The sequence below is a fragment of the Xiphias gladius genome, chromosome 22, assembly GCF_016859285.1.
Source record: "Xiphias gladius isolate SHS-SW01 ecotype Sanya breed wild chromosome 22, ASM1685928v1, whole genome shotgun sequence".
NCBI lineage: Eukaryota > Metazoa > Chordata > Actinopteri > Istiophoriformes > Xiphiidae > Xiphias > Xiphias gladius.
This window is the reverse complement of record NC_053421.1, coordinates 23,060,918-23,162,130: the sequence shown is the minus strand read 5'-3', so window position 1 is coordinate 23,162,130 and position 101,213 is coordinate 23,060,918. Positions and strand designations below refer to the sequence as shown.

Genomic DNA, 101,213 nt, shown 5'->3' with positions numbered 1-101,213 from the left:
TGAATTTTAATGTCTAAGTGATTTGATGGATGTGCTATTTCTACAGCTGTTTTTATCATAGCCTAACTGCAAAGCTTGCTACATTGGTTATTCGCTATAATTGGCTTTGTTTTCTTTCTGGAGAAGTTGAAATCCAGATTCCAGATTTCTTAGCCATCTTAGAGAGTTAAGATTTAAGGTTCATATTGAATCTCTAATTATGTGTAAAGTGTAGCGGGGCTAATTGTGATTTAGAGAGACATCAGAGAGATTTTCACATTGGTTTAAAAAATCATTGCATTTTAGGCAACCAACATGTAACAAAGCACAAGAACTTGGTTTGCATGGGAATAGGAAGCTGTCATTCTTGCCCTGTCTCTGGAAAAGGTGCAGGAGCAGACCTGAAAAGGGGTGGGGGGGGGGTTGTGAGAGAGACAAGAGGCTAAAAGACACAGACATATAACCCAACAGACCTTTGGAACTCTCTGGGCCCAGCTGCTAAGTGCTGCAATATATTCTCTGCTTGTAGGAATCAGAGCTGTAACTCTTTCTCTGACCCTGGAAAAAGCAGCTGCATTGCTTCTTCGGGCAGCGGAAAGCCTGTATCCAGCAATGGTGATATATGTTCTAATCTGGTTTTTGACTTTGGCTTTAAAAGTCAAATATCCTGTCCGATTTAAAACAATGGCAAATTCGTTTTTTAGATTAGAATATGCCTCACGGACTAGGTAGGAAAAAGCCGAAATTCTTTGTCGGGGCCAGTCGGTAAAGATAAAGGTGGCTGTTCTGCTAATGGAAAAATCCCTCTCAGCGTGGGTGTACGCAGAGCTGCTCTCCCGCTGTTGTTCCCTTTGCTGAGTTTCATCACTAACACACTCTAATCCAAGAGAAGGGCCCTCCGCATCCTGATGAACACCTGTCTGGTCTAGTGGCAGGCACTCGTCCGGCGATGATTCTGTACAGAACTGTACAGTACAGTTGGGTATCAACTGCATAACAAGTGAAGTTTATAAAATGTGGCTTTTAAAAACACACCTATACAGATTGGAATTTGTATTTTTTTCTTTTTTCACTAATAAATTCAGATAAAACTGAAGTTATTGTATTTGGCCCTAAACACCCCTAGAAAAGCGTTATTTAATCATATAGTTACTTTGGATGGCATTACCTTGGCCTCCAGTTCTACTGTAAGGAACCATGGGGTCAAATTCTGACCAGGACATGTCCTTTGCCTCACACATAAAACAGGTGTCTAGGGCAGCCTTCATCCACCTGCCCAATATTGAGAAAATTTATAAACACCCTGTCTTGAAAGGATGCTCAAAACCTAATCCATGTATTTGTTACCTCTACACTGGACTACTGTTAATCCAGTAGACCAGCGCAGCAGTAACTGTGTGAAAAAAACCTCTAGTTGATCCAAAATGCTGCAGTGTGAGTTCTCTCAGGAACTAGAAAAATAGATCACATTTCTCCCGTGTTAGCTTCTCTTCACTGGCTCCATGTAAAATCCAGAAGAGAATTCAAAATCCCTCTCCTTACGTACAAAGCCCTTAATGACCCAGCTCCATCATATCTCAAAGACCTCATAGTACCCTGTTATCCCAACAGAACACTCCGCTCTCAAAGTGCAGGCTTACTTGCGGCTCCTAGAGTTTCCAAGAGTAGAATGGGAGGCAGAGCCTTCAGTTATCATGCTCCTCTGCTGTGGAACCAGCTCCCAGTTTAGGAGGTAGAACCCCACGTGTACCTTCCTTGAGCTTCCAGGCAGCATGATTCACCATGTATGATGGTTGGTTCTGAAACAGCTGCAGTCCTCCTGTCAGCCACTAGCGGAAGTTTAACACTTAATATTTCATGTGAGTTAATGTGGCAAGTGTGAAATTTGTCACATTAAGATGGATCTGTAGCACTGAAAAAAATTTAGTTTTACTAAATTTCCTTATTTTGGGACACATCTACCTCCATTTAAACATACCCCCACAGTAAAGTTCTGAAAAGTAAAAGCATTAATTGTGAAGAATGGTCCCTCTAGACTGTAAGAATGAATGCCTTAATTTGCAAGCAGAATTTCAATGCTGTAGATGGCCTATACGTGATGCTATTTGACTACTTTATACTTGGGCTGGGGGCCAAGAGAGCTGCAGACTGATGGCTTTGGAGGAAGATGCAACTCGTCGTTAAGCTTGAAACTGTTCAGAGTTAAAAAATCATCAAACGTTTGTTCAGAGTCTCTTTTCATGACCCTGTGTGGCTGATAAATAATATCAAATCCTGTACCGACAGTTTCAGGATATTCATTCATGCTAATATTACAAATACAGTAACCATGCCTCTGTGCTCCTCTTGCGCAGCAGTCAAACGGCAGGAATTTCGTGTTAGTGTTGTTTGTTAAAAAAATGTTTTGTTGCTACCTTGTGTTAAGGGAGCTTCTGTCCTTTTAACCTGTGCTGCAGGACCTTAACACATAAAATAAAGTAAAAATCCTGAGAAATAAAGAAATATATTAAACATACATTGTTACCATTAAACTTTAATTACACTCTTGCCATTCAGTGCACTATTAATGATTTTTCACCACTCCATGAGTTAATGCAAACTTTTTTCTTATTATTATATTTTGTTTATTTTGTTATTATTATTATTATAACGAAACCTTCCTTACCCAAACTAGATTTTCTGTCCTGCTACATTTTATTACAGTTGCTCCACAGATCCTGTCCACCTCTGATTGCACCAAAACTGCAACCCAGCTCTACAGTTCCCGTGAGCCAGCGGGAAACCCTCCTCCCATTTTACAGTGGCGTTCGGAGGAGTTACCCCTTCATCACTCTGACAAGTTTACGCTCGGCTCTTGGCACTTGGATGACACAGGCTTGTAGAGCTTCAGCACTGTGAACCAGCCACAGGAGAGGGATCTTCTCATGGTTACATTCTAACCATAAACCGACCTAATATGACTGCCTATGTAGCAATGTTTGTAATGTAAGTTATTCCAGAAGATGTTGTGAGAGTTTGTCCACCTTCATTTTTGACTTTTCTCACTGATCACGCCTCTTCATTCTGTCCACTACTACATGAGCAGACTGAAAACCAAAGCTGAAATGAATAAGTCCATGTAAGTTGGATGGAGTGTCCTACTAAACTTTTTAGGGCTCTGAGGACCGGCTGCCGTGGCCCCTCAAAAGAGCCAGTGCACGGGTGACACCACCACAGCGGAGATGAGTCAAGGCCTGAAAAGTGAAAAGGAAAATGAGGTACAGAAAGTTTACTAATTTGGGTATTAAACATGGATATATAGCAAAATATTTGTACCACTGATTTTCTTTTTTTCTTTTTTTTTCAGGTGTCCATCACTCCAGAAGAAGATATTTAACGTCAACACAAGTGTGATAAGAAAGTCAGATAAACCCAATACTCATCTAGGACATCAACAGGTTGCCAGTGAAAGCTAAGAGAGGAAGAACGAGGAAGTTAGTGGTGTGGTTTACTCCAGTGTGCTTTGGAAGAGGGAGAAGTAAGAAGGATGAAGAACGTTCTGGGGACAGCTCATATCTGGAGGAGGAGAGCTACATGGCCGGAGGCATGTGCAGAAATTCTGTGAGCAATGCCCTGGGGGCGGGGAGTCTTTATGAGAACATTCCAACTGGAAAACATGCAAGGAGGGCAACGTATACTGAATACGCCAGGTCTAACTTTTAGAGACAAGAATATTATGCACAAATAGATCCTGTTCTGTTTAATTTTTGTTGAAACAGTTTCACTTCATTGATCATTGGTGGTTATTTTGGTAATGATTATGCATGACATCATATTGCCAGTGTTTTGACCCTTACGTGTACATACGTAAATGGTTCATGTATGTAAAAAACACTGTAAACTATATTGGCAAAGAAATTGCACCCCCTCCCATATGATTATGGCAATTAATGACAGTTTTATAATATCTTTCAATTTCAAAACAGGTTCTCGTGGATGTTCAGACATTATCACAGTGTCTTAACACCATGAGACTGAATTTCTGAATTTTAATGTCTAAGTGATTTGATGGATGTGCTATTTCTACAGCTGTTTTTATCATAGCCTAACTGCAAAGCTTGCTACATTGGTTATTCGCTATAATTGGCTTTGTTTTCTTTCTGGAGAAGTTGAAATCCAGATTCCAGATTTCTTAGCCATCTTAGAGAGTTAAGATTTAAGGTTCATATTGAATCTCTAATTATGTGTAAAGTGTAGCGAGAATTATGGCTAATTGTGATTTAATACATCACAGATATTCCCGTATCCAAGTTGGTTTAAACAATATATCTCATTTTAGGCAACCAATTTTAGGGGTAGGTGGGGTAGGGGGGTGGGGAGGGGGTAGGAGGGGTAGGGGGGGTAGGAGGGGTAGGGGGGTGGGGAGGGTAGCTAAGGGGTGGGGGGGGGGTTGTGAGAGAGACAAGAGGCTAAAAGACACAGACATATAACCCAACAGACCTTTGGAACTCTCTGGGCCCAGCTGCTAAGTGCTGCAATATATTCTCTGCTTGTAGGAATCAGAGCTGTAACTCTTTCTCTGACCCTGGAAAAAGCAGCTGCACTGCTTCTTTGGGCAGCGGAAATCCTGTATCCAGCAATGGTGATATATCTTCTAATCTGGTTTTTGACTTTGGCTTTAAAAGTCAAATATCCTGTCCGATTTAAAACAATGGCAAATTCGTTTTTTAGATTAGAATATGCCTCACGGACTAGGTAGGAAAAAGCCGAAATTCTTTGTCGGGGCCAGTCGGTAAAGATAAAGGTGGCTGTTCTGCTAATGGAAAAATCCCTCTCAGCGTGGGTGTACGCAGAGCTGCTCTCCCGCTGTTGTTTCCTTTGCTGAGTTTCATCACTAACACAGTCTAATCCAAGAGAAGGGCCCTCCGCATCCTGATGAACACCTGTCTGGTCTAGTGGCAGGCACTCGTCCGGCGATGATTCCTGAGGCACAGGTTCTGGAGGTTCGACCTCAGATGATCTGGGGAAATGGCGTCGCACAACAGAGCTGATGAGGGCACTGGCAGTTTTTGTGACCCAAGGAACCACCACTAGACCCAGAACTAGAACTGGCATGTTGGAGTATAGATGGAATTTGGCCTAAGAGATTAAAATATTCTATTGCTATGTGATTCAACGTACGGTTGTGCTTTGTTACAGTATTCTGCACAACAGTGGATGATAACCAGTTATCTGTCTGGTTGAGCTGAATCTGTCTGGTTGAGCTGAATTCTAATCCCACTAATAAATGGAGAAATTTCTGTCCGTCTTTCTTTCTGTCTGTCGATCGATGTTCTGGATGAGCGTAGTTTTTTCGATGAGCTGCCAAGATCCTAACCCACACCCCGTCAACTGTGATGTCATCAGTGATGTCACAGATGTTGGGCAGATAAAAGCCACAAACAATGATGTCACATAAACTGTGATGTCACCGGTGACATCAGAGGATGTTGCTTTGAACAGATAAAAGCCACAAACAATGATGTCACATAAACTGTGATGTCACCCGTGACACCGGCATTGCTACGCGACGACAGGCCCCTTTTGAACGGAAAACAACAGGCGTATTTTGAACAGGCAAAAATATAGTTACCCGTATTCTAAAATGGATATCAGGTGACTGTGACACATGCGCGCTCACACACCTTTGGGGCCAAGTACAAATACTTCAGCTTTGTCCGAGTTTAATCATCCAGGTCCTTACGTCCTTAAGGCATGCTTGAAGATTAGCCAACTGATTGGTCTCATCAGGCTTCATTGGCAAGTACAGTACAGTTGGGTATCAACTGCATAACAAGTGAAGTTTATAAAATGTGGCTTTTAAAAACACACCTATACAGATTGGAATTTGTATTTTTTTTCTTTTTTTACTAATAAATTCAGATAAAACTGAAGTTATTGTATTTGGCCCTAAACACCCCTAGAAAAGCGTTATTTAATCATATAGTTACTTTGGATGGCATTACCTTGGCCTCCAGTTCTACTGTAAGGAAACATGCGGTCATTTCTGACCAGGACATGTCCTTTGCCTCACACATAAAACAGGTGTCTAGGGCAGCCTTCTTCCACCTGCCCAATATTGTGAAAACGTATAAACACCCTGTCTTGAAAGGATGCTCAAAACCTAATCCATGTATTTGTTACCTCTACACTGGACTACTGTCATTCCAGTAGACCAGTGCACCAGTAACTGTGTGAAAAAAACCTCTAGTTGATCCAAAATGCTGCAGTGTGAGTTCTCTCAGGAACTAGAAAAATAGATCACATTTCTCCCGTGTTAGCTTCTCTTCACTGGCTCCATGTAAAATCCAGAAGAGAATTCAAAATCCCTCTCCTTACGTACAAAGCCCTTAATGACCCAGCTCCATCATATCTGAAAGACCTCATAGTACCCTGTTATCCCAACAGAACACTCCGCTCTCAAAGTGCAGGCTTACTTGCGGCTCCTAGAGTTTCCAAGAGTAGAATGGGAGGCAAAGCCTTCAGTTATCACGCTCCTCTGCCGTGGAACCAGCTCCCAGTTTGGGAGGTAGAACCCCACATGTACCTTCCTTGAGCTTCCAGGCAGCATGATTCACCATGTATGATGGTTGGTTCTGAAGCAGCTGCAGTCCTCCTGTACACCTAGTAAACTTGAAAGGGAATATATCAAAGTTAATGACTGTGTAGTTTATTTGATGGTGTTGATGATGTGAAGAGGACGAAGGAGACTCCGCTGACACTGTCTTGATTGCATATAAAGGTTTATTATAAAGAAGAACAGCGTCAAGTCAAGCATCTGCAGATCTGCTTGTGAGAGGGTGTGAAGCCAATGAACCACTCTGAAATTCAGCCTTGGTCACCGACTCTTAAATAGGACAGTTGTTTTCCTAAAAACTGTCACTCACATATGGTTTTAGTTACAAAGCATTACCTGCCTTTGGGGACTGCAAGACCCCTTCTGAGGACCCCCAACCCATGGCCTCTGAGCCATATCTCTATTTTCACACATGGTTTATATTCTACATATATGACCATACACCTCAACTGCATAATTAGGATTTCATTTACTGAGAATGCATACAACCTGTGGTATCTCCCTGTAGCAGACATTCTTGGGCTCTGTAGGCATCGTTGCTCAATTCCCACAAATACACCTGTGCCAGAAAAGAGATTTAAAAAGTGACAACATTGAAGGTGTAGTTTATTTGAATGTTTTGTTGCTAATAAGGACATAGGTCACCTAATACAATAATTAAATGAGATAGCTAATGTTAATAAATAATAACTGGTAAACATACATTACTACGAGTTATGAGGTGTTGGCAGACAATCCTACACCCCCTGCTTGGCCCATTGACAGGTACTGTTGTCAAGAAAACTTTGCTTGCTGTTACCTACAATGTTTGAGCCTGGGTCTTACTGGCGTAACGGGAATAGCTGGATGACATTTGCGTTACTTTCATTTATTTAAATGCCATACACCTAGCCTTTGATAACTGATACAGAAACACACTACATACGCACTTGAGCCACTAGCAGTGTTGTCCGCGACACAGCCACAACAGCCAACAAGACCGTGTGACCTTAACCAACTTATGAACATACAAAGAGAAACATTGAAGCAAAGAGTTAATAACTAGCCATTCAGAAACGTCCTGTTTTATCCTTGATTGTCAAACTTGTTCAGGAGCCCCTTATCGCTCAGGGTCTGCCTCTGGTTCAAACACAGAGGCTTGTACCGCTTATGTGTTTCTCCAGCAGTTCAGCGTTCACATTCAACAGTTGCCGTGGTAGCGCGAAGCCATACTCGCATCGGGCCACCCCGCGGAAGAGAGGGGGCGGGGTGAGCAGTGGCTCATTACCATTTAAAGGAACTGGGACTCAAACTGGATGTTCTGAACAGGGTGAGGAGGGGGCAGTGGCGCTTCATACTCATGGTATTTTGACCAAAGCAAGTCACAGACACTTCATTAAGACCCCGTTAACCATCTTAACGTGTGGAAAAGGGGTATAATACGGGACCTTTAAACCTCTCATTTTGACAAATATATCCCCTTCTGTGTTGGCTGTTACTGCCAACACTGCTGTTAAGCATAAGTGCGTGATATTTTAAATTATATTCCACCACCAACCAACAAAATTAAACTCCCATAATGTCCAAACTCAGTTTGCCAGCAAACCTACCTCTGATTATGACGAAACTTCACAATCTTTCTTCTATTCTGTCTTGTACAGAGTGTTCGGGTTGAGTGACATTGCCACTCTTCATCACCACAGTCGGTGTAGCAGCACCCATACGTCCTCCACTGTTTGCCATCAGATAGAGTAACAGCCTGGCAAAATTATTACGCTCAGAACAGACAAACACAGCTTTGATTTAACTCTTAAGTATGAACAGTCGCTGCACTGTATGTAGTCCACACCCATCGACAGCAATTTAAGTCTTTTTCCTTTGAGAGTTTCATCAGCTCCATGAGTGGACAAGCCCCTGGCCAAAAACCAAAAAGTTATTTTATCAAACTACTACTTCACAGTCAGCGCTTTTAAAAATGTAAATTCATTCTGTTTAGACAAAATAATGTAAACAATTGATGAAAATAACTTTAAATTTTAAGTATCTAAAAACACTATCGCTGGCGAACCAACAATGACTGTAAGGGGCAGGCGTGTGTGGATCCAAGTGCAAGAGAGAGAGATTCAGGCAGACGTGCAATGTCCAAAATCCCAATTTTTAATCCGAGAGACGTAACAGACACAGGGAATCAATCAGGACTAAATGCGAGAGAGCTTGAACACAAGGGTAACAACGACAATCTGGCAAGGCATGAGAAATGAGGCGGGGTTTAAATACACAGAAAAGAAGACACAAGTGAAAGACATTAAGGTGGAGACAGTAATCAAAACAAGCGGGAAAAACCAGGAAGTAAAACAAACAGTAACACAACAGAACCAAGACTTCAAAATAAAACAGGAAATACCAAGAAAATAAATAAAGATCCTGACAATGACTGCTATTTCTCGTCAATTCAGTATGTCTAACTATTTCAAAACTAATCCCTCTTGACATAGGATGGCAAAACTTACATACAGCACCTTTAAATACTTCAATCATATCAAAAATCGTTGTCGGTGTCATTTCTATCATTCAGCCACTTGATTAATCAACTAATCATTTCAGCGATAAAACTGATTTCAGAGTTAGACAAAGTAAAAAAAGAAAAAAAGAAAACAAATCAAAGACATGCAACATCACTGAGCTTAAGAATGAATGACATAAACAGTAATAAGAATTTCATTTGATGGCATAACTCAATAGGATTTTCAGTGATTTTTTAAAACTTTACCGTCAGTCCGTTGTTGTTTGGAGATTGTTGCTCCTGAGTATATTAGTAACCCAAAACATATGTAGATTTCAATGACAACAGTTCAATAGAGTAAAATGTTTGTCGCTATATTTTTGGCACATCACTTCTTGGTTTCCATCTTGTCCGCACTGTATTATCATTTCATGCTCTTGTGCAATAAATGCAAAGTTTTTTGCATGTCAAGAATGTTTTTTCCACAATATTGGTGAAATAATTTTGAAGAGCTGAACAACATTTATCTCTACAGTGAGATTATATGGCAGTTTTTGGCTTTTTACTGAATTACTGTACCATGACCACTGTTACTTAAGTAGTCAAATCTTTCAAGATAGTACTGATTAGTTTAACAGATGCATTCATGTTCACAAACTGGTCACTTCAAAAGTAATAATGACACACTGTTCTCTTCAGTAAGGGAAAAATATGTGCTTATCACACTGCTGATCAGAGCTTCTGACCCTCTGAGAAGAAATAATAAAAATATTATTTATTTCATTTTTAACAAATGAACTTAAAATGTCCCATTTGATATTGGCTTTCAGCAGCGTGACGGGAAGAAAAGTGCCACACATGTAACATTTTTCATCTGTAATCTCCAAACTCCTTTAAACTTTCTCCTGACAAACAAAGATGGCTGGAGCTTTGACTTTGCTTCTCGTTGGATATCTGCTGAAATGTGAGTTCAAGCGCATTCACGTCTGGTTTGAAAACTATAAGGATGATTTACAATCATAACAACAGACTGTTGCTAATGTAAAGCTTTCAGAGTACAGAATGTCAATGCCTGTGATGACAGGATGATATCCTGCAAAATGAAAGATGGCGAGCCTCTGGCCAGCCTTTTCTTACCTATTTAAGAGGGATAAATGTTATATATCGTTATGTGAATGTCAAAAAATCCCCCTGAAATCATGTATTTCAGGTGCCATGTGTGGACAGTTTCAGGTCATTATGCCCCAGACCATAGAGGTTCTCAGTGGATCCTGCGGGACCATCCCCTGCTCCTTTGACATAGACAGCAGTTATGAAGATTACTTAGTGAACACATGTACAGCAACATGGAACAGAAAAAATGGACAAATCTCCTATAATCCAATAGCATCTGCAAGAAAAGAAATGACAGGAGACTTGACAAGAAAAAACTGCACCACAACCTTCGATAATATGCGTCCTGAGTACAGCAATGAATATTTCTTCAGACTGGATTGTCAGAATCCACCGAAATATCGGTTTAAAAACACTCCTTTGAATATTTTGGTCAACGGTAAGTTTTTACATCTATTTACAGACAATTCATGGACAAATTATGTTTGTGGGCTGCCCCATCCTTCTTTTTAATTTACCTTAATTTTCTTGTTTTTATTGCATTTTACAAATCATATGAAGAAGCTTTCAGAAATGGGTGTTTATTTAATAACACTTTAACGTCCTGACACCTGTTCCTCCCTCACCGACTCTTACTCCGTCCACATTGGAGGTGAAAGAGGGAACCTCAGTGAGTTTGGAGTGCTCTGCTCCGGCTCCCTGTCTGTCTCATCCTCCAACACTGACATGGACCCCCAGCCTGGGTGACAGTCAGGAGACACTGCAGGAGAAAGGGGACAAAACTAAAGTCAAGACCTCTGTTCTGAACTTCACTGCTTCTCACCTCCATCATGGGAAGACCTTCTCCTGTACTGCTGTCTACAACAAACAAGATGGCACTGAGTCAGCCACTAGCGGAAGTTTAACACTTAATATTTCATGTGAGTTCATGTGGCAAGTGTGAAATTTGTCACATTAAGATGGATCTGTAGCACTGTAAAATTTAGTTTTACTAAATATCCTTATTTTGGGACACATCTACCTCCATTTAAACATACCCCCACAGTAAAGTTCTGAAAAGTAAAAGCATTAATTGTGAAGAATGGTCCCTCTAGACTGTAAGAATGAATGCCTTAATTTGCAAGCAGAATTTCAATGCTGTAGATGGCCTATAAGTGATGCTATTTGACTACTTTATACTTGGGCTGGGGGCCAAGAGAGCTGCAGACTGATGGCTTTGGAGGAAGATGCAACTCGTCATTAAGCTTGAAACTGTTCAAAGTTAAAAAATCATCAAACGTTTGTTCAGAGTCTCTTTTCATGACCCTGTGTGGCTGATAAATAATATCAAATCCTGTACCGACAGTTTCAGGATATTCATTCATGCTAATATTACGAATACAGTAACCATGCCTCTGTGCTCCTCTTGCGCAGCAGTCAAACGGCAGGAATTTCGTGTTAGTGTTGTTTGTTAAAAAAATGTTTTGTTGCTACCTTGTGTTAAGGGAGCTTCTGTCCTTTTAACCTGTGCTGCAGGACCTTAACACATAAAATAAAGTAAAAATCCTGAGAAATAAAGAAATATATTAAACGTACATTGTTACCATTAAACTTTAATTACACTCTTGCCATTCAGTGCACTATTAATGATTTTTCACCACTCCATGAGTTAATGCAAACTTTTTTCTTATTCTTATATTTTGTACTATTATTGTTATTATTATTATTATTATTATTATTATTATTATTATAACGTAACCTTCCTTACCCAAACTAGATTTTCTGTCCTGCTACATTTTATTACAGTTGCTCCACAGATCCTGTCCACCTCTGATTGCACCAAAACTGCAACCCAGCTCTACAGTTCCCGTGAGCCAGCGGGAAACCCTCCTCCCATTTTACAGTGGCGTTCGGAGGAGTTACCCCTTCATCACTCTGACAAGTTTACGCTCGGCTCTTGGCACTTGGATGACACAGGCTTGTAGAGCTTCAGCACTGTGAACCAGCCACAGGAGAGGGATCTTCTCATGGTTACATTCTAACCATAAACCGACCTAATATGACTGCCTATGTAGCAATGTTTGTAATGTAAGTTATTCCAGAAGATGTGGTGAGAGTTTGTCTACCTTCATGTTTGACTTTTCTCACTGATCACGCCTCTTCATTCTGTCCACTACTACATGAGCAGACTGAAAACCAAAGCTGAAATGAATAAGTCCATGTAAGTTGGATGGAGTGTCCTACTAAACTTTTTAGGGCTCTGAGGACCGGCTGCCGTGGCCCCTCAAAAGAGCCAGTGCACGGGTGACACCACCACAGCGGAGATGAGTCAAGGCCTGAAAAGTGAAAAGGAAAATGAGGTACAGAAAGTTTACTAATTTGGGTATTAAACATGGATATATAGCAAAATATTTGTACCACTGATTTTCTTTTTTTCTTTTTTTTTCAGGTGTCCATGACTCCAGAAGAAGATATTTAACGTCAACACAAGTGTGATAAGAAAGTCAGATAAACCCAATACTCATCTAGGACATCAACAGGTTGCCAGTGAAAGCTAAGAGAGGAAGAACGAGGAAGTTAGTGGTGTGGTTTACTCCAGTGTGCTTTGGAAGAGGGAGAAGTAAGAAGGGTGAAGAACGTTCTGGGGACAGCTCATATCTGGAGGAGGAGAGCTACATGGCGGGAGGCATGTGCAGAAATTCTGTGAGCCATGTCCTGGGGGCGGGGAGTCTTTATGAGAACATTCCAACTGGAAAACATGCAAGGAGGGCAACGTATACTGAATACGCCAGGTCTAACTTTTAGAGACAAGAATATTATGCACAAATAGATCCTGTTCTGTTTAATTTTTGTTGAAACAGTTTCACTTCATTGATCATTGGTGGTTATTTTGGTAATGATTATGCATGACATCATATTGCCAGTGTTTTGACCCTTACGTGTACATACGTAAATGGTTCATGTATGTAAAAAACACTGTAAACTATATTGGCAAAGAAATTGCACCCCCTCCCATATGATTATGGCAATTAATGACAGTTTTATAATATCTTTCAATTTCAAAACAGGTTCTCGTGGATGTTCAGACATTATCACAGTGTCTTAACACCATGAGACTGAATTTCTGAATTTTAATGTCTAAGTGATTTGATGGATGTGCTATTTCTACAGCTGTTTTTATCATAGCCTAACTGCAAAGCTTGCTACATTGGTTATTCGCTATAATTGGCTTTGTTTTCTTTCTGGAGAAGTTGAAATCCAGATTCCAGATTTCTTAGCCATCTTAGAGAGTTAAGATTTAAGGTTCATATTGAATCTCTAATTATGTGTAAAGTGTAGCGAGAATTATGGCTAATTGTGATTTAATACATCACAGATATTCCCGTATCCAAGTTGGTTTAAACAATATATCTCATTTTAGGCAACCAATTTTAGGGGTAGGTGGGGTAGGGGGGTGGGGAGGGGGTAGGAGGGGTAGGGGGGGTAGGAGGGGTAGGGGGGTGGGGAGGGTAGCTAAGGGGTGGGGGGGGGGTTGTGAGAGAGACAAGAGGCTAAAAGACACAGACATATAACCCAACAGACCTTTGGAACTCTCTGGGCCCAGCTGCTAAGTGCTGCAATATATTCTCTGCTTGTAGGAATCAGAGCTGTAACTCTTTCTCTGACCCTGGAAAAAGCAGCTGCACTGCTTCTTTGGGCAGCGGAAATCCTGTATCCAGCAATGGTGATATATCTTCTAATCTGGTTTTTGACTTTGGCTTTAAAAGTCAAATATCCTGTCCGATTTAAAACAATGGCAAATTCGTTTTTTAGATTAGAATATGCCTCACGGACTAGGTAGGAAAAAGCCCCAATTCTAACACAGTCTAATCCAAGAGAAGGGCCCTCCGCATCCTGATGAACACCTGTCTGGTCTAGTGGCAGGCACTCGTCCGGCGATGATTCCTGAGGCACAGGTTCTGGAGGTTCGACCTCAGATGATCTGGGGAAATGGCGTCGCACAACAGAGCTGATGAGGGCACTGGCAGTTTTTGTGACCCAAGGAACCACCACTAGACCCAGAACTAGAACTGGCATGTTGGAGTATAGATGGAATTTGGCCTAAGAGATTAAAATATTCTATTGCTATGTGATTCAACGTACGGTTGTGCTTTGTTACAGTATTCTGCACAACAGTGGATGATAACCAGTTATCTGTCTGGTTGAGCTGAATCTGTCTGGTTGAGCTGAATCTGTCTGGTTTTCTAATCCCACTAATAAATGGAGAAATTTCTGTCCGTCTTTCTTTCTGTCTGTCGATCGATGTTCTGGATGAGCGTAGTTTTTTCGATGAGCTGCCAAGATCCTAACCCACACCCCGTCAACTGTGATGTCATCAGTGATGTCACAGATGTTGGGCAGATAAAAGCCACAAACAATGATGTCACATAAACTGTGATGTCACCGGTGACATCAGAGGATGTTGCTTTGAACAGATAAAAGCCACAAACAATGATGTCACATAAACTGTGATGTCACCCGTGACACCGGCATTGCTACGCGACGACAGGCCCCTTTTGAACGGGAAACAACAGGCGTATTTTGAACAGGCAAAAATATAGTTACCCGTATTCTAAAATGGACATCAGGTGACTGTGACACATGCGCGCTCACACACCTTTGGGGCCAAGTACAAATACTTCAGCTTTGTCTGAGTTTAATCATCCAGGTCCTTACGTCCTTAAGGCATGCTTGAAGATTAGCCAACTGATTGGTCTCATCAGGCTTCATTGGCAAGTACAGTACAGTTGGGTATCAACTGCATAACAAGTGAAGTTTATAAAATGTGGCTTTTAAAAACACACCTATACAGATTGGAATTTGTATTTTTTTCTTTTTTCACTAATAAATTCAGATAAAACTGAAGTTATTGTATTTGGCCCTAAACACCCCTAGAAAAGCGTTATTTATTCATATAGTTACTTTGGATGGCATTACCTTGGCCTCCAGTTCTACTGTAAGGAACCATGCGGTCATTTCTGACCAGGACATGTCCTTTGCCTCACACATAAAACAGGTGTCTAGGGCAGCCTTCTTCCACCTGCCCAATATTGTGAAAATGTATAAACACCCTGTCTTGAAAGGATGCTCAAAACCTAATCCATGTATTTGTTACCTCTACACTGGACTACTGTCAATCCAGTAGACCAGCGCACCAGTAACTGTGTGAAAAAAACCTCTAGTTGATCCAAAATGCTGCAGTGTGAGTTCTCTCAGGAACTAGAAAAATAGATCACATTTCTCCCGTGTTAGCTTCTCTTCACTGGCTCCATGTAAAATCCAGAAGAGAATTCAAAATCCCTCTCCTTACGTACAAAGCCCTTAATGACCAAGCTCCATCATATCTGAAAGACCTCATAGTACCCTGTTATCCCAACAGAACACTCCGCTCTCAAAGTGCAGGCTTACTTGCGGCTCCTAGAGTTTCCAAGAGTAGAATGGGAGGCAGAGCCTTCAGTTATCATGCTCCTCTGCTGTGGAACCAGCTCCCAGTTTGGGAGGTAGAACCCCACATGTACCTTCCTTGAGCTTCCAGGCAGCATGATTCACCATGTATGATGGTTGGTTCTGAAGCAGCTGCAGTCCTCCTGTACACCTAGTAAACTTGAAAGGGAATATATCAAAGTTAATGACTGTGTAGTTTATTTGATGGTGTTGATGATGTGAAGAGGACGAAGGAGACTCCGCTGACACTGTCTTGATTGCATATAAAGGTTTATTATAAAGAAGAACAGCGTCAAGTCAAACATCTGCAGATCTGCTTGTGAGAGGGTGTGAAGCCAATGAACCACTCTGAAATTCAGCCTTGGTCACCGACTCTTAAATAGGACAGTTGTTTTCCTAAAAACTGTCCCTCACATATGGTTTTAGTTACAAAGCATTACCTGCCTTTGGGGACTGCAAGACCCCTTCTGAGGACCCCCAACCCATGGCCTCTGAGCCATATCTCTATTTTCACACATGGTTTATATTCTACATATATGACCATACACCTCAACTGCATAATTAGGATTTCATTTACTGAGAATGCATACAACCTGTGGTATCTCCCTGTAGCAGACATTCTTGGGCTCTGTAGGCATCGTTGCTCAATTCCCACAAATACACCTGTGCCAGAAAAGAGATTTAAAAAGTGACAACATTGAAGGTGTAGTTTATTTGAATGTTTTGTTGCTAATAAGGACATAGGTCACCTAATACAATAATTAAATGAGATAGCTAATGTTAATAAATAATAACTGGTAAACATACATTACTACGAGTTATGAGGTGTTGGCAGACAATCCTACACCCCCTGCTTGGCCCATTGACAGGTACTGTTGTCAAGAAAACTTTGCTTGCTTTTACCTACAATGTTTGAGCCTGGGTCTTACTGGCGTAACGGGAATAGCTGGATGACATTTGCGTTACTTTCATTTATTTAAATGCCATACACCTAGCCTTTGATAACTGATACAGAAACACACTACATACGCACTTGAGCCACTAGCAGTGTTGTCCGCGACACAGCCACAACAGCCAACAAGACCGTGTGACCTTAACCAACTTATGAACATACAAAGAGAAACATTGAAGCAAAGAGTTAATAACTAGCCATTCAGAAACGTCCTGTTTTATCCTTGATTGTCAAACTTGTTCAGGAGCCCCTTATCGCTCAGGGTCTGCCTCTGGTTCAAACACGGAGGCTTGTACCGCTTATGTGTTTCTCCAGCAGTTCAGCGTTCACATTCAACAGTTGCCGTGGTAGCGCGAAGCCATACTCGCATCGGGCCACCCCGCGGAAGAGAGGGGGCGGGGTGAGCAGTGGCTCATTACCATTTAAAGGAACTGGGACTCAAACTGGATGTTCTGAACAGGGTGAGGAGGGGGCAGTGGCGCTTCATACTCATGGTATTTTGACCAAAGCAAGTCACAGACACTTCATTAAGACCCCGTTAACCATCTTAACGTGTGGAAAAGGGGTATAATACGGGACCTTTAAACCTCTCATTTTGACAAATATATCCCCTTCTGTGTTGGCTGTTACTGCCAACACTGCTGTTAAGCATAAGTGCGTGATATTTTAAATTATATTCCACCACCAACCAACAAAATTAAACTCCCATAATGTCCAAACTCAGTTTGCCAGCAAACCTACCTCTGATTATGACGAAACTTCACAATCTTTCTTCTATTCTGTCTTGTACAGAGTGTTCGGGTTGAGTGACATTGCCACTCTTCATCACCACAGTCGGTGTAGCAGCACCCATACGTCCTCCACTGTTTGCCATCAGATAGAGTAACAGCCTGGCAAAATTATTACGCTCAGAACAGACAAACACAGCTTTGATTTAACTCTTAAGTATGAACAGTCGCTGCACTGTATGTAGTCCACACCCATCGACAGCAATTTAAGTCTTTTTCCTTTGAGAGTTTCATCAGCTCCATGAGTGGACAAGCCCCTGGCCAAAAACCAAAAAGTTATTTTATCAAACTACTACTTCACAGTCAGCGCTTTAAAAAATGTAAATTCATTCTGTTTAGACAAAATAATGTAAACAATTGATGAAAATAACTTTAAATTTTAAGTATCTAAAAACACTATCGCTGGCGAACCAACAATGACTGCTATTTCTCGTCAATTCAGTATGTTTGACTATTACAAAACTAATCCCTCTTGACATAGGATGGCAAAAACTTACATACAGCACCTTTAACTGATTCTATCATTGCAAAAATCGTTGTCGGTGTCATTTCTATCATTCAGCCACTTGATTAATCAACTAATCATTTCAGCGATAAAACTGATTTCAGAGTTAGACAAAGTAAAAAAATAAAAAAAGAAAACAAATCAAAGACATGCAACATCACTGAGCTTAAGAATGAATGACATAAACAGTAATAAGAATTTCATTTGATGGCATAACTCAATAGGATTTTCAGTGATTTTCTAAAAATTTACCGTCAGTCCGTTGTTGTTTGGAGATTGTTGCGCCTGAGTATATTAGTAACCCAAAACATATGTGGATTTCAATGACAACAGTTCAATAGAGTAAAATGTTTGTCGCTATATTTTTGGCACATCACTTCTTGGTTTCCATCTTGTCCGCACTGTATTGTCATTTCATGCTCTTGTGCAATAAATGCAAGTTTTTTGCATGTCAAGAATGTTTTTTCCACAATATTGGTGAAATAATTTTGAAGGGCTGAACAACATTTATCTCTACAGTGAGATTATATGGCAGTTTTTGGCTTTTTACTGAATTACTGTACCATGACCACTGTTACTTAAGTAGTCAAATCTTTCAAGATAGTACTGATTAGTTTAACAGATGCATTCATGTTCACAAACTGGTCACTTCAAAAGTAATAATGACACACTGTTCTCTTCAGTAAGGGAAAAATATGTGCTTATCACACTGCTGTTCAGAGCTTCTGATCCTCTGAGAAGAAATAATAAAAATATTTTTTATTTCATTTTTAACAAATGAACTTAAAATGTCCCATTTGATATTGGCTTTCAGCAGCGTGAAGGGAAGAAAAGTGCCACACATGTAACATTTTTCATCTGTAATCTCCAAACTCCTTTAAACTTTCTCCTGACAAACAAAGATGGCTGGAGCTTTGACTTTCCTTCTTGTTGGATATCTGCTGAAATGTGAGTTCAAGCGCATTCACGTCTGGTTTGAAAACTATAAGGATGATTTACAATCATAACAACAGACTGTTGCTAATGTAAAGCTTTCAGAGTACAGAATGTCAATGCCTGTGATGACAGGATGATATCCTGCAAAATGAAAGATGGCGAGCCTCTGGCCAGCCTTTTCTTACCTATTTAAGAGGGATAAATGTTATATATCGTTATGTGAATGTCAAAAAATCCCCCTGAAATCATGTGTTTCAGGTGCCATGTGTGGACAGTTTCAGGTCATTATGCCCCAGACCATAGAGGTTCTCAGTGGATCCTGCGGGACCATCCCCTGCTCCTTTGACATAGACAGCAGTTATGAAGATTACTTAGTGAACACATGCACAGCAACATGGAACAGAAAAAATGGAGAAATCTTCGATCATCCAAAAGTATCTGCAAGAAAAGAAATGACAGGAGACTTGACAAGAAAAAACTGCACCACAACCTTCGATAATATGCGTCCTGAGTACAGCAATGAATATTTCTTCAGACTGGATTGTCAGAATCCACTGAAATATCGGTTTAAAAACACTCCTTTGAATATTTTGGTCAACGGTAAGTTTTTACATCTATTTACAGACAATTCATGGACAAATTATGTTTGTGGGCTGCCACGTCCTTGTTTTTAATTTACCTTAATTTTCTTGTTTTTATTGCATTTTACAAATCATATGAAGAAGCTTTCAGAAATGGGTGTTTATTTAATACCACTTTAACGTCCTGACAGCTGTTCCTCCCTCACCGACTCTTACTCCGTCCACATTGGAGGTGAAAGAGGGAACCTCAGTGAGTTTGGAGTGCTCTGCTCCGGCTCCCTGTCTGTCTCATCCTCCAACACTGACATGGACCCCCAGCCTGGGTGACAGTCAGGAGACACTGCAGGAGAAAGGGGACAAAACTAAAGTCAAGACCTCTGTTCTGAACTTCACTGCTTCTCACCTCCATCATGGGAAGACCTTCACCTGTACTGCTGTCTACAGCCAGCAAAATGGCAACTCTTTGCCACCTGTTAACAGAAGCTTAACAGCTGTTATTTCATGTGAGATCACTTTTCTTCTGCTAAAATTCTAACATTATAATTGAATTGATCCCTTGTCTCTTGGTTTTCTTTACCTAGTTTTAATTAGGGCTGAAACAATTAGTCAATTAACTGATTAGTCAACCAACAGAAAAATTATTGTCCACAATCTGAAGAAGCGAGTAATTTTGAAAATTATCTTGGAGCTGGACGATCCAACATCAGTCAAATAGATTTTCTAGGAATGTATCACATGATTCAAATTTTTGTGCTACGTAAAGTCTGGCTTATTTCAATAACCTGATTTTAAAATTTGCCGGATTAATTAGCATATATTAATAAAAATTAATATATTATCTATTTAAGGTTTTATTTAACTTTTAATAAATCTCTTTCTAAATTTGACCTGCTTATTCTTTGATTACTTTAGACATTTTATTCATCAATCTCTTATTGACGTTCCGATGAAAGTTCAAATTTTAAATAACAAGTGACAGCCCTGACTGTTATATTATGTAATTTATTTATTTCACGATTTATTAGTATTTAGTCTATGATGACACAGACCCTCCTCTGTATAAAAGACAATATGTGACAAAATTATACAAATACACGGACAAATAAATAAATATGTTACCAGTCAACCACTAGTAAAACTATCTCAGTCCTGCATTAAAATCACTGCAAACTGTTCTTTTTCTCCTGTGGTAACAGGTCATGGCATGAACACAATACAGCCCCCCCAACATGTCCCAGTATAAAGGAGCACACAGCATTTCACTTCGCATCAAGATAGTCTTTGCGCTCAACTTTTAAATTATTTTGTTACATCAGTACATATTACCATGTTTGCAAACTTGATTTAACACGACTTCACTCGACTCTTAACTTGTCTGTCTTCTCTTTATTACAGTCCCTCCACAGATTCTGCGCTCATCTCATTGCAACAAAACTGCCAGCCGGTTGAGCTGTTCCTGTGAGACCGTGGGAAACCCTTTTCCCGTTTTAAAATGGTATTTGAGCGGGCTACCTGTCAATCAATCTGATAAGCTTGCAGTCCGGCCTGGGTATCTAAACGGCACAGTTCTGAGGAGCATCATCACTGTGAATCAGCCACAATGGAGGCTTCTTTCCACCCTGGTCTGCCACAGCTCCAACTCTTTGGGAACTGCCAGGCAACATTATTGTGTCGCCAGCCTTGAGCATCAAACCCCTGCAGGAAGTCAAGGTCTGTCTTATGTGTATTATTGTATACGTATGAATTCTGGTGAACTTGATAGACTCTAAATTATTGTTAATTTTATTATTATTTGGCTAGTGACTACCCATATGCGGACTGTAGCGGAGACCAGGACTGGTCCAAACAACTATTTCTATTATTTAACACAAGTATTTCCTCAATCTTTGATTCAAATACTGGATCAGAAATGCCCCCGGAAATTATTTCTATTGCCGTACCAGTATTCTTAAATATTCTTGGGTGGCGATGTGCAGTCTACCTTGGTCCCAGGATCAGTATCATGAATCCAATTTTTGCATTTTCAACAACACTATACTGGTACATGTTCTTGTGGAAATAAAAACAAACAAAACAAAATTCTGATTCCGAATCATGGCTTGAGTAAGGTGTTAATGGCCAGCGTTTCTGTAGGAGCATTAGCAGTCAACTTTGATTGACTGTTCCTGTTTACAACTTTACCATCTGTACCCATGTCCCCTTCTTAAATTGGTAGCGAGGTTCACGGTGCCACTTCATTCACATGCACGTTTCTAGGAGTTTGTCCGTTTTCTTCAATATTTTCATATGCACTATTTACTCAGACATATCTCTTTCTTGACAAAAGAGATAGATAAACATGAGTAGGTAGTGATATCAAATTTAGACTCAGTTACTTTGTAGTGTGTTTAATATGATCTGAGGTAACAACTCACCAAGGTGTATCCTTTATACAGTATGCCCACACTTTTACCATGAGAATTATTCTGTCTCATTTATTTCATCGTATGTTTCAGGTCATGTGACGTTGCCAGTCTTCATCACCACAGTTGTCGCTCTACTAGCACTAATATGTGCTCTGCTGTTTTTTATCAGGTACGGTAACAGTTTGAGACATCAAAACGTTCAGACTAAACCTACACATCGCCATTATTGTTTCAATAACTTTTAATTGGACTCCTGCGAAGACTATAAATAATGCGAAGACTGTAAAAAGAATGTTGCCTTTGTAAGAAGTTGATCACCACTGCCAAGACTGGCGGGTAATATTAGGTTTCATGTCAATCAGCGCTATGCCATCAACCACCTATATAACACGTCCATCATCTACCTGTTGCTTAGCTTCGACGTTTGACTGCCGCCCTTCTTTGTATATGCAGTTTGTTTGTTTGCAGTAAGCTGGCCATGACTATTATCCTATCAGATGATTTGAGGCAGATGGTTTGAGGCTAATATGACTAATGACTAATACGACCCACCTTTGTAGCAGTGATTGTTAGGAAAGTTACAACAGAGGTTGAGTCCATTACTATGATATTTTGTGTTCGCAAAGAAAGATAAAGATGGGAAAAACTAAGATGAATCAAATGTAACCATGTATACCGAACGTTCTACTATACTTTTCAGGTTTCAGAGGACTCACCATAACTTTCCTGAGAGTTGGTGCACAGGTGACACCAGCAGAGTTGCTCTGGGTCGACTTCTAACAGGAAGCAAGGGAAATGAGGTACTTTGATTTAGAGCCAGGCAATTTTCTAATTTAGCTAGTTAAACACAGATTAGCAGAATATCTGCGCCGCTGACGTTTTCTCTTTAACTCTAGGCACCCCACACAACAGAAGTGGACACCTGTGTCGAGATCCATGGGCTGAGACAGGCAGACATACGCCAGCCTGCAACTACCTCTGAGCCAAAAAGCCCCAACTTGCCAGGATTTGGGCCAAACAAAGCAGAGGAAGCCAGCGAAAGCTCAGAGAATAAGAATGGGGAAAGTAGTAACGAGATTTACAGTAATCTGATTTGGAGGAGCAAAAGGAAGAAGAAGCAGCAAGAAGACTCTGTGGACATGGATCCACCTGGTAGCTCCTCTCTGCAGGAGGAGAGGTGCATAGTGGGAGGCATGTGCAGAAACTTTGGGAGCGATGCACTGGAGATGGGGAGCCTATATGATGAAGTTGTATCTAGAAATGTGAGAGGGGAAGCGGAATGTGAATATACTGAAGTGACTTTTAAACAGAGGAGTGATACACATAATTAGATTGCTGTTTTGTTGTGATTGTTGCTTCTAACCAAACTATGACGTTCAAGTCCAGATAAAGAGGACTACTAGATAAGGATTACTTATCTTTGTTTTTCAGGTCATTGGGTTTTTAAGATATTGACTGGTTTGAGATTTTTTTTTGTCACTGAAAATATATTTTTTTTAGTAAATTGTAAGTACATCATAATTTTAACAATTAAATTTTTCACTATTTCTACTGTTAATGCAAGATAATATAAAATGCCGTATATTCACGTTTTTTTTTATTACTTATACGCTGATGTTGGTCATATGTAAATTAAGAGAGGCCCTGCTGTTTTACATTTATCTGGCAGTATGTCATACTGTATTTTGTTTCATGGATTGTTGTTAACATTTTCTTTTTGTTTAGATTGAGCTAGCTGTAAATATATAAAGAGAGAAAGAGACATATGGATGTGTTTATTCTTTCAAGACCTTTTTCACACTAGACATTTGGTAAGTCATTGTACGAAATGTAATTGATAACATTTAAAAACAACTGCATTCCATTTAGGTGAGTCGGATCCAGAGTCCTGCTATTGCACATGCTGGCTCACTGGCAAGGCTTAGTCGGGCACTCGATGCTATTCAACCATCATTAACGAAATTTGTTTCACCTCTGCTTTTCCTGCTGGAACATGTCAAAATATGTGCCATGAAAAAGGTCCATAGCTGGGCCTTAACATCAATCTCCAATTTTGTGTTTCATATATCTTTATTTTATCTTACCCCTTGCTACTGTGCTTTAGACATTTACTGTACAACAAGTTGCGGAGTGTTTAGTATAGCAGATTTTAGAAACAGGCAAGAGACCCTGTCGGGCTTTCTCGTCCTTCAGGTGCACCGCTTTAAATGAGCTCTGGCAAGTCTCCTGTCTGAGACTGACGAGGGAAGAGGGAGGTGTCGACGGGATCAGGTGGTGGTAAAGTGGTAGACTTCACATTAATAGATCAGTGGAACATCACAGACACATCCATGCTTCAGGTCAACCGGCAAGGTAAGCCCTCTTGCCCATATCAGTCAAAGAAAAATATGAAATGCAGAGACTATTTTTTCAAGTTCTCAAAAGTACTTTCACTGTACTTACTTTCTGACTACATGTTGCAGAACAATGGGCTGCGCCGGGCTTTTTGGCCTTTGATAAGCCTGGAGGTGCTTGAGGCCTTTGAGTGTCAAAGAAAAAGAGGATTCGTGTTGACATGGTGACTTATTAATACACGACCAATATATTAGACATCATTAAACATATGTTCAGTATTTCCAACTCTGTCTCCTGTGCCACGGTGTAAGGTGTTATAGTAGAGTGCAGAAATGGTGCAATGCAAAATCATCATATTCTAAATGTTACGGCTGCTGTGTTTCAGAAGGTGAGAGGTCAAAAGGTGAATTACTGAATAGCGTATGGTGAATACTATCTTCATTGGGACTGTTTATCTGCCTAGACCGCTAAGCTCTTTTACCGGCAAGGTTGAACCTTATCTGTTTTCATCTCTCAGTTTCCGTTGCCAAGTAACATTTTAAACATAAAAACATAACACAGCACAAGTCTTGTGGGTTGTGGTGGAGTTACTCTTTACTATTTACACATAAACTTGAAATGACAGATTGTAGCCAAAATGTACTTTATCCTTGGCTTTATGTCACAGCAATATTTTAACTTTCTTTCTGAGAAGTCACTTTTATTATTATTTTTTACGTCAAATTGTTGAGGTTAATGGCTCTAACTATTGTAGGAAACTCCAATTGAGGTTAACTGGCTTTCAAAGTAACATCTCGCTGTACATCAGAGTTTCCAGACCTGTCGCACGTACTCCACTTACTCATGCATTACCACAAACACTATTTCATAACAGACTGTGTTCTACAATACTGCTTTCCTCCTTCCCACCTGCTCTCACCCCACAAAGGCATCTCAGTTCTGCAGCATTTGAGATGGTGGATTCCCCTTCGCTATGCAAAACTCTATCTGCATAGGGAGATCTTGAGATACGATCGATCGCTCCGGTACAGCTATTAAACTGGTCCCGTCGTTGACGCTGCTCGTGTCAACTACATTGTTAAAGGTCAGGAATCTTTAAATTTGAACTTTTAACCCATCACAGAGGAAGAGCCTTTAAACATCTAGAATAAGAATTATAATAATAATAATATGTAAATTTCCATGACAACCGTGCAACTCCATCTGCTGAGGAAAATCATGTAAGATTGGCAGTCAGGAGCACTGACAGCGAACCAGAGTGAAAATAACCGAACAAAATAAAGCACCAACACACAACAGACATGAGAACCCACTGCCTGTGTGTACCCAGTGGGGGAAAGTAATTAAGTACATTTACTCGTGTACTGTACTTAAGTACAGTTTTGAGGTACTCATTTTATTCTACTTTATACTTCTACTCCACTACGTTTCGGAGATGAAATACACTTGTTTAACAATAATAATTACTAGTTACTTTTCAGATAAGGACTTTATGTCTTTATGTAAACGATTGCATAATAAGATTATTAAATACAATTCAATGTTAAAGATTAAACCAGTTGTTCCAAACCTTGTTGGACATAGTTCCCCTTACAAAAAAGCAGCGTCTGGTTTGGGCGCTTTGTCACGTTTCAGATGTCTATGGGTTGTTAGCTGTTTCACCAAAGAGACATTTGCCTTCTATACTTCAGATAGTTTCATTTAAATGAGTAATTATGTGTATATATATTTATATATATATATATTTAGTTAGTTAACTCCATTTAATCATGTATTGTGGTCATTTAATATCACCTGAGTGGACAAAATTCATGGTTATGGTGACCCTGTGCTCTTCCACTCAAAAATAGTTTTTCTTTTTTTTTTACTACTCTCTTTAATCCAAATTAGTAACACAATTTGACATATGCTTAACTAAGAGGGCAAATAAGGGCAAAGATGCCGGTCAAGTCTATCATGCAATACGTTTTTTTTTGTTTTTTTTAACCTCGCCTGCCGCCACAAAGTTCTGTCCAGTAAACAAGAGCATATGACATCTGCTTGCAAGCCACGGTTAAGAGTGTGAACCTAGACAAACAAAGCAAGGCAGAACACACTGAAATTCTCCCGTCCAGGGTAAACAAACTGTGTCTGCGGTAGCACATCAAGGTTATAGCTCCCATTCCACTAGAGACAAATGTCTGGACAAAACTGACCTTGCAAGAAATACAAATGTGTCTACCAGGGAGCAGGTTCTCTGAGATGATTTCTGGTAATAATACTGAAGTGGGGTCATTATCTCTCAAGATAATGTTAAGAAGATGAAATCGTAATAAAGGAATCACCTTATTTTCCTTAAGCAGCTCAATAAAAAGGAAACTGAAGAGGATAGATAACACTATCATTTGAGATACATGATACGTATTTGATACAATTAGACTATTTTTACACATTATTTTATTGTCATTTTTGCCCTTACTGTCTGTACACAGTTGCAGGCGAACGTAGGGAGACAAAAAAGGGTAAGACCAACAGTAAAGGTCCCTGGTAGTGTTAAGTTCAGGGATGTTATATGGTATGCATCTTAAACCACTAGCCCGCCAAAATGCTGTAAAATACTGTATACTGTATTAGAAACAATTGAGAAGCCGTCGTTGTTCCTAATGTAAAAAACTTTGTATCAATAAAATCGTGGTTTTTTTTAGGAGGAAATTGTTCTATTTTTAGCTCGATGACAACGTACCGTTGACTTATGTTCAACTGAATCATGCAGGAAATCCAAAATGTGGGAGAGGTTTGATTACTTGTCAAAATATCAACATTTTTGTTCCAAGTTTTTCTAGATGTCCCAGTAGACCTGCCCGAGTCCTCCTGCCACCTGACAGGGGAAGTTCTGCGGGAGGTCTGCCAAGCTGAAGCTTCTCCAAATGCCTCTATATACTGGTCCATTGGTGGAAAGTCTTCCGTGCTCCTTCGGCTTTGTCTCCACCCATAAGAAAACTGTGGTCTCTGAGGAAATAAGTTGCCCGGCTAAAATCCAGACTAATGTATCTTGCACAGCCTCAAACTCACTTGGCATCGCCACCAAACAGCCGTCTATGAACAACTTGTCAAAATACATGCATACTGGATGATTAAAAGTTTTTTGCTCTGTGTGTGTGTGTGTGTGTGTGAGAGAGAGAGAGAGAGACAGTGTATATCACCTTTACTAACAAGCTAATTTCCTTTCACAGTCTCTTCAGCCACGTGGTTTTTGGCGCTAATGCTCCTTGGAATTGCTTTGCTGTTTGGACCTGCAATGTTCATTCACAGAAAATGTTGCAGAAACAGGTTGGTACAGTGTCATAGATCATGGTTGTGTTGTGATGGTTAATCTTTTTATTGCCATTACAATTACCCGCACACCATCATTGGGCTTTGTGTGCAACACTAGTATCCTTTTAAGGTATGAAACTGGAATTTTGTGTTTGACAGTTGACAAGGATTTATTTCAAACTTGCTTAATGCAGAACACATATTTGCATCTTTTTTTCAAGGCCACAAAATTCTTTGGACAATGTCCAACAAGAACAAAGACACAACAGTCCTAAAAGGTAAGGAAAACAATTTTATTCACAGTCTCTGCACAAATACTTGGCTTTACTGTGTTAATATGATATTGACTATGTAGTGAGGAAAATGAAAAACACTGTGAATAGCCTCTCTCGCTTGCTTTTACATCACAAGATGAAGACATACAATCAAGCCTATGTGGCTCAGAAAGAAACCCTGGCGTGGACAGACCTTCCTGTGTTTCTGATAATACTTTTGTGGAAGAAATGCGCAGACCAACCAGAGCTCAACAACAAATGAATGATCCAACAGCCGTCCATAGCGAGGGCGGAATACAGCTACTTGCAAAGGTGCAGTGAATGTGACTAACGAAAAAATTATGCAGGGGTTCACAACAGACCATCATTTATTTTAAGCATAAATCACATGGAAATACTATCAATGGATCCGATTTGGAGCTGTCAGAGACCTTGACACAAAGAACCAAACGGCCGAAATCAAATTTGATTTATAGCTTTTTGGAACTGGTGCCATAGATTGTTTAGTCTCTCCACATTGAGCATCATTTTCAAGTCACACATCAAGTCCCACAGAGAGTGCACTGTACTGAAGATGTATATCTAAACTGTGGAGGACAGATGACAAGATCTGTCGCTGCTGTCACCAAGTAGGTTCCTTAAAGTATTTCCCACTTGAGTGCACTTCTTAAAACATAGATTCCTTTTATGCAGTTTTTTCAGACTTGGACATGGCTCATTAGATGGATAAATATTCAAATTTGAACATAGAGTATCATTCATAGTGACCATAGTGACCTGAGTTTTGCAAAAGTTCTTCATTTGCATACACAGTTGTGCCTGTGACAGTTTTAAATATAACATAAAGGGGGGTTGTTTATTTCCTGTTGTAGTGCGAGCTGATGCTAACTTATATAGTGCTGACAGGTAATGAACCAATATTCAAGCTATCCCCAAGCAACAGAAAACAAATACTACAGTAGGCCAAAGGCTGTTACAGTATCTATCTGTATTTATACTCTGCTCTGTTGCTGAAACCTCAGCATTCTCAAACTGCCTCATAGTAATGATGTCATGCAGAAATTGATATGAATAGTATAAAAAAAGGGTTTGCTAAATCGATTGTCTTTTTGGGAAGATACGTTGTTAATCTGAAACGATGAAAATGTTGGCAGAAGGCCTGATGAAATCTAAATCTAATTTCCGTTCTCAGAATTCATGTAGTGGGAGGAGGTTCTCTATGAACATCTCCCAGATAAAAGTCTGGGGATGAGACGTAGTTTTGCATTTAAGTTAATATTAACCCACTAGTGTAAGCTTGTCGCTCAGTATAGAAAAGGGAGAGAAGTGTGTCACAACAGGCTACAGTATGACTCGTGGTTTCCGCCTTATATAATTTCATATCAACTCATCTTTGAACTCAGAAGTTATAAACTGGTCATCCTTGAAGAAAGGCACAGCAAAGGAGAAAAACTTAGATCTTTGGTTGTTTCTTTTTTTAAAAGCATCAACACTTTTGAAAACATCTACTTCCGGGTAAGTATATATAATCCTAGCCTCTCAGATCCTTTTTGATCTTAAAAGTCTGGTGTTTGGCATTTGAGCTTGAGAGCTGACTATGACTAATTTTCCTAGTTCATCCATTCTCAAATAAATTAGAAAGTGATACTTAAATATACTGATGTGACTATTTGTAGAATATTCACATACAGCAACCAAATACTCATATGTTTATAAAAACTGCTGTTGTAAAGCATTAGCTTTCATTTAATACCTGTCAATTAGTTTGGGAGCGATGGGAGGTCCAACTTTGTGTTCGGTGGTGGGGCTACAGTTAAGGTTATGTGGTTGTTCAAACATATTTTGTACTTCCTTATAATCTCTGTTCATTAGGTATCAGACACAAGTTAAATGCTTCTCACTGATATATCAAGTCAGACACCAGTGTCATTGGTACAAAATGAAAAAAAATACACTGTAATTTCTAACATTGGGCTACCACCTGTCTCTCTTACTACATGGGTTTTTATCTGTTTTTTCACTTCCTTTGGTTTAGGCTCATAATGGCGAACATGGTGAATGGTAACGTCATTCTCTCGGGTTACATCATTTCCTTCCTGATAGGCCTGCCAGCCAACCTCCTGGCTTTGTATGCCTTCATTGTCAAGATCCACTCCAAGCCACATCCAACAGACATCCTGCTACTCAATCTGACCGTCTCTGACCTGCTCTTCCTAATCATCCTTCCTCTCAAGATGTACGAGGCAGCGTCAGACATGGAATGGAAGCTGCCCAAAGTACTGTGCTCCATCACCACCTTTGTCTTCTTCTCCACAATCTACACCAGCTCCTTGTTGCTGATGGCAGTCAGTGTGGTTCGTTACATTGGAGTAGCTTTCCCTGTTGCCTATCATCAGATGCTCAAATCTGCGTATATAATAGTGATTTGTGCTGTTATTTGGCTAATCTCAGGGGCACACTGCACCATCTCTTTTATCAGCATACACCACCCATCCCTAGCCAGCAATACCTCCGTTTGCTATGAGAACTTCACAGACAAGCAGCTGGACATCCTCCTCCCGGTGCGTCTGGAGTTTTTTGTGGTGCTCTGCCTTGTACCTCTTATAATTTGCGTTTACTGCTACTTGCAGTGCATCTACATCCTGTACAGCCGCCCCAGGATATCCCGGATGCAGAAGCAGAAGGCCATCGGCATGGCCTTAGGGACTCTAGCTGTGTTTCTCATTTGTGTGTTGCCATACAATGTCTCTCATTTATTCGGTTTCATTCAGAGTAAAAGCCCTACATGGAGGTACTACACCTTGCTGCTTAGCACCTTCAACACCTGTATTGATCCCATCATCTTCTACTTTTCCTCTTCCGCCTTCCGCTGCACTGGTGAAAAGTCTATTTTCAGAAAGCGTAAACTCGCTGCTTCAGAATTACAAATGCAGGCCCCAAGCTCAAGCTAAGAGTAAAATACATTTTAAAGGCTACGTCTATATATCAATGTTTTTATTGTACTTTATACTACAGGAATTATATCTGAATGCTTAGACTATAGACATTTCTTTAACAGTTGTAACTCGACCTGTGGCCATATTTAATAGTTGTTTAAATTTACAAAGAAATGTCTGGCACCCGTAAAACATCATGTTAAGTCTGATCGGATCCTGCTCAAAGAGACTGTTCTGCTTCCCCCCCGAAACAATGTAGACAATTTTATGACAAAACCTCAAGACATGTTTTATGCATATGCAAAATTTCAAATTTTATTATATTGCAATAAGTTGTCCTTTTCACCCTTGACAAAGCGTTTCCTGTTTACTTTAACGTGGGCCAGCCACTCTTCTGCACTCATGCATTCTGTAGGCACACATGTAGAATATACCTGCAAAAACAAATCATAAGTCAGCTATAAAGTGGTACAGCAATAACGGCATTTCTACAGTACACAGACAGGCCGAGTACAAGATAGCTGCACAATAACATACTATTGGACAGAAAATTTGTTTTTCCAATGGCAGTGGTTTTTCAGTTTTCAATATTGTTTTCCTCTGTTGGCGATAACTGTGTAATATTCATACATAAGAATTCAAAACTGATTTTGTTTACTGTCAGCAAGATACAGTAATCACGCTGAACTCTTTTCCATTCCTTTATATGAACAAACCTGCAAAGAAGGTCATGAGCAGTGCCACCCAACCTAGTATGTAGGACCAAGAAAAGCGCCAGTCACCAAAACGCTTGCCCAGGAAGTTCACTGTCACCCCGGTGTAAATGGCCATTGCAAGCAGAACAAAGAGAGCTGGCATGGTGGGCAGAGAGTGACACATATTAAAATCAGTGTCCGTAGTAGTAATAGAAATAGTCATTTCAACTGAAGGTTACATTGCGCACGTACAGCTTCTTTGGCAAGCCTATTGAGCCCTGTCAGAGGGTTAGCAAATAAGCAAATAACTACAAGCAAATTCACTACATAGTAAATTATTCACAGTGAATGTGATGTTGAAAGCAATATGACGACAACATTCATTATTTGGTTACTGCAACCATGACTCACTTGATACAAAGAACATGATCCCAGCGGCAAATGAGCGGTTGAACCTCTCAAAGGCTGAGAAGTGGGCAAAGGAGAGGATTCCCGCAATGATGCCAGCAAAGCATGACATGGCAGAGAGGATCATGAAAGCACGAGTGGCATTCCAGTAGGCTGAGGAGGAGTAAAGCGAGAGAAAGAAAAAAAAAATACTATAAAGATATTCGTAGGAAGTTAAATTGAAAATGATAAAACTTCCATCTGTTGTGAACATTTGCATTCCAAAGTGCTCTCAGTGTCATTTCAAAACAGCAAGTTTGGAACTGACCCCTAATGACCCCTTGAACATGAACTCAGACAATTTATCCTACATAAGGTTTCACGTTTTTAGATTTCAGAGGTACTTTTCTAGATTTGACACCAATACTGTTTATCAGGCAGCAGTAGCCGCAGCAGCAACAGTTTCTGCACCAATATGGTGCAGATAACTTAATGCTCTAAGAGACACAGACGGTCAGAATCAGGATCTTTGATAATAATTTGTATAGCATTTTATGACTTTTACCTCGTTTGAAATGTACGACTTTTACTTACTTACTTATTGGAGTACTCTTACATTGTAGCATTTTTGTTGTTAGACACAATACCTGTGTGGCTCTGTGGATGAAAATGTTGGTCTGTCAGATGACAATAAAATTTTCCTCAGAAATTCATGGTTCCCAAATGATGTATCCTAATGACTTTGGTCATAACCTGACGTTTTCTCTGGTGGCACCATGAGGTTGACATTTTTGGTTTTGACTGAAATGTCTCGCCAGCTATTGGATGGATTGCCATGAGATTTGGTTCAGACATTCATGGATTCTAATAACGTAGATCGCCTGACTTTTCATCGAGCGCCCTAATCAGGTCAAAATTTTAATTTGTCAGTTTCTTTGGTTCATGAGCAAATACCTGCAAAACTAATAACATCCCCATCATCCTCCTCTGTGATTTGTGTTTGTGCGAATTAGCAACTTTTAGCATGGAGACAGGCTAAACTAGGTTGGTGAGCACGGTAAACATAACATTTGCTTAGCAACGTCATGATAACATTTTTACTGTGACCTTGTTTGCATGCTGACATTAGCATTTCACTCAAAGCATCTGTCTGCCTAAGTACAGCCTCACAGAGCTGAATGAAAGATGTGTATATTTTTTCTTTAATTGTTACTGTTGCTCTAGTCTGCCAGTATGACATCCTCGTCCTATGAGAGTCACCTAGGGATTCTTGTTATTGTACCTCAAACGTAAGGACAGTTATTGTGTTCATCGTGGTATTCAGATACGTAGACCTGGTCTCTGGTAAGTGTTGTTGTGCCTCAGGGTGATCCGAGGGGAATGTTTAAGGGTCCGAGAAGATATTTTCCCAACTTACCAATGCTGTCAGTCTGCATGTAGCACTTGCCAGACATGCAGTACCTCCACAGGCCCTGATGGGCAAAGCTGCCAGACAGACGGTACTGCATCCAGTAGTCTGTGGCTGTGGAGACCACCAACAAGATGTTCCCCACGATGGCACAAAACAGGCCCCCTCCCATGAAGCTGTACATCATGAGTGACACTATGACAGCGTTCAAGGCTTTATGCACTGTGCAAAAAGAAAACAAGAAGACTCAGTGGTGAGCTTGTGGTAATGAAGTTACAAATTTTGTAAGAGGTTTTTCTAGCTTTAGATTGAATGATTATTCAGTGGGAAAATGATTCAGGAAACAGGAATGACTTGAAGGTGTAGATACAAAGGCAGGAAAATATCTATCTACATATCTAGGACCAGCCAAATGCAGTCAATCTGCTGCAATGCTGGCAATGTACTTATGCCACAGGTGAAAACGGGGGCTGATCACTGAGCTACCATTAGAGCAATGGGATGGCAGCGTCCGATGAAGGGAAGACATTCCTTTATATTTCCCGTTCAGACTTACCCAGCAGGGCTGAGGGCTTAAACCGGAATTCTTTCGGGCACACACCATATTCACTGACCATTACTTGACCTATAGGAAACAGTGCCGAATTTATACCACTACATTTCTTCAAACGCAGAAGTTACCCCTTCCTGTAGACAATTTGTGAGTGGGCAGAGACAAAAACATCCTATTAACTCAGCTATCTTATTCATATCATGACCATTCTACTGACAGCAACATTTGCAGTTCCTCATTCTGCCTGGAGATACAACGATAAAACACAGAGCTTCTCATGAGAGCTGCTGGCCTGGACTAAGTAATTATACCAACCACAGTACAATCATCCCATAGCAACTTGTGTTCTCTCTCTGCTTGAACATGTTTTTTTATACTCCAATGCACATGCAACAAAATATGCACACTTCCTAGGCCAACCACACAAAACCTTACTCAGAAAACAGCCTAGGAGAACCAAAGTCAACTCACACACAACTAACCTTGCTGTGAGAGACGCTGATGGCTGATACAAATGAAGCCTGGAGTTAAATATTGAACATAATTTTAAAGCAAGGACAATGGCAGCAGCTTAAATGAAAACAAATGAGAGCATTTCTTTGGTAAATTAGTCCAACTCCTTGAAGATAAAAACATATTGACAGGTTGAATCCTGCTCTCCCGTGTAGCTCGAGTATGGTAACAAAGTGACGTGAACTAGCCAAATAAATCGGCATTTCAAAGCAGAACATGTCAATCACCTGTGTCAGCCGGGTCGATTTCGCTCTAAGCTATCAGAGACAGCATACATCTTCGACACTCTTGGGCGCAGGGCCTGAATACCATCGAATTATCTGTAGCTATGAAAGGAACCAGAATAATCTCGAATCTCAAAAACAACAACAACAAAAAATCTCACACACATTGATACAAAATATTCGCATTGTACGTGAACGATTTGAGCTAAAATCCTGAAAGCTTGTCACCATCACATCCTGAAGACCCTCTTGGCCCACCTCGGAGACATATCTGATATTTATTGTTTCAGGTTAAACCCCCTGAGATGCATCATCTCTTTTTCAAGGGGGTGCAAGCAAACACTCATTAAGAAAATGGAAAACAGAACAATACGAAACACAATGACATGTAACACAACAGTGACCAAAAAAACCAAAACAAACAACAACAACAACAAACAATCAAAAAGGAATAAAGATCAATCTTTAAATAAAGAATATAAAGGAACAATGATGGCATTACCAAAAACACCGCTTGTCTTTTTTAAGATGAGAAAACAAAACATTTTTAAATAAGCAAAATGACGACAGAGAGCACATCTTTACAGAATATCTGATTGTGTATAATCAGACATGCGCTCACTTTGTTATTTTTACTCCCTATTCTCACCATCTAAGCGGCATCAGCCATTGACAAAAGACCCGGCATCGTCTTACCTGAATTCCTCAGGATATATCGACCCTCTTAAGTATCAGCCTCTCCTCAGGGAAAGAGTGAGAGAGAGTGCAAGCCAGGAGTGAGCAAAACGTCAAAGAGGAAGCCCTAGGCTGGATTCCAAAAAGTTATCCCCTGCACTTTTCTGTTGATGGAGGCAAAATCCTCCAAAACAATCAGCGCAGAACAAATGCACTTGAGCTGGTGGGCCAAAGGCCACATGACTTTTTCACATTGAACAACATGGGAGTATTTTGGGGGTCAGGGGAAAGGGGAGGGGTGATGGCGCTGGGGGATGGGGTAGGGTCTCTGATACGAGGCCGCAGCACCACAGTCCTTGTCTGTTGTTCTGTTAGGCGTTCTGGAACTGTGGATGTGCAAAGGCATGCAGTACTGCTGTGGTCAATGGAACATGCTGAAGTGCACACTTTCTTTCAGGGTGGCTGGGGTGTGGTCATGGGGACACATACACACTTAGAACAGACACATGCTCAAAGAACTGCTTAAAAAAAAAAAAAAAATTAACTTTGCATCCAGAGTGCACAATAAATGTTCACCGTGAATATGTAATGATATTGTGGAAACACTGCACTGACAGTAAAAGGCTGACAGATATTGCATAGTAAACACATATTTAAAAATTTGACACCTATTAATATTTACAATATTAGCAATTACATTATATAATAATTCCGTATACCTGCTAAATCTGATGTAATTTGCCATAAATTCCACCTTTACAAAAGATAAAAGATTTATTTCATTTTATTATAAGATTTATTGAGGTTGTAGTTTGCAGTAGTGTTGAACGGGATTGCACAGTCAAGTAATCTCAGCACAGGTGATTACATCTTCAGGTGGTCTGTGTTTATATTCAGGGAACTCTGCCCGTTGGGACACCTGAGCGGCAACTCCATCTTAAATGGAAATGAATTGCCTGATCGCTCTACTGAAGGAATTTTTTTTTTTAAGAAATTGGATTTTTTTTGATAATCAAATAAACAAATCTACACACTGCCCTAAAACACACAGATTACTAAACTTGATAAATTTAAAATGTTTATTTCTATTGTGAATGCAGAAAAAAAAAAGCAGATTTAAACGTCTTAGGCAAAATGAGCCTGGTCCTTAAACTCCACACAGCTACTGATATGTTGAGCTTGTTTTAACACTCTAACAGTAACGCACTTAGTTATGTGGTTATGTGGAAAATAAAAACCGCATTTGAGCTCTAGCGCCAAGTCAAATTGGACTCTTTCATAGAGTAGTGGAAAGAGTTGGCCTCTGGATGCAAATCTATCACACACACTCACCCAACCACCACTAAGCATGGTGCGTATGGCAAGATAACTGGGCATCTGAGAGAGCGTGAAAGAGACGGACACGAAGGTGTATAGATCGTAAATCCAAACTTCCCTTAAAATGACCATCAGGTACTTTATGGCCATTACTTACCTCCGTCAGCGACCAGTAGGAAGTGCAACAACCTGAGAGGACTGAGGATGGTGCCTTCTCTCCTAGCATGACGACAGCCGATCCACACTTAATTGATATGTTGGTGGTTGGCATGAGCGGAAAAAGTGTCTGGAAAAACCACCCTCCTCCAGTGGTGCACCCTGTCAAATATAGCATAGTCATGAAGTTGGAGAAGATCATCGCTCAATTTAATGCAATTATAAATGATGATGATTTGGGACCATTCGGATGTTTTACATGATGAGGGACATATAATGGGATTTTGGTAAATGTCAGCACCATTTACAAAGGACTGAGAAACCCCTGATGATGCAGCTGCAGGTTTGCGTCATTCTGACCACGGTTGCTGTTGCCCAGTCTCTATTTCAGTGCCATAACTGGCAGTGAATCATTAGGTGACATCTTATGAACTCCTTTGAGCAGGACTCACACTCTCATGACCCTGCCTGACGTGCAGTGTGAAATGTTTTTCACCAAGTTCTCAGATATGTGCAGTGCATGATGATGATTTGTGCGCTCTGCCTAAAAGCTGTGAGGAGTCCACCCTTCATATGTTGTTCCACAGGAAGTAGCTGGAAGGTGGTTTACAATTAGGGGGGCTGACAAGCTAAGAACACCAAACTGAACCACTGTCTCGCCCACAGAGATGGGACAGACATCTGGAGCCACAGTCTGACGTGAAGATAAAAACTTAAAAACAGAGACTCTGACGATGCAACTGCACGGCCAACAACTGCAGCCTTTTTGACAAACAAGGTCAGCGTTTCTGTGCAGGCTGGAGATGAGAGCCACACCGCCACTTTCCCCCATTAGCATACACCCTTCCTCATTTTGTCACGACGAGCGCACTTCCTCAAAGTGTAGGCTGAAAAGTAGCACCTAAAGACCCAATTGGATTTTTTTTTTCTCACTAGAATTAAAAAAAAAAAAAAAAACCTGTTGTGTTGCAATTTATATTTAAACAGTGTCAGAAAACATCAGTAGCTTTAAAGGGAAAATATTTAGTTGTTGTCTACAGGGTTATAGACTATTATTGGTATTTCTGTATAATCCCTGTATTAAAATACTTAGTTTGTGAGTGATAGCAGGCTTCAGTCCTGTTTTCTTAATGTTTAATAGTGGGACCACCTTATATTTAAAACGGGGATTTTGAGCCGTTAAGATAATGTGGCCGCTAATGCTGACTTCTATTTTATTCAACCTTGTAACTTCTTGTCATTTAGTTGTGTTAAACCAATATTGGAATTGGCAAAGGCTGATCAAATAAGAGAGAAATGAGACCGTGCAGGCAACACTCAACAGCACCATCTACTGCACAGACATAAAACATCAGCTCATGATGGAAACATCTGACAACTAAATGAATGTTTCCCCACAACAAACTCAGAACGTCTCTATCAGGTGGATGCATGAACTTTAACACCGACTCACAGCTGAGATCATCGTTTCCAGGGTGCCTAGCTGTTCCCAGCATGTGATCTCACCGTGATCCTTTGCTTAGGCAACAAACATTGTCGTTCAGATAAGACACCTCTAACCAAGTCCTCCTTTGTGTTGTTCATCACTGATTCAACTCCGCGCCTCCCAAAGAAGAGGGAAGGAGGAGCTGAGGGACCCAGGAGCATGTAATTTCAACAGCAAACCCTGACCTCACCTCACTCTGCAGGCATCCCACTGACTGACATTGCGGATTTAGTTGCTGTTCCTGCAAGAGAAATGTTAAAGTAATGGTACACATTTTGGAGAAAAGGTATTTTCAAAAAGGTAGAGAACGCAAAGTAGGCAGGATTTCAAGTGCTCATTTAAAAGAGGAGTATTTCCCTTTATGCATTTGGATAACTGTTTTTGTAAGATAATAGCTTCTCAAGACCAGGCCCACCACCTTCAGAAAGAAAATTTAAATCTGATCATCAGTTCTTTCCATTCAGTTCTAGTCCAGCTGTTCCAGTACTGAATGCCTCTTCCACAGTGTGGTGGTGGCGGTGGTGGTGGTGGGGGGTGTTCACACCAACAATGCGCCCTTGGAGAAATTAAAACACATCTGACCTCTTTACAAATGCTTTCTCTCTTTAGCCATCCACTCATGCCCAGGACTGAATCCACATACAGCAGCAGATCACTGACACAAAGTGTTCTGAACACAGCAAAGCTTAAAAATAGTCAACCAATATTTTCAAGAAATTCTTTTTCCGGGAGAGAATACCTTGAATAAGAAGGAAGTTCGGCCCCTCTGGGAAAACCTATGGTCATGATCTGCTCTGAGGAAAGCATAAACATTAGAGAGAGAAAAAAAAAAAAAACTTAACATTTTGACATGAGGGGAAAAATTGTAATAGACTTAAACTGAGTCCTTGGTTGATAGTGTTTTCTGCACCCACTGCTTTTTCCATGTGTGATCAAACCAGTACTGCCACTTTGTCTGCAACATGCAATGTGCCCCAAACAGTTTTATATGTAGTCCTGAACGCACTGAAGCGTCAGAGATTTGACTGAGAATAAGCACAGTGTGAAAATCATGTTAAAATAAAGATTCAATCAAATTACACAACTAAGTATAAAGTAACAAAACAACTCCCAAGTCATCGGAGTTGTCATAAAAGACAAAACAAAAAAAAACAAACAAAAAAAAACGTCACTGATTTGTGTTGAAACTATTAGGCACAACATAAGCGGGAAAGATATCAGACAAAACCTGTATAGCTAAATAATTAGAATTTATTTGAGAGTTATAGCAACCTGCATGCTTAAACAAAGTATAAATATTTGTGTATTACTATGTGGATTTAATTAAGTATTAGGACAAACAGATGGATGACAACTGAACTTTAACAAAATACAATATGGACACTTCACTGGTTAAACTGTCAACTGGTAGAACAGTTGAAACATTTCATTTTTTTAAAATAAATTGTTTATCCCTTAAAAAATACAAGATTTGGTGGTTACAGCTTCTCAAATCAAAAAAAAAAAAAAAATGTCCTTGTTTTTCTCCATTTTATAAGTCATGTGAGTGTTTTGACTGATTTTCAGACTATGTGAGCAATTTCAGTTCATAACGTTTTTTACATTTTATAAAGTACATTTTTAAATTGTTAATTGTACCTGTACAACTATAGGCCTAAGCAGAAATTAAATTATGATCAACATATTGACCAATGTAAAGAAGAACAAAAAGGGAGTTTTTTTCCTTGCGAGTGTGCGTATGTTCCAACAATATACTGAGTGCCCTGGTACATGAAATCAGTACAGTTCCAGATGTGTTATTGAGAACTTGTAAAGTTAAAGTGAGTAAGAGGGAGACGGTTGGGCTTTCCTTAATAAGCTAAGTAGAATTACAGACATAACTTAAAACTTAAATTTATTTATCAATAAATATTGTTACAAAACTGAGCTTTATTTCGGTTTATGACATTAATCCTTGTTTTAGTTTTAAAGAAAAAAAACGATTACAAATATAGAAAATCTCAGATTAAAAAATTTAAAAATGAAAGAATGCTATACAAAAATATACACATCGAAACCAATTTTGTAGTTTAGACAGTTGTAGCAACTCTGACAGGCGGTGGAGCGACAAATGTGGGGAGAGCCACTGATCTTTCAGAGGGAGTCTGAAAGAAAACAGACACAAGCCGGTTCTTTACTGCAAAAATCAACAAAAGAAGCAATCTTCCACTTAGAAGTGTTTTATGGGAAAGACTACCTGCTGAAACCTGTTGTAATCAGGTTGGGACTTCAGCCCTCCGGTCAGCAGGTTATGAGGAGCTGTATCTGACTGGGTTGTTATTGCCTGTCGGGTGAGAAGTAAGAAACCCAAATAGCCCAAGTAACAGATGCATAATTCACTGTGGAACATGCTAATGATTGACTACATACTGTAACTGATGCACGATATATAGAGTACGGTGTACATTTAACACTCCACGGGGTCCCCATCCACTGTAACTATTTACTAATCTGTTGGTATTGAAGCTACCCAGATAAATCCCTGAACATTTATTGAAGTGAAGCGATTCAAACCTTCTCAACTGCTCTGGATACTGGATATCTTGTCTGCCGACCTATAAACACACACAAAAAAAGGCAAAATTATTTCTCACAGGATGTTAAGAAAATGCGTCACCATCTTTAAAGACTTGACTAAGATTAGGTGCTACACAAGCCATTCTTCACCTACTTTTGTTTTTGTTGCAGTACACGCAGAGGTAGATGATGCCACCCAGCAGGAGCAGGAAGAGAAGGCTGCAGGGGATTCCAGCTGCAATGCCAGCAATGGCAGGACCACTCAGCCCTTCACCTAGTATCAAACGGGACAGGCAGTGATTTTACACCTGTAGCCTCGTCCCTCACCCTGTGATAAGAAATGTCGTGCTCAAAAAGCACCTTCAGCCTAACAATTTGCCACACCTGGACCGATTCTATGAACCTCGGACGGCTCTCCTTCAGTCATACGAGCTTTGGGGATGACCCGAAACCGGTACGTCAAGCTGGGATTGAGCGCAAAGATGTCCGCACTCCGAGCGGAGCCAGGTTTCTGCTGGATGGTGCGATATGTGTTTGAGGTGCCTCTGGTTTGGCTGCCATTACGGTTTTCGCTCAGGAGCTCTGGTCCTTTCATCTGGATGTCAAACCCTTTGCAAAAGCACAAGCAACTCTGTTTTGTATCATACTAGCATCAAAGTTGGCCAATCATCAAACCAGACAGTGGTGCCAAATGTCAAGACTGATCGATGTTACTGGCCTGTTGGATTAGGCAAATTTTGCTGTTACTTTATGTACATGCCAACTGACAGAGAAGGGGACATAAACAAAAACTGTCATTTGCTTTTCACAATACTTTTGCTCTTAAAATGTTTTCCCCAAAACACAGTGCTGCTCAGCTAGTGGCTTCACACATTACACAATATTGACACCCCTATCTTCTATGTACAGTTTCTGCTTAACACTCCTTCCCAAGGCAGATTTGCTGACATGTACAAGTTCAAAATAAGAAGGGTGTGTTTTCTGTGGGGTGTTTAAAAATTTTCCTGTGGAGAGAAATCGGCCTGGATCTTTCCAGACCCGCCTTTCCAGAGTTAGTTACTGCGTTACCTGTAACAACAGAGGTGGGCGGGACCTCCCAGGTCAATGTGATGATGGTTCCATCTTGATTAGGGAACAAACTGGAATCCGAGATCGACGGCCCTGGAGAGAGAGGGATTGTGAATGAGGGGGGGGAAATCGAGAGTGGACAGGAGAGGGGGGCGAGGGCATACCAAGACTGGAGAGCTTTGTTTCAAGGGAAAGCGTAGTCTCCAGTATTACTTAGCTCTCTGTCTGAAGGGCCATTGTATCTTTTTACTCTGGTAATGCTAGTCGTACTCCGAAGTAGAAGCTGAAGGCAACAAAATCCTTACAGTGTTTAAAGATGACAAATAATCGCTGCACTGTTCTGTACTGCATGGCAGTGGTGGAATGTCTTTTACTTCAGAATCAACAACACTATATCAAAATATGTTGTTACGATAAATATCTTTCAATATTTCATATTAGACATGAAAGTAGAAGGAGAAAAAGTTTATAGCAGTACTCACTCTGAAGTAGGCCTACAACTAACAATAATTTCATTATCTGTTATTATCTAATTTATTAATTAAATCAATTCAACTTTCTGCAAAATGTGTATTGAAAAATGCACATCTCAATTTCCTAAAGCCAAAGGTGACATCTCCAAACCCAAGGACATTAAACAAAGAAAAGCAGGAAATCCTTACAATTGAGAGGCTGAAACTAGGGAACTTTGGCTATTTTTAATGTAAAAAATTATTTTTTTGATGATCAAAATAGTTGCTGATTAATTTTCTGTCGATCTACTAATTGACTGAATTACAGTTTCTGCTCTGTCCTGTAGAATGCCCCCTTCAGTGTCAAATTACCGATCAGTTCATTTGTAAGCAGCATTTTCATGTTTTGGCTGGTTCACGCGGGGCTACGTTTACGTAGTTTATATCCTGTTGGGTAGTTTAACCTACCTAAAGAATCATAAACTTCTTATACGTATGTTTTCATTTAAGTACACGTTTGAGGCCCAAAGACATCAAATGATCCAGTACTTCACAAAAATGATTAGGAAAAAAATTACTTCAAAATAAAATTTGTGTTGCAGAACTTTGTTTTTTCCAACCCCATCAATCATCTCAATATTCATCTGATTTAGCTTGACTTATCTCGTGACCCTTTGGAGGGGCCAAAACCCCCAAGCTGCGAACCACTGGCTCCAAGTCGAGCTGCTTACACACTGGTGCATCAGTATTGGCAATCTAATAATGTCATATATAAAAGATGTCAATGGCATCGCAATCGGCTAACAAGTACTTTTACTTTTGATCACGTAGGTACATTTTGCTGATAATTCTAATTTACTTTTAGTTAAGTAGGAGTTTGAGGGCTGATACTGTAAATGTAGTAGGGTAAGAAGTACAACAGTTCCCCTCTGAATAATGAATATGCACAATGGACGAGTACCTCAAAACTGTATTTAACAACAATACTTGAGTAAGTTTCTTGTTCCTCTCCAACCAGGAGCAGAAGTGCTGTACCTCCTAACTGTATTTCCCTTCTCTGGCTGCCCAGTGGGTTGCGGCAGGTGCAGGTGTAGTTTTGGAGGAGAAAGTAGCTGACATTGTAGTCCCGAATCTTGAGCTGTGCCGTGTCGCTGCCGATCTGGTATGTTGTCCCGCTGGCGACAGCCTCGCTGCCTTTGGACCATGACACCACAGCCTTGGGCGAGGCCTCACTGACACAGTGGATAGCGACCACTATTTTGCCCTCAGAGTCAACTGTCGTTCTCACAGCTGGGAGGAACTCCACTGGACCACCTGGGAAAGATAAGGTTTTGCCGAAGTTTTATTTTCTGAACAAACAGATTTTTGATCATTTACAAATCCTCGACCGATAATCCACGACAGATCCAAGACTTACTCGCAGTCACATTGCACTTATTCTCTTCAACTGGGTGGACTGCCACGCACGTGACGGTTTTCCCGTTGAAGTAATCTGAGGCGGTGACAGTCAGGCTGAAGTTCCCTGCTCCACTGCTGGTGTCGCTCAGTGCTGGGAAAGACAGCTGGGCCTGTGGGGTTCCCCCCGACCACCGACAGTGATACTGCAGGTCGGCGTTCACATTAGCCGACCGTACCGAGCACATCGGGTTGCCCGCCGGCTTCTCTGTTCCAAGAGAACAATGATTGAAATCCTAGTTATTCATGTTTGGATCCATATTTACCTATATTATTTAGACAAACATGAACAATGTCAGGTGAGAACCTTGTGTGTGTATCTATCTATCTCTCTCTCTCCCTCTGTCTATCTATCTAAAATCCTAACTTTAGAAAAGGTCTTATAGGTCAAAAGATGGCAGAAGAGTTTTTAATCCTACAGATCTACTGAAAACACTGAAACACCTCAAAATAGATGAACAAGGTTTTAAAGTAAGGATACATCATTTTCTTTTTAAACTTCCCAGTGTAACCAAATCATATTCTTCTTTGAGACAGACTGAGAATAGTTTAAGACAAAAATGACTAATTCATGCTTTTCACATACCGTAAACATTTAAAATCATGCTCTTTTGGCGCCTCTCTGTAGTCTGCTCATTGAACACTGTGCATGTGTAAACGCCTCCTTGACTGGTCTGTACATTTGTTCGATTTAGGACGCCTTTGCGGGAATCAGAAAGGGTCTGACCGCCAAACGCCCACTCGGCAGTCGGCTGTGGGAATCCTTCAGCCTGGCAGAAGAGGCTCAGAGAGTCCCCGGGTACATAGAAAGGCTGAGCTGGACGGGCCTCGAGGACGGGCTCATCTGGTCCATCTGTGCACAGACCACAAAAGAATAGAGAGGAGAGCTATAAAGAAAATGAAAGGACGCAAACAGACTCAAGGGTTTAGAAAGACAGTTCCCACTCAGGATGGAGGGCGTGGAAGAACAACTTCAATCCAAGTTATTCATCTTACACAGCACAGTGACATTCACGTGAGCTGTCCCACTGCTGAAGGGGTTCGTCAGTAACACCGCGTACCGTCCTGTGTCACTTCGGTTCGGACTGAGGATCACAAGGCTCCTCTGCTCAACCGAGTAGCGCGAGCTGGGTTTTATCTCGCCGCCGTTGAGGAACCACATCTGCTTCTCAACCACTCCTCGCAACATGCTGTACTGCAGGGTGAGCCGCTCAGTGCCCTCTTTCACGAAATCCGGCTGCACGCTCAGCTCCACGCTCTGGATGTTTTCTGTGAAAGAAGAAATGGTGACGGGGTGGCGGAACAGTACTAAAGTCGCAGTGGTTATTATACCTGTTTTCCTTTCAAATGCACCTCTGCAATCTCTTATTTAGCTGGAAAGTCTTTGAAAGATAAATCAATTGCTAAAGCTGGGAAGGAGTCTTGGTTTAGCATGACCCAGAATCGGGGATTAAACCTGGGTGAAGCCGTCACCCTCCACCTGCTTACTGCCCATAGAAATATATTTCATGCACTTTTTAAAAATTTTTTTATTATTATATATAGTGGTATAGTCAGGAATTAAAATTAGATACTAAACATGTAGGAGCACATGTGGGGGCTGGACTCAAAAAATAAAACGACTCAAAACTTCATCCAGCCCATAGACGCTTCTGGTCTGCACGGTTTAATCATGCATATAACAATAGAAGCTGTGGGACAAGCAGATGCAAAACGCGTGAGATGCTGACAGTGTTAGGGGTGAATTTCATGCCGGCGGCTCCAAAACGCCATTAAATTCCGCGTTTTGCAGAATCAGAGCTCAGTCGGTTACTCACCGAACACCTCCAAAGTGAAATTCGCCGCCGCTTTATTCAGTCCCGACTTGGTCATTTCAGTGCTGTAGCCGCCGGTGTAGCCAAGCGACACGTTGACAAAAGTCAGGGACCCATCTCTCTCCATCCTCAGCACCCCCCTGTGGCGTTGGGCGACGTCCGGGGGGGTGTCGGAGTTAATTGTCCACGTGACGACGGGCAAATCCCCCATGAACCAGGTGACCGCCGGGTCGGGGGCACCACTGAAGGACACCGCCAGGGTCACGCTGCTGCCGGCTATCGCGTTGACCCAGGTAGGGCCGACGGGGGAAACCACCAGCTCGCAGTATGCGCCTGTCAGCGGGGAGCCAAGCAATTAATACACGAGAGAGGAAACGTCCCTTTTTTCTTAATTCTCTGTAAACTGTGATGGCCACGTTTCAAAAAGTGTCAGTGCAGTGAGTGCTGATATAGGAGGCAAGGGATTATCCGATGCTTGTCGTGTCTGTTCCGTCTAAAACTGCGCAGAAAAGAAGAGATTTACTGCGGTTCGGCGCGAATCCCTCGGCAAATGGAACGACACCGGCAACGAGCACTCGGGTCATGTTTGCCCAAACCAGACAGGCCTGCTGCTAAAAGCCGTCCGGGAACAAACAAAAAGCACGGCGAAGGAGCAACGGGCTCGGGAAGGCGAAACCCTGGAGTTGTGGTTTGGAGCTTACCTGGAAAAGAGAAGCTGAGTAAAATGACCAGAAAACCCGCGCGCGGTCTCCCGAGTTCCTCCGGCCACGTCATTTCAGCCGAGTGGCTCGCAGACACCCCAGGAACCCTGCCCCACGGGACAGTCATCTGATTTCTAAGCTCTGTCTCCGGCTCACAAAACCACGACCCGGGGGGGGTGAATGCCCTTGGCGCCTCAGTGGGCAGCCACCGACGCACCCTCGCGCCCTGTAGCTCACCTGCGCCGAGTCGAAGCCTTGATTGCGCCCGTGAGGCCACGCCCCTCGCCCAATTGCCCGCAACGGTGCCCGCTTTGCGCCTGTTTTTGCCAGGAAGCCGATGTTGCTGCAACTTTACAGTGCGCCCAGTTTAAATGGCGCAGATGAGGCTGAAGTGTCTGTGGTGATTTCATGTTTTGGTAACGCTTTCGTCTTTCCCAACTATTTCTTGAAAGCTGCCTGGAGAGACGTGTACGTTGGTTCAGTTACATGTGTTGGGTTTATTTTTTGGCTTCCAGATGAACTTCCATGAGAGAAATTGCTCCACTTTAAACACCATTGAATATTTATCACTCAGTCATTTATTATCGGAAGCTTTATTCTCCATATATTCTGACTTTTGTTTCACATTTTGCATGTTCCTCCAGATAAACACCTCAAGGTTGTTCCAGCTTGACTCAACCGATCCTTATTTTTACCAATAATTACATGGTTCTTTCCGAGAAACATCCTAGGAGATTATACAGAAATAACTGGAATTTACGGACCTATTAAATAAAGCATTACATTTTTTGAATTTGGGCATATATTATGCCATAGATTCTTCGTGCTAGGCTCTGTCTTGCCGGTACCTGTAGCAGAGCAGTCAGCTCAAGAGTAATGTGAGAAAGTGATCTGACCCTCATCCCACATGCTGAATGTTCTCAGACACACTCAGTCAGGTCATTAGGTACAACCATAATGTAGACAAAAGCCCTGCAGTACCTCTTACCTTCGTGAGAGACCTAAAGCTTTTTATTAAATAAGACATTTCGAAATAAGTATAATAAGTAATACGACCATGACATTGTCAAATGATCCTGTAAATGTTTAAAACTCAGCTCATGATTATGGAAAATTGTTTCATCCTGCTTCTTGTCACATTAAGAGTTTGTCTAATTCAAGACAAAGTCTTCCAAAGTCTGTTTTCATTTCACTGTGCCACATTTCCGAACGACTGTTTTATGCCATAAATAAAACAAACTGGGAAGAAGCTGTTGCCTTGGTCTGAATGAGCAGACAGCCTATTAAGTTTCTGAAACAAGAATTAATGGAATGAAATTAAAATGACCTGAAATAAACTCTGCTGGTTTGTGAACTGAATTTGGATCGCATTGAATTATTTCACAGTTTCGTGATTATATTTAATATTGAATACCACGATTTGTCGCACATGTACGTGTTAACAATGCCATTACACCCGTAATGGTCCGACGGGGAAAAGTTCAGTGTCGAAAATGACGATTTTTGTGGAAAATAAATGGGCATGATTCTCTCAGTTACAGAGACAGCAACATCTATCCAGGGAAATCAGAGTTTGTGCTGTAATGTAATCTTTCTTGCGGACTGTACTGTAAGTACACCTGTGGCGAATTTTTTATTTCCAAGACAACCACCGAGTTCAAACTAAAAAAGGAAAAGCCAAAAGAACAGTCACACGTGTACCATATTTAGATATGAAAAAGACTGGCTACTTTATTGTCATGGTAATGTTCTGTACAATCAACAGAGAACTGAGGCGCTTATGGTAAAATAAAGATTTATGATCACCTTCCCTTTCTCATACTGAGAGACACCGTCTAGGCAGAGGACAAAAAAACCAAGTTAGAATTTACGCACAAACTGTACAGATTACTGGTGCACATGGTGATAATCTTGGAGGACACAATCATCTCAACATGTTTGGGTCCATATTTACATATATCATTTACAAAAACTGCACCTCTTAACATGTGAGACATCAGATATACAAGAAAAAAAAAAAAACAGCTGAGTCAAGTGTTTGTTTGGTTGAATGCATCGTACTGGTGTTAGTGTACTGTGCAATACAATGAGCAGCATGAGTGACAGGAAGTTTCTGGGTTTAAATTATTCCTTAAAGACTGTTCATCTTAAGTTATATCAGTAGCTTGTGATAGAAAAACCATCCATCCAAGTTAGGATGCACATAAAAGACAAGATGATCCTTTTGTTGTTGTCTGGGTCTGGTGCACGACAGTGTTTCTCAGTATTCCTCCTCTCCTGTCAGTACCTCCCTGCATATCCTCAGGAGTCACAGTCTCAAACAGAGGGATTAGGCCGATACATGAGCTAGTCCTCCGGGTGCGCTTATGTAATGCAGTCCAGTTATTCATTAGGAAGTCCTGCAAGCAGAGCAGAGAATGTAGATATGTGATTCAAGACAAGAGCCGCAATTAAAATCTTTAATTAGCTTTGCGTCCATCACCGCAAAACACACAATACTCTTTAGAGCAATTAATTAGTTTTTTGCAATGAAGAGATGGTGATATAAAAAGGATATTAATATTCCAAGCAAACAATTCTATCATTCATCAAGAGGTAACTTTTCTGCATGCAAAAGCTTAAAATGTATCGAATCACAATCAAGAGGTAGGTTTATCAAGACTTATTCATTTGTGTTATACAGCGTTTCTACTGCCCCCTTTCCTACAAAATCTGGTAATAAAACTTGGCCCATTTCCCAGTCAGAAATATAGAAATATTATGAATACTTTTTTTTGGATTTTGGTCCAAAAACAAGTAATGGAATTTACAGGCTGTTACTAAAGATTCTAAAGACGAAACAGAAGCACGGATAAAGAGCCACTATATCATCGAATGTCATCAGCTTATGTTAGTAACTCTCTCACTCTCCCTACCTGTTATCTCTCTGCTGGCATTATCTAATACAGGCCTGATAAATGCTTGGGGGGGGGGGGGGGGGGCAGACTATTTTGATAATCACTTAACTGTGTCAGTCAATTTCTAAGCAAAAACAACAGACATTCACTGGTTCTAGTTTCTGTGATTTGAGGATTTGATTTTTCCATTTTAAGTCATTACAAACTGAATATCTATGGGTTTTGGACTGGTGGTTGGACAAAACAGGACATCTGTTGATATCGCTTTGGGCTCTGAGAACTTGGGATGGATTTTCCACTTTTTTCCCCTGACAATTTATAGACTAAACTACTGATCCAAAAAAAAAACAAACAAAAAAAAACAACAAAAGAAAACAAACAGATTAGTTGTTAATGAAAATAATTGTTAATTGTAGCCCTAGCTGATTTAATTAAGTATAATTTAGCAAATCATTGCAAATTGTTTACCCTTACTGAAAGTCTGTATTGATATTAGTCAGTTAAGAAAATCCGGTTTAAGTCAGGCTCTACATTGGTATTTACAGTGATACTCACCCCTCTGCTCGGTTCCGTGCTCCCCTTCTTACACTCCTAATGCCTCTATATCGTCCCTGCCTCCTTCAGTTTGCCCACCAGGTCGTCCACCGTCTCCACCTTCACCCCCGCCTGCCTCTGTGGGGGCTCGTCCACCCTCATCACCTCCAGACGTGACGTGAGGTCCACTCCTAGGTCTGCAGGCTTCACGTTAGCTATCTTCTTCTTCTTGGCTTTCTGAAAGGAAGGAGACACGGGAGAAGGGTAACATACAGATACCGTATTACTTAACAGTATCTTAACTGTCTGTGTTTGAAGCACTGTGTTTTTAAAAAGTACTTGCCGTTCTGTCAATTATAATGCAGTGGATGCTGTACAGAATCTAAATTTCATCTGAATTTATTGAAGCTTTAACGGTTTCATTTTCTGTACACAAATCTAATTGTTTTCCTGAGAGCCAATTGTTTTGCCTCTCGTGTTTCTGACCACATCTCTGCCACCTACCATGATATTAGGCAGAGTGGCATATCTGGGAGTGTTGAGTCGAAGGTCTGCGGTCACCACCGCTGGTGTGTTGATCATAATGGTTTCCAGGCCACCATCAATTTCTCTCACCACTTTAACCTTGTCTCCTTCCAATGACACCTCTGATGCAAAAGTGCCCTGAAACACAAAGATACAGCATGGATTAATAAAGCTCAAATAATAGGAATTATTGTTTAAACTGTCCAACTGAAAACAGGGAAACATTTTCCCACATCATTTCTAACCTTGCAATGCAAAGAGTGAACAAAACTGGTGTGAGTTTACTTGAGGTCACGAGGCAGTCATTGTGCCCCCTCTGCTGGTTGGCCTGTGTAACTACAATTTAAATTATGACTAATTCAAGGTCAATGTGTCTTAAAAATAAACTGCTGACAATGAAACGCTAGTAACACTAGTGATGACATGCAAGAAAGGATTATATGAAAATGACCGAACGGATATGAAAATGGTGATAACTTTGGAAATGAGCTGGCTAAAATGTCTGGATTTACACTATTATCTGCGCATTAGACTGCTCAACCTGTACACCGAGGTAACGCGTCACAGTGCCCCATCTATTGGTCAGCGGGTGGAACTCCGGCTGTCCAAGTGGCCTTCAACCTGCTCTGCTGATCTGTGCGGGTTCATTGTAGCTCTTACCGACTCAAACTAGTCTCCACTAACCTTGATAAGGCAGTCTGAACAGGGGCATAGCCTGAAATCAGCACAACTATGTCACACATCTGACACTTGCAAAGACCAACAGAAAAAACAGCAACTGGCGTGATCTAATTTTCAGTTCTCACTTATTCAGTCAGACCATTTTTAAGTCCAAACTGACTTTTTCCTGTTTAAATGACTCATTCAAAGACTGCATTAACGTTAGAACTCACCTGAGGCCAGTCCAGTAGGGCTGCTGTCATCTGGCCAGTCTGATTACAGTCATCATCGATGGCCTATTAAAAGCAACACAAGTCATTAAATGAAGGTGACCGCAGCGCAAGACCTGAGTGTTCAGAGTATGAGAGCAGAAAGTGTGATGGGATTTTAAATGAGGATATTAAGTGAATTTTTAACCTGTTTGCCAAGGATGACGAGCTGTGCGTCCTCCTTCTTGGCCAAAACAGCCAGGATCTTGGAGACTTGCAGGGGCCCCAGGGTGTCATAGTCTTTCCCTGTTACTTCTACATGAATGCCACGGTCTGCCCCCATGGCAAGGGCAGTACGGATGGTCTCCTGAGTTTGGGGGGGGAATATGGTTCAAAGAACTTGTCTTTGGGGGAGTTCTTTAGATCACATTTATCTCAGTGTCAGTAACTGTGTCTGCTTTTTCTGTGCATAAAATTTCCTTTATCACGTTGACTTGGTTCTAATATTTGCCCTTTGAAAATTACAGTATGACTAATTTAACATTCTGGACATGAAATCCTGGTCATATGTCACTGGTGGTTGTAACTATTCTCAGTTTATATACATGGGATGCCAACAATTTATTTAAATGGAAAGTGTACTATAAGTATTACAGTATATAATGATAACATAAGTCCATAATTATATCTGCAATGTAGACACATGACACATTAAATAAGCAAAATATTTTTTATCCAATTGCACTGTTTGATAATGCAAGGTAGGACACATGATTTCAACTATTACTCTCCAATTGCTAATATATATCTTATCAGTAGTTGTGACATTAAATCAACACTTAATTGTAGCACAATTCTACTAAAAGATCATGCTAAAGCCTAGCAAAAAAATTTCTAAGTTTCAAACCACTAGAAACAGCATTTCCAAAACTACGCAACCTGCCACCCGACACTACATTTCTCCAGGATATTGGTAAACAAGACAGGGGTGCAGAGTCTGGCCCCATTCCACCCACCTGTGCCTGCTGCGGCCCGCAGCTGACAGCCACGACCTCCTTAATAAGGTTCTTCTCCTTCAGCTTGACCGCTTCCTCTACAGCGATCTCACAGAAGGGGTTCATTGAGTGCTTAACACCGTCCGTCACCACACCACTGTTGTCCGGCTTCACACGAATCTGAGGAGGTGCAAGACAGCATGACAGAGTCACTACGGGGGTGCCAGATGACAAACAATCCAGACAGCCTGGATTCTAGGGCAAACTGTCGGACACAACGAGAGAGACTCACACAAGAAGTGAGCCACCACAGTTTGTAAAAGGTTCCAAGGGCAAAACAACTTGCGATGCATGTTTAAACAGGAGCCCTGTGACTGGAAAATGTGCCTTCATTTTTAAAAGAGCTCATATCTCCTCTGTTATTACTCTGCATTGCTTTATTATCAGAAAATGACAGAGAAGAACTTCCCTTGAGGGTATAAAGCATGTAATCTGGATTTAGGTCTGCAGGTAAGAACCATACCATACCACTGTGTGATACGCTATATGGCCAGAAGTATGTGGACACCAAAACAAAGTGTTTGGCTGAGCTGCTCTAACAGCTTCCACTTTTCCTTTCTTTCCATGAGGTTGTGGAACCTGGCTGCAGGGGTGTGATCTCACTCAGTCCAAGACCACTTGTGAAATCTGGCGCTGGCATTGGGCGATAAAGCCTGGCATAGTAAGCTTTAGCTTGTAGCCAAGATTTCCCTGAAACAGAACAAAGGGATCTAGCCAAAAATCACGAAAAGCAGCCGCAGACTAAACATACAAAGAAGTATGTAGACAGGGTTGTCCTTATACTTTTGGCCAAATATTGTGCGTGAATCATACAACTTTTCATACACAAAGTACTCAAAGTTTAAAAGATTTATTCTTGCAATCACCTATCCGCATCAGCATGTGAAGCATAATGCTAAAAATATAAATAATCATCACGATAAAAGACCTAACAATACAAACGATAGACTGATTTTAGACTGACATATCAGCATACGTAACAAGCTGTTTGCAGCTGTTTCATGCGGTCACATGAAACAGCTGCAAACAAATATTGATTGTGGTGTTCTGCTTCATCTGTAAGGGGCACCTTGAGATTGCAGTAACTTCGTGACTGCACCGTACACCGTTGCCTTACAGACAAGTTTAAGATGGAAGAAAGCCCCAAAGCTGATTCTCAGGAGGTTACATTAGGTTACACAACTTGGAAACATCAGCAGCAGGAAAACATACACTGCTAAATATAATATCAACTATTCATCATGCTGCATCCTGTAAATGAGTTTAGCAGCAGATTGACGGGTTATATGTCAAATATGTGACCAGTGGTGTGGCGTAGCTCCTGTGCCACAGCCAGCTGGCGTTAGCACGCTAACATCAGCTAGCAGAACACAGAAAGTCAAGTGGCTGAGCACAAGAAAAAAACATTTGATCCGTAAATAAAACAGTCGAAACAGTAGAAGCATATTACCTTAACTGCGTAGTCAATGACACGCTTGACACCAACGAGAACACGGCCAGACATTGTGGAAGAAACGTTTAATTATGCTATAGTAGACAACCAACGTAACACAGTCACCGCAGTGAACCTTCACCCAAGGAGGAGAGGTCGGAATTATTTTAGGGTGATTCCAGGGGATTGAGCGTTGGGGCCCGCCTACCATTCCAGCCAATGAAAAGCTGACAAAAAACGTACGCTCTTCAGTCTGATTGGCTGAGACGCGGTTGCTAGCGTTGTTAAATTCAACACTAAGTCAGTCGATGCCGCCGTTTCAGTCGAGCGAGTGAATGATAGCTGAAACTTGTTTAGGATTTTTGATAAAGAGCCTTTCAGCTCTCTCGATGCATGATGTCGTTTGCCTTGTTGTGTCAAGCTGCTTAAAATGTGTGAATAAGGAAAAAAATTGTCTGTGAACGATACGGTGCTCCTCACATCCGTGTCGTGAACGAAACCCGACAGAGAAAGGTTCCGCCTTATGTGTGGCAAAGTTCACGGCAAAACAGTAGCGTGACGTACACTCAGTTGACAGTTTATTAAGTACACCCAGGTGAAGGTAATGCAGTATCATACTGTTTCAGAGAGGCGTTGATGCAACCATATGATGATTTCGGAGGAAGCATTTTGTGGTGTTGTTGAACTGCATTGCATTATACAGAGATGTGTTTCTATTTTTTAGCCTTTCCTCATTGATATAGATGGAGTGAACAAAATTAATAGAAACAGCTGCCTGTGTAATAAAATAAAATTCGACATCACCACAAACTAGAGCATCCAATATGACCACAATGTTAAATCAACTTCTGTCAGGTTTCACCACCTCTCAGCGGTTTCAACAAAAACTGAACATTGTTGTTGTGGCTGCTGTATTAGACTGCATTAGTCTGGTGTACTTAATAAACTGGCAAGTTAGTGCATATTGTTATCCATGGCGGAGTAGCCTATAAGCCATGGTCACTCAGCAAACCACTGCTGAAGCACCCTGAGCCTCGCACTTTATATACACTTTGCCAATGAAATTGACTTTCCCTGGATAAATACATTTCATAACTTTTCAATAATAACAAAATTACAAACTGATTTACAAAGTAATAGCAATTAAAAATGAAATGGATAATAATCATAATAATAATTTTATTTATAGAGCACCCTTCAAACCAAAGTTACAGTTTTTTACCATAAAAACAAGGAATAAAAGTAATAAATTAAAAACAATAATTAAAACAATTAGAACAACTGCCATCAGTTAAGAAAAAGCTAATGGATAAAAGTGAGTTTTAAGGAAAGCTTTAAAAGAGGACACTGAGATGAACTGAAATGAGAATCAAAATAACCAGAAAGATCTAAATAATAAAACAAGCTTGGATGTGGATTTGGATGTAAGAGAAGCTGCATATTGCAAGCAGCCCTTATTACTCATTCTCTAGGGATCAATAATAATAATAATGTTAAAGTATCCATACAATGCTTCTTCAGTTCTGAGCCGGACCATTTAGCCAACTTTTGCCAAACGCATCTAAAGTTACCCATTAAAGATACTATTGTTACGTTTTTCTCCCAGAGCGCAAACAGACGATTCAGTTTTTAATTTTATTTAGCCGGTTGTTACTGTTTTTGACCTTTCCACCGCCTCTTCAACTGACCAGCATCGCACATATGACCCCAGCTGGTTTTGTGGACACTGCGTGGGGGAGAAGCAGTTGCTTTGGACGTGATGACCGTGGTCACCAGTGCGCTGCAAATCCGCCAGCGCGACAGCTGATCCGAGCGGAATCACCTCGGATCACCCAGCGGCAGCAGCGGCCTCCATTTTAACTTCGACACCGAGCCATACCTCACGTGTCCTGGGCTGTCTCTCTCACATGACCCGAGTGTTTGTTCCCGTGATCAGCACTTCCATCTCCGTCTGTGACACCGAATATCACTTTTTATTGTAACCCTGATGGATATGCTTGAACAGAGTCTGGACACCGCAAGGTAACCGAGAGTCGGTCAAAATGGCTAACTGAAACAAGCTAGCTACAGCATGCTATTTCGGATAGCTAGTTTACGACGCTAACCAAGGCCTGACCTAAAAACTGCTGTCAGAACGATTTCAATCTAAAGACTGTACTTAAGTTATCAAGGGAGATACCTGAGTAGTTGTACCCAAGAAGACCAGTGTCCAGTTGTGAAAAACGTGATCATAATTAGCTTATAACAGTACAACAGCTGAGTTAGCTTCAATTACCCATTAAAACACAAACAACTGTTGTCGGCTACTACAGATAACCTTAGGACAGTAGCGATGTTGTGTTTTACTTTTTGCGTTTGTGGTGTTGTTGGACTGGCTTCTTGCACAAGTTTTTCGTCAAAGGTAAAGTTTAGGGTCACTGTTTTATTTTACTATTCGTTTTATCTCGAATACTCCAGAGGGTTAGCTGGTTGCGTTGTTGTTGTTTTTTTTTTTTTTAACTACTTATCCATGCATCTTGTTTGCAGCCAAGAAAAGCAAGAAGAGGAAGTTGTCCAGGCATCTGAAGGTAAGGATTTATGTACCAAGCTGTCATTGACAACATCATGGCACCTGCGCAGCAGTAATGTGTAAAATTTGTTTGATAGCCAAAAGTATATAATGGTTGGTTGCAGCACAACTATGAACTCTCTCATTTGGTAAATAAGAAGTGTAATAAAATGTAGGATGTTTTATTTTATCTTCCTAAACTTGCATCGGTAATATTGTTTTCTGCAGCTGAATATGGGGCTTGGTTACTTTTCCTTCCTTTCCATTTTCATAACTGGCTTTTCTGTTCTCTTTCCTCCCTAAGACGGAACAGGAGAAGAGCAGACAGCTGTGACAATAGCCAGTGTTCAGCAGGCTGCAGCGTTTGGCGACCATAATATACAATATCAGTTCCGCACTGAGGGTGGCCAGGTAAGTAACAAACGGATGGAGTTGTGACAGCACTGGTGATGTATTTGTCTTTTTTACAACCCATTTCAGAAAAGCGCTTAATGCCCTTGATGGCATATGGGCCCAGAGTATTCGGGTAAGATTGCATCTGTTCAGCATTCACAAAATGAATCAGTACACCCCAGAATTACTTTAGATGTCAGGTTGAATCCTAGGGGTGTTTGTGCAGAGACATAATGAGCAACTGACACATTAAATATTGATAAGTGTGGTTGAAAGGATTCGGTGGCATGTACTGCGCAACGTGACGGTGTTAGATAAGACATGTATGTATTTATTATTTAGATTAATTACTGCGATTTAGGCTTTGATTTACTGTGTTTTTTGGTGTAAGTAATGTCACAACACAGCGAGAAAAATCTGAGTTCCTCTCACAAACAATCTTGTCAGTGTAAGTTTGCGTTTTCCTGTTGTGCTGTCACGTGTTTTCGCTGGCTGCGTCGACTCCCTTCCCTGTTCCAAAGACAAATCAGGAGAATAGCAAGCTTTGAATGGCCTGAAGGAATGAATTTGTGCTTTTATTTTTCTAGTCCCATGATTGATTGGTGACCTTTATCAAGAGTATCTCCTTCCCTCCCCAGATGTAGTATTCACTCCAGCTCTGGTCAGTGATGGACAATGGAACAGTGATGCAAATACATAAACTGGAAAAAGTAGCGTGACGCTCAAGTTGGTCTATCCTTATATGGATGATTTACACTGCAGCGAATTAAGTCAGTGATCCATGTGGCTCATTTGGTGTAAACAGTGTTAGTGTGTGCGATCATGTGATTCCAGTCTGGTCAAGGATTGGCATGGGGCTGCTGTCACATGTCAGTCAGGAGGAGAGTCACATGGTGGAGGGATACAAATACTGATTCTTGGAACAAACAAGCTAATTTTCTCATTTGTTTTTAAAATTGAATCAGGGGCATTCTGATGCATAAGCATGTTGTGTGGGACAGTGAGAGCAATGCACATCTGGAGTTAGGACTATAGTGTCAGATACTTGGCTCGGCTGAACTGAAGCAGTAGCTATGATAAACAAACCTACAAATCAGGTAAGGTTGTTTTGATTTGTGCATGGTACAGCTGCCATATGGAGTTTAGAAAATGACATAAAAAGGAAGCTGGTTGCTAGGTTTTCGTTTTCCTCTCATTCTGTCTTTTACCAGTGTCTCGTTTCCCCCCCTGCAGGTGACGTACCGCGTTGTTCAGGTGACTGACCAGCACCTTGAGGGAAGAGATGATGGGGGTGGAGCAGTGAGCGTCGTCTCAACAGCCGCCTTCACTGGGGCTCCTCAGGCCGTTGCTCAGGTATCTCAATCTCCCCCTTTTTATTAACTGAAATATGGACTGTTTTTAAAAGACTAACTGTATTCTTTATCCATGTCTGAAAGGATAAGACTGTTGCTATTTCAGCGTTATTATTTCCAACAGTCTCCCTGAAAAGTCTAAAACCAACAATTATTTTACCCTACTAACAAGTATTGTTTCTGTAGGCACAGTCTAATGTCACTCATGCCATACAACTCCAGTGTTCTGGAGTTATATATTTTTTTACTAAAAATATGTGAAAGAGACGTAGAGTTTCCTTTGTTTTTGATTAAAGTTGTAAGTGGAGTTAATTCCTCGGAGCTCGTCAGACTAGCAAAGTGGTATTAACGGCGAAGCATGTGCCTGCATCTGCCCGGAGCAGAGCGATTCAGCACTAAAGATGTTGTTGCAGAGTTATTTTTAAATCAACTGCAATGACAATATTCTTTGCACAACAGTTACAGCCAGATTTAGAACATGTTTTAAGTAAAAAAAAATGCAATTTTCCTTGGAAGACCAGAACAAATTTGTTTTCATTTATAGCATACTAATGGCTTTACTGACCTTGTTGTTATCTCTGCTAACAATATCATTGCTACTGCTTTTTCCTCCCTTTATCCAAGCTGTCAGACTGCACTGTGTCTTGCTTGGGGGTCTAGAGGGGATACCGGTATTGAGTCTGACAGAGACTGAGGTGTGCGTTTACCTGCTGTGACTGCTCCATTGCTACTCATTCAGGCTCTCCTCTGTCTCTCTTATCTGTCACAGGCTGTGATCCAAAACCCTTTCAGTAATGGAGGCAGCCCAGCAGGAGAGACGGTTGGAGGGGAGACGCGCTTTGCTTACTTCCCAGCAACTGCGGTGAGCGATGGGACTGTGTCTGTGCAGGCCGCCACGGACCCCACACTCACGCAGGCAGGGGGTGAGTCAGTACTCAAGCTTAATTTGGGTTGAATCTCACCAAAGCGCTACAGGGCTAATTTAGCCATTATTTTCAGTGACAAACTGAACAACAGCCCTTTTTCAGTAGTGTTAAATGAACCAGGATCCCCACAGCTTTGACTGATGTGAAAGAAGGTAGGACTATACAAAGCACTGTAGATTGTAAATTATGTTGCCCTTTTAGCTGAGTACTGTGATTGAAATATGTTGTGTGATACAGTTGGACACAGAATGTTCCTCAACGGTGCATCAGCATTTTTGAATAATGTTTAGTGAAGGGTATTTTAGATGCTGCTTATTAAAGTTTTGAATAATTAAAGGTTTTCTGTCACTTATACTCAGCAGCATATTTTGTTCAATATCAGATTCCTTGCTCAGTAACACGTCAGAGACATTTTCACTAGGTGAACAGTTTGTAAACGACACAATTCAAATATTATGTGAAATCAAATTAGTTCTACTGATCATATTCACTGCTTGCTTCATGTTACATGTCCACCCACTCTGCTTCTCTTCCTCTTTACTGCCATTTGTTGTCATCTGGCTGTACTAACTATCTTTGCAATTTTATGGTGGTGATCCGGAAGAGGTCGGTCAGGATACCACTGGCTGAGGGTTGCTGTCCGCTGCGTTCCATGAGGACGATCGGGGCTTGGTTGACCTGGAGAAAAAGATGTAGTCTTTTGGCTCTGTTGTACACAACCAGCATCTGCGTGTTCTGTATTATTCAGCCAGATCTAGATCTGGCTGTTGAATGATGGATTTTTAGAGGAGAGGAACACTGCAGGCCTTCTCCAGGTTTTATGAGGGAGAGTGTAGTGCCTGGACAGGGGTTATGGAAGGAACTTGTAATTCATCAGCCAGGGTTTCTGCTGCCGTCTGTGCTTTTTGCTGCCCTGTTTGCCCAGACATGAGGTCTGAAAAGGCATGAAAATGGGATCCAACAGAATAATAATGTACGTGAATGAAATATACTCGGAATAAAGCAGAGCTGTCCGCAAAACAAATTCAGCTTATAATGAGTAACATTTTTTTCTCATGTGGCACTAACGTTATAACGTATAGTATCTCATAGTAATAAACCATCTACCCTGCCTGTTAGCCATTAATCTCATATTTGCCTATTAGAAACTTTAGCGAGATGAATCAGGCTTGTAGACCAACAACATCTTTCTCAGCATGACATGACAGTTTAGTCATACTCTAGAGAAGACCAATGTAAAGGCACAATCAGGGGTCATACGAGGTCGTTGTGTTTTCTGGAATCATCAGGTTTTTTGGTAAGTTTCCCTTTGGCTTGTTTTTTTGTTTTTTAAATGTATCCCATCCGTTACTGATTACTGACTTAGCTTGCCAGGCTAACACAGCATATCCACACACCCTGCCTGTCTCTCTCACTGAGCTTTGTGTGTCTTCTTGAATCACATGACACACAGCCACAGACGTTTGACACCCTTAAGGCCATGTCAATTGACTCACCTCTATTATAACTTGTATGATACACTCGCACTCAACTGCAGCAGTGGAGAACCACAAAAACGGCTGTGTTTTTGTCCATTTTCCTCAACTGAGGCTTTAAAAGTGAGACAAGATTGGAGCAAAAATGTAAAGGCAGTTTGATGTAGGAAATAAATCGCTTGATGTATGTTGAGCATCTTAAAACATTAAGATGTGGCCTTACTCAGTGGGAACATCTGTTGTAACAGGAGGTTGGAAAACTGGAGTGCTTGGCCAGCACGCTGGACTGACCTTGCTGGTTTCATTGGAGAAATGCAGTTTTTTGTTTTTGTTTTGTTTTTCTTTTTGTTTTGTTTTTTCGTGTGTGTTTTGTTTTCTTTTGGGTGTTGTGAGTGGCAGCCAGGTGATGCCACAGAAGGGGGAAAAAACCTTAAGGTCTCTTTGCTGTGGGTAACAGTTGAAGCCAAGGCCTTGCAGGAGGAAGTGGGCTGCTGTCTTTCTCTTCTCTAAGCCTCGAGCAGTTTACGCAGACAGGACACACGGGCTGAGGAGTGCACTGTAGGGTGTAGGTGAAGAGTGCTTTACAAGCTGCCATCTCCTATGAGGCGAGAAAAAAGAGGAACGTGCACGGGGCTCGGCAGTGAACTACATTCTGGCAAGACTGGACCCTGAGGTGGCAAGTTCTTGACCTCTGAATTTTATTTTATAGTATTTTTGACAAAAATACTCAGTTTTTAAAAAAAAAACATGCGACTAGACAAGAAGTCAGGAACAAGGAAAAAATGGAAAGAAAATACCAAAGAGTTGCTGATTTTCACAGAAGTCCCTTATCATCCCCTATTATCATCACTTTTTTTGTAAAGAAAAAGGATAAACTAGAGGCTGTTTGAACTGAAAAATCTAATTTTTATAATTACATTTTCAGATTCTGCAATGATATCTTTTTAATCTGGTTTTTGATATTCAAGATAAACACAGATAAAATTCCTTGATTCTTTTTTTGAAAAATACCATCTGAAAAAATTTCAAGGAGTTACATATCCTGTTATTTGATGATACTGGGGAAGGTTTTGTGTGAACGGACCTTCATCTTCGGGCTGATGTAAAAGCAGCAAATTGTGTTGCGGAATTTCTCTGTCTGGCCAGGCCAGGTTGGCCATTTGGCTGACCCGCAGGAGCAAGCTGAAGTGTTTGTGTCCTACAGGCCCTGTAGCTGTGCTGAAACAGATGGTGTCTACATCCGAGTGTGTGCATTTTTCTCTCTAAAGTGATGTGTACGGTATTCCATTGACATGTTGATTGGTGAGGAGAGGATTTCCAGCATTGTAAATGTTGTTTTGTGTGTGTGTTTTTGTTTTTTTTTTTTTTTTTGGTACAGTAAATACACTCTTGTTTGTTGTGAGATATTTTATTGGTTTATTGGGGCAACAAGAGTCAGTCTTTCATGCCCCGTTGGCCTTCTTTCTTTTTCCTCATTGCTAACTAATGACTCCCATGCCTTCCACAGCCACAGGTCAGTTTTACGTGATGATGACCCCACCTGACGTCATTCAGACAGGCACGCAACGAACCATCGCCCCACGTACACAGCCTTACCCTGCGTAAGTATCAGTTCTTCAAGGCTTTAACCATTTATGGCCACAATAATGCACATTTGAGTTTGGCAATGTGGCTTCTTTCAGTTCAAGAAACCCCACCCGCCAGAGTCTGAGACACACAGTCTTTAATTATTAATTATTAATTATTATTGAATATTAAGTGAACAAAGCACATAGAATTCACACAAATCTAAATGCTAATGCAGGAGGAGGCTGGGGAAGTTGAGGGAGTTAAATTTCTGGGACATGGGTAGGGATGTCATTATAAGCAAATGGACCATCTAGCTGTTTGATGACCATAGTTTCATATGATTAGTATTGTACGGACATGTGACCATAAAACCACTTCCATGCCTATCCCAACTACAGCAATGCTGGATTTATGCAACATTAAGTACTACTGTAGTTATTGTCCTTTTACTCAAGACTGTGTTTCTCCCCAGGGAGTCTTCTTCGTCTCTCTCCCGAGTTTGCTGTAAAGGTTTATTTATTTATTTAAAAAAATATATCTCTGTGTATCAAGGATTTTCATTTTAGCACACCCTGGTTGGCCTGTTTTCTCTTTCCCCTCCAAAATCATCTTGTGTTATTTATCTCCAAAACTCACAACATGCATCATTATAATCCTGCATCAAAAAAGAATTCATCTCAGACTCTCTCCAACTGTTAGCCACATGAGTGCTGTTATTAAGATCATCAGCAGGCTCACCTAAGCAAAGACAATCTGAGTTGGCATTTTAATTGCATGATACCAGCCTGGTTCTGGCCTATTATGGATACTTATTCGAATAAGGAATTCTAGCATGGTTTATTTTCAGTGAGCACTTTTGTTCCAAAAACACACTGGCACATGAGTCATAGGGCTAAGGGATGCAAGATTCTTAAATTTCATGTGTTTCATGTGTTTTTTCCTTGTTTGGTAAAAGCCAAGGCACAGCCATTTGCTCGTGTGGTCACCCAAAATGAACACATGACCCTTTTATCAAATTGAGTTAGCACTAACCTAAGTGAATAATTCTCCATTTTCTACCAGACTTCTACTTAAACTTTAACTTGTGAAACGGACGGGAGCATATAAACTTCCGTTTACCTCCTCGTTATGGTAATTATTTAAAGAAAATACAAGCGGGAGAAACACCACACTATTAACAGTCTCCGCCTTTCATTTAACTGTTTGTCAGTTGGGGTATAAGTATGTGGCTTGACAGCAAGGATATTCACTGCTTCTGTGCCTCTGTGATTTTCAAGAACTTTAGATTTCAAAGATTTAAGCTCCTTTGTTGTGGCCAGCATTATGGGGAGTTCTAGATCCACCTTAAAATTTGCAGCAGCTCTGCCATTTTTGATGTTGCTTGATGTTCACAGCATACAACAGACTGCTTTCCAGTCAAGAGTAAATAAAAAGCTTTGTTGCAGTGTATGTGTGCTGTGTGTTGCTGTGTGATGAAATACAAAGTGAGTAGTTTTTTCATCTCTCAGAATGCCTATCAGCAATATGTTTGTTTTTATTTATTGCCTCTTACGTGATTAATTTATGATTTTTGACACAAGCCTCTTGAGTTATGTAAGTGTGAACTAGTGAACAGTGACATGATTGTTGACATGTGAGTAAATGAATACAAACTTCCCACCCTATCTGCTGTTCGCAGAGATGAAAACGAGCTGCTGCAACATGAAGGTTTAAACTGGTGAGGACAGTTTCCACATTTCTCCCACACTTTTGTTTTGTTTTTTTTTGTTTTTTACAGCAAGTGAACTAATCAAATTAGATCACAAGAAGAGAGAAGAAGCACACAAACCTCTGCCCACCTCTCCTCTCTGCCTCCCCTTCCCATAAGTCCCTGGTGATTCTCTCTGCTCTTGATGTGTGTGTCAGATGTAGCGTTTCTTCAGTGCTGACCCCGATCCATTGTTGTTAGTTGTGCTCGTGGCGAACGTCTTTTTCCATTAGGGGTAATTGTTCATCCGGAAACAAATGGCTCACTCCACACTTTTATTTTAGTATCCTGTTCAGAGTGTCCTCTGTGGTAGTTTTTTTTTTTTTTTAGTTTTGTTCTCATTCAGTCTAGTTTGGTATAATTTAGTGCTTTAACTATTTGGACAGTATTTTAAGTTTTAAAAACCTGTATATTTTGTTAATATGACAGGAATGTTGGGACAAATCAAGCCCATGAAAACCATGTGTTGTCAGTTTCAGCGTATCTCTTCAACATAATTGTTAGTAAGTAAGCGGTTAATAGTCACTAAGGCTCATCTTTGTTTATAGTATCCATTGAGAGAATTGCAAGTTCAAGCTGCAGTCCCTTAAATCTCAATATACACTTTGGCTCATTGTCCAGGCCCTGGCTTGGTGTAATATTGTTGCCTTTTCATAGGGGAGGACAGAATGAGCGTGAATTGCATGTCGCTTTCAAAGATAAATATAAGACTGTACAAACTTAGTACTCATACATCCATGCTTCAAATGATATGGATAAAGGGCTTCAGCAGTGGGATTGTGCTCTGCAAATTTTCGTTTTTTCTTCGACCTAAACTCTCAGGAGCACTTATTTGAGGTGTGCCTCTATAAGTTGTGAAAGTAGGAAAAAAAAGACGTTCCTCTAGTCCTGTATATTTAGTTATTCATACAGTCATCCTCATTTTTTCTACGCTCTGCCTAACAGTACTGTTGGGCTGAATCCATTATACAGCGGAAATCCCATTAAGATGTCTTGAGATACAAGAGAGACTGCAGTTTGGCTTGACTGACTATCTCAAACGAAGATATCAGCAGTCGAGTTGTGTTCAGGGGTCACATATTCACTGCTGTAGAATAAAGATTGCGTTGTAGAAGGATAGATGAAGAGCAGGAATGACCTCACAGGACCTTTTATTAACTCCATGCAGCCAGTAAACCGAAATGCATCCAATGAACAATGGTAACATTAATTTCCTTTGCCTTACTTATCTAAGAACAAGATTTTCCTTAGCAAAGAAATTATTTTCTGCACTCTTTCTGTTGTTTTTCATAGCGGAGCATGGTTTGTGAGTTAAGTATTGTCTGTTCAATTAGTGAGACAGAACCATGGTGTCAATATACACTTGGCCACCTGTATGATCTAATGTGAGTGTGTTATTGACCTGTTCATGCCGTGGTCGGTGGTTGGATAAGTCTCCCTGTCACATCCCAGGAACTTAATTAACAGAATACCTAAGGGAAGACACAGAGACGGGAGACAGTTGTGTCATTAGCCGTACGCCCAGACTCTAATAGACAGCATCTGGTTTTCTACAGTGCTGTAATTTTACATCATAATAAAGCAATGTGCTCCCTCTGGGCCACACCTGGGAAGAGGACAGCCAGCAAGAATAAGAAGGTTGGATGAGTCTCAGAATTCCAGTCGAAGCAGCCCAGGGGCTGAATATGCAGCCTCATATGACTGGGCATCGTCCGGTGTTTCTACCAAAGGCACTACGCAACCTCACAGGCTCCTTTTTAAATAGCACATTGGTAGTGGCAAGGGATGTGATTACAAAAGGCTTGAATATAGAGATAACATTGAAGAACAGATTTTAATAGGAACGAGATTAGGTGAATTTCGGAGGATTGGATTGGATTTGTGCATGCTTGTATGGTAGGCAGAGATTAGACAGATTGTGGTGTACGAAAAGTGTCTTATTTCCTGTCTGTCTGCAGGAAAATGGATGGACCGCGAACGCCAAGAGATGAAAGGAGAAGAGCGCAACATAATGAAGGTGGGTAATTAGCTATGATTGTGGCTTTTGATTTCATCAGACAGCGCAACACACTGCAGTGTGGTGCCTAAATAGAGCATTTTTTTTATTGAAAGAAAACCACCAGGCCCTGACAAAATATTCTATTAAGAATAGATAACAGCATATGTTTTAGGACTGGCCACTAGATGTTACTGTTTAACCATCAAAGTGAGGCAGTACCTACAGTCACTGAAAAGATAAGATCCTGGAAATGAAAACATGGTTATTAAAACCAAAATGATCTCTGATCTAAAATGTTGCTTGTATTCGTACATTTTTTATTTTTGTAATCTGTTTCTGTTTTATAACATTCCAACAGTTGAGAGGCGGCGAAGAGACAAGATCAACAACTGGATTGTCACCCTTTCCAAGATCATCCCAGACTGCAGTATGGACAGCACCAAGACTGGAGCGGTCAGCGGCCTTTTACTCGGCTCTTCACTGCTACTAACCCGTTAGTGATGTTTTCTGTTCTAAAATTTCACCTTTCAACTGTGTGGCAACAATCTCTGTGCTTCTAGAGCAAAGGAGGCATCCTGTCCAAAGCTTGTGACTACATCCGTGAGCTGAGGCAAAGCAACCAGCGACTGCAGGAGAGTCTGAAGGAAGTGGAGAGGATACAAGTGGACAATGAGTTGTGCAGGCAGCAGGTATAAATATCAGTCTTTGCTCTAACTTGCAAATGTGGCATCAAGGGAAGTTTCCGAGACTTCAATAATGGGCAAAGAAGGCTATGAATGATAATGTCAGAATCTTCCTTTGAGGTGCTTTACGGTAGCAGATAAATAAACTTGTACATAATAAGGCAGCCTTAGTGGGCTGCATATGTGGCTGTGAAGATTGCCACTACATTGAATAGATTAGTTGGCTTTGGAGTGCACTGCAACATCCTTTCACTTAAATCTCGGAAGCATGACATCCACCTAGCCTCATATGCATCTTCATTTCTCCAAAACAAAACCCCCTGAGGCTTCAGCCTTTATAGCAGATCATCACAGCCTGACAAGGAGGATCAAAGAGTTTGCACTCATATAATAAGAAGTGTTACCTGAAATCAGTGCTTTGGGAGGCTACGGGAATAGCATACACAGGGGCTGTGTGAGAACTAACTGCATGCTAATGCACTGAAAGTATTGTGAGAATTTGCAGCTCTGAGGCTGCCACATCTCCCCATTGAATCCCAGGTCTGCAAGGCACTCGGCAATATATTTTTATTCTGATGCTCAAAGCTCAATATCCTTTCCTCAGTCCCTCAGCTGGGAGGCAGTGATTCACCCAAGGGAAATGTAGTGGAGATGACATACCTCATCAAGATGTGATAATCCAGTTTGTTGTGGACAGGGGTGTCTTTGAAAAGGACTGCACACACTTCTCTTTAATCCCAGGGATTGCATAGCCCTGTGTGTACATTACACACAGCCAGCACTCAGTCTTCAAACGAAAAAGTTTGGTTTGTAAACTTGGAGCTATATTTAGCTGTCACAGGGATGTGGATGTTGATAATGAGATTTTTTTATTTATTTATTTATTTTTTTGCTCTTTGTTCTTAAGATTGAAGAGCTGAAGAATGAGAATGCTTTGCTCCGAGCGCAACTCCAGCAGCATGGCATCGAGATGGTTGGAGAGACACCACCGCAGTGAAGGCGAGATGAAAAGAATAGGGACGAGCAACACCACTCAGACAGATAGCCAACACAGTGGAAAAGGGGGCGAAATGATGAGGAAAACAAGGACCTGTGAAGAATCACTTTCTTTTTAGTGAATGCATCCTTCCCTGGGTTCCCAGGTTGCAAACCCTTCACTGGCCAATTGTGGCTGTACTTGACTGTTCCAATCATATTGAGATAACCACCCGTTTCAACTCAGTAGAAAATGTGCTCCGAGAAACAATGCCCACTCAAAACCATCAGAGTGCTTTACTAGCACTAGCTATGACAGAGAACCTCTGCTGAACTCCTCCCTTTTTTGTATTTATGTAGCCTCACTCATGGACTTTGATGTTGGTCATTTAATTTGTGTACCCCTCCTATTATTAATTTTGACTTAGTTCACTCTTTTATTCTGTTTGTGTTTTTGAGTTGTGTATTAATATGTTGTTTTTAGCTGCTTTAATTTATTAGTCCGCTTGCTGACGGAAGCCTTGATGGAGACCAGTTACACTGAAGCTCATGCACCCCAGAGAAGCACTCTGAATTTTAAGAGAAAAAACATCAAAGTATGCAAAACATTATGATTCTGCAGACGGAAATAATGTGACACACATAGCTTACCTAGACCCAAAGACAAACAAGGAGCTGTGCTGGCCTTTGCTTTTGGGCTAATTTATGTAAATATGACCTCTCATGTTTTAATACAGATGTTAAGGAATGCTAGAGAAAATGATCTCTGGGAGTAAACAATCAATAACTCATTAACTTCAAGCTGGCCCATTGTCATAGTAATTATCATGAAGTGTGTACAATCTTGAAGCTTGATTTGGAAGAAATAAGTGGTATACTTGAATTGTTGGGGGCATTTGCTTAACCGGAAAAATAACTCAAAAAGTCGACAAAACCCCCTGTAAAGATCCAACTGGTTAAATTCTTTTCAATTACAAATGGACATGTACAATTGCGGATCATGCAGACGATTGACAAACCCAGTGGCCTGGATTGTGGACTGGAGAGGAGTGCAGGGCAAATTCCAATTTATGGCAAACTATATATAGGCACTGTGGCTTTTATTTTCATCTTTTGTTCATGTGTGATTTACTGGTGTCTCAGAACGTGTAAGAATAATCCCCACAATTCATTTCAAGCTGTTTGCTCTATTTTGGTATTGCAACACTTCAGATGGAGCTCAACGCACAAGGGGGGAGAGGCACCCTGGAGAGCGGTACTCAAAGACTCTCTGCTCACTATGGAAAAGGAGTATACAGAAATTCTGTTTTGCACTTCTTAGTTGAGCACAACTCGGTATCCATGAAAAGATGGAATAGTTGGAAAGTGAGAAACTTAGAAGTGATCTCACATATTTCTCCACCCACTCAGGCAAACAATAAGTAAACTGTAATTGGCTGTTCCATCAGCAGAAGCCAATATTTACATTGTTGATGATTTTGTGAATGAATATACATGATGTATTTTTGTTCGGCTTTGGGCGATGTGAGTGAAATTGGAAGAGAGATATAAAGCTTCACAGCCACTTATTAGAGCACTATTGCTTCTCCCTGTATAAACAGCTCAGGTTGCAGCAAAGCAAAACCAACGCTCAGACCCCTGGCAAAATCAGGCAGACTTATCACATTTTAATATCTCTTACCTCTGACTCTGTAAGTTAACAGCTTGTGCTTTGGAAGTGCTGTTCTGCTACTACTGCAAGATTAAAACCTGATACGGATAGTGCAAGTGTCTGATCTATCAAACAAGGCTCCTAGCCAAAGTTGAATGATAGATGTTTTGCAGTAGAATTTTTTTTTTTTTTTTTTTTTTTTTTTTTTTTTAAAACACCTCAGTGAGAGGAAAGCAGAGAATGTGAAGACATGAATAATGCTTCGGAAGACAGATGTTCACAAATGAAAGGTCATTCGTGGCTAACTCTTTTTTTTTTTTTTTTTTTCTCTCGTTTCTTTTTTTGAAATGGCATAAGACTGAAAAAAGAGTCCCTTTTCTCTCTGTAGCAGCCTCACTGTTCTCAGGTTAGATCGTAAGACATTTTTTCTAAGTAAAATGGTGGAAAATAAAACTTTCACTAGCTAATAACCTTGATGGATTTTGGTTGTGGCTCATTGTCCTTCCCCAGGTCCCGGTCATCAGGTCTGGTTGGTTTTCTGTCCCTCACATTTGTCCATCTGTCAGAACGATATGTCAAAAACTTGGGCTTCACATTACATTTTGTGTCACAACTGCTGAGCTCCGGTGTGAAAAAAAACATGTCTTGGTTGTAGACAACTTGTTCACTAGGCCACACCCTAAACATGTTGTCTGCTGTTTCGAACATTTCGTTTTTTTCGACTCTGCTACACATTTCACTCAGGCTTTACCAAATTTTATACATAAAATATTAAAATCCCCAAAAAGTTGATTACAAATCCTAGTTATTTCTTTATATCCTTAAATATTTGCAAAAATCAAAGTTAAAGTTTGGAAGAAAACATAATTATTATTGTTATTAAGATTCACATAAAAAAAAAAAAAACTCAGTTAATCTGCATGATCAGGACTGTTTTGGTGTGATGGGATGAACTGTGCAGGTAACATAAAAAAACCCACCAATGACATCACCCTTTTTCCATTGGAGCCCCGCCCATTAAAGATCAGCGAAAAGAGCAGAAAAGGAAAACACATGCAGAAGTCTGTCGTGTGAAATAAAGTGAACTTCTGACTTTGGCAGAAAAATTTGGTGTTTATAGAGGCCCCCATCACACATAGTATAAAATGTGAGGAAAAAATGTTTTTAGGGCCTTCGAGATGAGTCAAGAAGTTAATATAGGAGGTTTAGACCTCTACTCGGAGAGATACTAATACATTTTGATGGGGTTTTTACCTATGGAGGGCCCTACAGCCACATGCTGATTTTATATGGCCATAAATTACTCCATGTACAACCTGTAATATTCTCTAAAAATCCATTTTTTAGGTGTTTTCTAAAAATCACCATAAATTCACTTTATACTTTAGCTTAGATCTGGATGCAAATTAAACGTTTAAAACGTTTTCTGTCAAAGAGATAGTGATTATGTGTCCTTGGAGGAAATCCGCGCCCTCTGCATGCTCCCTAGTTCATAAAATCAATTGATCAACACGCTGGTAAAAGTGAAACCAGTAAGTAGTTAGAACACGTGGAGGGCACCTTGGGTGAGAGATCAATGGTGGATAAAAGGTGCATCTAAGCCCTCAGTGAGATTGAGTTTGACACCGCAAGTCTGAGGCATTTAGGCATCATTCCGCTGGTCTTAAAGAAGAAGCGGCCATGATTTGGATAATCTTTTAAATCCAGACTGGGATGCTGTACACGTCCAAACACTAAGACTATTTATAACTGAAAGACTCTTTATTTATTAGTATTCGCTAGGCTGACACCATGTCTTAAATTTGCCTCGTTTTTGTCTTGCCGCCCCCCTCCGGTGTCTCCATGCTCTTCAGCTGCCATTCAAAAGACACAAAGCTAGCCAGGCAGCCAGGCAGGCAGGAGTCTGTGTGTCCCTGTCTCTGTTTGAAGTGGCTGATCTCTGATCCCCGCGTTTCTCTCTGATTGGGTCATACGTTCTCTCTGTCTGTCCGTCCGCCTCTTTCACCTAAAACCTGTAAGAGCTCTCCGAAAAGGGATCATGCAGAGTTGATATGAAGTTTTCTTTTTTCTTTTTTGATCCCGTCTCCACACATACCCATACACATACATACATACAACTATCGTACCAACACACACATCTAAGTATGTCTCCCAACAACGTACGTAAGTCTACAGCTGTACAGATTTGATAACTGGCTTTTTATCAGTGTGTTGTCACACCGCACGAATAAAAGTATATTTTTTAAAAAGCACTATTAGTAAAAAGTAAAGTGTCAAAAGTAAAAAAGTAAAAAATCGTGTCAAGGCCCCTTTCACTGTTATTTCATATTATTAAATCATTACTGCTGAAGAAAAAAAGAAAAAGAAATGAAGTTGGTTTTGGAAAGGAAATGTAAACGCACACGGACGTGGTTTTCTTCTCTAACAAATGTAATATGAAGCGTGTACCACTGAATGTCACTTTCACCTCTCAGTGCAGATAACTCACTTGCAATTAATTGAAGTAGTAATTGGAGGAGGAAAGTGTCTCCAATTTGAGTAATAACTTGTTATTGCTGAAATTACATTCAATGGTTAAACAATGGTTTATGTCTAGTCAGTACTGAGAAAATGTCTGTTTCCACGTTTGTCTGCTGGGTGGGACAAAGCATCCTGCTGTAAAATCCTTGATGTGAATTGAAATTGAAAGTCCCCTTTTTTTTTTTCCTTTTTTTTTTAAATTTTTTGGGTTTTGTCTTGTCCACCAGAGCACAAGGTTGACTGGTTTTCATTTAACTCATGCTGGTCAACATGCTCTGCTGGAAAGCCAGTGTTTCATGTCCTGTAAGCTTGTCTTACCTTCGTGCTTTCTGAGCTACAGAAACACACTTTTCCAGGAGCGTGTATTGTCCACTGCCTCAGCCTGTTTCACGTTCCCTCGCTCTTGGAGGTTGTTATTTGTCGGAAATGGCTGACAGAAAGAGTCTCATTCCATCTGACATCCCATGCTCCTCATACCTCGTGTACCACGCTGACTCTCATCTTTCTTGTGCCCACATTAATGACTACACAGTACCTGTCTAGCTCATAATAGTAGTACCAGCACAAAGGTATGTATTCTGCTGCTGCCAGGAGATGGGGGGGGGGGTAGAAATGAGCTCAGATTTTTTTGAACAGCCGTGGTCTTGGATTCGACAGTATCTTGGGCACTCAAACTCAAACCATCGGGAAAAGTCAACATACTCTCTCGCACATGTTGAAAGTCGTGTTTGACTCCACCTTAAAGCCCGGGGGGCAAACGGTTAGGACTGCACCCACAATTAATAACAAAGAGCAAGGAGTTGTCGTTACTGTAACTGATTTTAAGAAAATACTGCAGGGGATAAACACTGAAAATGTCACTGTGACTGATATTGCTATTTCTGATCAGTACTGGTTTTTTTTTTTTGTTTTTTTTTTTTTAAAACAAAAATAGAAACGTCAGAGAGCTCAGTTCAGGATTAGATTCTAGATGCCACAGCAGAAATTATTGTATGTTCTCTGAAATGATTACTTGTAATTATTATTTGATTTTTTTATATCATGAGTTCATTAAGCTCCTTTACGTCACTCAGTGAGGCACGTATATGAAATGGTTCATTCCCTGTACAAAAAAAACAGATTAACACTAAACGAAAGGTTGTGACAAGATATTAGTGTGATTCAAGCAGTAAAAACATCATATAAACAAATAAAAGCAAATGGAGAAACACTGGGCTAGAGGATCAGTGGTCTCCGAATTATACATTACCCGCAAATAGGAAGAAACGGTATGGACCGCCGGTAGTGTCTGAATAAAAGGTTTAATATAATACGGAATAGGGAGGGAATACACATTGAAAATATTACTGTCTGGTATCACTGTTGCTGATCATGATTGTATTTTCTGTAAGGTGCCTTTTCAGACATATCACAGTTCAGATTTGGATTCTGGATGCGTTTCATTCACTCACTGAGGCCTGCTCAGTACATAAAATGGTTAATACCCTGCACGAAAACCAGTTTAGCAAAAGGTCAAAAACAGACGTAACTTCACTGGGATTTAACAACTTTTCAAGCAGTGCAAGCATCGTGTAAAGCAGCTAATGTCAAATGAGGAAAAAAAAACAACACTCACGGCCATAGTCTAAATCATATACACCCCCAATAGTTATGGGAATTAGGGCTCATTCTGGTATGGAGTGGGGATTGACTACCCCATTGAATTTTTTTAGAAGTTCCAGTAAGATATTGTGTAACAAAACATGCCTCCTTATTCCGAAACAGACTGGGGAATTTCCCACAGTCACCATTCTCAAAGTGCAGTAACCCAGCAAAATTGGTCACAGTGAGATTTTGTGTTTATCCCCTGCAGTATTTCATTAAATACCCAAACCACCACTCCCTACTCTTTCTTATTTGTGGGTGCAGTCCAAACTGCATGCCCCCGAGCTGTAGGGTTGAGTCAAACACGACTTTCAACATGTGCAAGAAAATACGGTAAACACGTGGGGCCACAGTGTGGCTGCTTTGAGGGCCAGCGTTTCGGGGGCGAGGGGTGTCTCGTGCGGCCTGTTTCGGCAGCAGACAAACTGACGGAAGGTGCGTTCAATCTGAGGAACGTCTTGAAGCTCCATATAAAGCGGGACAGGACGGCGAGGCGGAGGGAAAAGGGGGGTGAGAAAGTGGACAGGGACGGGAACAGAGGACGATGATGAAACAGGGACAGATGGGGGCAATGCCCTCGACCGGGAGAAAAACGTAGAGTGGCGCCTGCTGAGGTGAATCTGTCTGCTGTGCTGGTGCCTGGCTTTGTTTGGCCAGAAGATTACTGATAGCCTCGGTGGCTGTTAAGAAACACGCATGGTCAGGAAAACACAGATCTATAAACTCTCTCTTTTTTTGTTTTTGAACTCTTTCTCCTGTACTTTCTTCTTCTCTCACATTCTCACACACTCACAGATAGTCTGGATATACTATTTTTGGCTTAGTACACTGTCACGTTCCGATTTCTCATGAGCTGAGTCATGTGCAGTGAAACACGGTAAACAAAATGACTTGTTCACCATGAGTGGACATGATGAGCTTAGTTCAAATTGTGGACTGGAGCTTCCTTTCTGTCCCCTGAGTTATATGCCCCGAAACAAATATCTCTAAAGCAAAGATAATGTGATGTTCTCCCTTCATTTAAAAAAAAAAAAACAACTATGGGTAGACTCCAACAGATGTGGAGCCATTCATGGCTGTATTTGTTGACATTGATGTTATGGTCACCCAAAGCAAGCATACGGGCCAGCAGGGTTATCTGTGAACGAGACAGACTGACGCAGGGGTCCTGCAACATGTTGTTTCACTAATTGAGTCAGCACAGGCAATTTGGAAGGACTTTGAAGGTATAATAAGAATTCAAATGGCCCCAGATTTTATCAACGTGCACAGCCCAACATTTCAGTGTGTACCTGTATTTTGCCTTTCTGTTATTTAATTTCCACCATTATTGATTTTTCTATTTATTCACAGCCTGGCGTTGTTGTGGAATACTTTTCTTGCACTGACAGGTTAATTAATCTTAAAGTGTTTAACGCTGTTTCAGTGATAAGGGGAAAAAACAATTCTTACAGTTTTAGAGTTGTGTTTTTTTTTTCCATGCAGCCGTTAAGAATCTGGGTTATTATCATTGCGTCGGTGTCATTAAATACATACTCCAACTTCACAGTTTTTCAAATATTTATGAATCTACAGTATCAACAATTGTAAATAGCAATGCGGCAGGAAATTAGTGATCGTGTTTTAATGAAACAAAAGCAGCTCTTCTGTGTCTTTATGTACTTTGTGCATGTTTGGTTCTTCGTTATGTAAGAATGATGTAATCAAGTACAAAGTATAAAAAACGATAGATTGTGTTTTATAAGTAAATTCATTATATACAATACTGTATATATGTTGTGTTGCAAGGTAAAACACCTGACAATGCATTTTTTTTTTTTTTTTTTACTGTTCAGATTTAATAAACTTCATCAGGTTACATTATATTCATCTTTAACTAATGCATATTGAAACACCTTGACTCAAATAGAGGTTTTTAATCCTGGCTACTATTCCACTGCTCTCGAAGGGATTTAATTTGGTTCAACTGCAGGTTCCTGTGTATTATGCAAAAACTGAATGTGTTGAAAATGAGGGGCTAATTATTCCATTTGAGAGGTTGTAATTACATCCTTTAGACTGAGCAATGGATATTCCAAAGTGTCGCACACTCCTCAGTGAAGGATTTCCTGGGTCGAAACAAGTGCAGCTCTGTCAGCCGTGGAATACATTGACCCATGCAGTCGTGGCCTTTGCTGTGGGAATTTCCAGTGCTCTCTCCCCTTTTGTTCCAGGAAAAGTCACATCTACCAGCATTAAGCACCACAATAAAGAATCATATTGCTCTCACATATTGTAAAAGTGATGGTGTCCAGCAACAGCAGCAACTCGCTCATGAGTGGAATTGTGTGGTCTGTCTGTGGAAAGTAGTTTAATTTGAAGGTTCATAGTTGATTTGATTTGGCTGAACGGACAGTGGAGCCCACAATCAGAGATAGATCAGAGAATTTCCTCCAGTGTTGCAGAACTATGAACAGGAGACATGAGGAGGTCAAAACTTCCCCAGTAGAGTTAGGTAACTGCTGCCAGGAATAGGCCGGGCCTCCTGGAGAGATGAGGCAACACTGTGCCAAAGTCTGTATAAATACCGGCACACTCTGCATAGTCAGCCATCAGACAGTGGAAGGACTTGAAAAAGAGCCGAAAAGGGTAATCGAAAGATCTGAAGAAATCTACCTGCCCAGACAATCACCATCCATCACTGGAGCTGAAGAATAAAGATACTGTGGTGCTCTTCAGTGGCCTGACACCCATGAGAAAGACGACCTATCAGCTCTAATCTTCAAAGGATTTAATAACTAAACCTCCCATAAAATGAAGGCATTCAGCATTGCAGTTGCAGTGACACTCGTGCTCGCCTTTATTTGCATTCTGGGGAGCTCTGCTTTCCCATTCCCTGGGGTAAGAATTTGACTTAAACTGACTTCATTTGCTTATTAGCTATAAATGTTTTGTCAGGATGCTAAGATGTGGCTCCTAAATGTGCATAATTCATTAACAGGTGCAGGAGCTGGAGGAGGCAGGGAGCAATGACACTCCAGTTGCGGCACATCAAGAGATGTCAATGGAACCGTGGATGGTATGTTCAATTGACTGGATGAATTAAGCCAATTACTGTGAGCAAATTAAAATTTAAGTGGCTGTGTTTTCCCCACGGACTACCCTGGTGCTCTCTCCACACAAGGAGAGGATGAAATGCGGGAGATGAACACCTTGTTCATGTCTCTTGTCTTCCACGCAGATGCCGAACCACATCAGGCAGAAGCGCCAGAGCCACCTCTCCTTATGCCGCTGGTGCTGCGACTGCTGCAAGAACAACGGCTGTGGTTTCTGCTGCAGGTACTGAGGATTCCTGCAACAACGTCTAGATATTAATTTATTATGCTTTTTGTCTTACCCCAAGAAATCTGCCTTTCTTGACCTCTTTCGTTGCCCATGCTGTAAACATGTTTTTTGGCATGATTTTTGAAACAAGTATGATTCATGGATGAGCACTGGAAAAAAAACAAAGAGCTATTCTATGTATTTATTTTGCATGTTTGTAATACTTTCACCCTGAAACTCTTTTTGTAAACTCAATACGTCAATCCAGATGTGACTGTTTCTTTATCTAAATGAGGTCTGTAATAAATAATGAACATCTGAAACAAATGTACAAATGTTTTTGCTATTAAAAAGGAAAGGCAATAGGTTTATCACAATAATCAGGGCATGTGGTAAATCTTGTACCTGTTGCGCAGTACGTGTGACATAAATCACAAGATATTACGTGGTAAAGGGCAATTTAACCACTTTGAATTGGAATTATGGTTTTGGTCTTGCTGTAGTTGTAGTTGTGAATGCAGCGTCCAAACGCTACACTAGTTTTACCTCTCCAGATACTACACTGTATTACCACATTAAAATAATGTATCACTTGAAATAGTTGAGACAGTACGTATCAGGTGTTTAATAATCAAATAACTTTAATATACCTCAGACACCTGTTGCTTATCACTGAAAAATCACAATAATGATTCAGCCGATATACAATTTATCAAGTATTAACACTTATTGTCAGTTACTTTAGATACTTCAGTACATATTATCTGCTGGGTTATTTCCTTTGGACAGTGAGAGATTTTTTAAATTGCTATGAGGTCTTCCTGGTTAGATAAAAACACATACAAACTCTTCCTTTCTCCATATTTGATGTTTTTGGCCTTTTTGCATATTTGCATTGCGTCATGAGTGTGTTCTTGTCAAAGGATTTTTTTCTTGAAAATTCCTCTGGTGCACATTAAGTGACACATTTCGTGTTCCCTGTGTCAGCAGAAGTAATTTTATAGTCAGGGCATGTGGGGTTCAGCTTCCAAGCCGGTGCTGCGTTGCAGAAAAAACATTTAGATCCTCACCACGACTTGACATATTACCTACATATTCAAGCATGTGACTACACATGCGTGATGAGACAAAAAAAAAAAGGCAGTGGCAGCCACCAGAGCTGAACAACAACGGGAAGAGCACCACATGCAGAAACTCAAGCGAGTTTCAAGCAGACAATCAAAATTGAGAGAAATGTGAAAGATTTGATCTGACAGGTGGATTGATTGATAGTTCAAATGAGGTAAACTTGGAGTGTGTTTACTTTCAAAACTTTATTCCTTTTCGCTTCTTTTTCGATTTATTCCTCGCAGCAGTGCACAATGTGGTGTGTGTATCGGGGATTGAAAACCAGATAGAGTGAGTGAAAACACAGTGGAGCAGTGACATGCTGGCACAAGGCATAACCACGGCGGTGCTCCCAACAGCCTCCAACACTCCATCATCCACAAATTAAAACCACAACGGTAATAAAATCTAAATGTTTTGTGGAATCATATTCCATAATGTCTATCATCTATGATTATAAACAAATAGGTGACAAATTAAAAGGAAATAAACAATGTCTTACTGAAGAGTCGGTCCACTATAAGAACACCGTGCTTCCAAAATGATTAGCGCATTAAAAGATATTCCCTTTTTGGTGAAGAGTGCTCTCCAATAAAGCGATTAAAATCTCCATAGGGGCTCAGTTAGGTTGAAATCTGCTGATTGCGGAGACCATAGCATATCGTTCATATTATTTCCATACACATTAAACTATTCAGTCTCTCAACTCATTTATCCAGGTTTCTCCGGTAATATGTCACCTGTCTGCATCAAGTACTTTATTTACTACAGTAATTTGACTGGCATCAACTGGCATCCTTTTTAGATTCAGTACATACAAGATCAAATATACTTATTTAAAGCAATTGTTTTTAAAATAATGACAGGCTGAAAACAATGTGACAATGCAAAGAGTTGCTTCTAGTATTAAACAGAGAGAATTGTCTCCTGAATGTGCAGCTCCCTTCAGCGAGTTTCAGCCCATTGCTTAGTTATCTGGCCCTGTAACTTCACTGTATGGTTCAAATGGTTCAATGTCTCTTATAGTGTTGTTTTTGGCTGTAGCAAGCAGCTGTTTTCAGCAAAAAACCACCCCCCCCCCACTGTACACTACCTGCTCAGCATCAAACAGCAGACAGACAAAGTTAGCAAAGTGGAGCATTTAGCTGCTAAAAAGCAAAGTATTTTTCCCAGGAGTTGGTAGAGGCCAAAATCAGAGCGAAAAGAGAGTGAATACTGGACTTCCACTCACCAGCCGGCCAGAAACACAACTCCAAATGACTGATAATGTCGCTCTTTAACTGTTAGTTAACAAGTTCACCACCAACTTAAAAGGGGATCAGATGTCGATGTTGTGTTCACAAATTGTTTCCACTGCCCCTAACCGGCCAAAATAATAAAAAGCATGAAAACAGATACTTTTTAGTAACCTTCCCGTCAATATTTTTACTAAATACATAAATTAGTTTTATACATACTATTATTATTATTACTGTTATTATACCAGACCTTGAAAAAGGTTAACCAAATTTCAAAACCGCTGCTACTAAACCATCTTTGGGAAGTGCAGTGCAACACCACAGCCCTGAGCTGACAACAGCCGCATCAAAGACATCGCAAGCATATAATTTGTGATAGGCTGTGACCAGCGTGCTAACACAGCAAAGAAACTCCTATTCATTTCATGCCATGTTTCATGTTTGTGTGTGAGAAGCATACTCACTCATACACACACACACACACACACACACACACACACACACACACACACACACACACACACACACACACACACACTTGTACTTCTATCTTTGTGAGGACACTCATTAACATAATGCATTCCCTTGCCCCTTACTCTAAGCTTTACCATTACATCTTAATGCCTAACCCCAACCCCAACCCTAACCCTAAGCTAAACCTGATTCTAACCTGAACCCTAAAACCAAGTCTTAACCCTCAAACAGCATTTTGAAGGTGTGTCAGAAAATGAGGACACACACACACACACACACACACACACACACACACACACACACACACACACACACTTCTAAATACACAAACATGCAGACAGAATTCACTGCAATCGGTCGGTTTTGACAATTAGTCATATTCATAATAATCGAGGCCTATTGATGGGTGATCATTTTATAAACTGCGATGTCTTCTGTTTATCGTCATGTCATCACAAACGCATTGCACACTCAAGAGTATTATTGCAACTGACATCCTTCAATATTTATCATAATCTAATAGCAGCCATTTGTAAGTGTGTCTGTCACTCTTTTCAAATGGTGGATGTATGTAAATTTAAATTCTGGCCCGATTACTTATTTGAAAATCTGTTTTAATGATAAATGGTCATCATTCTGGTGTACTGTAAATGTACATCACTTTTAGAAGCCAGAAATTTTTATATAAGAGATAAGAGGTTTTTTAAAATATATTTTATATAATATTAATTCGTCAAGAAAAACAACATGCTTTAAAATGCCTTTTCATTTAAGTGCTTTGTAAGATGAGAAAGCCATTAATTTTGAGGCAAAATGTTTTATTTCAGTTACTGAAAAACACACTCAAGTTATTTTAATACAGAACTGTGCCCTCCAATAACTTCATACAGAGTTATTGTACCCAAATCTAAAGTTATTGTAGAAATCAAGTCATTGCCCACGGTCAACTGTTGCATATTAGTGTACTTTTCAGCACGACAGAGGCAGAGAGTTCGATAAACCCTCAAGTGTTCAGTCCAATCCCAAGTTCATCCAATGAACTTAATAAAGCCAGGAACTGGCCTTTAATATGTCCAACAACAAGAAAAGACTCGTGAAAAGAAAAATCAACATTGTTGAGGGCAAATACAACTTCAATAAGAATTTTTAATGACACAACAAGAATGAATGCCAAAGGCATAACATGCAAAATGATCCCTGTGTTGTCTCATCCTGGATAGCTTAGTCATTCCACCCCAGGCAGATTTGTTTATTTCATTTCATTCAAATCCAAGCTACCTCATCAAGTCTAATAATGCGTGTATGGAATTTTATGTGTATGAGGAAGAGGTAGTGACGAGTCCACTCTGGGTACACATGACGGACAAAGGGGTCAGTAGGAAATGTGCTTTGTATAAGAGCAGGCTTACTGCCGGCAACACGCTGGGAGGTAGAATCAGGGAAACGAAGGCTGGAAAAAACAAAACAAAATCAACATGCAGATATGAGTGGCTCAGCCGACACACACAACATAAACGATCTGGCAAAAGCATGTGGCTAACTCTCCTTCCCTTTGTAGCGGGGAGTTAATGAGCAAATGAGAAAAAGCTGTGCAGGCAGGTGGTCAAACACAAAGGTGTCAGGTGAAACTCACTCCAGGTGTGTGGTGGACAGGTAGAGCATGACAGGAACACTCAACAACACACACCGCAGGTACAACCAGACTGAATGGGGCAAGATGTGTGAAAACACCACCTTCCGTTCTTTTTCTATGAGAACAGGTGAATCCCTGTGTGAAGAACAACAGAATCAAGTGTCCTCCTGCTGAGACAGAAATGCTGCGTCCCAATTCAGGGGCCACATCCTTTTAAAGTCAATATGGATCAAAACTTTGCACATTGATTTCAACTGTAGCCCTTACACAGAGACACATTTTTGTCCCCGTAGGAGTTTATCTGAGTGTGTTGTCCAGTTCGGATTGGTTTAGTCTGGGAGCAGGTTCCTTTCAATTATGCAGACTGCAACCACCCGAGTAATGAGTGTGTTGGTGTATACAGTTTATAGAGTGCTGTGTGCTCGACAAAGCCTGACAATAGGCCTTTTCCCACAGCAGACATTTTGTCATAGCAGAAAAAAAGTACAGGTGAATTTAATGACATTAATCATGGCTGCTTTCCACTAAGGGAAGGTCCTGGTATTGAGCATGCTTGGCTCACTGTCACACTGTCATGGCTTATTCAGATGATTAATGGAACTGAACCAATGTTAATGAACTTTGTTTCACCTGTGCTTGTCAAGTAAAAATGTGACGTGTGATAGTAGGAAAAGTACATTAATTTTATTATTTACACCTCTGCTTCTCCTACTGTGACATATCAAATTATCTTCAATGAAAAAAAGTACATTAATCTCTGTGGAACTGTCAAGTTCCATTGAATTTGTTGGGAGCTTGTAGTACAGTCTGGGTTTTTGATCTAGCACCTGTAAAAGTGTTTTGGATGTGCCTGCCCTCTACTCTGGTTAAAATTTTGTGCCAACCTAAAAGGTCGGGCACAGGAAATGTGTCTGAGAATTGAAGCCTTCTTTTGACTGAACTAGTAGGACGTAATCTGTGTCAGTCCTTCTACAGCCGTCAGTATTGTGCACCAGTCTGTTTTTTTTTTCAGGCAGCTCTTACCAACTTGTAAGGCTGAGAAATACCATGTGGCATTGCAGGAATGGAAACCAGCCATTAACTTCACGTTAACTTTTTTCTTCTTAGCAGCGTCAAATTACAGAAATTGAAGCTTGTTGAATTAAGAGATCACAGCTCATACTGCAAACTCTGGTATCGTGGGAACTCACAAGAGTTCATAACTTATTTGGCTATTTGTGCTGTTTTAGCCTCTGTGAAGCTGGACTGTCTCATTTTGGAAGGAGGAACAGGTGCCCAGCCACTTAAATGGGATGCAGCACCAAATTTGAGACTGGAGAAAAAATGGGCCAAGTGAGTGTTTTTGTAGCCAATCACACCCCTTGTGTTACATTTTGCATATTATAGAAGCATCATACTAACCTCCAAATTCACTTGAAGAAATCTTTAAATGAAAAAGTGATCACCACTCTCAAGAAAGCTGCTTGTTTACACTCATCACTTGCCTCTGTATCTGAGCAGCATCTTTGACCCAGGGGAAACATTTTGATGTTGAAAAAGCTTCATACTTTGATGCCAGAATCAGCAGGACACACAATTTCTCTCTATATATCACACACTGTGATAAAAATTTCAGTAAGATTATGGGACACTCGGTGTGCATAGAAATTGTACTTTAAATCTCTAAATCTTCCAGTCATATTTTAAATTTCAGCTGGATGTGATACCTGCTGTCAGTGGTAATTCAGCTTGAACTAAAAGACCATCATATGCTTCAGAATACCTTTTACTCAAATCCATTTTCCAGATTTAAATTCTGCCGTATTTGTCATAATTATGGATCAGTGCAGTGCAGCCTTTGGGTATAGCCACACTCCACTGTGTGTGTGTGTGTGTGTGTGTGTGTGTGTGTGTGTGTGTGTGTGTGTTAGAGGAATGCCGGGGTGACCTAAGGGCTCTTGAGACCAGATGTGATTTAAAAAGACAGACCTGGGAGTAGACTTAGTTGCTCTCTCACTCTCTTCCTGTCTTCCATTGATCACAGGCTTGCTCAAATGCTGAGGGGAGAACATGTTAATTGACTCCTTAGCTGCTGAGAAACAACCTCCCCCATTCCAAGGCTTTTGGAGAACACGTAGAAGCCTGATACTGGTATTGACCAGCGGACATCACCGAGAATTCACCACCTTTACTAAAAGAAAGGATCTTCTTCCTGCTGTCCATATCATTTCTCCACATGCCCTGTATGATGCATCACACCGTAGCATTTGCATTTAGATCACCACTCTTTCTTGCATTGCTCGTTGTGTTTCGGCATCCGAGTCGATACTGCGGTGGACTCCTAAGGAGAATGGATGGAGGTGGTAATGAAGGCGAACCACCAACACAAACATGCTGCTTGGCGGTTCCTCTGCCCGGCGCCGTGCAGCACCTGGAGTCGTTAGTTTTAATTAGCGGAGGGGAGTGATAGGAGCTCCTCTCTCCTCCCACCCACTCATCCCCTCTGGGGGAGAACAGCCGAATACTGAGGCTCCTGCATACTGCTACATATTTTGTATTTTCTTTTATTATTTTATTTAATTGATATAACAGATCCAAAATGGCTTGTTGTACCACAACTTTTTACTCTTGCATTAATTCAAAAGAGATTGTTTGTTTGAATGGAAAAAAAAAAAACCTTTATATTCAGACCAACATATTGATAAGCTAAGTGTGATTGGTTAATTAAAGTCATTTTTTCCTATTCTGGGTGTACTGCTGTGATACAATAACAGATCCTCTCGTATAAAGCACTGCGCAGAGTCTTTGTAAAAATCTGTGTTGGCTGTCAGAGAGAAGAAATGTCATTTGACAGAACGACTAAAACATGTGTCGTTCAAGTGTGCAGCTCCCCACAGATTACACATGGAATTTACCTTCTGACAGTTGCAGAAAGTTCAGCAGTGGATTCGGCATCCCTACACATCGCCTCCCCTCTAAATCCACACTGATAAGACCTTAAGTTACCTACGCTACCCTGACACTCCACCCACACACTGCACACGCCTTGTTAGCTGAAGTAGAGGAAAAGCAAACGCACTGTCCTCTGAATCCAGGCAAAAGCATGAGATTAGCCAGAAGGCACTGATAGTGTCTAGTGATATTTCAGAAAACAGTATTGCAAATTTCCTGTTTGTCTAATATTACAGTTCCTATGATGGCTCCTCCAAGCTTTATCTATTTCATTCATATTCAAAGCTGCATTTGGAGGATTTGGTACCTGATAGAATCGCTCCGCTTCAGCCCCCCCCCCTTCCTTTCCACTGAGGCATTTTCCATGACTTACATTACCTATCAAATCCTCCAGTCCCTTGCTGACAAACACTCAACACAGCCTTCCAGCCTACTAGAATAGCATAGGCTCTGCCTCATCCACACAATGCATGTATGCCAAACTGAGGGGGTGGGGTGCCTCTTGATGGACTTATTTCTGAAAAATAAGTCCGCTGTTTTGGAAACCTTCAACACTCTGGCAATCCCATTGGTATGTAAAGTCCTATCTTGGTTCAGACATGTGGAACTTTTATTTCACTTTCCAAGGCTTCTTGAGTCCCAGTCAAACTGTAGAAATGTACTGTATACAGTGTAAAAGTGCATTGCAAAACTATCGTGCGCGCCCACTTCCAGCCCGGCATTGGGATACGAGGCAACTTGTGTGTGCAAAGTAATACATTTGAGCTGAAGCATAGCCACTGGGCCGGCTTCTGACACAGTTTGCTGCGGCAAAACAGAATATATCCTCAGGCAATATTCTCTCTCGGATTGTGACCGTACACACACAGTATACACATGCATACACGCACATACATACACCAGAAAATGCATACTATACACTGTCACATCCGCCGGCAGCCTTTAAATATCCCAGTGCCTCCCAAAACCTGTAGAAAATTGTGTCCGCTCACATGCAATATTGCACATAGCCATGTGTAGAAATCTACATAAATCATGTCAGTGTTACTCAGACTTATATTACCCTTGGGAGGGCTACGTGCTTGAGTGCTACGCAGTACCCCCTGGTCAGCATTGATTATATCAAACAATATGCACCACGACTGGAATGCATAAGGAGAGTGGGGGCATCTGGCCCAACGGCTGTACTGTGCAAGAAGCTGCTTTATCTCAGGGCTCAGTTTAATACGCGAGACTTTGGAGGAGTCGCCCTGGAGTGGATAGATAGGGCTTGTCATTGTTTTATTGGCTCATACTCCACTATAGAGCTGTATAGGCTCCCCTGTGTGTCTCCAGTCAATGTAATGGTGCTACGAAATCATACAGCATGGATTTGTCATTCTAGCTTTCACGCATGTTCCATCACTTACCAGCCAATGAGTGCTGAGACATTGAGGCAGGTGTCGTTTAGTGTTGCCGCATTAATGAAACTGTTTCAGATCAGTGTGAAGGATAAAAAGAGATAATGAGGTTCTTTTCTCTGCCCTACTACAAAGAGACACTTTGTCAGTTGGTGCATATCAGCAGTGCTCCATTGTAAAGACTTGCATAGAATCATTCCTGTAGCAAAGGATCGTGTTGCAAAACCGTGAGAGCATGTCCAGAGTTGAGTAGTCAAATTAGTCCAGGATTTATGTAACAAACTAATACAAGGAATATACATTGCTCTGAGATTATGCATCAGTGAATTTTCATGTAATACTATAATGCCGTAGATGACTTACTTAATCTGTTCTCTCTCTCTCTCTAAAGGTCTCTCTCTCTCTTGGTCTCTCCCCCAGCCTTCATTCACATCCATCACCATGAATGGCTCGTGGCCTGAAACAAGCCTGCCCTCGTATAATGGATGGTTCCGATTAGCCGCCCCTCTGTATATGCTCAACAGTGGCACGGCAAGTTGAATGCTGTGAGGCTGGTTATTTGTAAGGTCACGTGTGGCGGTAGAGTGGGGATGGATATTAGCAGGCCGTTTGGAGTCCCAGGAGAGCTTTGTTTCCTGCTGACGGCATCACATCTGCAGGCAAATGTGCGTGTGTCTACTGCTCCCCCTCGTCTCCAATGCCACGGCTCTTGCACAAATAACTTCCTCCCGGACTTAAAAATGAGCTTTTGGTAGCACCATCCATCGATCGGGCGTTCCTTCTTTGTCTCGCCTCCCCCACTGCTGGTAAAGTCCTCTCTCGAGGCATTCCCCTCCTTATTCTTCAACTTGCTTCCCTGTTGCATAAACATCCCTATGTTATTTTCTTTAATTGTAATAGCAATTTCATTTCAGTTCAATTCAGATAGCGCCAGAGAAAGTCTGTACGGGTATTAAAGAAGGAAAAACAAAACATGATTAAAAAATGAAATTCTTTTATCTGAAAATGGGTCACAACAAGAATACACATGAATATATTTTGGTAAATAGTACATGTGCTGACTTGCGGCCAGCTGAATATCTGCGCAACTCTTCTCTCTTGGTGCACACTCTCCAAGGATGGTCCAGACTAAAGCATTATGGGAGATGAGGGAAGTGCATTTGAAGCTGCTGCTGGAGGAAAATCATCCCTAATTAAGAAAATCCTTCGTCACATCTGCCTCCACAACCTCCCTGACACTCCCTTCACATCTCATTCTGTGTCTCCCGAACCTGTTGTAACTTTCCTAGTGGCTCTCTCCCTCTCTCTCCCTCTCTCCGTGATTGTCTGAGTGGGAGTAGGTGTGCGAGATGCAGAGCAGAGCCACTCCAGCTGCACCTCATTGCCCTAATCAAGCCCTCTACCAATACCCAGCTCTGCCACCACCCCATTGCCGGATCTTAGCTTCTGCCTCAGTCAGTCTATGCTTTGAGCCTATTTGTTTCTTTGCAAGTTGCTATTCTGCTTCAGCCCGTTAACTGTTGCCTGTATCCTGACCCTTGTTTTCTCTGCCCTACTGTTCGGTCCACTCTGTCCCTGGCCCGTGGCTTGTCGTCTTGTCTCCTTGGCTCCCCCTCATGTTCCTTGTATTTCCTTCTCTCTTCTCTGCAGCTCAAGCCTCCACTGTCAAACCAACCATCTCCCAGGCCCGCTCTCCTGGTCTCCACCCTCATCCGCAGCACTACCATCTCAATCCCCATCTTCAGTACCAATATATAATTACTGGTATAAGGGAATAAGATGTGAAGTTGAAGGGGGTAACAACCTGTGAACCTTAGATTATGGTATAGTAAGCATACTGTAGGTATTTTCTAATTAACAGGTACCTATTCTAATGTTATGGGCCACTTACCCTGTAATTAAGTGGAACAAAGGCAGAACAATCACCACTTTATAACACAGCCTGACCATATTGTACTTAGCCTATGGTTATGGAGAACAATATGGGAAGTTTTCAATGAAGTTAATTTTACCTCAAAACAAACACATTTTGGTGTCAATAGAACAAATCACCCTTATAGTTGCACTGTGATTCAGAGGTTGTGTTTTCTCAAGCTGTATTTTTATTTCATTTGCAAAAGGAAGCTGTGCACAGGTGTAGCCTATAACTGAAAAAGACACGCTTGTTTTCTACTGCAGTCCACCGCGAGGGGCCACAATGCCAGTCAAACACAATCGTTAGGAGACTAATTATAGCTGAAAATGCTCAACAGTGCTTAATCTGAAACATACAGCTAAGTGAGTGACATATGATCCTCAGGTTTGTTGAATTTTATCCATCCATTGCGAGCAGAGCCACACATAGCTGCACACAGGTCATAAATGAGCATGTTTGCTGGTGAGTGGCAGCTGAGACTGTCCTCCGAGGCCTATGGTAGCATAACAGTAGCCTACTCTTTCTCCTGGACCTTTTGTGCCAAAGTAGAAACACAAAATGCGCCCCATAGTTATTTAGGACGTACCGCGTACCTTTTAGAAAAAGAACGATGTCGTTTGCCCGTATTGTTGTTTTTTTATTGATGTGCATACTGTGCCCAATAATATTAGAATAGTTACCTGGAAAATAAAAATACTAACAGTATACGTTTTCTCTAAGTTCCTCTCAAACCCAACATTGATGCTCAGTAGGTTACACTGTGTTCCGTAATATTAGAATAGGTACCCGTTAATTAGAAAATACCTACAGTATAAATACCCACAAGTATATATAATGGTACATACTTTAATCATACACTGTTATTAGAAAAAATTCCACCGTCAATGGGGAATAACTATGCTGTACTTTGCGGGCTGTATTCTAAAATGTAACCATTATCTTTTAACTTACAACTTGCCTACTCTTTGTCTGTGTCTCCACCTGGGTTCACTACTTCAGAAGCCTCCCTTAACGCCCTTGTCTGGTTTCTCTGCTGAGCTGTGCTCTCATATGCATACGATTCTAAAATGCCTCACATCCTTTTATGTAATTCTGAATTGATTCCCTATGAGAAGGCTTTAGAGGGATTTTCTAAGCACCTCTTGAAACTAACACGTTAATGATAACAACATGCCATTATTTGTTTTTCATGTCGCCTCAGAGGGATTTCAAGGAAGGTGTTTTTGCTTGTTCCCTCAGCAGCTACTGTAGCTTAATCAAAGGTTTGTCGTATGCATTGTGTGTGTGTGTGTGTGTGTGTGTGTGTGTGTGTGTGTGTGTGTGTGTGTGTGTGTGTGTGTGTGTGTGTGTGTGTGTGTATATGTGCGATGAATCAGCACTTTCTTGACAATCTAAATGATCAATAAACTTGTTAGAGCAGCTGTCAAGTCATTTGATGAGAACTTGAGGGGGAAGGTTCTCATCAAAAACCGATCACACAGATCCACTCAGGGGCCAAAGGGCTCCAAAAGGTTCCTCCTCTCTCCCCTGGGTAGAAATCACGTGAAGATGCAGACTTGAAGAGGAGTTATTTATTAGACACACACGCAGCATCTCCCCGTTCTGCTGATTCAGCTCTCTAGTGGTGCTCCAGAGCATAAATCAGCAGCCCAGGCCTCACTCCACAAACATGCCTCCATCCATCCCTGCTCCTGGCACTGTGTGTGTGTGTGTGTGTGTGTTTGTGTGTGTGTGGGGGGGGGCTGCATCTGTTGCAACCCCACGCACACTGAGGCGATTGCATTTCTGGAGCCAAACGGTAACGTACGGCACAGTTTGGGTGGGTCCCCTTCCTCCTCAAATGTGACTTCCCCTTGAAAAACATCCCGTCTGTGCTTCCTGCTGCATGACGAGCTTAATGGAGAGGAACAAAGTTTTAGGAAGTGGGGCAGAGATACACCCAGCTGTTCCCTCAGAGAATTGTGCCAATCCTTGCTCTAATTAGTCTACTTTATTAATCCACCGCCATCATGCCTATCCCCCAAGTGTCTATCCACAATAGCTCACTTCACATCCCGGACTCCTCTTCCAGCCGATAGTGGGCAGGGGCGGGGCCTGGGGTTGGGACTGCCCCCCTTGAAATCTGGTGCACCTCCCCCATCAGAAGGTGATAGGTTGTAGGCTTGTTAAATGAATGAATGGACCAACTGGGTGTAGGTCCTGGGCCCCTGGACCAGTTCCTCTGAATGAAGTGACTGTTAACATTTCTTGTTGGAAAGTCAATCAAATGACCACAAGGAGGATGCAAAACAACCGCAAAGAGTCACACAATGACCACACAGAGTAACGTTGTTTGTAGTCGTTCTCTGTCTCTTTCAGTCTGGGTGTCTAGCTCTTATGTAGATGGGGTGGGGGGTAGGCTTCAACATGTCTTTGTCCAGGGACCCATAGTTCCTGCCAAATAGCATCTATTTATTGATATTATTTCAAATTACAATATTTAAAGTTGTTTTTTTGGCATTCATTTATCACACTAAATAAACAATGCAACTATTAACAAGAAACAGTTTTATTAAACAAATTTTTACTCATTTTACAAGGTGCCCCCTTCTTTGAATTTCTGCCCCAGTCTGCCACCCCAATATAAAGGTCTCTACACCCACCCCCTGATCATGGACTACCCTGAAGCTGTCAAAGCCAAAACTGAAACGCCGACTAACTCTGAGGAAAACCCGCCACACTTAGATAGCCTTTTTCTCATCTCCTCTAGAAAACAGTTTGTGGTTAGATAAGGCCCCTGGGGGGGGGGGACTGTATAAAAAACCACTACCCGCTCCTCCTGTTTTATGCTCCCCATTATTCCAGCAGGGCTAATAAAGTATCGACTCTTAGCTTGTAAACCATTATGACCTTTAGCTGTTTTTGTGTAGACTATCACGGCAAGAAAAAAAAATAAAAATACTGACAATTTAGTAGTGACTATTAACTCCAAGTGTATGTGAGAACAATAAAATATGCATTAGTGACACTGAATGATTTCATACATTTTTATGCTTAATATTATTGTGAGAATACCACCAGTTACTGATCAAACTTTATTTTCAGTTTTGCCGTTTTTGAAAGGTGGAAACCATCAGCCAGCATGGGACAGCAGTAAATGGGTTCCTAACCATCCAACTAGTTCCTTCTGAAATATAAATCATCAATGAATCATAAAGGACAGTATTATGACTCTGAGCCTCTTTATTCCGTCGCATCCTGAGTGCTTGGGGTATTTTTTATAGAACACTTCATTTCTCGAATGTAATATCTCTTTCTTCTCTGCCTTCTGAGCCTTCCTTAAAACATAAATCCACTCCAGACTAGCGTGCTCCGCAGTCCGCAACGATTCCGCCGTCTCCCAGATTAAGGCAGAGTGATCTAAACAACTTGGCAACACTCTCCCTGACACCGCACTGATTTGCAAACTGATTACCACGTAAGAGGAAAAAAAACAAACATTGCGGTGGATATGGAGAGGTGTCAGTTTTTTTTTTTCTAATCTAAAAAAAAGAAGCAAATAACAAAGAAAGTACGAAAGAGGCAGAAATAGGCAGAGGAGGGGAGAGAGGATAAAAAAGAAAGGGAGCAGGTGAAGAGGAAAAGGACAGAAGGGAGAAAAGAAGGCTCCCATTCAAGCACTGATTGGGATGGCGCATCCTGTAAGATGGGGCGAAAATGGTGAGTGACAGAAGAAGATGGTTTTAGCTGCTTAGACAAGCTAAAAAGGGGGTGGGGGTGAGGGGGTTGGGGAGAGAGCTTCAACTCCTCCAAAAAAGTATAAAGCAATGACCATATGAACAAGAAGTATAGGTACACTGGGGTGAGACAAAGTCAAAAGCATAAGGGCATCAGCAACAGAGGAGCAACACACTGCCAAAAATAAATGTCATGGAAAATACTGTGATCCCATGTTGCTGGGGGGGGGGGTCTTACGTCTCTGTGTGTGTGTGTGTGTATGTGTGTTTGTGTGCTCAGCCGTAAGCCTGCAGCCGGCCTCTCGATATGGGGCCGGGCCACAGTCCAGAGAGCTCAGGTAATTTGACAGATCGCGCCACTCAGGCCGGTGATGCTTGCCGCTCTCCCTTGCTAGGGATTGTTTCCCCAAGCTTGTTTGGCCAGGCTGGCACGCCGACATAAGATGAATAGCGCCTCCTTCTCCTGGCCCGTCTGTCTCTCATCTGTCCTCGCTGCTCCAAGGTCAGCCAGCCACAGAGTCGTGGAGAATGGGAATGTAGGCTTGGGAGGGGAGAAAGATGTGGATGGGGGCAGAGGCAGAGGTGGGAGGAAGGTTGTGCGTGTGTGTGTTCGTGAGAGAGAGAAGACAGATGTCAGGGAGCCTACAAGCAAGGTACATGACTTGGGTCTGAGCAGGTAAGCATGTGCCCTCTGTGTCCTCTATGTATGTGTGTTTTTGTGTGTGCCAAAGAATAAAAGCTATGAGAAATACATCAAATGCCATCGGTGTGCTGCTGAGAAGGAGCCTGGCGACATGCAGTTTGCTTGGCCCAACTGCAGTTAAGTGTACTGGTCTCGGTTGGGTTCCGCAGGCACATGGAATGAAACCGGGGCCAACTTGCTGTGTTTACCCAACCCTCCTGTTACAACAGAAGTCATCATCAACCTTGATGGATAGCTCAAAGGGAGAGATATATACACTGTATGTGTTTGTCTGTTTTACAATACAGTATTACCCTTTTTACACCAATATTAGCAGGTATATTCGGGGTTTTAAAACGCGTGTAAACCCGCTAAAGGAAGGTGATTGACTCCTTTCTCATTGTCGGTAGACGAGTTTGCCTTTCTGGTTTTTTTTTTCTTTTTTTTCTGGTGTGTCACGTTCTACATCACGAACGCGATGGAAAACAGGGTTAGTAAACAGTAGATCACAGTACGGAGCCCAGTGACTACGTTATGGCACTTACTTTTTTAATATCGATTAGTAAGTCTCTGCAAACTCGACTCCGACTGAACGATGTTCAAGCGCTGCATGAATGGAGACGGATGGGATTCGTGGCTGAGACGGCACATAGACTGTAAAAAAACAATGAATGTTCCTGACTATTTACGCGCCAACGTCCAGAACTTTGATCCACGTCGTAGCATCACGCCGGGAAAGGGGAAAAAATTAGCGTATCCACCTGGGTGTCGTGTTTCCATCACCACCGATCCGCGCTGGAGGCGATAAATACCCATGACTACTGCAGAGTCACTTGACCGGGGAATGAATGCCGATTGTACCCTTTTCCCACTGAGGACAAAAGACAGATGTTAGTGGGTGTTAGTGGGTTTTTCCTCCAGTGTGAAAGGGGCTTGAGTGTTCTTCTGCTATTAAACCAGGATAAGACTGATAACGGAGGACTCGCAGAACTCCAGATCAATGCAACCCTGTCTCCTAGAAATAATGTTTGTATACTAATTTGTTTTGTCAAATACATTGTAAGGGAAACGTAACTACTCTCCAGAGTATGTTCACTGGCAATATTTTATTAAGGGAGGGAAATGCATCATTTTTTTACCACGCAGAAGTCGTAGGGATGGACGGTGGGAATACAAAATCACATACGTTCTGTATGAACATTTTGAAAATTGGCAGATACGTTAAGAAAAAATATTTCCTTGTTATGTTGATAAAGACACTTAATTTAATTTTGTTCCTTTCAAAACATATTTGCTGCTGCAAATTAGTACTATATAAGCATAATTTGTAGAGACAGTGTTGTTTCACTGACAACATATTTGAATGCTCAATGTCAGTGTTTTATTTTTAATTACATATTTATACAATATCCAAGCATGGCAAGTACAGTGTGGTTAAGTCTAGGTGATCAAAACACTTAGCAAAGGTTACCTCCAGAATAGAGGTCTGACGTGTTACATGCCCAGCCATCAAACCGGGCATGTAACAGGTCTCTGCAGCCGTACTTTAGCTGGTCCTTGCTTCAGTGTGAGCGCTCTGCCTTTTTCAGAAAAAGGATTTGGGTTAGGATGGTAAAGACTAGGACTTAGATCTGACGATAAAGGAAAAATCTATGGCTGAAGCTAATAGTGCCTTACTCACACACAGTTATTCCCTCTTCTGCATCAACTGAGGCTTAAACTGCACCGCTCAGAACATCCTCCGAAACTATGGTTGGACTTTTCACTCTGTGCCTGGAGCCACCTTATTCCTACCGTATCTTGCTGGGGAGGAGGACCAGACGTGATGCTTGGTAGCGTCTTTGTTTTCCTCTGATGGCTGACAACAAATCTTTATTTCTAGATTGTGAAAACACTTGCTTTCAGCTATCGCTGTTGCTCTCTACACCCAGATGTTTGGGAAGGTGTGTTTGTGTACAGTATGTGGGTGTGTAGTATCTGGGTGTGGAACCTATGTGCTCGCATTTGTGAGGAGAGTGTGTGTGTATATGTGTGTGTCAGTGTGCGTATACGAGTCTCATGAGTGCACTGTATAAATGTCACTAGATCATCTCTTTGCGGAAGCGGCTGAGTCAGTATATCCCAGAAAAATCAATTTTGGGCTCCATAAGGGTAACGTAAAACCACACAACTTTTTTATTTAATTTCCAAACGTCCTAGATAAGCTTTAGACTTAAAGCTTGGCCTGCAAATCATGTGGAATTCTTTTTTTCTGAACAATGCATTTTAAATATAGATTGCAATACATGTGGACATAGCTTTTTCTACACTACATCATTTATTTTTTTAACATGCTACTGCTTCGAAGCTGCTTTTATTAAAATGTGATTTTCCCCGATCAGGCACTTGATATGTGTTGGAAAGGAGTCTGTAGAGTCAGTGGATTTGTTCACTTGTTTAGGGAGCTGTGTGAAACTTCTGTCTCTCTTGGAAAAATGCTTCTTCCTTTAACATGAGTACTGCAGCTACCACTAATGAGAGTCTGATGTTTTTCGAAATGTGCAGCCCAGCATAGAGCCTGTCCATTCCTAAAATTATTTCATCAGCCCTCACTTCACCCCTGTCCCATTCACTCTTCCTCTTAGCTAACTTTCTCCGCCTCTCCTCTCTACCCCGCCACCCCTCCCTCAGCACCCCTGCACCCCCTTGTTCAATCTCTGCACTGTCAGTTTGTGGCTCTCGCTTCTCCTTCAGTCATTGATCTCTGTGGCAATAGCGTAATGTTTGCTGGTCTGGAAATGTGTGTCTCGGCAGGGAGGGAAAGGAGATCAAACACTTTAATTACTGCAGGCTTGTAGGTGGTGCCAGCTACAGGCAGCAGTCATGTTACAAGGACAGGTAGAAGAGAAACGCTTGGGCAAACACGGATGCACCAGAGCAAAAAAAACCAAAAAACAAAAAACCTTCTTAATCCAGATGCACTCACTCTCACACTCGAACACATACATCAGACAACACCATGAATACCTTGCAGTTCTCCTGATCATACATCGGCCTGCTGTTGACGGGCCCTGAATGTGTATGCCAGGTAGAAAAAAAATTGAAACTCTGCTGCATATATCTATAGGAGAGGAAATCAGTCACTCGTGTGGAACCACCGCAACTGCATAGGCATACATAAACAGTCAAACCCAGCATTTATATACTGTGTATAAACATGTATACATCTTCATAAATCATGTTTCCTCTTCACATCAAACTAACCAGCATGATCAGCCAGTCTTTCACTAAAAATGCAACATCCTGTATGACCTAAAAAACCTATTGTCATTCAGCCTTTATCGCTCCACTAATTCATTTGCAATACCTGCACTGATCCCGGAGAGAACTACATGGAAAGGAGGAAAAGGCTGACACAGACTAGCACATTGATTGATGCCCTGTCTCGCTTGTCCCAGTGCTGATTCAGAGCTCCGGGCGTTGTGGGAACCAACTCTCTACTTCACTGGTTTTTATTCCTACCAGGTAGCACCTCCTTGTCACTCAGGTTCCAGTCATGACTGCACATAAGCTGACCAGATGTGTGAGACGCCTGGACTAGTGAGTGTTTGTACGACTGAGGGTCAAAGAGTGGCGCAAGGTCAACAGAGCGGGTTGTGTGACCTCCATAGGTCAAGGAATTAATGTGTGGTTGTCAGTGCTAGTGCATGTAGTAATTGAGAACGAGAGGGGAGAAAATGAGAGATTGTCAAAGTATAAGAGATAGGATCAAAGAACAGGTAAATCAGAAAAAGTCAATTACTTTAACATTAACACACTGAGAGTAAGATAAAGTATGAGCATTCTAATTAGGCCAGCTACACAAAGCCTTTTTCTGGTGGGACTCTGTTATAATTGTTCACGTTGCTTTGTTTGTGGGTTTCTGGCTTAATGAGCAAATTATCTCAACACTGAATTTTAGTTTAGTCCAGATGATGAAGTGTTTTCTTTTTTCCCTGGGAAGAAAAAAAAAAATGAAGCAAATGGACAAAATGTAATCAAGGAGACCAATTCCATCTTATTGTTTATGAACATAATTTATGTTTTCATTGACATCCTCCGCAAGGGTGCCGTCTGTCAAAAGTCACAACGAAATAGAAGAGATAATTGGAGAGATATGTGAAATAATACCTGTAAAGGGATGATTGCATTCTCTCAGCATTTCATAATTTCTTACCTGCACAGAATCATTTTTTATCTGCTTAAATTTTCTATTTCCACCAGTTCCACAGGGACTGCCAAAAACACATCAGCCTTATGGTTGTTTGGTCTGGCTTGCACCACAGAAATGGATTTTTTTTTTTTTTTTTTTTTCATTAAGAGGTGAGGTCTTTGATATGGTGGATCAATTTTTCAGAAGTGTTTTTCTTTGATAAACAAGGGCTTTTTTTCTCACCGGGTGAGCACAGGCGCAGGCTTGGACCTAACCCAGCGCAGGCTGGAACAAGAGCAGTCAAAGAAATAATGGAGGTCCGTATGAACAGAAAAACACCAACCAGTGCACGGAGGGCAAAAGTAGGCCATTACCCATTGATTGTTAACATTAAAAAACAACACCTAAAATTTTAGTTACATCTCTAATCGAGCCCTCAAGACACACTGAGATTTCAGGCTCCACAAACCCAAGAACTGAACCCCCCTAAAAGAGTCCCCTCTGTCAGCTGGTCCTAAAGTGCCTGATCAAATAACACCCATTACTGTTCAACCTCAGACCAGCACTGCTTTCCAGCCACTAATCAGACTAAACCAAAGTATTAAATTAACAAAAGATCTCTATCTGGAACACTGGACAAATCGAACCAAAACTCAAGACAAATTTAATTGCTATCTGGCCCTAACCATGAATATAAATTGGCAGAGCCTCTCTTTACTGTCAGAGATATAAAGCAGAGACAGATCATGACTAAATACGGGCACTGGGACCACAGTCACTGCGTCCACGGTAACTCGGTCATAGAGAAAGGACCACGCATAAAGTCCTGGCTACCAACAGAGGAAAGAGTCTGTGGTCACTGCATGACAGGTGAGGTAGAGACAGAGATGCAATTCCTCTTAAAATGTGACAAATGTAATGCAATCCGAGTGGAATTCTTTAAGAAATTTGATTTATTAATCAAATCAAATCTCACAGAGCCAGATGACAGTGAAGAGCAACAGATTCCATTAGGACAGGGCCACGCAGCATACCTGGCTTCCCAATATGTGACTGAATGTCTCAAAGTAATTAAAAACACATCACTAAATGTGACAAATATCTTGGCATAGCCTATTGTACATATGGAACGAAAATAAACAAACACATACACACCTACATAAACACGTGCGCACGCACACACACACAATGAGTGTTTCCTGGTTTGTTTGTTTTTTTCTTGTTCTTTTTTATATTTTACATAATGAATTCTATCTTTTTTTTTTTTTTTACTTTTCTAAAATCATTATTGAACTGTGTTATCCTTGAAGCTTTGGCAATATTGTTCACCTGACATTCAAGCCAATAAAGCATACTGAATTGAAAACTGAATTGAATTGAATTGGAAGGGGGGGGGGGCAGCAGCAGAGAATAAATATTTATATCCTGTAATGTTTCTGCTCGACAGATTCTATAATATATTTGAATGTGGTGCTACACATCAGCCATGAGAAATGTATTGGCAATGAATTGCACGTTGTGCCAATAAAGCACACTGAGGGATTTGGAAAGGAAGAGGAAGGGTAAACAGAAAAGAAGGCAGGAAGCACTGATAGATGAGAGAGGGAGAAACAGAAGGAAGAAGAAAGAAAGAAGAAAGGAACTGATATGAAAGGAGGAGCAGGGGGAGGAGATACAAACACAGCATCGACAGACAGAAATTGACATCACAGGTACGACAAATGGGACAGCGTACATCAAGCAGATCGAGATAGTGTACACAGGGAGAGATGGCAAAAGAATGAAAGAGGGAGATTTGTGGCCCGTGGAGTGAAGGGCATGAAATGAATAGAGCCAGGGGGCCCACTGGAGTGTGTCCTGGGGATATGTGCGACTGGGTCGGGGAGAGGAGTGGGTCGTGGGAGGGTTGCAGGCAGGGTCTATAGAGCCAGCTAAAGGAAAAGAGAAAACGGACAAGGCCCATTAACTCAGCAATAGTAGCTAACCAGGATCGCTCAGGGCGGGGCAGCAGTTTGGATCTGCACTGATGGGAGAAGCTGGAAGGAAGATGTTTTAAGTGCTAATCTGCAAAACCTCAGTTTTCTACATTTAAATGATGTCATTTTTGGTGAGCTGTGCTGTTGTGAACTGTGCTTAAATTCATTTTAAGACCTGATCCATATTTTCTTTTTACCGTGTAATTACAACAACATTTACTTAGACAGTTGAGGTTTGGCCTATAGATAAAAATAATCAAAACCGCAAATATTGGCCAGTTTTCTTGCTGTGCTTATGAATTGACACTGTAGAAATAGCAATTTTGAGTTTTTCAGATAAAATGAAGGACCAAGAAAATTCTTCTACTTCTGATGCATTGAAAAGTTGAAGTTTTGGAGATGGACTGAAAACAAATATAATATATAAACAGACCTTTAACAGCATAAATCAACACTGAAATCTTAGCTTCAGGTGTTTTGCAGTGTTGTTGTTTTCTTGTATGAAAGACCTGAATCAATTTGGGTTTCATGGCAGTGCCATTCCTGTGTTCAGTTTTGCTCACGAGGTGTTCCTTTTGAGATCATGGATTTCTCCTGGAACAGTGTGATCCGGCGCTGATGTCTTTTTGTTAATTGAAATTTCCATTAATGAAGTTTCTGCACAGGGTCGTCTTTTATTTGTCCATTCTTCTATTTATTCCAAGTAGCTTTGGCTTTGCACCAGAAAAAGAATTCAGATTATCTAAAAGCATTCATGAGCCTGTTAGACGTTCAATCATTGATGTGTAGAATAAGCCAGCAGTGAATAGTAGGTCAGTAAACATTTATTTAGATAAAATGGTCGGAGATTATTATTTTCAGTCCTGGACTGATTCCTAGAATTTACAGTTTCAAACACTAACAAAAAAAATGGGTATGGAAAGTCATGCATTATAAAGGTACAGAAACAAAGAACCAACAGCCGAACATGTTCCAAACTGAGATACAAAAGTGAGAATAATGAGAAAATATGAAATATATAACAAAGACAGATCCAATGAGGGGAATAGTCCCATTCACATGGGACTAATTTTACTTGGGTGTATCGAGCAATTTGTAATAATTGCAGTGCTCAATGGTGGTTTTCTTCCACAGGGAATCTGCTGCGTCTACTGTTTCACTCTTCCCCAAGCCATGAAAAATGACGGCAGGTAGTGGTGGAATCAATGGAAGAATGCATTTCTGCTTTGCTTTCTGCTGTGCTGAATCAGATTCTGACAAATGGTGAAACCTGGAAAAACAGACCAGGTATTACAGTTAAAGGTATTTTACACGATCATTTTTAGATGAAATCATTTGACTCTCTGTAATGTAAATTCTAATGACCGTTGCACATTCATCTGACACTGAACAATATTCGCAGCTCTAGGCGTTTACAGCCACTTCTAGCTCACTGTTTTGGTTTGCTCGTCCATATCGTTGAGTCACTCCGGCTCTCACCGGCCCCCACATATTAAACCGCTGGCAGCCACCCCCAGCTCTCATGCACACACAATCTGATTTTAGGCTCCCTGCCCAGCACGAAATGGCGGCGGGCCAAAGTAACTGAGTGGCTGGTGAACACAGTTGAACATCCAGGAAGCCAGAGAGAGCCAGATGTTTTCCTCAGGAGTTGGCGGACAAAACGAGGGAGGAAGCGCCACTGAATATTGGACTTCATTCAACAGGTGGTTAGAAAGAGAGCTCCAGTTGAATGTCTGGATTTGTAACTAATGTTTGGCAATAGTTTGCTAACACATTAGCCCTGCGATAAATTGATAGTTAATTAAGGCTGTTGCTGTGAGTTTGTTTAGGAGCCGTTTCTCTGCCCAATTGTGATCAAAAAATGTTTTATGAAACTTTAATTTCATTATCCCATGTGAAAGTTTGTAACAAATTGCAGAGATTGGATGATAATACACAAACAATAGCCCTTTATCACATTTTTTTCTTCCTCCTCTTGCATGTTTCATGGTCTTTGACACAATGGACTATTTCATAGGCACAACTTTAGTCCAAGCTTGCCTTTGATGTCCACATTTCAGCCTTGGACCATTTGCCCATGAGCCCCATGCACTTTTCTGCCATACAGCACTGAGGTTGGAGAGAATGGCTGTATCAATGGAAGTGTCTTCCTTTCCTCCCCTAAATGCGCTCAGAGAGAGACAAAGACGCAGGCTGCCGACTGCATCCCTGAAATGGACAGACCTGGGACGCGGGGTGAAAGTCAAGCAGTTTGGTGCAAAGTAGTTAGGGGCTGGCGTTCTGTCTGCCTGGTCCTTTAATGGAGAGTCGAGCAGGTGAGTTTTGCAGTGGTGCAGAGGCTGGCATATGCCAAACCAGAGGGGTGAGAGTGGCATAGCAGACCCCCTGCCTTCGGTGTCATCTGTCATCAAAGTAAAGTATGCGTGCTAGTGTGTGTTTGTGTGTGTGTGTGTGTGTGTGTGTGTGTGTGTGTGTGTGTGTGTATGTGTGTGTAGGGTCTCAGCAGGGTGAGGAGGGAAGAGAACACGAGGAAGAAAAAAGGGGGCTTAGTAGAGGACAGAAGGCCTGGCAGAAACTGAAGAGGGAGACATACAGTAGCTCTGTATTGGCTCACAGTATACAGGAAGATAGACTGGGATAATTGATAATCCAGGGCTGACACTCAATTTCCAAAAAGGTGAGTTGAATGGAAAAAGAGTATATGTTTCAAGAGAAAGAATAATGTGAAAATCTGCTTATAAATTTCAAGTGTTTTCGCTTAGAACAGGCAGTTTAGCTGTAAATACGTAATATATAATTAAATTATTGAATCATTTCTGAAAACAATATCATACTGCAGAGAAACAAGAGCAGAAGTAGAAAAGATTCATTGTTGTTGCAGTTAACGACTTGAAATTTCTACTCTGCTGCCCACTGTGGCCCCAGCAACCCATTTGTGATGACAGAGTAAATCTTTGCAAGTATTGTGACATCAGTCTTAAAAATAGACTTGACTTTGAGTTTGACATGACTAAAACACCTCCCCCAGCCCAGACCTTCCTCTTTCACTCGCTCTCTATGAAAAATTTTGCAAAATTTGTAGCGAATACCGAGACAGGCTGAAAGAGAAAGTGTATACTTATACATTAAAGCAGCTATTATGAATAATTTTATAATAACAACTGATTAAATAACTCTGTGTAAGGGGTCACTTGTACTGACAAACCCACAAAAACATTCTGCTCTGCCTTTTACTTCCCTTATAATGTCTTTCAGCTCATTGTTTTGGTTTGCCAGCCCGCAGGTTTTACAGGTCTAATCCACACTCATTACTCTCTTAGCGTCATTTTCAGAAGCAGCAAACTGCTGCTCTAAAAACCCACCTGCCGCGCACCAAACGGCAGACAGACTAAGTCAACAACAAGCCGGTGAATACAGTGGAGCGTTTAGCTGCTAAAGAGCCAGGTGTTTTTTCCATTATCACGCAAACTCTGAATTGCATCGAAACAAAAAAGCTAAAGAAAATGTGTTTTGGCCCACTTTTTAATCACAGGATGTATCTGTTCGTGGAGTTTGGTCCATCAAAGATGCTACTTAATCTGTCTCCCTTTCAGTTTTGTTAAGACATCACCTCACCTCCATCACTGTGCTCTGAGACCCTTCGATCTGACTACAGAGGAAGAAAAATGGGCAGACGGACACTAGTCTCGATAGTGTCTGTCTGCCTATTTTTCTTCTGTCTTTTAACTTTTCGTGTCTTTTGCCGCAGGGCACAGTATGTCATCACTCAGAG

The 101,213-nt window shown here is 41.1% G+C and overlaps 7 protein-coding genes and 4 long non-coding RNA genes across 19 annotated transcripts; 4 read left to right on the top strand and 7 right to left on the bottom strand.

Annotated features, from left to right (window-relative positions):
* Window positions 1-3,036: 3,036 nt before the first annotated feature.
* Window positions 3,037-5,526, bottom strand: LOC120784175. Its single transcript, XM_040117718.1, has 2 exons — window positions 4,459-5,526; window positions 3,037-3,212 (listed from the first exon to the last, which is right to left on the bottom strand). Exons 1-2 carry the CDS (start codon window positions 5,071-5,073, stop codon window positions 3,129-3,131), a joined length of 699 nt encoding a protein of 232 aa, XP_039973652.1. The 5' UTR covers window positions 5,074-5,526; the 3' UTR covers window positions 3,037-3,128.
* An 872-nt stretch (window positions 5,527-6,398) lies between these two features.
* LOC120784177 lies at window positions 6,399-8,732 on the bottom strand. The gene is made up of 3 exons (XR_005706410.1): window positions 8,164-8,732; window positions 7,064-7,133; window positions 6,399-6,629 (listed from the first exon to the last, which is right to left on the bottom strand). It is a non-coding gene; the product is annotated as an uncharacterized LOC120784177 (long non-coding RNA).
* Window positions 8,733-11,657: 2,925 nt separating this feature from the next.
* LOC120783668 lies at window positions 11,658-12,656 on the bottom strand. The gene is made up of 4 exons (XR_005706366.1): window positions 12,567-12,656; window positions 12,275-12,484; window positions 11,917-12,143; window positions 11,658-11,687 (listed from the first exon to the last, which is right to left on the bottom strand). It is a non-coding gene; the product is annotated as an uncharacterized LOC120783668 (long non-coding RNA).
* Window positions 12,657-15,669: 3,013 nt separating this feature from the next.
* On the bottom strand, window positions 15,670-17,669 carry LOC120783667. Its single transcript, XR_005706365.1, has 3 exons — window positions 17,326-17,669; window positions 16,226-16,295; window positions 15,670-15,791 (listed from the first exon to the last, which is right to left on the bottom strand). It is a non-coding gene; the product is annotated as an uncharacterized LOC120783667 (long non-coding RNA).
* Window positions 17,670-18,402: 733 nt separating this feature from the next.
* LOC120784442 (sialic acid-binding Ig-like lectin 13) lies at window positions 18,403-23,515 on the top strand. Of its 2 annotated transcripts, XM_040118279.1 has the most exons (7): window positions 18,403-18,825; window positions 19,072-19,413; window positions 19,586-19,897; window positions 20,790-21,104; window positions 21,890-21,968; window positions 22,500-22,599; window positions 22,696-23,515. In XM_040118279.1, exons 1-7 carry the CDS (start codon window positions 18,780-18,782, stop codon window positions 23,128-23,130), a joined length of 1,629 nt encoding a protein of 542 aa, XP_039974213.1. In that variant the 5' UTR covers window positions 18,403-18,779; the 3' UTR covers window positions 23,131-23,515. The 2 variants fall into 2 exon arrangements, with proteins under 2 accessions (XP_039974213.1, XP_039974212.1); XM_040118278.1 differs by having other exon boundaries at window positions 18,770-19,413.
* A 5,489-nt stretch (window positions 23,516-29,004) lies between these two features.
* On the top strand, window positions 29,005-31,362 carry si:ch211-231m23.4 (free fatty acid receptor 2). The gene is made up of 2 exons (XM_040116859.1): window positions 29,005-29,217; window positions 29,738-31,362. The coding sequence occupies exon 2, from the start codon at window positions 29,745-29,747 to the stop codon at window positions 30,651-30,653; it is 909 nt and encodes a 302-aa protein (XP_039972793.1). The 5' UTR covers window positions 29,005-29,217; window positions 29,738-29,744; the 3' UTR covers window positions 30,654-31,362.
* On the bottom strand, window positions 30,974-36,629 carry lim2.5 (lens intrinsic membrane protein 2.5). 3 transcript variants are annotated; one of them, XM_040116861.1, is made up of 5 exons: window positions 36,568-36,629; window positions 33,138-33,350; window positions 31,745-31,894; window positions 31,355-31,489; window positions 30,974-31,072 (listed from the first exon to the last, which is right to left on the bottom strand). In XM_040116861.1, exons 2-5 carry the CDS (start codon window positions 33,313-33,315, stop codon window positions 31,011-31,013), a joined length of 525 nt encoding a protein of 174 aa, XP_039972795.1. In that variant the 5' UTR covers window positions 33,316-33,350; window positions 36,568-36,629; the 3' UTR covers window positions 30,974-31,010. The 3 variants fall into 3 exon arrangements, with proteins under 3 accessions (XP_039972795.1, XP_039972794.1, XP_039972796.1); XM_040116860.1 differs by lacking the exon at window positions 36,568-36,629 and adding an exon at window positions 35,115-35,228; XM_040116862.1 differs by lacking the exons at window positions 30,974-31,072; window positions 36,568-36,629 and adding an exon at window positions 35,115-35,228 and having other exon boundaries at window positions 31,214-31,489.
* Window positions 36,630-39,928: 3,299 nt separating this feature from the next.
* vsig10l (V-set and immunoglobulin domain containing 10 like) lies at window positions 39,929-46,339 on the bottom strand. 2 transcript variants are annotated; one of them, XM_040118584.1, is made up of 12 exons: window positions 46,099-46,338; window positions 45,401-45,730; window positions 44,580-44,852; window positions 44,170-44,436; window positions 43,546-43,791; window positions 43,164-43,442; window positions 41,677-41,769; window positions 40,993-41,217; window positions 40,763-40,882; window positions 40,606-40,646; window positions 40,289-40,375; window positions 39,929-40,196 (listed from the first exon to the last, which is right to left on the bottom strand). In XM_040118584.1, exons 1-12 carry the CDS (start codon window positions 46,223-46,225, stop codon window positions 40,122-40,124), a joined length of 2,163 nt encoding a protein of 720 aa, XP_039974518.1. In that variant the 5' UTR covers window positions 46,226-46,338; the 3' UTR covers window positions 39,929-40,121. The 2 variants fall into 2 exon arrangements, with proteins under 2 accessions (XP_039974518.1, XP_039974519.1); XM_040118585.1 differs by lacking the exon at window positions 45,401-45,730 and having other exon boundaries at window positions 46,099-46,339.
* Window positions 46,340-47,803: 1,464 nt separating this feature from the next.
* On the bottom strand, window positions 47,804-53,848 carry etfb (electron transfer flavoprotein subunit beta). The gene is made up of 7 exons (XM_040118874.1): window positions 53,429-53,848; window positions 51,940-52,098; window positions 51,132-51,290; window positions 50,948-51,010; window positions 50,034-50,192; window positions 49,551-49,766; window positions 47,804-48,497 (listed from the first exon to the last, which is right to left on the bottom strand). The coding sequence occupies exons 1-6, from the start codon at window positions 53,480-53,482 to the stop codon at window positions 49,596-49,598; spliced, it is 765 nt and encodes a 254-aa protein (XP_039974808.1). The 5' UTR covers window positions 53,483-53,848; the 3' UTR covers window positions 47,804-48,497; window positions 49,551-49,595.
* A 1,278-nt stretch (window positions 53,849-55,126) lies between these two features.
* Window positions 55,127-76,988, top strand: LOC120783896 (upstream stimulatory factor 2-like). 5 transcript variants are annotated; one of them, XM_040117270.1, is made up of 12 exons: window positions 55,127-55,432; window positions 55,937-55,977; window positions 56,263-56,369; window positions 57,585-57,704; window positions 58,473-58,626; window positions 61,612-61,705; window positions 63,352-63,390; window positions 65,379-65,437; window positions 65,778-65,872; window positions 65,980-66,108; window positions 75,873-75,950; window positions 76,113-76,982. In XM_040117270.1, the coding sequence occupies exons 1-12, from the start codon at window positions 55,398-55,400 to the stop codon at window positions 76,215-76,217; spliced, it is 1,056 nt and encodes a 351-aa protein (XP_039973204.1). In that variant the 5' UTR covers window positions 55,127-55,397; the 3' UTR covers window positions 76,218-76,982. The 5 variants fall into 5 exon arrangements, with proteins under 5 accessions (XP_039973204.1, XP_039973205.1, XP_039973206.1 ...); XM_040117271.1 differs by lacking the exon at window positions 63,352-63,390; XM_040117272.1 differs by lacking the exons at window positions 75,873-75,950; window positions 76,113-76,982 and adding an exon at window positions 67,010-69,434 and having other exon boundaries at window positions 55,130-55,432.
* A 3,624-nt stretch (window positions 76,989-80,612) lies between these two features.
* Window positions 80,613-83,308, top strand: LOC120784433. Its single transcript, XR_005706436.1, has 3 exons — window positions 80,613-80,774; window positions 81,877-81,979; window positions 82,671-83,308. It is a non-coding gene; the product is annotated as an uncharacterized LOC120784433 (long non-coding RNA).
* The last annotated feature ends 17,905 nt before the right edge of the window (window positions 83,309-101,213 follow it).

Excerpts from the sequence above, each read along its gene's own strand:
- LOC120784175 (XM_040117718.1), bottom strand. The coding sequence starts at position 5,073 with ATGCCAGTTCTAGTTCTGGGTCTAGTGGTGGTTCCTTGGGTCACAAAA. Across the intron at positions 3,213-4,458 it reads GGGCCCAGAGAGTTCCAAAG|GCCTTGACTCATCTCCGCTG; the intron begins GTCTGTTGGGTT and ends TTCACTTTTCAG.
- LOC120784442 (XM_040118278.1), top strand. The coding sequence starts at position 18,969 with ATGGCGAGCCTCTGGCCAGCCTTTTCTTACCTATTTAAGAGGGATAAA. Across the intron at positions 19,898-20,789 it reads CTTAACAGCTGTTATTTCAT|TCCCTCCACAGATTCTGCGC; the intron begins GTGAGATCACTT and ends TCTTTATTACAG. Across the intron at positions 21,969-22,499 it reads GCTCTGCTGTTTTTTATCAG|GTTTCAGAGGACTCACCATA; the intron begins GTACGGTAACAG and ends TATACTTTTCAG.
- si:ch211-231m23.4 (XM_040116859.1), top strand. The coding sequence starts at position 29,745 with ATGGCGAACATGGTGAATGGTAACGTCATTCTCTCGGGTTACATCATT.
- lim2.5 (XM_040116861.1), bottom strand. The coding sequence starts at position 33,315 with ATGATGTACAGCTTCATGGGAGGGGGCCTGTTTTGTGCCATCGTGGGG. Across the intron at positions 31,895-33,137 it reads CATGCAGACTGACAGCATTG|CCTACTGGAATGCCACTCGT; the intron begins GTAAGTTGGGAA and ends ACTCCTCCTCAG. Across the intron at positions 31,073-31,354 it reads GCTCATGACCTTCTTTGCAG|GTATATTCTACATGTGTGCC; the intron begins GTTTGTTCATAT and ends TTGTTTTTGCAG.
- vsig10l (XM_040118584.1), bottom strand. The coding sequence starts at position 46,225 with ATGACTGTCCCGTGGGGCAGGGTTCCTGGGGTGTCTGCGAGCCACTCG. Across the intron at positions 43,443-43,545 it reads TAAGTGCAATGTGACTGCGA|GTGGTCCAGTGGAGTTCCTC; the intron begins GTAAGTCTTGGA and ends TATCTTTCCCAG. Across the intron at positions 41,770-43,163 it reads AAGGGAAATACAGTTAGGAG|GGCCGTCGATCTCGGATTCC; the intron begins GTACAGCACTTC and ends CTCTCTCTCCAG.
- etfb (XM_040118874.1), bottom strand. The coding sequence starts at position 53,482 with ATGTCTGGCCGTGTTCTCGTTGGTGTCAAGCGTGTCATTGACTACGCA. Across the intron at positions 51,011-51,131 it reads TCGTCATCCTTGGCAAACAG|GCCATCGATGATGACTGTAA; the intron begins GTTAAAAATTCA and ends TGCTTTTAATAG. Across the intron at positions 50,193-50,947 it reads CCCTACTGGACTGGCCTCAG|GGCACTTTTGCATCAGAGGT; the intron begins GTGAGTTCTAAC and ends TTTGTGTTTCAG.
- LOC120783896 (XM_040117270.1), top strand. The coding sequence starts at position 55,398 with ATGGATATGCTTGAACAGAGTCTGGACACCGCAAG. Across the intron at positions 58,627-61,611 it reads CACACTCACGCAGGCAGGGG|CCACAGGTCAGTTTTACGTG; the intron begins GTGAGTCAGTAC and ends TGCCTTCCACAG. Across the intron at positions 63,391-65,378 it reads CAACATGAAGGTTTAAACTG|GAAAATGGATGGACCGCGAA; the intron begins GTGAGGACAGTT and ends GTCTGTCTGCAG.